At 41.9% G+C, this 144,179-nt stretch overlaps 2 protein-coding genes and 1 pseudogene across 12 annotated transcripts; 1 reads left to right on the forward strand and 2 right to left on the reverse strand.

Annotated features, from left to right (window-relative positions):
- Positions 1-1,053: 1,053 nt before the first annotated feature.
- On the forward strand, positions 1,054-31,547 carry LGALS8 (galectin 8). Of its 11 annotated transcripts, none has more exons than XM_058696247.1 (12): positions 1,087-1,178; positions 10,204-10,472; positions 13,123-13,256; positions 21,657-21,745; positions 22,425-22,635; positions 23,981-24,100; positions 24,740-24,796; positions 25,758-25,784; positions 25,913-26,035; positions 26,457-26,545; positions 27,295-27,460; positions 30,280-31,547. In XM_058696247.1, the coding sequence occupies exons 3-12, from the start codon at positions 13,212-13,214 to the stop codon at positions 30,427-30,429; spliced, it is 1,077 nt and encodes a 358-aa protein (XP_058552230.1). In that variant the 5' UTR covers positions 1,087-1,178; positions 10,204-10,472; positions 13,123-13,211; the 3' UTR covers positions 30,430-31,547. The 11 variants fall into 11 exon arrangements, with proteins under 11 accessions (XP_058552228.1, XP_058552229.1, XP_058552237.1 ...); XM_058696249.1 differs by having other exon boundaries at positions 13,128-13,256; XM_058696245.1 differs by lacking the exon at positions 10,204-10,472 and having other exon boundaries at positions 1,054-1,178.
- A 1,668-nt stretch (positions 31,548-33,215) lies between these two features.
- HEATR1 (HEAT repeat containing 1) lies at positions 33,216-84,420 on the reverse strand. Its single transcript, XM_058696244.1, has 45 exons — positions 84,298-84,420; positions 83,829-84,002; positions 83,089-83,305; positions 81,164-81,305; positions 79,319-79,420; positions 78,743-78,883; positions 77,522-77,733; positions 77,233-77,366; positions 75,514-75,616; positions 74,488-74,598; positions 74,059-74,176; positions 72,896-73,003; positions 70,183-70,278; positions 69,660-69,748; positions 68,381-68,592; positions 67,609-67,730; positions 66,642-66,833; positions 64,978-65,161; positions 64,716-64,852; positions 63,786-63,978; positions 58,805-58,974; positions 58,001-58,159; positions 55,801-56,043; positions 55,393-55,524; positions 54,305-54,408; positions 53,992-54,135; positions 53,242-53,360; positions 53,023-53,144; positions 51,179-51,307; positions 49,518-49,748; positions 48,636-48,762; positions 45,723-45,883; positions 42,034-42,080; positions 41,794-41,917; positions 41,049-41,189; positions 40,268-40,554; positions 39,404-39,554; positions 38,405-38,563; positions 38,112-38,246; positions 37,864-37,968; positions 37,606-37,774; positions 36,942-37,096; positions 35,848-36,006; positions 34,314-34,422; positions 33,216-33,502 (listed from the first exon to the last, which is right to left on the reverse strand). Exons 2-45 carry the CDS (start codon positions 83,968-83,970, stop codon positions 33,414-33,416), a joined length of 6,426 nt encoding a protein of 2,141 aa, XP_058552227.1. The 5' UTR covers positions 83,971-84,002; positions 84,298-84,420; the 3' UTR covers positions 33,216-33,413.
- A 6,501-nt stretch (positions 84,421-90,921) lies between these two features.
- LOC131492358 (glyceraldehyde-3-phosphate dehydrogenase-like) lies at positions 90,922-92,204 on the reverse strand (annotated as a pseudogene).
- Between the last annotated feature and the right edge of the window lie 51,975 nt (positions 92,205-144,179).

A 144,179-nucleotide genomic window follows, 5' to 3' on the forward strand; every position in this document is an offset into this window, starting at 1 on the left:
TTTAAAATCGAATTTGATAGATAAAACACAACCCGCAGAAGCAGAAGTACAAATCCAAGGTAGAGTACGTCAAGGGTTAAATGCAGCTATTGAAATTGGATCCTGGACAGTGAATCAAACTTGGAAAATGAGTAGGAGAGAGAGCAAAAAGGAATAGTAAATCGGAACGTGAGTTCACAGGTATGGGATTTGTGATGAATTTCTCAATTTAAATACAAAATAATAACCAAAGCCACCGAGAAGAAAGCCCAGAGCCGGGACACCAAAACGGTCTTTCAAAACAAACGTGGATACAAATCCAGCAGAGACAAGTAGGAACGTGAGAACTTTGCGGTCCCTAACAGAAAAGAAACTGAAAGCAGCCAGCTGTCCAAGGTACATGACTTTATTTGTATTTCTGTTTTTACAGCAAACTAGTGGTCAGTGTGGGTCCTTGGGTGAGAAATCGGTCCTTTACTAAACATCTCCTCTGCTCGTTACTGTGCCCCATACTGCTGACATTTTCCCCTAGGGAGGTGTGTAATTTAGGAAACACCAACAACATACGAAGTAATTGGCGGGTGATCCACAGCGGAGGCAAGTCCATTAGACTAACCAGACGGGGCGCCCCCGGCTGGGCGCGGTCCAGCCGAACTGACCCTATCCCCCCACCATTTCACTGACACCCCAGGGTGTGCACTGGCAAAAAGGGGCGAGTCCACGTCGGGTTATCTTTCATAGCACCATCTGGACTCTGACCCACGGCAGAGGCCGGGACACCGGAGCCGGCGGAAAGCCCCGGGCCGAGGGAGCATCAGCTTTCTCCTTTCCAACCCACTTCCGTCCACTCCCACCCTGACTACGGGGCAGGGGCAGGTGGGTGCGCTCGGGAATTTGTAAAACACTCTCTGCCGTCCTTCCCCTCCGTTCGTCCCGCAGCAAGCCGGTCGCGTTCCGATCCCCGGAGGCTGTGCAGGAGGCCCGGCTGGGGGGTGGCCGCACGCCAGCAGAGCCCCGAGCACGCCCAGCAGACGGAGGCGGGGCCGACGGCGACGCCCCCGCGGCGCGCGAACCGGGAAATGGAAGCGGACTGACTCCTCTCGCTTCCCGTAGCCGCCCACGCATCCCGGGATCCCGGACGACGCGCGGCGGCGGAGAAACAGCCGGGTGCGTGGAGCGCCGGCCACGCCGATCCCGCGGTGAGTCGGACGGCGGCCATTCTCCGGGGCGGGGAGCCGCTGGGTGCTGCGGTGGGCGCGCCGGCCGAGGAGGGGATGCGGACATCGCTGTCTCCACTTCGGAGTTTGGTGGGTGGGACCTCTTGGGTGCACCCCGTCCCACCGGTCCTCTCCGCGGCAGCGTGGGGCGGGGTGGCGGGAAAGCTCCCGGGAGGGAGCGGGTATCGGGAGCCGCGGCCCTTCCCGCTGCCCCGCTGCAGACCCTCCCCACCAGGTCTGCCTTCGCACCTGCTGCCCCCCCGCCAGATTGCCCGGGGTTCTCCTGCGCCACCTTTTAAAGGACAAGTTCTGTGCGTTTAGTGACAGACCTGCTTTGCTCTCCCGGACCCTGAACACGTTGGTGCAAGATGCCGAGTCATTTGACTGCAGTGTTAAAGTTCGGAAACGGAGGTCACTTGAATTGCTTTGTCCGCAAAACATAATGATGGCTCTTTGTGAAGCGAATAAACTGCAGGACCCGTCCGTGTGGCTCCTTTGGGAACAACCGGTTTCCTGCAAGCCTGTGGCTTAAATCGGGTCACTCTCTGGTCGCGATGTAAATTATGAATGTGGCTATGGCATCTCTGTATCCTTTCCCTCTGCTCGTATTCGCGCTTCCTGAATTTTACGGAGCAGAAGGAAGAGTTTCGAGGTTTTGACTAAGGTCTAAATTAATGACAGTTTAGGGCATTCAGGTGGTAAACCAAGAAGGATGCAGTTTCTTGTTTTTCTTAATAGAAACTCATAGTTGTGGTGACTGCGTATTGTTCTTTGGTGCGATGAGAGAATTGGCGGAAGTAAAATGTAGGAAGTTTTACTTTCGTTTCTCTTTTAGTTGTGCTTGATGTCTTTAATCTTCGCCGGAGCTATTAAATGGGTACTTGTGTCAGTGGGGTGCTTTCATCTTTCAAACTGTGGCTAATGCGTAGCAACCGCCCCCTGCCCCCCGCCCCCCATAGTTTTAAGCCACAAGGAAAACTGTATCCTTGTTATTCAAGGGCTTAGACTTTTTTCTTTTTGACTAGTTTCCTTTGGAGGAGGAAGAGGAATGCCTTCTATTAAAATAAGAGCTCAAATTTATAAAGCACTTTCTTTCCATTGCTTTATTAATTCATTTAACCCTCAGGACAAACGTGTCAGGTGAATGCTATTATTTTCATTTTACCGATGAGATAAATGAGTATCTTTGGTAGTTGTACAGGACGATTTGCTATTATTTTATTTTTAGTAATAAATTCCAAGTTAGAGAATTTCTAGGAGTGTATTGTTTTAAGTTTATTATTTGGTTTATTTCTGTTTGAGCAACCTCAGGATTTGGTGGTAAAAATAAAGGACAGTTAGTGCTGATTTTACTTATCACAATTAACCTCTTCTCCTGCGTTAAGGTGCCTGCATGATCTGATAAACTGTTTCTTTTTTTATTGAATAGTAGTTGACATAGAACATTGTGTTAGTTTCAGTTGTAACATAGTGATTCAATAGTTGTATGAGGTTTATGTTTGGAAAAATGTCTATTCGGGTCTTCTGCTCATTTTTTAATCTGATTGTTTGATGTTGAGTTGTAGGAGTTTTTTATGTATTTTGGATGTTAACCCCTTATCAGATGTATTATTTGCAAATGTATTCTCCCATCCAGTAAGTTTCCTTTTTGTTAATGGTTTCCTTCACTATGCAAAAGCTTTTTATTTTGATGTAGACCCACTTGTTAATTTGTTATTAACAAAATGTGTTTTTGTTGTCCTTGCCTGAGGAGACAGATCCAAAAAAATACTGCTAAGATTGGCGTCAAAGAGCTTACTGCCGATGTTTTTTCTTTTAAGAGTTTTATGGTTTCAGGTTTTATATTTAAGTTTTTAATCCGTTTTAAGTTTGTTTTTGTGTATGGCATAAGAAAGTGGCCCAGTTTCATTCTTTGGCATGTAGCTTGTCCAGTTTTCTCACCATCATTTATTGAAGAGACTATCTTTTCTCCATTCTTGCCTCCTTTGTCATAAATTAATTGACCATGTAAGCGTGGGTTTATTTCTCCGCTCTCTGTTCTGTTCTATTGAGCTATGTGTCTGGTTCCCCCCCCCCCCCCCCCCCCCCCCCCCCCCCCCCCCCGCCATGTGTCTGTTTTTGATTATGTACTTTGGAGTGCACTTTGAAATCTGGGAGCATGGTACCTCCAGCTTTGTTGTTCTTTGTCAAGATTGCTTTGGCTATTTGTTTTTGGTTTTGTTTGTGGTTCCATACAGATTTTAGGATTGTTTGTTCTAGTTACGTGAAGAATGCCATTGGCATTTTGAAAGGGATTGCGTTGAATCTGTAGATTGCTTTGGGTAGTATGGGCATTTTGATAACATTAATTCTTCCAGTCTGTGAACATGACATATCTTTTTTTTTTTAATTTTTTTTAATGTTTATTTATTTTTGAGACAGAGAGAGACAGAGCATGAACGGGGGAGGGTCAGAGAGAGGGAGACACAGAATCTGAAGCAGGCTCCAGGCTCTGAGCTGTCAGCACAGAGCCCGATGCAGGGCTCGAACTCACGGACCATGAGATCATGACCTGAGCCGAAGTCTGACGCTTAACCGACTGAGCCGCCCAGGCGCCCCGACATATCTTTTAACTTATTTGTGTGGTCTTCAGTTTCTTTCATCAGTGCCTTGTAGTTTTGAGAGTACAGGTTTTTCACCTCAAATGATTAAATTTATTCCTAGGTACTTTATTCTTCTTGATGCGATTGTAAATGGGATTGTTAATTTCTGTTTCAGAGAGTTCATTATTAGTGTACAGAAATGCAGCAGATTTCTGCATGTTGATTTTCAGTCCTGCAACATTACTGAATTCTTTTATTCTGATAGTTTTTTGGCAGAGGCTTTAGGGTCTTTTATATGTAGTAGGTCATCTGGAAATAGTGACGGTTTTACTTCTTCCTGTCCGATTTGGATGCCTTTTATTTATTTTTTCTTGCCTAATTGCTGTGACTAGGGCTTCCAAAACTGTGATGAATAAAAGTGGTATTGGTGGGCACACTTGTTCCTGATACGGCAGGAAGAGCTTTAAGCTTTTTGCTGTTAAGTATGATATTAGCTGTAGGCCTGTATATGGCCTCTATTACATTTAGGTATGTTCCCTCTGTGCTCACTTTATAGAGATTTTTTATCCTAAGTGGATATTGAATGTAAGCTTTTTCTGTATCGAGATGTTCATATGATTTTCATTCTTCGTTTCATTAATATGGTGTATGACGTTGATTTGTGGATATTGAAACAACCTTGAATCCCCAGAATAAATCCCATTTGATCATGTGTATGATCCTTTTAATATACTGCTGAATTCAGTTTGTAAATGTTTTGTGGTGGATTTTTGCATCTATGTTCATCAGGGATATTGGCCTATAATTTTCTCTTTTTGTGTAATGTCTTTCTATGGTTTTGGTACCAGGGTAATGTTAGCCTTGTAGAATAAGTTTGGAAGTGTTCCTTCCTCTTCAGTTTTTTGGAAGAGTTTGAGAAGAACAGGTCTTAGCAATTCTTGAAATGTTGGGGTGCCTGGGTGGCTTGGTTGGTTAAGTGTCTGACTCTTGATTTCGGCTCGGGTTATGATCTCATGGTTCGTGGGATTGAGCCCCACGTTAGGCTCTGTGCTGACAGTGTGGAGCCTGCTTGGAATTCTCTCTCTCCCTCTCTCTCTGCCCCTCCCCTGCACATGCTCGCTCGCTCTCTCTCTCTCTCTCTCTCCCTCAAAATAAATAAATAAATAAAATAACCCCAATTCTTGAAATGTTTGGCAGAATTCACCTGTGAAGCTTTCTAGTATTGAATTTTTGTTTATTAGGAGTTTTTTGGTTACTGATTCAATTTCCTTACTAGTAATTAGTTTCTTCAGGTTTTCAGTTTCTTCCTGATTCGGTCTTGAAAGATTGTATCCATTTCTTGTAGGTTGTCCAATTTTTTGGCATATAATCATCCCTAGTAGTGTCTTATGATCCTTTGTATTTCTGGATATCAGTTGTAACTTCTCTTTCATTTATGATTTTGTTTTTTCGTCCCTGTCTTCTTCCTTCCTTTCTCCCTCCCCACCCCTCCCTCCTTCCTTCCCTTCCTTTCCTGCCTTCCTGCCTTCTTTCCTAGCAGGGGAGAGGGGCAGAGGGAGAGAGAGAGAATTCCAAGCAGGCTCTATGCTTAGTGTGGAGCCCAGTGTGGGGCTCAATCCCACAACCTTGGGATCATGATCTGAGCCTACATCAGGAGTCAGACACTCAACTGACTGAGCCACCCAGGTGCCCCTGTCTTTTTCTTGATGAGTCTGGTTAAAGGTTTATCTGTATTGTTTATCTTCTCAAAGAATCCTTTCATTGATCTTTACTTTTTTTGGTCTCTATTCATTTATTTCTGTTCTGATTTTTATTATTTCCTTCCTTTTACTAATTTTGTACTGTGTTCTTTTTTTCTATTTCCTTGAAGTTTAAGATTAGATTTTTTTCTTTTTTTCTTTTTCTTTCTTTTTTTTTCTTTTTTCTTGAGATAGGCTATGAACTTCCCTCTTGGAACTAGTTTTGCTGCATCCCATAGATTTTAGAATGGTGTGTTTTCATTTGTTTAAAGGTATCTTTTATTTCTCCTTTGACTTTTTTTCATTGGCCCTTTGGTTGTTTAGTAGCGTGTTCTTTGGTCTCCACATGTTTGTGGGGTTTTTTTTGTTTGTTTTCTTTTTGTAATTGATTTCTAGATTTCTAATTCCACTGTGGTTGGAAAAGTTGCTTGATATGATTTCAGTCTTCTTAAATTTATTGAGACTTATTTTGTGGCCTAACATGTGATCTTTCCTAGAGAATTTGCATGCGTACTTGAGAAGAATTTGTAATCTGCTCTTTTTGGAGGGGACGTTCTGAATGTATCTGTTCTGTCCACCTGGTCTAATGTGCCTTTCGAGGCCAGTGTTTACTTACTAATTTTCTGCCTGGATGATCTATACAATGATGTAAGTGGGGGTGTTAAAGTTCCCTACTGTTACTGTATTGCTGTTAATTTATCCTCTTGTGTTTGTTAGTATTTGCTGTATATATTTAGGTGCTTCTGTGTTGGGTGAATGAATATTTATAACTGCTACATCTTCTTGTTGGGTTGATTTATCATTATGTAATGCTCCTTTGTCTCTTGTTTCAGTCTTTGTTTTAAAAACTGTTTTGTCTGGTACAAGTATTGCTGTACCAGCTTGCTTTTCTTTCCTATTTGTGTAGAATGTGTTTTCCATCCTTTCACTTTGAGTTGGTGTGTGTTTTTAGATCTTAAGTGAGTCTCCTGTAGGCAGCATATAGACGTTGAAGAGAGTGTTTTTTTCCTTATTGCATGTTTTGTTTTGTTTTTTCCAATTCCTTATTCCCTCATTTGCTGAAGATTAATTAACCATAACATCACAGGTTTATTTTCTGTTTCTATTCTGTCCACTTGATCTGTGTGTCTATTTTTGTACCATATTGTTTCGAATACTGCAGTTTTGTAATATAACTTGAAATCTGGAATTGTGATACCTCTGGCTTTGTTTCTCCTTTTCAAGATTGCTTCAGCAATTCAGGATATTTTATGGTTTCATACAAATTTTAGGATTATTTGTTATAGTTCTGTGAAAAATGCTGTTGCTATCTTGGTAGGGATTGTGTTGAATATGTAGATTGCTTCGGGTAGCATACACGTGGTTTTTCGGTAGCATCAGCATTTTAACAACATTTGTTCTCCCAAATGTTGTTCTTCCAAATTCCACGAGCCTGGAAAGTCTTTCCATTTGTGCCATCTTCAGTTTCTTTCATCAGTTTTCAGAGTACAAGTCTTTTACCTCCTTGGTTAACTTTATTCCTTAGAGATGTTACTATTTTTGGTGCAATTGGAAATGGGAGTTTTCTTAATTTCTCTTTCTACTGTTTCATTATTAGTGTATAAAAATGCAGTAGATTTTTGTACATTGATTTGGTATCCTGTGGCCTTACTGAATTGCTTCAGCAGTTCTAGTAGTTTTTTGGTGTGGTCTCTAGGGTTTTCTATGCATAGTATTATGTCATCTGCAAATAGTGACAGGCCTTATTAACTAATTTGGGTCCCTGCTATTCTTTTTTCTTGTCTGACTGCTGTGGCTAGTACTTCCAGTACTGTGCCGAATAGAAGTGGTGACGGAGTGAACATTCTTGTCTTATTCCTGACATTAGGGGAAAACCTCTTCAGTTTTTCCCCATTTAGGATGGTATTAACTGTGGGGTTTCATATATGGCTCTTACTATATTGAGATATGTTCCATTTAAACCTACTTTATTGAGGGTTTTTCTCATGAATGGATGTTGTACTTTGTCACATATTTTTTCTGCATCCATTGAAACTACCGTATGGTTTTAATCCTTCTCTTATTGATGTGGTGTATCATGTTTATTGACTTGGGAATATTGAATCACCCTTGTATCCAAAAGTAACTTCCATTTGATCGTAGTGAATGATTTTTTCAATGTATTGTTGGATTTGATATGCTAATATTTTGTTGAAGATTTTTGCATCTGTGTTCATCAGAGATGTTGACTTGTAGTTCTCTTTTCTTGTGATATCTTTATTTGGTTTTGGTATCAGGATAATGCTGACCTCATAGAATGAATTTGGAAGTTTTTCTTCCTTTTATCTTTTTTGGAATAGTTTGAGAATAGGTAGCAACTCTTCTTTAAATGTTTGGTAGAATTCACCTGCGAAGCCATTTGGTCCTGGACTTCTCTTTATTGGGCGTTTTTAATTTTCAGATTCAGTTTCATTGCTAGTAATCGGTCTATTCAAATTTTCTATTTCTTCTTCAATTTAGGTAGGTTATGTGTTTCTAGGAATTTATCCATTTCTTCTAGCTTGCCTAATTTGTTGGCATATAGTTTTTCATAATATTGTCTTACAATCCTTTGTATTTCTGTGTTGTTGTTTTTTCTCCTCTTTCATTTCTGATTTTTTTGGTCTTACTTAATGAGTCTGGGTAAAGGCATATCAATTTTGTTGATTTTTTCAAAGAAAAGATCAGCCCCTGTTTTCACTAATCTGTTCTATTGGTTTTTTAAGTTTCTGTATCCTTTGTCTCTGCCGTAATCTTTATTGTTTCCTTCCTTCTGCTGGTTTTGTTTTTTTTTTCTTCATAGTTCCTTGAGGTTTAAGGTTAGATTGCTTAGTTTGTTTTTTTCTTTTTAATGTTTATTTATTATTTTGATAGAGACAGAGAGAGCAAGTGCAAGTGGGAGAGGGGCAGAGAGAGAGAGGCAGACACAGAATTCAAAGCAGGCTCCAGGCTCTGAGCTATCAACACAGAGCCTGACATAGGGCTCAAACTCATGGACCACAATATCGTGACCTGAGCCAAAGTCGGACATTTAACTGACTGAGGCACCAGGTCCCCCTAGATTGTTTAATTTTTGATTTTTCTTCCTGAGGTAGGCCTGTATTGCTCTAAACTTCCCTTTTATAACTGCTTTTGCTGCATCCCAAAGATTTTGGACTGTGTGTTTTCATTTTCATTTGTGTCCATGTATATATTTTTTTATTTCCTCTTTGATTTTTTTTTTATTGACCCATCCAGTGTTTAGTAGCATGTTTTAACTTCCATGTATTTGGCTCTTTCCACATTTTTTCTTGTGGTCAACTTCTAGTTTCACCGAAACTAGAAGAAAAGCTGCATGGTATGATTTTGATCTTTTTTAATTCATTGATGCTTGTTTTGTGGCCTGACATGTGATCTGTTGTTGAGAATGTATACTTGAAAAGAATGTGTTTTCTGCTGGTTTACGATGGAATGCTCTGATGTCTGTTAAATCCATCTGGTCCAACGTGTCATTCAAAGCCACTGTTCTCTTGTTGATGTTCTGTTCGGATTATCTGTCCATTGATATGAGTGGGGTGTTCAAGCCCCTACTACTATTGTATTACTATTGATTAGTTCCTTTATGTTTGTTATGAATGGTTTTATGTATCTGGGTGCTTCCATATCAGGTGCATAAGTATTTATAATTGTTATATCTTCTTGTTGGGTTGTCCCCTTTATGATTATATAGTATCCTTATTTGCCTCTTGTAGTCTTTGTTTTAAAGTCTGTTTTGACCAATATAAGTGTTGCTACTCTGGCTTTCTTTTTAAATCTGTTTGCATGATGTTTCTCCGTCCCTTTACTTTTAGCTTGCATGTGCCTCCTTCTATTGCGAATGATAGCCTTGCTTGATAGAGTATTATTGGCTGCAGATTTATTTCCTTGCAGCACTTTGAATATATCATTCTACTCCCTTCTGGCCTGCATGGTTTCTGTTGAAGGATCAGCTGATAGCCTCATGGGGTTCCCCTTGTATGTAACTGTTTTCTTTTGCTGCTTTTAAAATTCTCTTGTTGTCACTACCTTTGTGCCATTTTAATTACTATGTGTCTTGGTGTGGACCACTTTGGGTTGATTTTCTTGGGGCTCTCTGTGTCTCCTGGATCTGGATGTCTGTTTTCTTCCTGGATTTGGGAAGATTTCAGCTATTATGTCTTCAAATAACACTTCTGTCCCCTGTTTTCTCGCTTTCCTTCTAGGATTCCTATAGTATGAATGTTGAGCTTGATGGAGTCACTGAGTTCCCTGTTCTAATTTTGCATAATTTGTTTCTTTCAACTGCTCAGCTTGATTACTTTCCATTACTCTCTCCTCTAGGTCATTGATTCATTCTTCTGCTTTGGTACTCTACTATTTATTCCATTAGTGTATTTTAATTTCATCTATTGTGTTCCTCATCTTCGATTGTTTTTTTGTTTTTTTGTTTTTTGTTTTTTTAAATCTCTGTTCAGTGTCTGTCTGACATCCTCCACTTTCCTCCTCAAGTCAGGTGTGTACTTTATGGCCATTACTTTGCATTGTCTATCTGGCATATTGTCTCCCTTTTGCTTAGGTCTCCCCTGTGGTTTTGTCCTACTCTTTTGTTTGGAACATATTCATCTGTCTCCTCATTTTGTCTAACTCTCTGGGTCTGTTTCTTTGTGTTAGGAAAGTCTCCTACATTTCCTGCTCTTGAAAATCATGGCTTTATGAAGAGGAGCTCCTGTTCACTGAGGGGTATCGTGTGTGTTGCATGCACCCTGCTGTTGTGGCTGAGCCACTTTTGACTTCAGCCCATTCATTTGCAGTGGCTGTCTTTGCCGGCTGCGGACAGCGTTTGGTCCCTGTGGTGTTAGTGGACCAGTCTCGGGCTGCCTTGGGCTTGAGTTGAGTCAGAGCAGGCATTTGCCAGAGATGCAGTAGCTCCGAACTTCAGGGTGAGCCGTCTGCGTTGTTCCCTGAGAAGCTTTAGTTGGTGGGTGGGGTCTGCAGTCAGAGCAGGTGTCTGCCCCCAGCCCACTGCTGGGTCCACAGTCAGACTGGTGTGTGTGGTAATCGTCCCCTCTCCCCAAGGCGGGAGTCACTTTGGAGTGGTGCTGGCCCCCGTTGGGGCTGCTTGCACATGGCCAGGCTTGTGGCCCTGGTTTGAATGGGCTCCAGCCCAGAGCGTATCGGAGGGGGTGGACCCCCAACATGGGGGCTAGAGGGGTGCGGTGGGGCAGTGGTGTTAGCAAGGTTTGCCTGCTGCTGGTTTTCTCGCAGGAGAGGTCCTGAAGCAGAATGAGGCAGGCCTGGCTAGGAGGGGCAGATTCCTGAAGCAGTGGAAGCACCTCAGGTGGTGAATGTCAGCACAGCTTTGGCTCCCACAGGTGGCTGTGTGTTTATGCAGGGTGGGGAGAGGGAAATAGTGCTCACCAGGGTCTTTGCTCCTGGAGCAGTACCCTGTTGATCTCTGTTCCTGCTGGATGTGCTCTGAGATGAGTGAATACATCTCCCATGTGCCTCAGGCATTTTTCAAATTGCTGCTTATCTAGGCAGTATCTCTGGGCTGTTTGTTGAGCCATTTCTTTAAGGTCAAGGATTCAGCTTCTCTCCCTCCCGGCTTTCCCATAGCTGAGCCCACTGATTTTTAAAATTCCAGGTTTAAATCCCACTGGTTGTATGAACTCACAAAATCTAGCCCCTCCGGTTTTCAAAGCCAGATGTTACGGGGATTTGTCTTCCCTGTGCGGTCTTCTTGGTGTGATAGTCCGTTTCCCTTCTCTGCACCTGTGGGTTCCTCCCTCCTGGACTGTGTGTTTAGCTTTCCACTGTGTCTCCACCCTTCCTACCCTCTTCTGTGTGGTCTTTTTTCTTCCTTTAGTTGCGGAGTTTGTTCTGCCTTTGGGCCATTTTCTGTTTTATGCTGATATGAATGTTATCTGGGAACACCGTGAACTTAGGGTCCTCCTACTCCACCGGCTTCCCACAGTCCTCTACCTTGTGTGTTTTTGTTTTTGTGTTTTGTTTTGAAATCCATTCAGCCATCCTAAGCCTTTTGATGAGCATTTAGTCCATTTACTTTTTTAAAGTAATTATTGACAGGTATGTATTTATCGCCATTTTGTTGATGGTTTTCTGGTTGATTTTACAGTTCTCTTGCTCTCTTCTCCTGTGACTTTATGACTTTCTTTCATGTTATGTTTAGATTCCTTTCTGTTTTTTTTGGTAATTTCTTGCATTTTCCCTTGGCTGATGTTCTCACTGTTCATTCGCTCTTCTCCCTGGTTCAGTAAGCATCTTTTCGACCATGACTTTGAACTCTTTATTGGGTACATTGTTTTGTTTCATTCTTTTTCTGAAGTTTTGTTCTTATGTTTGGAACATACTGTTCTGTCTCGTTTTGCCTAACTCTGTGTTTGTATGTATGAAGTAGTTCAGCTCTGTCTCCTGGTCTTCTTGTTCTTGAAGGAGCGGCTTTATGTGGATGTCCTATGGGGCATAGACACGCGCTCCCCCTTGGCCACCAGAGCCAGCTGCTCCAGGGTTCTCCCCTGCGGCAGGGCTACGACTGTGTACGTGCTCTGGTGGGCAGGGCTGGCCTCCTGCCCCTCTGGCTGTTGGGCCTGGCTGAACCGCTTCAGGTTGCTCTGCTGGGCAGGGTCACTGTCCTGTTGGCAGCAAGGCCATGCTGAGACATAAGGTTATGTGGGGCTCTCAGCAGTGTGCACCCCCTGACATGAGCAGTCTAGAAAGCGGATTCCAAAATGGCCTCCACCAGGATCAGCATGGCAGAATGAGAGAGCAAAATGACTGCCGCCGGTGTCTCGGTTCCCGGGGAGAGGCCCAGCTGTCCTAGCTTCTCTCGCAGATGCTCCAAGGTTAATAAGTGGGTCTCCTTCACCTCTGGTCTGTGTGTTTTTTGGTCTGGTATTTTTGTATTGGTTTCTGGGCCGAGGGAGTCTTCACACAGGCCCTTCAAGAATGGGTTTTCCTTCCCCTATAGTTCTATAGTTTTCATGGGTGATTCCCTGTTGGTTCTGAAAGCCAGCTGTTTTGGGGGCCGGGCCATCTGTGCAGGATGGAAGGGTTGGGGTGCCTGATGTGAGCTTGAATCTCTGACTCCTCTGGGAAAATTTCCGTGCCTTTGAGATCTGTCTGGACTGTGGAATGCCGTTGCCTGGGGTGTGGTTTTTCCATTCGTGAGGCTGTATCTCTGCCTCTTCTTGCGCAGGCTCTGTTCATCCAGATCCCAGGCCCCCTTCAAAAGGAGGTAGTCCATGTGTAGCAGTAGAGTCGCTGTGTCCGTGGGAGGGGGTGAGCTCAGGATCTTCCCGTGTGGCCATTTTGAGCCCTCTCCTCTACTAATGTATATTTTAAGTCACTGTTTCCTGTTTCCTGCTGATAATCCCAAATTGTTTGGCGTGTAAGTACACGAGGGAAGGTACTTCCCTGATCTGATCTGGGGGTCAGATCGTTGATGGTAATAGCAACCTGTTGTTTGGTAACTCCCAGTAAACTAATATAACTTAAACTTGGAGTCAGTTACGATATGAAGAAAAACGATGCATGCTAATTTTTCTTTCCCTCTGTTTTGATTTTACACAGGACAGGTGCCTTCGATTCAATCTGAGAAGTCTTAAAACCTTCGAACATACGTAGAATAGAGACCTGAATCAACGATAAGGTGGAAAAGAATGATGTTGTCCCTAAACAACCTGCAGAATGTCATCTATAACCCGGTAACTGATTCCTATGAAATCACTTTTTATCTGTGGCAGGATGTAGAGCAAATCCAATTGGATAGTAATTATCTATTCCTGGGGAGGGGAGACCATCAAATTCAATGAACGTGTATGGAAAGTACCCACTGTGTGAGAGGGACTGTGCCGGTTGCTGACCGAAAAACAGATACGGCCCTTGGAGCTCGGTGTCTGGTGGAGGACAAAGGCACAGTGACCGTACAGGGTGGTGAGAACGTGTTCTGAAGGGAGAGCATGGGGTCTGGTGGAGGGAAGCTGACTTTGGTGCTGGGAAGATCATCACAAGACAATATTTTAAAGGAAAATGGATTCATTGCTCTAAAAGTTTTTAATTTTCTTTCTTAATTAGACCCTGGTCATGAGAAGTAAATGTCTCAGCTTTTCCCTTGCCTTTCAAATACTGCTTCGTACTTGAGCAGGGAAAAGGCCAAAAGCTAGTGGCAAGATGGAGAAAGAGAAGAATGAGAGTCTTGTGGTTCAAGGGCCCCAGGGACTGCAGTTGCTGGAACTTTCAGTGTATGTCCTTGGAAATAATGAACGGGTTTTAGTTTTACGTGGTGATTAAGAGTCTTCAGAAATGTCTAGTTTCCACATAGATGAAGCTGGATCCTGAATTTAGGTCTAAGATAGAGTTACTTTTTTTTTTTTTTTTTTTTTTTTAAATAACCCCCTGTCCCCAGAGACTCGTGGGCAAGAGAGGGACGGTGAGGGTCCCCGAAGCATGACCCTGACCCGGTCTCATTTTCTTGTTATTCACTTTGTAGTTGTAACTCTTTTTCTTAACCTAAGCTTTGACGTCATTGTGCAGAATGAGGTACCATCGCCGCATCAAGCAAAACTCAGTTTTAGAAGAAATAGCCTTAAATAGTACTGGCTTCGAAAGGAAGACTGACTGAATTTGAAGTCAGTGAGACATTTAAAATGCTTTTCTGGATCCCAGAGTTCAAAACATCTCAAGGTTGTAGACTGACTTTCTGCAAAGATTAAAAAAAAAAAAAATGCTGCCTGTCAAGGGTGACCGAAGTACCGTGTTGGCTCCGGCCTGGAGGGGGAGGGATGGTCAGGTTACACTCCTCAGTTCTGCGCTTCAGTAAGATGACTTCTGTGAACGTTACTCCGAAAGCAGTTTTGCAGGTTAACGTGCGCACGCATCTTGATGCGAGCACACGGACAGTTCCCGATTTTCTGGGGTTAGCACAGGCGGCTCTAGGGTTGAACCACATCGACGCTGACGTTCATTTCCTGAGGAAGGGCCTGGGGAAGTGGTGCTGCCCCAGGGCAGGAAATGCAGCCAGGGCTCCCAGAAGGCCTTGCTGCCGTTCTGAGCATGGTTCGTGGTGACAGTGTCCCAAAGCAGATAATTTTGGCAGATGGCATATGTACGTATATATATGTATATGTATAGTCTCTTCTCAAAGCAGAAAAGGATGGAGGTAGAAAGATTGAACTTAATAGCAAAAATGACATTGAGCTCTGTCTTTAAATTTCATTTCTTTTTTTAAAATTTTTTTTTTCAACGTTTTTTATTTATTTTTGGGACAGAGAGAGACAGAGCATGAACGGGGGAGGGGCAGAGAGAGAGGGAGACACAGAATCGGAAACAGGCTCCAGGCTCCGAGCCATCAGCCCAGAGCCTGACGCGGGGCTCGAACTCACGGACCGCGAGATCGTGACCTGGCTGAAGTCGGACGCTTAACCGACTGCGCCACCCAGGCGCCCCCTTTAAATTTCATTTCTTAAATACTCGCAGCGCCGAGCACGCACACTCGGCTCCAGCTCTCCCTCAGGGTTTTGACTGATCACTAACAAAATAACCGTAACGCAAGAAAGTAGTGTTTTCGAAGGCTAGCTTGTGCAGTATCCCAGCTGATTACCTTAAAATCTCAGGAATTTTAGCAGCGGCTCAGATTGGCTGTTGTGAGTTAATAGGCCACTTGTAACCATTCATTCCACCTGGCGCTCAAAAGCTCACCATTCCGCTCTCCTTCGGAAGCTCGCTTCCACATTATCTTTTTCTCCTTTGTCCCTTACCATTTGACCTGACATCCTTTGTCCCTTACCCCTTACCATTTGACCTTAAAACAGTAAAATCTTTTAACCTCCGAGGTCCCTTCCAGCCTCTGTTCCCTTGTTCTTCCCTTGCTGGTCCCGGTCCTGAGAGCGTCAGCGTCTGTTTCTGCGGACTTGATGTCCTCACCACAGCTCTGCCCTCTGGTTTTCGTTTTTGTTGTTTTTTCACTCTTTCTTAAATTTTTTTCAACTCTTTCTTAATTTCTTTCTTGTCTTCACTAGTTGTGTCTTTTGCTTTCTCTTTGTGTCTTTCCTGATCATCGTCAGACCTTTTGAGCGTGTACACAGTGTATAAATTGTTCCGGCCTTTTACCTGAGGCTCCCGCTTCTTAGACTTAGTTCAAAACCAAAGTCGTGTCTTCCTCCCTGGATCGGCTCCCCTCTCTCGGGTTTGTTTCCGTTTCTGTCCGTGTCTTTCTGTTGTTTCACTTCTGCTGTTCCCGTGCCGCCAAGCCCCGCATAGTTTGAACAGAAGCTGCGTTCAGAATTTCATTTCATTTGTGTCAAACCTCAGTGGCTTTTCCTTTATCATCATTGTTTTTTTTTTTTTTTTAATTTTTTTTTCAACGTTTTTTATTTATTTTTGGGACAGAGAGAGACATAGCATGAACGGGGGAGGGGCAGAGAGAGAGGGAGACACAGAATCGGAAACAGGCTCCAGGCTCTGAGCCATCAGCCCAGAGCCTGACGCGGGGCTCGAACTCACGGACCGCGAGATCGTGACCTGGCTGAAGTCGGACGCTTAACCGACTGCGCCACCCAGGCGCCCCTTATCATCATTGTTTTTAAAATCTGAAGAGAGTATGTGTAAATCATTTGTAAGAATTCAAAGAGTATTTGAGGGTTTCACGAACACATAAAATTGCCATCTACCCTGTGCTCAGTTCCCCTCCCTGAGGGCAGTCACATTCAGCAGGTTTTGTAGATCCTTCCTGAGAACACACGTGAGTGTCCGAGCGTGCGTGTTGTGTGTATCACTTCATAGATCCTGTTTGCTTCCGCATCTGGGTCGTACAGTAGGATCCCCCGTTTTACCGAGTGCTTCGCACAGAGCGAGGGCTCGTGGCAGCTCGCTTTTCCAACAGCATTTGCTCTCTTTTGCTCTCTTCGTGTCTCTGTGTCACAGTTTGGAGATTCTGGCAATATTTCAGACTTTTTCATTATTATCATATTTGTTATGGCGATCGGTGATTACAGCTTCCTGAAAGCTCAGATGATGGTTTGCTTTTTTTAGCAATATTTTTAAGTTAAGGAATGCACTTTTTTAAAGATACAATGCTATTGCACACTTAATAGACTACAGTATAATGTAACCATAACTTTTTTTTTTTAAGTTTATTTTGAGAGAGAGAGAGCATGCACAAGCAGGGGAGGGGCAGGGAGATGAGAGAGAGAATCCCAAGCAGACTCTGTGCAGTCAGCTCAGAGCCCGATGTGGGGCTCGAACCCACGAACTGCAAGAACATGACACAAGCTGAAATCAAAAGACGCTTAACTGACTGAGCCACCTAGATACCCCGAAACAACTTTTTTATGCACTGGGAAACCAAAAAATTTATCTGAATAGCTTTATTGCAGTGTTCACTTTATTGAAGCGGTTTAGAAACTGAACCCACAATATCTCCGAGGTATGCCTGTATATAAACTGTTGTGTATGCGACTTTTTTCCATTTGATACATTTTGGAGAGACTGGCACACTTATAGCTTCTCACTTATTTTCATGGCTGCATAATTGGGCCACTGTATGGATATACTATAACTCCTTTAACCAATTTCCATTAAGGGACTGTTTCCTTTTGTGATTGTATCTAGTGCTGTGATGTACATCCCAGTATATGCGTCTTTAAGCATACGTGCCAGTATTTTATAGGATAAATCTGTAAAAGCGGAATCACTGGGCCAAAAGATATGATTGCCATTTCATTATCTTTTTTTAATCTTCCTTATTTTGCCGTGTCCGAGATGTTGACAGTCTTCCCGTATCGAAAGGACTTCCCTGATATGAGTGTCCAGCCTGACCGATCGATCGTTCTCTCCTTTCTCTCTCATTGGCTGCATCAAGGTCTCCGACACACACCCCATTGTGATGATTCACTGGCACAGTCCTGCTCACGGCTGTGATTTACTATAGTGAAGTGATAGCAAAGTCATAAAGGGAGAGGCACCTGGGGCAAAGTCTAAGGAGGACCAGGCGCAAGGTCCCATGGGCCCTCTCTCAGTGGAGTCACCCAAGATGGACTTAAATCCCCCAGCAGCAAGCTGTCACGGTGCATGTGAAACGTCGCCTACCGGGGAAGCTCATCAGAGAGTCACTGCCGGGAGATCGTATCTGGGGCCGGTCTCGCAGACTGCTTCTGCCTAGCACGTACCGAAATTCCAGACTCCTGGAAGGAGAGCAGGTTTTTAGCATAAACTGGATTGTTTGCACACAGTTTGCGAACAGGAGACCACCCTTTTCCGTGTGGGTGGTGGGTGCTGTCCCCAAATCCAAGTTCCTAGACACCAGCCAAGGGCCAACCTCGTAAGGAGGCCACCTTTCAAGGACAGCAGTCAGTTCTGCTTTGTTCCCTTTTCTGCACACTCCCTCGCTTTACAAACCCATCGAGGCTTTGCCCCTGACTTTTCCTTCCTCTCAGTTTATCTACCTGGATATCGTTAATAATCACCTCTGCTCTGACTTTAGAGCATGAGTTCTGGCCCTTCACTTAACTTGTGCTGAATCTCCCACTCTGTTCAGTCATACAGGCTCTTTCTTAGATGTCCTGTTGAGCCGTCGCACGGGAAGCGTTCAGAACTAAACTCCTCATCATCCTTCTGAATCTGTTTCCTCCCCAGTTTCACCATTTTAGTTGGTGGCCCGATATAGATGGTTTCCTTTGAAATATCTCTCGTACCTCGCTCTTCCTCTCCCCGATCGCAGTGTCTGCTGCCATCAGCCTGGATTATATTTTCTCCTTATGCCAGGCTTCCTGCAAGTAGCCAGTCTCCCAGATAACCCCTGCCCTCCGGCACATTTTTACCCCCCTGGACTGTTGTTCCTAAACCCCATTTTCATTATATCATCCTTTTTGTTTTTAACATATTTAAAAAAATTGTTTTCATGTTTGTTTAGAGAGAGAGTGTGAGTGGGGGAGGGGCAGAGAGAGAGAGAGAGAGAGAGAGGATCCCAAGCAGGTTCCACCACTGTCAGCGCAGAGCCTGGGGCGGGGCTCGAGCCCCTGGGAGATCATGACCTGAGCAGAAATTAAGAGTCCCACGCTTAAGCAGTTGAGCCACACAGGTACCCCTCCCTCGTTGTATCTCTCTAAAATCTGACCCTGCCTGTCTGGCACTGCTCCCTTGCTGCTTACTCTCTAGCAGACATGTTTTATCTTTCCTGCCTCTCTGCTTTTGTAAATGGACATTTCTACCCGAACTGGCTTTCTCCTCCTAAGCTCCCAGCTCAAATCACACCTCCACCATAAAGTGTCTCTGGGCAGCTCGGAACTCTTTATACACTTTTCTGAAGCACTGATTTGGCACTGGCTTACCACCCCATATTTTAAGCCGTTGAGTCAGTCGTGGTTTGTAGTTGCGAGCATAAAAGCCAGCCTCTAAGCAGAGATGATTAATTTATTAATTGCTAAACTAAGATGTATCAAATGAGACTGCGTGGTTCTCCGGATCGCTGGTAGGTTTGAAGAACCGGACTTGGCGAGGCCTGGTCACGGACCACGTCCAAAGTCCCGCCTGAAGTGTTTCCGCCGAGACCTCTGGCGCCACCCCTGGACACAGGTGGTACTGGCAACACCGCCAGCGCCTCGTCTGCGCCTGCGCGTGGCCGCTGCCCGCTGGCGGAGCGAACGCCGCCTCATGGCGGCTTCTGGGCCCTGGCTCCAACTTGGAGTCTGAGGCGGGGCTACTGAGTGACCGGGTTTCGTCGTACACCCTTGCCGCTCGCTGCAGTCTGGGTGAGGCTGAATGTTCGCAGGTGGAGAGGCTCTTCCAGTCGTGGAAGGAGACTGTGGTTCTGAACGGCCAGAGGGTCATGTTTCTCCTCTGCTTCTCCTTCCGCGGGTGTCTGACTTCTTCCCGGCTGTTCTAGGAGCGCCTCACGGATGGGCCGTCGTGCGTCTTTCTAGCTGGAGTCCACCCACGACCGTCGTGTGGAGCGACACTGAATAACCCTGAAACAGGCGAAGCGGGATGAGTCAGGAAGTTTTGGGAGAAAACACTAAACTCAACGAGTGGGGCTTAAGCTTCTGGTATCGTCTCCGGAGCCATCGTAACCGTGTTTTAATTTTTTTCCACATAAATTATTTGCGAAGCATCAAAGCTTGAAGTTGCCTACAAAGTCATGCCCTTCTCGCTTTTCAGAGGAGCAGTTTTGAGTTGAGTCTGTGGGCTGCAGGGCATTTTGTGTTACGTGGCCCAAGTCCCTCGAGAGTTACATCATTTAGCGTGGTCTCCCGAGCAGAAAGCGTTCGTCCAGATGCCGAACACAGCAAGGGACTAAAATGTTCAGCGCTGTTGTTTCTTAGACTGAAACAACTGAGTAACGATTGTGAAGAACTTACTAGCAGTGATGGGAATAGATTATTGGTCTCAGAAAGCCCTTTCCAACCCTAAAATTATGCAACAAAACTTGCGGTTATAAAAACATAAACGCTTATTTTCGGGAAAATATAAAAATACAGGATGAAAAACACAATCCCGTCCCTCAAGAAAACTATTAACATTTTTGGCTTATTTCTTTTTTTAATGTTTATTATTAACTTAGTTGGGATCAAACCGTGTGTAGTTTTGTCGGCTCTGTTCTCACTAATATTATCCCTAACATTTTTGCATTATTAAACATTCTGCATCAATAGAATTTGAACAGGCGTAAGACTTGAAGCGACAAAAGCAGGTCTCAGTTTATTAAGAGACTTACGCCGTGGAAGGGAATCCGCCGCGGCCCAGAAGATCAGTGTGCGAGCGGAGTGCCTTTCACGTTCTCTGCACAAAACCCACGGCTTTGACGGGCGGCTGCGGCCACACCGTGCACATCTGGGGGGTGTTCTTGGGTGTGACGGGCGCCGCTCGTCTCAGCCGCCCTGCCCGCTGCGTCTGCCGTGATGCCAGATGCTCGCCGGCCTCGGTTACTTCCGGTTTTCATTCATCTCTGCTCGTCGGTTAAGGCCACGACCCGCGCCGCTCGTCCTGCGTGTGGGGCTGCCAGAACCCCGGCACCGGGCCGGTGGGAGCTCGTTCGTCTGACCTCGGTCCTGGGGGTGTAAAGGAGCCGGCCCGCCCCGTGCAGCTCACGGGCCGGGCGGGGTGTTCGGTGCCACGGCCCAGGGTCCGGAAAGGGCTCCACGGAGGAGACCGCGCTTGAGGCGAGAATTTCAGCTTAGGAGCCACCAATCCACAACCACTTGGATGTGCCCGCTCTTGTTTTAGGCCTCAGCTCTTGGCGACCGGCTACCTAGGAGAGGTTGTAGCATGCGTGTCACAACTCGGGGAAGCTTGGCGGGAGGTATGATGGGGTCTGGCCGGCTTGGCTTGCTCCGACGTTCCCGAGTGGAAGAGGGTGGGGGTTGTGATGCCGCGGACGCAGCCAGTGGACGGGGAGCATGGTGGGGCCACCCCTGCGGAAGGGGAGCGACAAGATCTGATGGTGTGTCCGTCCCCAGACAAAGAGGTGGGGCTCCGGGTGATGAGGGGGCAAGAGGAGACACGGATACCGTGTCGAACCCAAGCCCGGGACCGGGTCAGGCGCGGCGGCGGGGGGGTGGGGGGGATGCTGCTGCTGCTGCGTCCGGAGAGGCCACAGGCGCCCAGGGTCATCCTGGCTCGTGGTTCTGGTTTCCAGCAGGGCCGGTGAGCTGTGGGCGGGAGGCCTGGCAAGGATTAGACACCCCCATCCCAGGTGTGGGGGAGGGGCTCATCTGGTGCCCCTCTACAAGCGGCCGGTGAGTGTCCCGGTCTCCATCAGTGTGGGCACGGGACCTGGTGTGGTCTCGTCCTGCCGTCGGGATCATCCATGTAATGTTAGGAAAAGGGGAGGGGGAGGGGACCTGACTTCCAGCACGTTGTTTTTTCTAGATCATAATTGTCCTATTAAGTATCTTATTTCACAAAGCCCCCGGCCAAATAAAATGTTCTGTGAACTTTTAGCTGTGTCTTTTCCCACAGAACTCAGGTGTATAGATATTGTCACTATCTCGGCTGTTTCAGCAGTGATTTGGAAAATGCTAGATTCTGAGCAGATTTGTATGCGGACTTTCAAAATGTAGTCTTCCCGTTTTGTTTATGTAAACGTACATTTGTTACAATCATTTTTCTAGGTAATCCCCTATGTCGGGACGATTCCTGAGCAGTTGGAGCCTGGAACTTTGATTGTGATACGTGGGCATGTTCCTTGTGATTCGGACAGGTAAAAACCATGGTGTGAGATGGAGGAAGTGACTAAGCTGTCTTCTCGTGACTGTGGAACAACCACAGAAACTGATGCGGGGGAGACCATTTTGATACTCTTGAGGCCAAGGTGCCGAGGAGACTGGAATGAAGACCGAAATCAAAAAACTTGAGTTTTTCATTTTATTGTTCGAAGTGTGGTTGGAATATGATCAGATACACGGTTAATGACAGGGACTGTGGTCAGACGCCAGGGACGAGGTCTGGTTGCCGTCTAACACCCCCACGGCATCTCTGAAGATCGATTTCGGGCTGTTTTGTCTGATGCTCGCTTTGGGCACAAATTGCGGACTAGGCGGCATCAGGGCCGGGCCAGCTCTCTGTGGCTGATGCCCGGGTAACAGTGGTTTAAATAAGCGAAAGTGAAGTCTGAAGGAGAAAGCCCAGACATTTCCAGGTAACTCCGTCATCTAGAGAAGCAGGCTTCGGGGTCACCGTTCTCCTGTCCCCAGGGCGAGGTCCTTCCTGTTTCTCCTGGCTCGCGGCAGCTAGAAACCCGGCCCTCACTTCCATGTTCTGGGTAGCTGGGTGGGTGCGCGGGGGTGAGTCGCGGGTCACTCAGCTCGCCAGGCCTCCAGCTGCAGCCCGCCTCCTGGCTGCCCGCGACCCTCCCTCCTCACTCCTCCTCACTCCCGCAGGTTCCAGGTGGATCTGCAGTGCGGCAGCAGCGTGAAGCCCCGCGCCGACGTGGCCTTTCATTTCAATCCACGCTTCAAGTGGTCCGACTGCATCGTCTGCAATACTCTGAAAAATGAAAAATGGGGATGGGAGGAGATCACCTACGACACGCCTTTCAAAAAAGAAAAATCTTTTGAGATTGTGATTATGGTGTTGAAAGACAAATTCCAGGTGGGTTTGGGAGAATGAAGGTAATGAGAAGCGGCACCCAAGGCAGGCTTGCACGTTGGCGAACCCGCCCTTACGTTACTTAAGTCAAGAGAAGGAGTGGCTTTATCGTTTTGCCCTGAAGTAGGGGCGCGGCGGGTACCTAAGTGTGAGCTGGGACGCAGCTTCTGCCTGCGCCTCGTGGCATCCGGAATTGTGGGGCCGGGGCCTCCAGACCTCTTTGTGTGGCATTTCTGCTGCACAGCCGAGCTTACTTCTGAATTGGTGCAGAGCTGTATCAATTGTGGGAGAGTAAACTGTGGTCACCGTCACCCGGGGAGGGGGTTGGGAATCTGGAACTAACATCGACGGGGAATCCTGCCCCAAGTCCTTCAGGATCGTGAGATTCTAGATCCAGAGTTCTTAGAAGTGCCACTGCTGGCTTCATCGAGCGGTCTAGACACAGTGCTCATAGTGCGTACGTGTGATGGAGAGGGTGGCCCTAGAGCTTTGGATGCACCTGCCTGCAAGCCCCGTAGAACCTTGAGCCCCCCAGACTAGAGAGATTCGCACAATTTAGCGTGAAAACCTCCCCATCTCGGGCGCGGACTCCATTCTCCCCTCCCTTCCCCGGCTTCTTGGGCGCTTGTACCTGTATCCTTCTCGAAAACTCTTGTTCCTGTCCTGTTGTGCGTTTTCCTGTGTTTATTTTACGTGCCAAGGGGATTTTAAGCTCCTTGAGGTCCGAGACCGTTTCGTATCCTGCTTGTTTTCCCAACATTCCCTATTTGGGAGGGAGGGACAGGGAGTGGGTTGCCGTCAGGCAATGTGCTGCAGGCACTCACGGGAGTGACTTGATCACAACAGCAGCCCTTTCTTCAGGAATCGCAGATAAATTGAGTAGCTTGCCCATGTCCGTTCATTCAGGATTCAACAAATATTTACTGAAAGCCTGCCACGTGCAGCGTCCTCTTCCTTGGAGTGTGGTCCTCAAGGAGAGCAGGTGGGCAAGCTTGCCGGGCGGATTGCTAACCTGAGCTCACAGGCCTAGGGCATCCGGGGAACCTCTGAACCCCGGATGCCTCGTGTACACGCGTAGGTGCACACATGCATGCAATATACTCATGAATGCCTAATTGGTGTGGAGGGAGAGGGTCCATGGTGACTAATCAGATCAGCGCTCAAAGGAAGTTAAGAACCACTGCTAGTGTTATGGATGCTTTCAGTCACAGTTTGATCAGACGTGTGATGTGCAGACCTGGGGGAAGAGGTATAAAATGAAACCCAAGGAAACGGGATTTAAATTTGGACATGTTAATGTATTAACTTTTTTTTTCTGGGGGTGGCGGGGTGTTCTGTGTCCATCTAGGTGGCGGTAAATGGGAAACATATCCTGCTCTATGCCCACAGGATTAGCCCGGGGAAGATAGACACTCTGGGCATTTATGGCAAAGTGAATATTCACTCAGTTGGTTTTAGCTTCAGCTCGGTGAGTACCCTTCCATAGCTTGGGGTCTTTGATGATGTTTTCTGATGAAATGGTAGCACGTATCTTTAATTAACATCTTCCTTTAAGATAAAAATACTATAAATGTCTCCATCATGAGTATGTTGATTTCCTAGAAACAAAGCTTTCAGACTAGTAGTGCACCATTTAGCGCTCTAATGTCTGTAGGATCTTAAATCTAGTATGGTTCTGACAACAACAATAAAAAAACCCCAACAGTAATTACAAAACAAAACCCTTTGGCACAGGGGCTAATTCCCTGACACAGGAGAACAGTGGAGGATTTCTCCTGAGATCACTTCCTAGAAGCGGAATGTACTGAGAGGGTATTTGCATTTTAAGTTATGACAGATACCGCTAGCTTGCCCTTCAAGAAGATTCTAGCAGTGTGCAGTCTCAGCAGCTGTGCCCATTTGTCACATTCCTCTTGACACTCGTTCTTAGGCTCTTTGAGGTCTGCCCATCTGATAAGGGGGCAAAGGACCCTAATGTTAAGTGCATTTTTGGATCATGATTCTCAAGCCTATTTTCACGTTTAACACTATTTGTAATTCTTTTTGAGATGTCAGGGAGGTTATATTTAGAATTCTGACGGATGTCAAAAATTAATCTTATCTTTAGGATTTAAGAAGTACCCAGACGTCTACTCTGGAACTGACAGAGATAAGTAAAGAAAATGTAAATATTCAATCTTTTAAATAACCACCAGTTTAAAAATGTTCTTTTAGTTGTCAAGTAAATCAGGTGGCAGGCAGGCAGGCTGAATTTTTAAAAGTTATGTTAAAAAAAATTTTTTTTTTTAGTGTTCATTTTTGAGAGAGACAGAGAGACGCCAAGCTGGGGAGGGGCAGAGAGAGAGGGAAACACAGAATCTGAAGCAGGCTCCAGGCTCTGAGCTGTCAGCGCAGAGCCCAATGCAGGGCTCGAACTCACAGACCGTGAGATCATGACCAGAGCCGAAGTCGGACGCTTAACCGACTGAGCCATCCAGGCGCCCCCACAAAGTTATGTTTTTAACTTGTGAAAAATTGTTTTTAATATCAAGAAGGTGGGAGTAATCATTTGCAGACTAAGGCATCTACTTCTGTGGGACCAGGCACTGGAAGTTTTGCAGATGGTTGAGCCCTCAGTGTCTGTGACCACCACCTACCGTTCTTCTGTAAAAAACCTCTCTCTTAAGTGTTGAGTAAACTGTCTCACAGTATTTATAAATGTTGAACACAGTCAGCACATTGGGAAGCAAACTTCCACATATATCTTCTCCCCTGTAGGAACAAGTACAGTCTAAACACTGAGTCTTTGTCACTAATAGAAAAAGTTACATCTTACTGATCTCAGAGCATGTGACCTCAGAGAATATAATCTCAGCATTTTGGGAGCCCCTTGGAAAGAACAAGTAAAACATGTGTAAAGTTCATGTGTGGTCCTAGGACTATAGGACTATCAGACCGTGTTCCCAGCCTGAGCACCCTTCACAGCCCGATACCACACCTGTCAGCATAGGCCGCTGTGTGTCACATCCAAGGCCAAGCGGGTGCTACTACCCCGGGTTCTGGCCATTTCAACCAGTAAGATCTGACTGCTCGTGTTAAAATTTTTCCCTTTCAAATGTCTTCATTTTGACTTTCTCTTCCAATAGGTACAAAAGTCTGGCACATCACAGTTTGTAAGTATTTTTGCCTAGATTATAATACATGGAGTGTTTTCTAGAATCGCCCAGGAAATGAATAGTTTAAACCTTGGAAGCCAGCTTCATTTTTTCCACACCTTATTGCAGAACTGTTTCCCCAACAGCCTAGTAATAGAGGAGACATTTCTAAAATCGTACCCAGAACTGTCTGCACCAAGAGCAAAGGTTCGACTGCCAATCACAGTTTGACTTGCGCCAAAATACTACCTACCAACTGTTTGTCAAAGGTTTGAAGAGCCAAAAATTTTCTTAATTCTGTTTAACAAATTAAGTTTTAATTAGCTGGTATATGTAACTTCCACCCTCAGTAGAAACCCACAGGAGCCACTTTGCACTTCTGTGCTGATCCTGGACAGATAAGAGTTGGCCGGGCGTAGTCTCTGAGCCAGGAGTGTGCTTCCTTAACGCCTCCCCTCAGGCAGGACGTGTGGCCCAGCTGCAGTCCCCAGCGCAGGCAGGTCCCGTGTCCCGTTAACCCATTTCATCGCGTGAACCGTTTTCGGCGAGTCTCTGCCGTGAGCCAGGCGGCGCCGACCACTGGGGTTTTACAGGGTCATGGCCTTTAAACGTTAAAACGTGTCTTCGGACAGTTGTCCCACGAGACCCCTTTCTGCAGGCTTCCTGGTGCCGACTGTGGTCTCTTTACAGACTCTGCCATTCGTTGCGAGGTTGAACAACTCGATGGGCCCTGGACGAACTGTCGTCATTAAAGGAGAAGTGAATACAAATGCCAAAGGGTCAGTACCGTTGTTACCAATAATGGTGCGGAGTTTGCACGTGTCTCTCTCGTTGCCTTAGACCCCAGCCAGTCTTGTGGGACAGGCGGGAGCCGTGTCCCAGTCCTCACCTGGAAGCCGAGACCATCAGAGCAAGAGCTTCGAGGTCACGCTGCTAACCAGACTGTCTACGGCTGATTGGGGCAGAACCAGGACTCAGGCCCAGTGTTCTGAGCTAGGCTTTTTGCGGCCAGACAAGAGGGTGGCATTTTTGTCCCCACCCCCGCCTGCCTTGTAGAACTCCAGGGCAGCTGCGAGGTCAGATAATGTTGGTTAGGGCCCCTCACCGCATGTGACTTAACGACCTTTCCTAGAGATGTTCAGACTTCTGAAAGCTTGAAATTAGCTATTTCCTAGAAAATAGTACATTTCTGAGAACAGAACACTTGTGAGGACCCCATCCCCCTGCAGCCTAAAGTAACAGGCGTGTGGTTTACTTGCTCTTCTGCTGTTTCCCAACCAGACCTGTGGCCTCAACACTGAGGCTAAAAAACTATAAATTTTTTTATATTTTTATCTTGCAAAGAATGTATTTACACCAGTGGAGCGATAACTGAATTTAAAATTTTACCTCATCTGCATTCCTGTCTGTGTGCATACATGTGTTTTGTGTCGTGATCAGAGTTCAATTCTGATTGTTAAAATGGCAGAAACTGCACTTCCTTCTACTTGGTTAATTAGGGTTTTTTTTTTTTTTATTCTCTCAAAAGCTTTAATGTTGACCTAATATCAGGAAAATCCAAGGATATTGCTCTCCACTTGAACCCACGCCTGAATATTAAAGCATTTGTAAGAAATTCTTTTCTTCACGAGTCCTGGGGAGAAGAAGAGAGAAATATTACCTCTTTCCCATTTACTCCCGGGATGTACTTTGAGGTAAGATGATCTTATGGGACAGGAAAAAGAATCTTGGGAGGAGGGGTGGGATAAATGGTCTACTTACGTCAAGTCCTAGCTTAATATGTGGAGACAGCACGTAGTTTTTGTTTACGTGGAGACTGCATTATAAAAGGGGCATTCAAAATACAATCAGTCTAAATGGCACAGCCAGCAGAATACTGCATTATTTGCCCTGGGATTCTTATTGTGTGGCCCATATTAGTTCATAGGAATTTGAGGAATAGGAATTTTAACAGGAGCCTTGCCTCAGGACTGGAAAAACATGTTTAGGATAATCTCCTGTGTACATGAGCACACAGGACCTATAAAGCTGCCTGCACTCTCCGTCACGTGCCGTCTTGGTTATAGGTAGCTTTAGGTGGCAGTCCTTTCTTACAGGGAGTTTGTCCTGTTTGTATATATTCAAGGAAAGAGATGTTTAGACCCTGGAACTCGAAGGTCAGGTAACTTTTTTAGGGCCCCTCATGTCGTGTGACTTGAGGACATACTGTCCAGGGTCCCCCAAACGTGTGAATATTATGGTGACACAACCTTTCCGAAAACGTTTCCGGATGCTGAGCAGACAGTAGTTTCTTTGACGCGGACGCTGGGTGGTTGGCTAGGTTCAATCACTAGTTGAGGTGACGTACTGCCTCCCATGGTCATTTAGGGTCACTGATTTAGGGTCCTGCTTCTACATTTTAAAACTGTCACTTGCTCTGGACCAGTAGGTTGAGTTTTTGAGCACTCATCAAAACCAGTTGTTAAAAAGCAGGAACACCAAGACTGAATAAAAGACAGCAGCTGGACATGAATGTGTATTCCTAAGTTCCGGTATGTGGGGTAACAGTTGTGACCTCATCATAGGAGGGTCCCTGGAAATTGTGGATACTGGTTTGGAAGTCAGAGGCATGCAGGAGGGTGAAGTTAAAGGTGGGTTTTCCAGATGGAGGGGATGATTTGAACAAGTCACTGGAGGTGGGGAGGGCAGCACAGGGGTTTGTTGGCTTGGCAAGAATCCAGGTATAAGAGGCCACTTGGGGCTCACTGGAGGGAGACAGAAGTGACTGCTCCAGAAGGAAGTGGATCCTTGTGGTTGGTGACTAACCTGCTTTTTGATCTGGGCCCCATCCATGTTTGCTACTGGATTAAAATGGAAAAAGGACAAAAATTCCTTTAAAATCTTTTCCTTAGTTTTCTACCTCAGGAACAGTCATTACCTCGTGTTGGATTATTTTTAAGTTTCTGTAGTGATCGATTTTTCTCTGCTTCAGACTCCTGCCTTTTTAATATGCTTTTATTGAGATCCTTGGATTTTGCCATTATGCCATTACTTTGATTTTAACCAGTTATCTTCTGTTCCCTGTTGTTTCAAATTCATTTATCAGTTCCAGCTACTTGTTTAAAAAATACCTTTGTCTTGTAACTTCATCTGTGAGTTTTGTTTGTTTTAATCAAATCATGTTCTTACGAGCTGTTCTGTAACATCAGATAGTTGGGGGGGGGGGGTTTGGGACTGTCTTTTGCACATGGTTATGGTATCTGTTCTGCAGGAGTGCATCTTCCAGGCCGCGTGCCCGTCTTTTCCATCGGTAATGCAGGGCGCCGCACCTGCTGTGTCGTACGGTGTTGGTGACTGACGGACCTTCCCACTACATGCCTCTGATGCCAGCTTGTTTTTTCCCTTCTGGGCGTGAGGCCGTTGTTTTGTGTTCTCTTGAGATTTCTGTTAAATGTACGTTACCAAAGGTCCCTTCCGCCTGGTTGAAACTGGGATTTCCAGCACTGTTGTGCGGATAATGTGATTCCAGTTACTGGTATTTTCCTCGGTTCTCTACATAGACCTAGAGCCTGTTTCTGTCCGTTCACTGTTTTATCCAAGGAATCGCCCCCAGCAGCCATTTATCACCAGTCAGAGCAGAATAAATAACCTGTTTCTCTGCAGATTCAGATTCTGCCTCCGTCTGGCCCCTGGGGGTGGAGCCAGGTGCGAGGCAGGCTGAGCTGCTCTTCAGAAGCTTCGTGGTGCAGGTTCACCAGACTGGTCTTTGCGGTGTGGCTGGAGAATACACGGTAGCGTGGTGGCCAGGCCGGCAGCGGGAAGTATGAGGCTGACGTGTCAAAGTGATTTAAAAGGACTGTAGTTTCTTTTGATGTTCACGGGTTTGTGTTAGGCAGAGACCGCTCTGAAAGGCTAGCACAGAAGGCTGACACTGGCCACGGACGTGAACTCACTCTGCCAAAAGGCCAGTTGCTCCAGAGAGCCACAGAATCCTGAGCTTGAGACACAGATGGGAGACCACGATGTGCGGAGCTGGGGTGGAAATGGAGTCAAGGTTGCCACGTGGCTGTGCAGTCCCAGCGAGTGCCCTAAAAGCTCTGAAATTCTCTACTGTGGCATTTGTCTAAGACCCTGTGGTTTAAGGCCGAAGAGTCGTGATCCAGGTCCCTTGGTTTCTAGCCTGTTACTCGCAGTCAGCTCCTCTGTAAGGGTCAAGATGGCTGTTTTCCTACGTCATTACGGTTCCCAGACACGGGGAGGGGAGGGGGGTGTGGGGAGGGAACGACTTCCCATTTCGCTGGGAGAAGGTGCAGTGGGTGGAGGGTGCTGAGGGAAGGCAGGCCTCGGGCCCCGGGGACAGCGTGAAGCTGCAAACGTGCTCAGAGTCCCTTCCCCAAGTGGGATGAGGCAGAAGGTGCCACTACTGGATACACTTTAGTTAGAATCTTAGTAAGAAGGGACGTTAACACCAGTGGGCTGGGAGAACTGCCTAAACCGAGGGAAGCCACTAATGTTGTGTGTACTTTCCTTCCAGATGATAATTTATTGTGATGTTAGAGAATTCAAGGTTGCCGTAAATGGTGTACACAGCCTGGAGTACAAGCACAGATTTAAAGAGCTCAGCAATATTGACACGCTGGAAATTGATGGAGATATTCACTTACTGGAAGTCAGAAGCTGGTAGCCGACATGCTTGCTACAAAAACTGAAATACAAAATGGCTTATGTGACACTGGCCTTGGTAAAGTGCATCTCACTATTATTGTTTATCTATATTGTTAAAATGAGCTTGCATAACAAAGTCCTCCTAGGTGTTCTCAGTCTTGCCACGCAGCGTGGCTTTGTCTAGCCACAGGGTAAGGAAATTCAAGGCAACAACAACTGACAGCCATTATTCAGGCCTTTCTGTTCTCTCTCCCACCTTGACTTCCTTTTTTAAATGCAATTCAGATTCAATAAGTATCTAGTAATCCAGTAGCTAACACACTGAGTACTTATTTCCTGCCAGCACTGCGCTAGAAGCTGGGGATATGTGTATACAGTGGAACATAATACCACTCTGCTCCCTCTTGAGCTCAGAATCTTTTGGGCTCTGCCCTCGTGTCACCAATTTTTCTATAGGCATTAATTGTATAAAGTAACCAGAGACTTAAAAGAATTACTCAACTGTTAAGTCACCTAGGCACGAATTTACAAGACACTATTCCTTCTCTAGCTATTGCTTTCGTAACCAGAGTTCGATCATATCCCGTAACTGAAAGGACAGACGTTGCCCTTACATTTGGCAGTTTTCTTTAACATGATAAGTATCTAGCTCTGCTAGCTATAAGCATTGCCAAAGAAATAACACTATGATATCCGGACACAGCGCAAAGTCAAAAAAACGCAGCAAAACAAAAACAAATGGCGTGAAAGTTAAGTTGATGTCAATCTGAAGGCCATGGATGTCTATACCAGTAAATGCTTACAGGACTTGCACTTGGAGTTAGAGGTCTACACACACTCCACTAGAAAGTTTAAGGTAGATGATTTCAATCTGTAAAATGTTTATGGGTGTAACAAAGCAATTGTCAAGATTAGATTTAATGATTGTTCATGAAATAGGCACACACTATCAGAAAATAAAATACACTGAGACCAATGAGGTAGAGAGCAGCAGTGTAAAAATCTGTTGCTTGTCTGCATGCAAACAAACCCCACTTCTCTGCTCTTCTAAAGATTAGTCCCTCATCATTAACAAGCCAGATCAAAACATTGTTCTACTTTAAGTGATTAAAATCAAACCTGTATCAGCAAGTTAAATTGTTGCATTTCTGTAATTTTTTCATTCTTTGAAGTGAGTTGGCAGAAGTTCTTTATAGAATTCTTACAGGTCAGATCTTGTCACAGGAAATTTCAAAGGCTTGGGAGTGGGGAGGTAAAAAAGTTAAATTAGTTTGATCATTTTATCATGTTAAATTGCTACGCCGAACATGCTGCCAGGGTTTAGGACTATTTTCATTACAGATTTTGGTTAGATATTATTTGTACCCATATACTGAAAAGAATACTACTACCAATCTGATTTTTTAAAAGTACTCAGTGTAGAAGATTCTGGCACGTGATTCTTTTCTATTCATGTTAATTTATCATGTTACATCTTGCCAAGCTCACGGCAGGGTGGAGTGGGGTCCCAGCTTTCATTGGGAGAATTGAAGAAAGAATCCCCCAGGGTTTTGGTTATTTTTTTTCCTTCATGTAAAACATCAGAGGGCGTGACTCCATAGATGGAGACTATAGGCCCCTCAGGAAAAAAAGCCCCACATACATTGTTTCCTCTAATTCTTAAACATACTTCTTGTTTTACGTGGAGCTGTTACTAAGACGTAAGATTGATTCTTTGACAGAAACAATACAAAATAAGATGTGATTTAAAAAGAAGCTATTAGCATTTTACTGATTAATCTTATCAAAACATTTTTTTAAAAGGGAGTACGCATTCCTAGCAAGCTATATATCTCTACAACTACAATTCAGCCTTTTGCTTCTGTGTCACAATTTGGCATGAAATTTCTGTACTAAATTAGAACAGAGGCTTTCAAACTAAAACCATGGGATAGTTCTTAGATATTTTAAACTTATTTTTAAGGCACAAATTAGACAAATCTGTCTTTATTGAAGGTAGTTTATTTGAGCCTTCACTTTCACCATGACATCAGGGATTAGAAAACTTGAAAGTTCCAACACGCCTGGGTGGCTCAGTCGGTTAAGCGTCCGACTTTGGCTCAGGTCATGATCTCATTCGTGAGTTCGATCCTGCACTGGGCTCTGTGCTGACAGCTTGGAGCCCGGAGCCTGCTTCAGATTCTGGGTCTCCCTCTCTCTCTGACCCTCTTCCACTCACACTCTGTGTCTGTCTCTCTCAAAAGTAAACATTAAAAAAAAAGACAAAACTATATTATAAAGTTTGAAAAAAAAATTTGATACTTTCTCATACAAGTAATTCTTGAATTACCATCAGGGGAAGTGTGACCATTTCTAATTCTGGAGGAGCCATGCCACCTAGTGTTTCTGGGCCTTTTCTATCTGTGGGATCTGAGAGCCTATTGCCTCTGCCCCCACCAAAGACTGAAGGGTACAGAAGACAATCCTAGTCCTAAGCAGAAAATGCATTCCAGAACTAATTCCCACTGTGGCCACGCACAAAAATTATGACTGAAGTATCATCTACCCAAAATGTGAAAAGTATTCCAAATAGCTTTATAGTCCAAAGCATTGGTGCCGAGTAACTGTCACTTTCTCGAAGAGCTACCTTGAATGAAATCCAACATGGATACCACGTACGTAAGATAATCCCTTTATGGGAAAAGTTAAGGCTTTAACTGTCTAAAGATGAGGTGCTTTTACCTTTGAGTGCTAAAATTCACCAGGTCTGTGATATCAATAATATCAATCAGAAATGACTGTGACAAATGCTGAGACAAACAGCAGTCTGTATAAAAATAGGCATCGTTTACTCTTACTGCAGTTCCGTACAAGGGGCGGGAGGGCAGCACGCCAGCTGGTTTCACACACAAGTCCGCGCAGGGGTGAGGGCACCAAAAGTAATATGGTACCAAACACCCACAAATAAAAACATGAATAAATCCAACCTCTGAACAGAGTAAGAACGCCCCGAAACCCGGAGTCTTAGAAGTAGCTCTGGAGTGGCTCCCCCAGTACGGCCTCCAGCTGCTGGACGGTCCTCTGGCACTGACGCTCCACTTCTTCACATTCATCTAAACACAAGAATAAAAACTGCCTCAGTTATCGTTAGTCTAATTCTTTAGCTCTTGCATCATCTGGCCACCGTTCAAAGGACGGAAATGAAACCTGCCCACGAAGCAGAAAGCACGGCACCCTCCTTGCAGCCCCCGAAAGAGCGGTACACAGTGGGAATCCCAACTTCTAGTGACGCCCCTGCTCTAGGCCGCAAGACACACCGGGGCATGTACTTGTAGACGAGCGCTTGTCTGCTTGCTTCCTCACCCCTGCTGATTCGTGCAGCCTGGTGGCAGGGCGTTCGCCATGCCCAGAACTCTGCAAACCTGGCCTGAACGCCTGCTCTACCCGTCACACTCACTTTGTTAGTTCATCAAAATCCTTTGAAAGCCTCTAGTTTCTTCCTTTATAAAACAGGGATAATGGCACACACATCGTGAGGACTGAATGAGATCCTCCAGGCAGAGCATGGAGGAAATGTTGGCTGGTATTAACAGGCAGCTAATCTACTGTGATCTTATTGGCCCTTCTGACACAGTAAATCTACGGGGACTAAAATAATCACATAAATGTATGAGGATAATGAGAAACACCAATAAATGCAAAAATAAAGGTGGTGGAGATTTCCTTGTAGACAAGTTTCAGATGATCGTGGGGTGGCCACCTAATACGGTCTCTCAACCCTACTCGAAACAAGCACCCCGCCTCCTGTCTGCAGTGTGAGATGTGGAGGAGGCAGAGGATGGGGTTCTATCCAAATTTCCATGATCACTGGGCACATTTTCACAGAATTTTACTGCCATTATTTCTTACTAGTTTAGGAATTACCTTCCATCAATTCAGCTAAGAAAGGAATGGACTCTGGCAGCAAGACAAGGTAATTCTCCTTTAGTTTTTCAGCCAGTGCTAATACTGTAATCAGAGCAGCAAATCGAACCTGAAAGAGATAAAAAGGTAAAGAAAGAGGATTTAACCCCTCCCCCCCTCCCCTGCCCAGGACTCGCATTGCTACATTTACATCTCACAACTGTCTAACTTGAGACAGCCTCCGACTTTTTAAACGAATTGGTTCCCCCTCTGTCCACTCCACTTCCATCTCAGAACACCAATTTATTTAACAACTTGGGGTCTGTTTATAATACGGGCAACCTTATACAAACCAGTGTTTTTTAAAGTGTCTTACAGTACTGCAGGGCTTAATGTGAATACCTTTTTCTAACATTTTCCTTTAAAAACAACAATCAAAAAGGCACACACAGACTCAAGTATGTCATCAAGTTTACGTGCACTGAAGCTCATGGGCTTGCTGGGCTGGGCGATGAGGCCGCCTGGCCCCCTCAGGCAGGACCCCTCCCTCCCGACTACAGTGGTGGGAGGGGCCGGGCATTCAGCACGGAATTAAAAATAATGTATCGTGACTTCCTGATCTGGGAACTTAAAGTCTGGGTGTTTCTCTATTCCTATTTCATATACCTAATTCATATATTCTCTATTTCATATTTCTGGTCTATGGAATGCAAGCAGCGGTCTGGCTCTGTTAGTGGTTCACTTTGAAACAAAAGCTGTACTAATCCTCTTTCTGGTTTTGGACAATTAAAAAAAAATATTTGGATAAAGCAAAATGATTTCTTTAAAAAGCCTATGAACTACCTATGTTCAAGCCAGACTTTTTTTGATATTGTACATTCAAAACAAAACATTAAGACAAATTTAATGCTATAAGCTTGTAAGAACCTACAATGTAAAATCTGGGGGTTCATGAAAATAGCCTCATTGTTCTCTCCTGTAATAAATGTTATATATTTCAAGTAATAAATCTTTTGACAAAATTCTGCTTCGGTCTGCTTTATTCACTGAGGTTCTCGTATGCTAATTAGACTGAGAACTGGTGACTGGAAATGGAGACACAGGCAGGGGACTGTAACTTCGTTCATCCTCGCCCACGTGAGTGAGTGTCCACCACTCCTTATTTTCCATTATTTCACAAAATCCTAAGCCTGATACACATGACGGAGATAATCCATTGCTCTAGCTCAAAGGAATGTTCTGTGAACAGACTGAAAGACAGTCTCTGGGAGCACAAAGACATTTAAATATGTCACTACTTGCGTCTAACACACAATGATTCATCACTTACATATATCAAGTGAGGACTTGGGAGAGGACTTCTATTATTTATAAATAGCCTTTAAGTAAAAACCAAACATTTCTCAGGCTCAAACTTCTGCCCAAAAGAGCAACCTCCAGTCCTAGAAGACAAGCAGCTAGTTTACCATGGGCCTACAGCCACGACCGCTTTGGGACTGTTTGGTTTATATGGGGAACGCACGCAGCTTCAGTGCCTGTCGACCACAGCGCCCACCTTGGGTGAGGAGTCTCTTGTCTTTAGCAGAATCTGGTAGTTCAGTGGTTTCCAAAGAGAGTCGTCTGCCACGGCCACGGAAAACTGCGCTATGCACGGGATGAGGTGCTTTGTCACTCGCTCCTGGAACCGTTCTTCTCCTCCCAGCCTGTTTTCTAGCTAGGAGGGAGACAGGGACTCTGAGCAACAAGTTTTCTGTCTGAAAAATTCCCAATGTATAAATAAAGTTGTTTACTCTTTCATATCAGCAGGCTCGATGACCAGGTGTGTAATTCTAACACTCTCTAGAGCAAATTTACCACCTTTTGGAGCTGAGGTAGACTGTCATGGCCCTTAGCGTCACCCCTCCCTCCAGGAGAACAGCTGAGAGGCGTTCTTCCAGATGGCGGCCCAGTCCTAAAACATTCTCAATAAATCCAATTTTAGAAAATTAAAAATCTAACCATGAGTCCTTATATCCTGCCTTCCATTTGAAACCTTCAAAAGTAAAACCTGGTGTATGCCACTATGAGGATAAGTTCTGTACATTAAAAATAAAAAAATTTTGAAATAAAAATTTCATTTAAAAAAAAGCCTGGAGAAGAAAGCCCAGCAAGCTCTAATTTTAGTAGATATAAACCTAGTAAAAATTTAACAGCGAATCAAAAAGAATGAAATCTTGCCATTTGCAATAACGTGGATAGAACTAGAGAGTATCATGCTAAGCGGAAGAAGTCAGAGAAAGGTAAGTATCATATGATTTCACCTCCATGTGTAATTTAAGAAACACAACAGATGAACACAGGGGAAGAGAAGGAAGAACAAGATAAAAACAGGGATGCAAACCATAAGAGACTTTTAAATACAGAGAACAAACTGAAGGTTGCTGGAGGGAAAGAGGGTTAGGGATGGGCTACATGGGTGATGGGCACTGAGGAGGGCACTTGTTGGGATGAGCACTGGGTGTTGTATATAAGTGATGAATCGCTAAATTCTACTGAAACCTTATTACACTATATGTTAACAAACTTGGATTTAAATAAAATTAACAAAAAATTTAACAGTGATGGCAATTTCCTCATCGTTTGTCAAAAAGATGGATTCCATGTGGTTACCTGGTCCACCAGGGGCATCATCAAGGCTTCTGCTCTCTCTTTACTGAGAAAATGCTGAGTATCAAAAAGGAAGATTTTATATAAACAGTTCAAAATAAACTGCAATAGCAAGCAGCACTTTTCAGGGTCATTGTCAGAGTCAAAAAACGCTTCATCTGTAGATGGGAAGAGTAAAAGTGAAAAAACAGTTGATTTTCACAATTTAACCTCCAATGTTTAAATTCAAATCACTATTAACACTACAGTCAGAAGAATATTTCTAAAACAATACAGAAAATCAGGATGAAGACATAAAATGGGCAGCTCTCGGGTAAGTGGCTCCTTCTGTAGGAGTCAAGATTCTCAGTTTAGATCACTTAGTTTGGCAAGTTAAATTACCACTTATCAAGTGGGTTGCTTATTAGCAGTAAAGAAAACACCAATCTTAAATCTTAACATTTTAAAGTTACTTCCAATAACTTAGAGTAGCACATACCATTTACCTTACTTTTACTTCTAAGTGAGTCAATTGTTATTAACATGTTTTCATTCTGCTCAAGTCAAGACTTCAATGCCTACTGACTGATTATGAAGTAAAACCTTCACCCTCCTTATGCTTACTGTACCTACTGTGCCTTGTGTAAGGTACACAGAGCAAAGGTATCGGCTGGAGTCAGCTACCAACCTGTTTTGGAGATGTTCACCTGGTTCAAGGTGTCAGCAAAAGGCTTCACCAAGTGGCCAGCGAACAGAGTAAAAAGCCCTTTAAGTTTTTCAGCAATGTTATCTGCCAAGTTGTAAAATGTCAAAAGTCTGTCCTTCGGGGCATCCTCTGTTTTAGCCCAATCAAACAGCTAAAAAGATAAAGTAATATCAGTTTACTCTACATATCTTGTAACATTTATGTATGGGTACAAAGGAGACGTGGAAGGAGCAAGCTTACTTTAAAGAACAAGGGCCTGAACGTGACTTCAGAAAGTTTCACCACCATGGCTACTAGACAGTCAATGATACAATTTTCGGTCTTTCCAATTTCCTCCAGATCATCCTGAAAAACAGAAGATTAGCCAGATTACTAACATGTAGCTCTAAATAACTTTGGCAAGTAAAACAGATTACACAGCTAGATTTTTCTCTGGCTCTTAAACAAGTAGATAACTTTAGGATCTGGGGAAGTGGAAATAAGCTTACTTCAGAGTGCTGTGCTCGGAAGTCCAGGGCTTCCAGAAAAAACACGGTTAGTGGAGCCTGATGGCAGGTGAGCTCTTCCTTCTTCATGACCCCAATGTGCTCTTGCAAGATGCTCATAAATGGATGCATGTGCTTCTACCAGTAACACAGTAAAGACACATGCCAATTTTAAATATTCCGACTTCATTAGTGCGTTTATCAATTAAATAACCATCCTCTTCTTTAAGTGAAAACTTAGAAATTTCAGTACCACATCTCCCCTCTCCAAAGTCTAAAACCCAGTATGATCTAACCTTCCAGTTCTTCTCAATTTGTTTGTACGTTTTGTTGATCGCTGGCAGTAAGACTCGGGGTGACAGTGTGGTAGCCAGTGTCTTTTTAAGGGACGTGATGCGGACATTAGCTTGTGAGGCAGAGCCCATTCCACCAGTGATTTTCTCCAAATGAACCACCTATAGGAATACAGAAACCATGACCAAAGCCAGTATGAGAACTCACTGACAATGTCTGCACACTTACAGAAGTCAACCCGGAGGCTAGCGGCTGGGGAAAGCTCGGAGCACTATCGCTTGACAGAATTCCTTTCAAAGCAGTCTTGAACATCTGTAGATACAAATGAACAGATGCTTCTTCCCCAAGTGGAGTCAGGGATGCAGGTAAATGGTGGAAGGCAGAAGAACACAGAGCACTCAGATTGATGGGTTTTTTGTTTTTAAAGAGGACAGGAATCCAGAGACCATGAGAAGAGTCAAGTGTGTTTGTTCTTGCTAAAAAAATCTATCTACAAACCTCCTCAGATGTAGGGGTCCCTTTCTATAAAAAGTCTACCTTCAAGCCCTGGCTACAAGAGTGTGTGAATCAGCTAAATTATTTTCATCATGGCAGTTGAAGCTCCTAACCTCATAATGGCAAATGACCAGTACAACAGAACAGAGTGAGGATCGTTCTGGGGCACTGTCAGTTAGAAATGCCCCTTGCCCACTGCCCATGTGCCAAGTAACCACTGAACAGCAATAGAGGGATTCTGATTTTGAAAGACACCTTAGGATGAAAAAACCCTTTACATTAGAAGCAAATAGCACACACACGTTTCTACAAGTAATAAAAGGCAGCTCTAGCCCAACATGAACGATCTCATGGAGGGGAGAGAAAGGCAATAAAACACATTCTGCAAAATCAAAAAAGAGATGAGCCTTATAAGAAGAAAGCGATGACCATTTCAACGTCATGACCAAGCAGGAGGGATGATGGGAGAGAAAACGGGCATAGCATGTTGAGGTACTGTGGCTCACCTGGGACAGGACACCTTCTAGGTAAGGGCTGATGAAATGGGGGAGGGTCTCCACAACCTTCTGCAGGGCCGCCAAAGCACTAAGCAGATAGACCTCACCGGAAACCAGCTCACTGGTATTTTTCATTGTTGTCAGCAATGATGGCATCAGGCTAGATATAAAAAAGCAAGAGTTTTAGAGTAACTTTAAGAACAGAGAATGGAGAAGTCACTATGCAAAACTCCTAATAACTGTGCCCGCTACATCATGCTATGTCACAGCCAACAAAACATGTCTACACATTTTATGAGACTCAGAGCAAGAAACCTCCCAGTAGCAATAGTCATTTTAAAAAATAACAGGGACTTTCAATTTAATGCTTGCTACGTGTTAGGCGCTATGCAAAAAGCCTTACGTCACCCCCCACCGGAATCCCATGAAGTCGGTCTGGTCTCAGTTTTAGAGATGGCAAAGCTCTAACAGACCAAGTAACCTGCCCAGGGCTGCACAGCTAGAAAATACCAAAGCCAAGGGGGAAAGTCAGGAGCATTCAACTCTGAACCTGGGCTGCACGAGGCAGCTTTTGCCCAAACAGATCGAACACCCATCACGGGGCTTCACCCCTTGCTTCCTAGTTACAGCTGGCCAAGGGGGAGTGAAAAGTGGAAGGCAACAAACATCATAAAGGAAATTAGAAAGTTTTTAATTAGTGGTTTTTAGTTTGAAGAAAAAATTAAATCTTTAACAAATCTAATCTTATGTAACCTCTACTGAGAGGCAAAAAAAAAAAAAAAAAAAAAAAAAAAAAATTGTTAAGGTATTATCTTTCAATTTGTACCAGAAACCCCACATGATGGCTCCTGTTCCAGGTCCTAATCAGCATACCTGGGAAGCTGAGGGATGGCCAGCGCCTCCAAGGTGGAGGTCACCTCTGCCACGCACAGCAGGGCACTTCCCAAGACATTCTTCTCTTCTTTTGTTTCTGGTGCAATCAGTTTCACAGCAGCGCTCAGCACGGGGACAAAAGGCTCTGGATTTTCTGCACCAAAATTCTTACATAAAAGCTTTAGAGTATATAAAGCTGTCTGTCTGTTTATTGCTTGTTCTTCCGTCTTTTTTTTATGCTGCACAATGGCCAAAAGGACTGGAACCAGTTTTAGGAAACGATAAACCTGAAGAGGTCAGCCAAAAATTTTAAATCATTAGAGCTGCAGAAAAAACATACTAGTCCGTCTTTTCCATTTTTTACTGCTTGCGACTGCCTGAGGCCCTGTGCCACACAATTATACACAAGCAACTGTTTCCCTATCTGCCTTCTTCACCACTGAGCCAGGGTATGTGCTTGTGACCCATTTGGGACGTATTTACGTAATGCATCCACTGGTGTGGAGTAAAAGAGGACTGGATCATGCTAAAGCTAAGACAACGTAGGATCCAAATTAGCAACAACTCTATTAGGCTGTGATTCCATTCTAAGAACTCTTATCCCAATTCCTATTAGAATTAACATCACATTTTAGAAACACGTCTACTGGCATCATATTCAAATACTACTATACTTATTTAAATCGTAGCACTCAGGGAAGTGACAAACTCAAGGGAGTTAAAATACAGCTCTTTGATAAACCAGAGTGGTGAGTGGGTATGACGGACAGTCTTCACTTACAATGGTCTTTTTCCAGGATGTATGCTGCTGTAGCTTGTTGTTCAAAAGATCCAGTGCTTTCCGGCGGACAGAAGGCAGCGGGTTACCCAGCAGCCCTCTGATCACAGCTATGAAGGTTTCCGTGGGCAGCAAGGCATTGACCTAGACAGTAGTTTTACATTGAACAAAAAAAATTTTAAAAAGGGAAGATCCATTCAGATTAAGACTGATTTCTATTTGCTGCATACCTTCTAGGTTCCAGGCAGTTTATGCCCTTTTAACTTCTTACACTAACCTTTCAGGTAGACATTACTAACCACATTTAAAAGGGAAACAAAAGAAGCAAACAAACAAGAAACGCCGATGCTAAGACTAAGTGAACTGCTCAAAGTCCTATAGCTAGATTTTGAACAGTGATCCTAATGTCAAGACCAGTGATATTTCTAATATCCCACATACTCTACCTAAAAAGCTATTTTTCTTCTATTCCACTACATAAAGTAGAATATTATACAGTATTAGATGACTCAATCTTAAAGTATCTTTTTAGTGAAGCACATGCTCTCATAATTTGTAGGTAAATAATCATTTTCAGATGAATTTATCTCCAGCCATCAAGAGACTCTTTTCCGAGAAAAATGTGAGCTGCATTATGGTAAGAAAAACTATCACTAAGTTTATTCCTAAAGTAAAACTTTCTATCAAATAGTTTCACGATGACATAAAACCAGCAAAACACAGTGGATGGGGAGAAATGGAAGCCTACCTTATCTAACATGTCGTAAGCTTTACTAAGCAGTGCCCGCCAAAACTTCACAGTTAGCTTGTCTGCATTTTTCTCCATGGACTGTGCTACAGCATTAATATAGCCAAGAACTGTTTCTAGCAACCTAAAACAAAGGAGGCTTATATGAGAGTTTTGTCCACTATTCTTCCAGCATTTTGTTAAAAAGTTGGAAATTATTTCCAAATAAAAATTTTTTTAAAAATTTAAAAAGTAACATACCTCTGTTCAAGGCCTTTTAAAACCTGAGGACCACCACTTTCAACCACCTAATTTTTAAAGAAAACATCATCAGAGCAGTATGCAAGCTAGAAATAAAAAAAAATCATTTGAAGTATATACAGTGAAACTCATCCGTAAGACTGTTCAATTCAAACCTCCCAGGGACCGTTTTCTGACCGTACAATTTAATCAGGTTGAGACCTTCCCCATCAAACTGTAGTAACTCTAGTCCCTTTCGTTATTCTACTCACAGAGTGATTATACTCTATAGATACCTGTGATTTCTATAAGTACTAGAAAGATTCAGAAAAATACAGCCATCTACACTCGTTTACCCACTAATTTTATGAAATGCTTCCATTAGCTCCTAGCTAACTGCATGACATTATGAACGTTACAGATGCCAGCATAATCCCTATCTCTCTCATCCCTTCCCTTGGTTAAGTGCCCCCAGCCCCACAAACTTGAACCTGCCGTTAAATGTCAGAGTCTACACCACAGTCAGCAACATGCTTTTCTGGGAGTATCAGAGTTCTGAGATCTATCTACAGAGATGTATGTCGTTTTAGTGTTCACTTAATACTCCTTGTATACATCACGGTACACACCACGGCATATCTGCTCATCCATCTGTTTACTATGGATGTTTAGTTTACGTCCATTTTTCTGTCAGTAAAGACATTAGAAAAGAACATTTTTATATGTCTCCTTGAACAAGCAGGCACTTTTCTGTAGAGCATATACCCCAGAAAGGGAACGGCTAGATCACAAGAGATGCGCATCTCCAACCTGACTGGAGACCGCTGATTGCTCGCTTTCTGAAGCGGCTATCCGGAGACCTAACCCACAGTGGGGTACACAAATAACTGTGTCCCTGCAGCCTTGCCACTTCCTGCTATTAAGGGCTTTTAGACTTTTGCCAGTTTGATAGGACATCATAGTGGCATCGCATTTAATCTGCAACTCCCTTCCTTACTAGAGAGGTCACCTTGTTGTATGTCAACATTAGCCATTTGTTGTGAATTCATGTTCTTTGCCAGATGTTCTCATAGGAACTGATACTTTTTTTAACATTTTTTTTTTTTTTTTTTTTTTTAATTTATTTTTGGGACAGAGAGAGACAGAGCATGAACGGGGGAGGGGCAGAGAGAGAGGGAGACACAGAATCCGAAACAGGCTCCAGGCTCCGAGCCATCGGCCCAGAGCCTGACGCGGGGCTCGAACTCACGGACCGCGAGATCGTGACCTGGCTGAAGTTGGACGCTTAACCGACTGCGCCACCCAGGCGCCCCGGAACTGATACTTTTTAATTTATGTCTGTGGCTTTCTTTTCATTTTGTTTATGGTGGCTTTTTGTTGAAATGCACTTTTACAGAAATTCCTCTGTGTTCCTCTGGTAACAATGTTCTCATTTCCTTCTAAGTGTTCCTTTCCATACTGAGAGAGTAATTTTTTAATCTACCTAAAATCACACTGAAGTAATTTTTTAACCTACCTAAGATTGTCTTTCGTATGTGGTATGAGGCCAGTCTTTCCCCACATGGAAAACAAATCAAGCCCATTCTAGTAACTGGACAGTTCTCTTTTCCTAACTACTCTGTAATGCCCCTTCCACATGAAAGCATTTCTTCCATGTGCACAGGGTATGTGTCTAGACAGACCGGACACAGTCACACTGACCCCCCTGACTGATCTGGCACCACCACTGTCCTTGGCAAGCTCACTTGAGACAGAGCAGGGTCTACACTAATCCCTATCAAGCAAGCTACCTGAACGAATCATTTGTTCTAGGAGTTTGCTGATTGTTTTTGGATTCTTACACATCGTTCTTTTGCTGAATAGAAACAATGACAGGATATCCTTGTTCCAGACTTTATAAAGTCTGTCTCATTATGAAAGGTGATGTAAAGCAGTTTCTGGTATCTTCATTAGGCCAGAACTTCATTAGGAAGTTCCCATCTATCTTGGTTGCTAAGAGGATTTTTCCTTAAATCATAAGTACTGAATTTATTACATTATTTTTCTACAAATACTTCAATGATCACATGGTTTCCCGTTGACCTGCTCATGCAGGAGACCACAACTCAGACTTTCTTATTAATGTTCAACCATTCTGATGTTCCTGATCCTTCTCTGTTTCTTTAGATCTTCATTTTCTGTATTTCCTTCTTCTCTGTTTAAAGTTTAACACACAAACAGGAAGGCATACAAATCACACATATAGAGCTCATTATATTCAGGTAAATAAAAGAGCCTATTAAAGCCTCTTATAAGCATTCCAGAATCTTTCCTCTATTGGACCCTCATTATTGCTTATTCCCTCCTTCCCAAAGGTAAACACTGTCCTTACTTCTACAACCCTAGATTTGTTCTGCCTGTTTTTAAAGTTTATACAACTAGAATCATAGGGTATAATCTTTTGCGTCTGCCTGTCTTCTTTCAACATTACGAGATTCACTCATGTCCATTTTTGATGACAGACCCTTTATCCACTCCACTGTTGATACACACTTGGCTTGTTGCTAGTTCTGGGCTACCACAAATACTGCTTTTATGAACGTTCTTGTAGACGTCTTTTAGTGCCTATGCTCATACATTCTGCTGGGTATACAGGCATACCTTGAAGACACTGCAGGTTCAGTTCAAGACCACCACAATAAAGAGAGTATCACAATAAAGCAAGTCAAATAAGTTTTTCGGTTTCCCAGTGCATACAAAAGTTACATTTAGTGGCACCTGGGTAGCTTAGTCAGTTAAGTTTAAGACTTCAACTCAGGTCATGATCTCACAGTTCGTGGATTCGAGCCCCGCGTTGGGCTCTGAGCTGACATTATGGAGCCTGCTTGGGATTCTCTCTCTCCCTCTCTCTCTGCCCCTCCCCGACTCGCGCTCTCTCTCAAAACAAACTTTAAAAAAAAGTTGTATTTACACTAACTATAGCCTATTACATGGGCAATAGCATTATATAAAAAAAAAAAAAAAAAATACCCATGTTATGTACCTTAAAAAATACCTTATCGCTAAAAATGTTAACCACCATCCGAGCTTTCAGCAAGTCATAATCAGTTACCACAGATCACCGTAACAGATATAATGAAAAAATCTGGTGACAGAGAGACATGAAATGATCAACTGCTACTGAAAAAATGGTGCTGGGAGACTTGCCTGATGCAGAGTTACTACAGGCCTGCGATTTGTAAAACGCACACTATCTGCGAAGCCCAGTAAAACGTGCAATATGCCTGTGTACCACTTGAGATGGAATTATTGAGTCGCAGGGTTGATACATGTACAGCCTCACCAGATCATGCCAAATGGTTCAGGTACGCTCTGTTTTTTTCCTATTATCTTTTTTTTTTTTAATGTTCTATTTCTTTTTGAGGCAGAGAGAGAGCATGAGCAGGGGAGGGGCAGAGAGAGAGACACACACAGAATCCGAAGCAGGCTCCAGGCTCTAAGCTGCCAGCACAGAGCCCGATGTGGGGCTAGAACCGTGAGATCACAACCTGAGCCGAAGTTGGACGCTTAACCAACTGAATCACCCAGGCACCCCTGATTTTTTTCTATTATCTTTAAAGGCATGCCTCATGTTTTCATATTTGCCAATCTATTTTTACTAGTTTAAAAGATAGTTCCTTTAGAAAAAGCAAAATCATCTTGTCATAAACACATTTAAAAGAACACATCACCTTTCTGATAAAATTATTAGAAGCCAGGAGCTGAGACATGAAGGACACGGACAAAAATTTAAAATGCCGCAGCTGCTTGCTCGTGTGAGTGTCTATATTAAAAATCTGTAGCACCTCTTCTTGTGATTCACTTTTAGTTGATGCTGCTTTGGAAACAGCTTCTGAAAAAGAGCAACAAGGACAAGTGACGTCACTCATCTTCAAGCAGAATCTTTACAGACACAGACATAATGAGCGTAGTAAAAGGGATACGATTTTGCGAGGAATTTGTGAATCTGTCACAGCCCGCTTTTCCTCTCCTGAATTAATGAAAGATGCGTATTTACCAACAAAGTATCCAAGAGCCCAGAGAAAAGAGTAAGACAAAAACAAACAAAAAACAGGACAACCGAGACAAGCAAATGAAAGACAAAGACATTTAAAAAGGAACCTTTATTTATTTTAAAAAAAAAAAAAATTTTTTTTTAAACATTTATTCATTTTTGAGACAGAGAGAGACAGAGCATGAACGGGGGAGGGTCAGAGAGAGGGAGACACAGAATCTGAAACAGGCTCCAGGCTCTGAGCAGTCAGCACAGAGCCCGACGCGGGGCTCGAACTCACATACCGCGAGATCGTGACCTGAGCCAAAGTCGGACGCTTAACCGACTGAGCCACCCAGGCGCCCCAAAAAGGAACCTTTAAATGTTGCCTCCAGGGGCGCCTGGGTGGCGCAGTCGGTTAAGCGTCCGACTTCGGCCAGGTCACGATCTCGCGGTCCGTGAGTTCGAGCCCCACGTCAGGCTCTGGGCTGATGGCTCGGAGCCTGGAGCCTGTTTCCGATTCTGTGTCTCCCTCTCTCTCTGCCCCTCCCCCGTTCATGCTCTGTCTCTCTCTGTCCAAAAATAAAAAAAATTAAAAAAAATTTTAAAAAGTTGAAAAAAAAAAAAAAAAAATAAATGTTGCCTCCACTCCCAATTCTGAAGCCTCAGAAGTATTTACATGTTGGCTCACAACAGTCTGAAGGAGGGTCATCTCTAGCCTTCAACATTTAATTCTCAAAGTTTAAAGATGTATGTTCTAAAACTCTGTAGAATCCTATATCCAAATTTATCTAATATAAAAGGGTTTGAGGGTGCAGTGATTGGGGAGTCCACAGTGGGCCACTTAAAAACCACTCACTGGGGGCGCCTGGGTGGCGCAGTCGGTTAAGCGTCCGACTTCAGCCAGGTCACGATCTCGCGGTCTGTGAGTTCGAGCCCCGCGTCAGGCTCTGGGCTGATGGCTCGGAGCTTGGAGCCTGTTTCCAATTATGTGTGTCTCCCTCTCTCTCTGCCCCTTCCCCGTTCATGCTCTGTCTCTCTCTGTCCCAAAAATAAATAAAAACCGTTGAAAAAAAAAAATTAAAAAAAAAAAAAAACCACTCACTGTCCTAGAGAGTGACTCAAACTGAAGGTTTCTGCTTACGGGAGAAACCTCTCCTGGAGAAAGCTCTCCAGGCTCCTGGTCTGTCCCTGCCAAACCTAAGCAGACTGTGGGACCATAAGCCCGGCCAAACAGCTGGCCACACAGAAAACAGTCTCCATGGGGTCCTTAGTATCTTCTTTCCAATGCTCCTTGCTGCTCTGTTTCAAAGGGCAGAGAACTAAGAACACATCAAACCCTTTCTTAAACCAGTCTAATTGGTGCTGCAATTAGTGGAATTTTTTTCAAGACTCACATATATGGTAAAAATTTAATATTTAGTTACCAAAGTTGTGGCACCTGTTTTTTTTTTTTTTCTTGTCAACATCTTCACAAATATTCTAATGAGAAGTTAAGACACAGCTAATACGTTGCTGCTAACCTGCTGTCATTTTACTACAATTCATCCTGGATATACCTGTAATACTCCACAGCCAAAACATCCACACAAAAGGACAGAGGTATAAAAGCCAATGTGCTGATTCGAAGGGGCACATGTACCCCAATGTTCATAGCAGCACTATCAACAGTAGCCAAAGTATGGAAAGAGCCCAAATGTCCAACTGACAAACAGATAAGGAAGATGTATATATACACATAATGGAATGCTACTGGGTGATCAAAAAGAATGAAATCTTGCCATTTATAACAACATGGATGGAACTAGAGTGTATCAGGCTAAGAGAAGGAAGTCAAGCAGAGAAAAGACAGATGTCATATGATTTCACTCACATGTGGAATTTAAGAAACAAAACAGGTGAACAAAAGGGATGAGAAGGGAAAATAAGATAAAAAGAGAGAGGGAGACCAACCATGAGAGACTCTTAAAGAGAGAACAAACTGAGGGTTGCTGGAGGGGAGGTGGGTAGGGGGCACGTGTTAAATCGCTGATGGGCACTAAGGAGGGCACTTGTTGGGATAAGCACTGGGTGTTATATATGCGATGAATCACTGGGTTCTACTCCTGAACCAATACTACACTGTATGTTAACTAACTTGAATTTAAATTTTTTTTTTTTTCAACGTTTTTTATTTATTTTTGAGACAGAGAGAGACAGAGCATGAACAGGGGAGGACAGAGAGAGAGGGAGACACAGAATCGGAAACAGGCTCCAGGCTCCGAGCCATCAGCCCAGAGCCCGACGCGGGGCTCGAACTCACGGACCGCGAGATCGTGACCTGGCTGAAGTCGGACGCTTAACCGACTGCGCCACCCAGGCGCCCCCTAACTTGAATTTAAATAAATAAATTTAAACAAAAAAGTCAATGCCAATGTGTGAGGAGAGGCAAGGAGAAATCCTACTTACCATTTTCTGTAAGGATTTGAGAAAGCACACCATCACATAAAAATTATTAAGTTACTCATAAAATCCCTTCTAAGATGTACCATGTGCTCTGAGGATGACCGGTCTGGTCTTCTGCACCTCTGGAGCTTTCAGATTCAACAACGAACACCTGATTATGACTGACCTTCTTTTTCCTCTGGCAGCTTCATTAAGTACTGAAGAATATTCATCAAGCTTTGTATCTGATGTTGAACACTAAATTCACAACAGACTGAAATCCAAAATTCAGTGTCTGCCTCCAAAATAGCATCCTGTATAGAGAAAAGAAATTATTGAATTTATCCCTGTTCGATATCGAATTTATGTAATTATCCCTATCAAATTTATGTAACTAAGTACAAATGATGGAAGTAGTTGAAAAATATTTCTTGGCATGCAAAGGCATTACATACTGTTCCTTATAGTCACATGTATCACGAGATGAATGAATTACTGAGCTTCTTACCTAAAAATGCCAATTTATGAGAAGAATGTTGGCATTATTCCAGGATAATCTGCATTATGATTTTTAGCAGAACTGAACATATCCTTTTACTCAGAATGTGTCTACCTCTATTCCCAGATCCTGTGTCTAGAAAGTCATTTAAAAGCAGTCCTCGGCCTGTAAGTTCTGCCCTCATCCATCCAAACAGGGCTCTTCAAAACCACCACCATGTTGTAACCATTTTGATGACGTAGACATTCCTCCCTTTCCCCCAAGAAACGCCTTAAAAACCACTTTCAAGAGACACAGTTTAATCACTTTTCAGCTGTGCTGTTAGGCTGAAAACAGAACCACCCAGCATCATACTAGACCAGTTCTTAGGTCGAATCACCTACAGCAGATATCAGTTGCTATGGAGGATATTCCGAGTGCCAAAGGCTCGGAAAGCAGCTGTAAAGAACGTCAAAAACCTCTCTACAAACAGTTGCGAGCAAGGACTGTTAAATCGACATGAGCACCAGCAGCCCCATGCTTCATAAACACGAACATTTTCCTTCTAATCACCCCACTCTATACTCTGACCTTTTCTCCACAGGCAGCCAGCAGCACTGTTTTCGTGACATACTGTTCAAAAAGCAGGACGAGGAGGACCCAGAGGAATCTTTCTGCACCCAGCGTGTCGACAAGCTGAACGAGGATGGGCAGGCGCCTGTGCTCTGGGACGTGGGGCAGCGCATCCACAAATACGTTCACGATTTTCACCACGACCTCTTCCACGTTTCTTGTGACTTCCACCGAGTCTCCACCATCAGACTGCAGAACAGCAAGCAGGGACAGTGAGTAGGAGCAAACAACCCTCCACAAAAGAAGCTTTTAAGTGGACACGGAATGTCCACGGCCTTCAGATGCGCCAAAAAAAGTTATCAAAAGAATCTGAATAATCAAAGACCTATCAATAAATATTCAAAGAGTACAGACGGTGTCCCAGGCACTGTTGGCTCCCAGGAGAATACAAGGTGTAGGATGTGAGCCCAGCCCCGAAGATTCATCATCTGTATGAAACAAGACTCACACGTGGAAAGAGAACACTAGCAGGCAATGAATGGTAGATGCCAAGTATGGGGCACTTACAACAGGTCTGCTCTCAGGCCAACCGGGAGGCTGCACAAATCAAGCAGGACTTGTGCTCTGCCCCAAGAAGAACGGGTACAGTCTACATAAGCAGAGTACAGAAAGGCCAACAACTCCCTGCTGCTTTCAGAATAAAGTTCAAACCATTTAACTCTGGTACTGATCCTTCAAACGCGGCTGTTGAATTAAAGAGTGAATAACAACCTCTTGCACGAATGAACGAATGAACCAATGCCCTCCACTTCTCCCTGTCTCAACGCTGCACTCCACGAACTGAGTGATGTCACTTTCTTCACACACACGGTGCATGCTCCCAGACCTCGCCTTTTTACCGAGCAAATCCTGCCTTTCATTTATGCCAGTTCAAATTCTATTTCTTCTGAAACTGTGGTCTTCGGGGCCGACATGTGCCATCCTCTATTCTGAACCCTTCACCACTCATCTATTCTACCGGCATACATGCTACTGTGCATACAGCTATTTTTTTTTTTTAGATCTGTGTCCCCTACTTGTTGGGACCTGTTGGACAGACAATATCAACCAAATACCAAGATTAAAAGGAGACGGTGCTGTCATCCCTGGAACGGTCAACAATGTGAGAAAGGCATTAACAACAAGTAGGGGTAAACAGAAAACTCAAGCAGATGACCAAGCTCTTTCACCTTCAAGGCTGCTTTTCAAATTGGCAGAGAGACCCAATCATCTCTTTGAGTACCTGGCTCTTAGAGAACATTTGGAAAATGTTTGTTGAAATTGCGTATTCACAAATTTGCCACTGGAGCTCTAAAATGTCCTATCTTCACTGACATGAGTAATGGTATTATCCAACTGCAATGTCCTGAAATATACAGCAAATGTAAATTCACTCTGTCAGATTAATGCTAAGACATGTGTACAGTTATGCCCTCCCAGCAAAGCAGAACCAGCGATGCATGTTCATGCTTTTGGAAAGGACATTGTTACTAAGACTCATTCTTAGCTCCATCATTCTAAAATTTCAGAAGCACAAACACTTAAGCATTTCAGAAAGGCTTGTAATGTCACTTAAGTTTCATACTATACACAATTATAAAATTAAAAGAAATACAAACAATGGTATTAAAACAGCTCACCTGAATAAGTGCTGGGATAACCATTTTCACTGTCTTGTTAATAACTTGGAAACTGTAAGTATCATCTAGACGCATGACACTGGCTCCCATAAATGTGAAAATAGACATGATATTGTGTAGAACTTTATCCTGAAAGGAAACACACCTTTCAGCATTTTCCGTTTTAAGCATATCAAATATCAATGATTCATTATAACTCAGTAATAAAAGAAGAAATACCCCACTGAAAAACAGGCAAAGGATTTCCAAAGACATTTCTCCAAAGATTAAACAAATGGTCACTGAGCACATGAAAAGATGCTCAACATAATCAGTTGTTCAGGGAAATGCAAACTCCAAATCATAAGATACTTCACACAGACTAGGATGACAAAAAAAAAAAAAAAAAGTAAGGGATGCTTGGGTGGCTCAGTCAGCTAAGCATCTGACTTCAGCTCAGGTCATGATCTCAGTTTGTGGGTTTGAGCCCCCTGTCGGGCTCTGTACTGACAGCTCAGAGCCTGCAGACTGCTTCGGAATCTGTGTCTCACTCCCTCTCTACCCCTCCCCTGCTCACACACACTCTTTCTCTCTCAAAAATAAACTTAAAAAAAAAAAAAAAAAAGACAGTACCAACTAGCAGTGAAGACATGGAGAAATTAGGATTCTCATATTCTGCTGGTGGTTACAAAATGATATTATAGATGCTATGGAAACAGTCTGGCAGTTTCTTAGAATATTAAAGTTAACTTATGACCCAGCAATTCCACTACTAGGTATACACCAGAAAGTAGAAACAACTTAAATATCCATCAACTGATAAACAAATAAGCAAAACATGGTATCTGCATACAGTGGAGTATTACTCAGCCATAAAAAGGAATACTGATTCAAGCTTCAACATGGGTGAACCTTGAAAGTATGATGCTTAAGTGTTTTCACTTTAATGTTTCAGACATTAAAAAGGGCACATATTACAGGATTCTTTTTATAGGTAATGTCCAGAAGAGGCAAACCTATAGAGAGAAAGTAGATTAATGGTTGCCAGGGCAGAAACTGTACTGACAGATGGAATGAGAAGTGACAGTTAATGAGCATGGCGTTTCTTTTGGCATGATGAAAATGTTCTGGAAGGAGATAATAGTGGTGGGTATACAACTTTGTGAACATAGTGAAACCAGTGAACAGTACAACCATTTAAATGGTTGAATTTAATGGTGTATGAACTATATTTCAATAAAAACAAAGAAAAAATATCAATGATTTTTAATTGTTGCTGGATTATCAACTCCTCTGAGGGCTACTGACTCTCTTCAAAGAAAAAAAAATCCTAGACTCATAAAATTTAGCACATGATGTTAGTATAGAAAGACCGCTAAAGCTCATGGAGAACCCCAGTTAAGAACCCGTGACCTAAATCCCCGATAGGAAAAAACTTCAATCTCTTCAAAAGATGTATTTCTATAACGGACATGATTTCTCTAACTGAGGCAGTTTATAATCCAATTACTTTTCTCAAGTCACTGGTTGAAAGCCGTCTGAGGAGAACAGGACAGTTAACTTTTTTCAAATAACACTAACACAGTTACACTGTGCTGGGCTCTGTGCGAACCATAAACTACCTAGTCACATCCTCACGATAATCCTACGAGAAGGTTACTATTACTGCCACTTTACAAAAAGAGGACCCGAAGCTTAGCAAGATCAAACAGCTCACACTGTCTCAGCTATTAAGAGACAGGGCTGAGAGTCCCGCCAATGAGACCCAAAGTCCACTGATTTCAAACCAGTGAGCACTTAGGTTATTTCCACTGAAGAAAGAAAATACCTAAAATATCTGCTGAAGTCTCAAACTTAATACTTACAGGAAATATTCCAGCCACAGTACCCAAAAGTAAAAGGGCATGGTGATGGGTCTGAGGCATCTCTGAAACACGGATGCACTGGACAATCAATTCCACATTGAACTTCTCCTCATCTAGAACATCTACAGTGATGAAAAAGAAAAAACTCTCTAAGTGGTAGGTACGTTCACACACAGAGCAGTGAGTTCTTCCACCCTTTCCTTCCAACAAAGTACATACCCTTTGGTATTTTGCCACCTTCTGGAGAGAGCTTCTGGCAGATGTTAAGCAAACAACTAAGTATTAATTGTTTGGTGTATTCCATATTTCCCTGCTCTGGTGGCAAAGGGTCTAAACTCCTTCAGGACCCCCCAGAAAAAAAAAATAATGGGAAATCAAAGAGTTACACAATTTCAGTGATACATTAAAGACCATTGTCCACAACACATACTTCATTAGGAATAACTAAAATATTAACATCAAACATAGACTGTAAACAAGATGTAAGATTCTAATGCTAATTTTTTTCTCATGCAGGTAGGTGCTTAATGTCAAACCCTCTCTGTTGTACTTTCCACGAACTTACTTGAAACCTTAGAGGACAACCTTGCAAATTACTCTGCTTTTCAGACAGTAAAAGAGAATATCCACACTACAGTGGCATATACCAGAGCTATCAATCTAGTAATTTACACCTAAAAACATAGCAAGTTTCACACTGTGTCTTTCAATACAAGTAAAGATGCCCAAGAGATGTGGTGTTGAAAGTTAAAAAGTAGGCTATACGAGGAGTGGTCACTTACTACACAATTTGGGGAACTGGCAAAGGGTACCTAAAACCTTTCTTTTCATCTTTCAACTACAGTACTTGCTTTATTTTACAGACTAGTTAAACAAGAAAAGACTGTTGAAAACAAACTGTTAGAGAAGACATGCAGGAATTAGAATCCTATTCTCTCACAGATCAAAGGCAAAGGCAAGTGTCATTACCTTGCTAGCAGGTTAAAAAGAGTCGGTATCAGTATCTGAGGACTTTTGAGTTTCTTTTTGTGCTGCAGTAATTCTAGGATGAGGGTTACTCTTTGCCAGTAAGAACCTCCAACTTCCTGAACGGATTCTAGATCTTGTGATTTTCTGTGAAACAGGTAAGAAAATATTAGAAAAGCAAACATTATGAATGCTAAGTAAAAATTATCATACCCACATACGCCAAACTGACAGGTATCAAAAAAATCGTAATGGTTTCGTAACATTAAGGCCTGGGGAACAAAGGGCACTTTCTCACTGAACACATAGCTCTTACTTCTGCTGCATTTTTTGCCTTCTTGTTTGCTGAATTGTGCCCAAGGACTTCGTTTTATCTGGTGGCTCCAGTTCTATTCTGACTTGTTCAGCATTAACAGAAATCTGAAATATGAAGGAAGAATGGTCGATGATACACTTGCACGGGATAACATCAGAGAAATAAACGCTGACTTACTCTGGATTTCAGCTCAGGTCATGATCTTACAGTTCATGAGAATGCACCCTGCATTAGGCTTTGAGCTGACAGTATGGAGCCTGCTTGGGATTCTCTCCCCTCCTCTCGCTGCCCTTCCCCACTCACACTCTTTCTCTCAAAATAAACATAAAAAAAAAAAAAAGATACAGTGAAAACATCCATGTCACTTTTACATTTTCCTATGACTCTAGAGCTCAAATCAATCCCCAAAGGCAAACACCTTATGTACTTCCCACATACCAACACCTGCATAAATATTAAAACACACACACACACACACACACACACACACACATACACACAGGACTGTATTATACACACTACTCTGTATCTTAATTTGTTTCATTTAATGCATCTTAGAAATCTAAGAAAATATGTCAAAATTCTGAGAACTGCTAAAACTGGATAGAACTTGCCCATATTATTACCTATTTTTGTGAACTTGTTTTCTACGTTATTTTTTTAACAGCAAAACAAACACAGAATAACCAGGTGGTTATTCTGATGTACAGCTGTTTTAATATACACATAAATCAACAAGCAGATTCTCAGTCTCATTATATGTATGTCATTACACACCTATTTAAATTAAGTATAGCCTATACCCAGTTGAACATCCCTGCATAAACCAGGTAGATCCCATTTAATATGAGTAAGATCCAACCTAACATACATACACTACCTGCTTAACACTATAAGTATTTCACACAATAAAAATCATGATGAAAACTTATATTTTGATTTTGCACTTTTCTATGAGCTTCTTGTCCAGGATTCTTGTTGACACTAACATCTGACTTCCTAAATGCACTGGAAATCAGGGACAGTTAACATGGTGTCCCTGAGAGAACAAACGTTAATAAACAAGTTACAGAAAGTTTGCAACTTACCCCTTTAAAAACACTGTTAACGGTCTGAGCACAATGTGAATTTTTACAGTTCACCAATAAATCAAACAACATGTGCAAAAGCTTCTGCTGAACTTTTTCATCTGCTATAGCTGCAAAAAATGGCTTTGTAATCTAGAGGGTATAGAAAAAAGGCAAGTGAGCTCAACGAAGAAACTTGAATTCCAAAAATGACCTTAAAGCCACTCTCTCTTACAACGTAAAATCATTACTCATTTTATCAGTTAAAATGCAGTTCTTTTCGACACACATGTACATCACTCAATTTTGCAAAAACAGATCAAATATATTATATTCCTTTTAAAACATTTCCACTTAAGCCTCTCCAAGTAAAACAGTACAAAATTTAAAAGCTTGAACATATTTTAGTTTCTGAAAAAAATCACTGACCTTTTCAAGGGCTGTAATCTGAATGGTTGGCATTCCTGCGCCAAGTTCCCTTGTTGTATGCACGGCTTTTATAAATATATCTAGGCTCTTTGGGTCCTTATGTAAAAGGGATGCTGAATATTCATTATATTTTCCCAGAGTGAGTTGCAAAATAATGGCCTCATCTTTCAGGACAGCTGTCCGGTCCTTTTGGATCTTTTCTAACAGTTGTTCAGCCATAGGCAACAGCTGAGAAAGCACCATCTAAAGTTTGGGCAATTCAATAGTAAACAGTTACTGATATATAATTTTGCTTGGTTTACAAAGACATCCAAAGAGATGATGTTCCAAGACTGGGAGCACAGCCTGGAGAAAAAAGCCCCAATAAAGATGATCTCTTAGACATGAGAAATGGCATTTAATCCAATTAAGCACTGAAGTCTCCCCTGAAGTTCATTCTGTAATGGCCAAAAGCTCTAGGGGCGCCTGGGTGGCTCACTTGGTTAAGCAATCCAGCTCCTCAAGCCATGATCACAGTTCAGAAGTTTGAGCCCTGCCTCTCTGCCCCTCCCCCACTCATGCTCTGTCTGTCTGTCTGTCTCTCTCTTTCAAAACTAAACATTACAGGGGCAGGCACCTGGGTGGCTCAGTTGGTTAAGCGTCTGACTTCTGGTCATGATCTCAGAGGTTTGTGGGTTCGAGTCCCATATTGGGCTCTCTGCTGTCAGTAAGGAGCCTGCTTTGGATCCCTTCTCTCTCTGCCCTTCCCCCGCTTGTGCGGTCTCTCTCAAAATAAGTAAATTTAAATAAATAAATAAATAAATAAATAAAAAATAAATAAATAAATAAAACATTACAAAAACAGGCTCTAAACCCTTCAGAGATGAATCATTTGTGAGTGTCCCAAGACTTTCTGAAAACAGGAAATACAAACTAAAGTCTCAGGCCACAAAAAGAAGTTTTAGCTTTCTCTAAAACATTGCATATTTCCCCCAGAGCTTCCAAATTGATATAATATTAATTCATGTTATATATGTGAAGCCTTTAAAAACTAAACCAAAATGCTAGCAAATTATGGCTTGTGGGCCAAATCCAGAGGACCATGTATTTTTGTAAATTTTATTTACTGAAACATAGCTATGCTCATTTGTTTACGTAAGTGACCATGGCTTTCGCAATACAATGGCAGAGCTAATAAGTACCTACAAGAAAGACTGTGTAGCCTTACAGTGCCCAAAATATTTCTATTTGGTTCTTTACAGAACAAAATTGTCAATTCCTAGTTTATTTATTTTAATATTTTTAAAATATTTGTTTTGAGAGAGAGACAGAGATAGAGAGCAAGCAGGGGAAGGGCAGGGACACAGGGAGACAGAGAATCACAAGCAGGCAATTGATGCGGGGCTCGAACTCACGAACCGGTGAGATCATGACCTGAGCTGAAACCAGCAGCCAGGCACTTAACCGACTGAGCTACCCAGGTGCCCCATCAATTCCTAGTTTAAACTACACCAGGGATGACAAAGAGCTGATAAATGCCTTCTGTTTGCTCCCACCAGGAAAATCTGATCATGTGGTTTCCACACCACTTTATCCCATTTCAGTTCTCCAAGTTGTCGTCAGTCCCAGACTGGCGAAGCATCTAGGCATTTTTGGAACCCTAGGATGAAGAGGTGCTCCTGTGCTGACCAGCATGCTCCTTCACAGAAGCAGGTGCTTCACAACCTCTTTCACTGGGATCACAGGCTTCCTTAACAACATCATGAAAGCTATGGACCTTCCCCCCAGAAAAATGGTCAACCACATACATTTAAAAAATGAACAAACGATTCTGGAACGTTCACAGGCTTATGTCCAAAACTATTACCTTGTGGAAGATTTTCACCTGAAGAAAAGACACAAACCAACAATTTTTTAGCAGTGCCTCTTCAGTGTTTCCCCCCATGTTTTTTTAAATTCACTTAAAATCAAGTAACTGATTAGGTAGGGATAACACACAATTTTAAAAAGGAAAAAACCCCCACAATATTTGCTTTTTTATCCTGTGTCTTTTTCTACACTATAATGCTTCCCCCTCCCAAACGAGTAAGAGAATTTTCACTTCTGAGTGTGCTGCACGCATCTGTTTAATTCTTGGACACATCTTCCTAGATACGATGAGCAGCTCCAACAGTGCTTAGTAAGAACACACGAAACTACAAGCCGCCTGAACTGCACATACCTCACCGCTGACTTCCTGAAGTACTTTCATCAAATCCTTTGCAATATAAGATGGGGAACTATATACACAATTAAGTAGGTTTTTCAAAGTTTCTGATAATTTCTGATGAGATTTTAGTTTCTTTTCTCTCCGCAGTTCTTCAAATAAAGCAGCCAAATCCTAGGGCACCAAAAAGAAAATTGGATGAAAAAGAGCTAAGGAACTACAAAGGCTAAAGGTGTTAATTATGGAAGATTCTTTCAAATGATGTGATGCTACTTATCATTTTTCATTTCCCCTGGAAAGGGTACCAATACCTCTCAGTTAGCTTATGATTAAAAGCCAAATACTGGCCTTTTAGCCAAAGAAAGCAGAGCAGAAATGAATGAAACATTGTACTCCTATCTTTTTTTTTTTTTTTTTTTTTTTTTTTTTTTTTTTTTAACATTTATTTATTTTTGAGACAGAGAGAGACAGAGCATGAACGGGGAAGGGTCAGAGAGAGAGGGAGACACAGAATCTGAAACGGGCTCCAGGCTCCGAGCCATCAGCCCAGAGCCTGACGCGGGGCTCGAACTCACGGACCGCGAGATCGTGACCTGGCTGAAGTCGGACGCTTAACCGACTGCGCCACCCAGGCGCCCCATGTACTCCTATCTTTTAAAAATGGGAGGAGAAAGATGTATGGATATCGCCATCAGTTTCTAAATTCAGTGACTTAAGTCGATCAAAATCCCTATAAAGCAAAATGTCAAAGGAGGAGGAAACTGTTCGTGTGTCCATAGAGGAGTGCACACATTCAACCTTCTCTGCGGAGGAATTTACCTGAGTAACATAGGTGGCATCTGAGGTGATCTCCTCTGTTTTAGGAACCAAATGATCTATTACCAGATGGAAATGAGACACCACTCCACTGAGGGCTTGGAGACAAAGAATGGAGGCCCTTCGTACTTCTTTTATGGGGCTTCCCAGATTAATGAGTAGAGATGTCACCACTAAAACCAAAGGGAAAACAATTTTAGTAGCAATTTAAAAAACTGAAACAGTACAAAACTGAAATAGCACCTAAGGGATATGTTGAAGTTTTCTTCCCCACTGAAATTCTCTCTCAAGACCATTCACTGTTTAATTATGTTTACCGTTCTAGAAAAATGTTAGATATATGCGAGCTCACCCTTTTGAAAACACACAAATGAGAGCAGAGCACAGGGGTGTACATATGCACACACCCTGCTTCAAGAACTATCACATTTCAAATTTATTTGGAACTGTTTGCCACCCAAGGGTGTGTGTGGGTGTTTATGTATGTATATCATTCTTCTAAATCATTCTTTTAAAACTGTACTGTTCTCCATTGCATTTTCTATATTATTTAAACCATTATCTTACTGGTAAGTTCAGCTGCTTCCAGTCTTTCAGCATTAAAACTGCTACAACAAGCATCTCCATACATACATACGTCTTGGTAAGTGTGCAGAGGAAACTTCTCATTGTGCACCATACTTTGCAAATACTTTGTCCTTAATCGTATTTTAGAATTTTTTTTTAACTTGATTTCTTTTGAGAGAACGCGCACACAAACAGGAGGGGCAGAGAGACAGGGAGACAGAATCCCAAGCACCACAGAGCCTGATGTGGGGCCTGATCCCACAAACCATGAGATCATGACCTGAGCCAAAATCGAGAATCAGATACCTGACTGCCTGAGCCACCCACGCACCCCTGTAATTTTTTATAACGTAGAAGTTTCAGTCCCACTTTTCTTCTAATTTTGTATGATGCTTAGAGAGGCCGTCCCTGCTCTGAACTGTTCAAGTGTGTGAATCTATATTAAATATTTAGAGAGGCCACACGTACTCCATGTTTTCTTCTAACACTAGAGCTATGTTGTTCTTTTTTAATGTGAAATCTTTAATTCATGTGAAATTTTGTCTAAGGAAATAAGGATGGAGTCAAACTTTTATTTACATGTTTTCAAACAGCTAGCCTCAGATGTCCTATTTAATAACGCACCTAAGAATCCCACAGCCTCATCACTCATCCATTCCATCAGTGTCTCAAACAGCTATTTCTGCCAACTACTACTTCTAACGCCGTGTCCAGTATAGTGATGGATTCAACAGGAATGCTTTTGTTTTCCCAACTCTGCTATGAAGATGCTAGCTTTTGATTTGAGTATTTTTCTCATTACTCCTATTTTGCTGCCACAAAATTAGAATTACTGATTTTTATCGAATGCCTTTCAAATTCTTGGAAAATGATAATCCTTTAACACTGATATAGCCAATTAAGAGTTCTTTATTTTGAACCAATTTTATATTGTTGGAATGAACTTTATTTGGGCAGATACTTGCTTTTTAAGAATATGCTGGACTCAATTTACAAATATTTTATTTAGAAATTTTGCATTATTATTCAAAGCAACTTGGCCTGTTGTCTTGTTTCTGTCTCTTAAGTGTTGTCAATTTTCAATGTTATACTCATTTTAGACAAAGAATCTGGAACCTCTCCTTTGTTTTATGCCCTGCTCAGTCCAACAGCACTGAAAAACCTGCTTTCAAGATCTGGCAGAATGCATCTGTAAGATCAACTGGATTGAAGTCTTTTGAAACTACGTCTCCGGGATAAAAAGACTCCTAAATTCCTCTCACGGTAAGTGTTATTTAAGCTTTATTCCATGCTATCTACTGGGGCAAACTGTGGTGACTTTCATTTTGCTACTAATGATCCATTCCATATATTCCATTTCTGGAATGCTAAGAAAGAGCTCAACAAACTGTCAAACTTTTCTGAGAAGGTCATGTAAAGGCTGGCAATCTTTCCCAGTCTCTGTAAGGTTAATTTATAAAATAAAGTCAGCAACAGCTGGAAATTTCAATTCACACAAAGGGCAGCTTCAGGCCAAGTCACTATTTGCTAAAATTCCCTGTATAGTGGTACAGAGCTTCCAGAAAAATCCAAATGCAAAAACAAATCAAAGTACTAAGTACTACAGTTACCACCTTCAAGTTAAATACTAGAACTCACGGTAAACAAAAGCTACCTTATTAAAACTATCAGCTTTTAGGAATTTTCTTCCGTTTAAAAGTCTATGTGACTCTGTTTTCCCAAGTCATTTTATTTAGATTTAAAATAGGATATTTTACATAAAGATTGAAAAAAATACTGAGCTTTGGTTTTAAACTTATGAATACATTTACTATATTGGTCAAGTATTAAAAAACCAAAGGCAGTCTACATCTTACAAATGATGTTAAATGTTCATTCATTTAACAAAACTCGCTATATGCAAGACTGACCTGGAACGCATATCTCCACAGAAAGTAATAAATGTTGGTTAGATTCCTAAGCCACTGACAAAAATTCATAAATGCTGTACCGTAATATTTTAATATTGCAGTATCTTTTTCTTTTGAACAGTGTCACATTTTTAATAAACAGATTAAAACAAATACCAGCACCTCCCAGAGTCCTTACAGAGCAGGTGCAGACAGAAGCTCCCTGTGCACTGGAGTGGGTGCCCGGAGGCTGGGGGCACTGAGTGACCTTCCACACTGGCCCTCCAGGACTCCAGTGCATAGGCCTTGAGCTTCTAAGGGGAATTAGGTGCACCTGTCCTGGTTTCAGTGGACTACTGGGACATTTCTTTTTTTTTTTTTTTTTCCAACGTTTTTTATTTATTTTTGGGACAGAGAGAGACAGAGCATGAACAGGGGAGGGGCAGAGAGAGAGGGAGACACAGAATCGGAAACAGCCTCCAGGCTCCGAGCCATCAGCCCAGAGCCTGACGCGGGGCTCGAACTCACGGACCGCGAGATCGTGACCTGGCTGAAGTCGGACGCTTAACCGACTGCGCCACCCAGGCGCCCCGGGACATTTCTAAGCAGCATAAATGCAAAAGTTCTTTAGGAAGAATGGAGGTAACAGATGACAAGGCAGAGGGGCAGACAGGGAGTCGATCTTGCAGCAATTCTGGGGAAAAGTGAAGTCTTTTGGTCCTGCTATTTATAGACAAAGAGACATCTATCCCTCAGGAACCTCTGCCTTTGATATCAAAAGATAATAGACATTTTATACTTAATTAGAAAATCAAAGTAGCTATGACCTCTAAATAAAATATACATACCTTTAACAGAAAATAACCATTTAAATAAATCAGGCTATTTCCATGCAATGGAATAATCTGCAGACATTTGCATGTAAATAAATTTCTGTGTTTACTAAGTAATAATATAGAACAATACCTATAACATATTAATTAAAGGATTAAAGTTTTTAAAAATGTGCAGTAAATCTTTCTCATCCAAAGGAAAAAAAACAAAACAAAACAAAACCTGAAAAAGCCTTCTTAAATTAAGTCCACCTAAAATCAGGGACTGCAATTTTATAAGTAGTAATGAAATAATTCATGGGATTTTATTCTACAAGTAAAAACTTAAATTTAAATACATACTTTACCTTGTATTTAATGAAACCTTGATGATAATGATTAATTATGTGCTCTTTCACAAAGCTAATGAAAGAGAAACACTGAGAAACTGTTCTGGGAAAAGCATATATCGTTCATTTTGCTTTCACAGAACATTTATAAAGAGTGATTTTAGAATAAAAAAAAAAAAGAAAAAATCAAGAACATAATCAAATTTCCCAAGAGCCACTCTTGTTCCTTTGACATTAAAATCCTTCTGGTTTGAAGAATCAATCATATCCATCATCCTCATCAATTTCCTCATCTTTAATCACTACAGGGTCTAATTCTGTCAGATTCTCTCATTTGTCAATAGCTTGTAAATAACTATTTTTCAGTATCATGTTCATCAACTTCAGGAAATTCTGCATCTTTTGCAAAATTTGCAAATTTCACTTTATCAAAAAATATAAATTTAATATAAGTGTTTTATTAGTGAGTGTCCAACCTGAAAATGACTTATACCTGATAGAAGAGACAAATCCAAGAAGGCTGTCAGAGTGGAGACCTTTTTATAAGTAGCTGAATATTGGAACTATACTAAATGATCTGGCTTCCCCAGATAACCCTGTGACTGCTGAAACTCAGAAAATGAGCAGGATATTAACAACCTATGACTAATCATCTGCCATTTTTATTATGCTTTGGTGATTAGAAGTAGTTTATACATACACACATATAGTTTACATATATGTATATAAATTATACACGTGTAGGGGCGCCTGGGTGGCTCAGTCGGTTAAGCGACCGATTCGGCTCAGGTCATGATCTCGCGGTGCGTGAGTTCGAGCCCCGCATCGGGCTCTGTGCTGACAGCTCAGAGCCTGGAGCCTGTTTTGGATTCTGTGTCTCCCTGTCTCTCTGACCCTCCCCCGCTCATGCTGTGTCTCTCTCGGTCTCAAAAATAAATAAATGTTAAAAAAAAATTTTAAATAAAAAAATTATACACATGTAGCAGTTCACACACATCTACATAAATTACATGTATACATAGCACGTGAGTGAGAGTGTGTGCACATGTGAGTGAGCACTCTTTTTTTTTTTTTTTAATTTTTGAGAGACTGAGCGGGAGAGGAGCAGAGAAAGATGGAGACAGAGAATCTGAAGCAGGCTCCAGGCTCTGAGGTGTCAGCACAGAGCACAACCTGGGGCTCGAATTCATGGACTACAAGATCATGACCTGAGCTGAAGTCGGTTGCTCAACCAACAGAGCCACCCAGGCGCCCCTATGAGCATTCTACTTAAAAAGAAATTCTCCAAAGTACAATCCACACAAACTACATATAGAGAAAGCATTAAAATTGGTCATGACGGAACGTAAGAGGCTACTCACAATACCTGGAGAAGAGACAGATGCCAGCTGATGTTTATTCTGTGCTTTCTGAGAAGAGAGCATCGCACACCCTATATAAAGAGCTTGGGTCTGCAGCACTGTTTTCACGCTGCAGTTAAGTGGATTTGAAAGGCTAGACCCATATGTCCATAAAACAGAAAAGAACTTGAAGAACTGAAAAACATCTTGTAGATGCACCTAAATTGAACAAATCAACAACAGGGAAGTTTAATTTTTACTCACATTCGGTTGGTTCCAAATCCTCTTTTCACTAGTGTGTAATTACAGAAAACAAATATTTCATTGCAATGTTCTGCTGCTCTGTCTCATGACTTAAAATTTTCTACACTTAACCAATGAGAAGGATGCAAATGAATTCAAAGGACTTGCTACAACTCTACATTTGAACACACCGAACAACAACAAAATGAGAACACTAAGCAGAAAACCAAGACGAGTGATGCTGGAGAAGCCTCATTAAGAAAGTACTTCAAAGATGGAGTCAGCATCACCAACTGTGTCAAATGCTGTGGAGGGGCAAGAAGCCAAGAACAAAGGCCTCGACCACTGGAGGTCACTGAAATTTCTTAGCTGAGTAGCATAATATGCTAAATCAGCCCTGTGGACGGCACTTTCTCACTGGTAATGGCACTCATCAACCAAACAGCCTGGGCTGTTGTGATTATGAAACACATTAACGGGCCTAGCACACTAGCAGGCACGCAACAAAGTGCACCTGCGTCAAAGTGCACCTGCGTCCTACCTACCGACTGGTGTCACGACAGCGCTACTTCACAGGGCCATGTTTATCAGCGCACAGTCTTCACCATAATCAGCACACATTATTTTCACTTTCATTAAAACTGTCATAACTAAAATACCCTGCGATATCTTCTTAGAGGGAAGAGTATGCCTGAAAAAGAGGAGCTTCGTACCTTTATGAACAGTTTCATCAGGACCCTGAAATGAACGGCATCAGCACCGGTGAGTATCGTCTCAAAGAGCCCAATGAGCAAGCGCACATAGGCCCTGCTGTCTTCTTGCAGCTGTTCGGGGTCCCACCACACGTCCTCTACACGGACATGGAGACAAAGAGACGGTAAAGAAACTTACGTGGACACACTGGTGCGAACTTTTCACTCAAGACACTAGTTCCATTTCTAGAGTATCGCATTCGAAAGTCACACTCTGTCCTACCTCTAGGAAAGGATTTAGGGGCCTTTAGTGCATGAATAAAATTTTTCAGTGAAAATATGAGTAAAACTGAATCCTCCACAGCAATATTCTGGGCGGTGTTGAGCTGTTCTATGTAATGTGTCCACAGTTCCACTGGTATCTCTCTGTCCATCATCAGCTCAAAATGCCATTCTGAGGGGATTTCCTGAAATGGTAAAAGAGACAAAGACAACACAAACAAGGGGTTCTGAACATGGGTTATACACAGGAGAACTGCAATGGATGTGTATGTCTGGGTAATATGCAAAATTGTGTCTCTATGTGCATATTTATGTGAGAGAATTAAAAGCTTCAATCACGTTTGTAAAGAGATTCAACCATCAATCACTATTTACAAAAAAAAAAAAAAAAAAGATCCAAGTTATCCAGTTTCACGTTACCTATATTTTCTCAACACACACATCTAAAAACAAACGTTAGTCACATATATTGTGTTTATCAAGTGACACACTTCTACACAGAAAGGAGCTGGATTTCTAAGAGACCCTTAATGGGACCTTTCTCATGTCCCAGTTACAGGTAATCTGAAGAGGGTACACAGTAAAATCTCCAAACTTGCAGGTAATTCTGCAAATAAGCAGCAAAATGTGAGGTGTTTAGAAATTATACTGCAGATACTAAAAAGGAGGAGAAAATATGAAGGAAAATTATGAGACTCTGTACAGGAGCGCACACAGCAGTAACCTGGAAGGAAAGAGCCAGACTTCTAAGAGAACGTCTCTCTGGAGGGATTTCACTGACTCAATATGCTGCTACAGCCAGAAAGAGGCCCATGATTCCCAGAAAGGGTACTAAATATAAAGCATTTTATCTGCATATGTGTATGTGTATGTGTGTGTGTGTATATATACATATGTATATATATATATATCCAAATTGTTCACACTTTTAACACCAAGGGCAAACACCCTACAGGTTACCACAATCCGCAAAAGATAAGAAAGAATTCAAGAAGGGCTTATCTGGGCTACTTTTTTAAAATACAAAAATTTATTACTCTTTTTAAATTTATATGATTTTAGGTAACAATGACCATGACCAGAACTTGTAAAATCCTGAGGGCATATGGAAATGTGAAAAAGATGCTGACTCATTCTGCAAATCCTAAAATGAAGAGCCCTCTGAATGATGGAGGACAAATAAAAACTAAATACTATTACAGGGGGCAGATATTAAAAGAAATAATCTTATTACCTCAAGATACGGTACTAGGTAAAAATATAAACAATTGAAACATGTTTCTTAGCTGATACTGTCAAAGACAAAGAGTAAGCTGGTGAGATCCAAATCTGATGTAACATTAAAATACAAAAGATCAATTCTTAGCAAACAATAGAATGAAGTAATATTTTATTCAAGCACTGACATACCTAGTGAATTCTTCATCATGAAGGATAGTTATGCATAACTCAGATAACTACCCAATAAAGATAATAAGGGGGACAGTCAACCGTTAGGTATAAAACATCACGACCTTGACATTCTGTAATTCAATTAACTTTTCTAATTCAGCATTCAGCTGAATCCAAAGATTCAGCGTTTCAGCCCCCAATTTTCAGTTTTGCTGTGATTAACAAGCCAGACTGCCACTTTACTCAATGTTCCAGACACTTTGCACTACTTACCACTGCAGTAATGACACCTTCAAGCTTCTTTATTTTTTTCTGCAACAAACTGAAGACTCTTATTGCAAATGGAAAGTGAGTTTCCTTTAAAGATGAACAGCAAGAAACCAGCACAGCCGTGACCAGGTGAAAAGTCACTTTCTGCTTCAGACTCAAGCAGTCCTTCTCCCCAAGGCTTATTAAATCCTCCACCTTGAAAAATAAACATTCTCCATTACGGGTAGCTCTTAGTTCACATAAAACAATTTTCTCTACCCCAGACCTATCTGGGTATTACATTTAAGGTGAGATGACAAATACAAAGCCTTTAAAAAGCAGTAAGCACTGACTTCTAAGTAATTAAAAAAATTAAAAAATTCAGAATTATAATGAACATAAATAACTGCACTTGGCAACCAGATAAATGCTTTAAAATTATACACCTAATGCCTTGACAAAGCTTTATTTACTAAGGCAAAAAAACCAAAAAAATAACTTTTTGATATTTTGCTATTTTAACAAAAAACAGGATTTCATATTTTATTTTTTTAATTTATTTTTTTAATTTTTGACAGAGAGAGAGAGAGAAAGAGAGAGCGAGCATGAGCGAGGGAGGGGCAGAGAGAGAGGGAGGCACAAAATACGAAGCAGGATCCAGTCTCTGAGCTGTCAGCACAGAGCCTGACGCAGGGCTCAAACTCACAGACCACGAGATCATGACCTGAGCCAAAGTCGGATGCTCAACCAACTGAGCCACCCAGGCGCCCCCAGGTTTTCATATTTTAAATAAAAGGAAACAGGGAGGGAAAAAGGTACATATTATTCTTATTAGTCCAATATAAAACCACAATAAAAAATTTATATAAAACGTAAAAGATATAAAACAATCTGCAGAATATACTTAGTCAAAAATGCAAACATTATTTAAAAAAAATCTAGTGAAGCAAACACTGAGAAATCCAGGGGTGTTCTTTGACAGCAAACCTACCATCTTTAACATTGAAGAAGGATCCCCTGAACTTATATTGTCAGCCAATAACGCAATCATCTTCTGATTTGCCACACCAATTAGCTTTCCTGACTCTGTGCTTTTAATCACATTTTCAAGAGCTGTTTAAAAAAAAAAAAAAAAAAATGAACACAGGGCCCTTATATCATGAATACTCACCTAAAGAATTCTACAGAGTAAGAAATTTAGGCAAAAGTTTTATAATTTTCCTATGAAGGTTTGCTCTGTATTTTCCCTTTTGTCCAATTCTGAATCTGTGTGTGGGTCAGCTTCCTTTCCATTGTCCAGTTGACCACGGACCATGGGAACAGGGGCACTAACCCCACTTCCCAACACAGCTGAAAATATACATATAAGTTTTGATTCCTCAAAAACCCATTAATAGCCTACTGTTAACCTGAAGTCTTACTAATAACATCAACAACACAGATTTTGTATCTTATATGTATTACATACTGTAGTCTCATAATAAAGCTAGAAGGAAAAAAGTACTATTTAAATAATTCTAAGGAAGAGAAAATGCAGAGTACTGTACAGTATTTATTGAAAAATACCCACATTTAAGTGAATCTGTGCAGTTCAAATCTGTTGTTGCTCAAGGATTGTAGGTTTTTGATCTTAGATTTTTGATCTTAAACAATCTTGCTGACACAGAACAGAGCAAATGTGATTTCAAATAAGTTACAGCCAACATTTGTTGTTGTTTTAAGTATTTAAAGTGTTTTTTCTACAAGGCAACTGAATTTCTTACCTTCCTTCCAGCCCCTTAATATAGGGTGCAGAGAGCAAATTCCTGATTTTGATAAATATATAGCGATTTTCATCTCTGCAGATTCCATGTCATCACTGATGATAATCATAAACGGCAGCAGATGTACCACCACCTGATTTGACAAGTGATCATTTTCTTTCAGTAGCTCTTCCTTAATTAATATGTCTGCTGCTACCTCAAGTACCTTGTACCTAAGACACAAACAGATTTGGCTGAGAAACCCATTAGGAAACTTAAATTCAGCCCCAAATCATTGCATTGTCCCTGCTCAGCTGACATTATCCTGGTCTCAACAAACACATTATTCAGACACAGCCAACACAATCACTTAAAATCCATGCCAAAAGGTGAGTTATTTGGGAGAGCAATTTTAAACTAACTCTGTCAAATCTTTTTTTTTTTGAAAAATCATTAGGCTAACTATAATAACATAAAACACGTCACACTATATATAACTCCACTAGAAATCACAGACTCACTCATAATTAAAAAAAAATCTGAACACACACTATGTGGTAAGAACTAAATATGATGGATACAAAACAAAAACCTGCAAGACATCCTCTCTTCCTCTAAGGAACTTAGTCATTTTTCCATGAAAAAAGCTTAAATGCCAAAAATGAGCTCATCAAATAGTACAGAAGGTAACCATGTGCCTCTGAGCTTACTTTCATAAGTTCGTGTTTCATTATAAAGTAATACACTATCCCGGGAAAAAATAATCAAATAGAATTATATAAAGTAGAAAACTAAAACTTCCAGGGACCCTGGGTGGCTAGTCAGTTAAGCATCCGACTTCGGCTCATGTCATGATCTCACAGTTCGTAGTTTTGAGCCCCACTTTGGGCTCTGTGCTGACAGCTCAGAGCCTGACGCTGCTTCCGATTCTGCGTCTCCCTCTCTCTCTGCTCCTTTCTCACTCGCACTCTGTCTCTCTCAAAAATAACATTAAAAAAATTTAAAAAAAAAATAAACTCAAATGAAAACTAAAACTCCCTACTACCCTACTTCCCAGATTTCAGTATTATGTCACACATTATAGACTTTCACCATTTTATGAAGAAAAAATTTCAGAGAGTAGTATAATGAAGCCACACAAATCCTAATTTTTTATATGATGCAAGAATTACATTATGATTCATTCCACTACCATGACCATATAACTAAATTAGAAAATGCAAACATGTAAACACAAAAAATGAAACAGGTATAAGAATTTTGTCAATTCAAAACAGTATGAAGAGAAATGAATACATACCATCCCCTATTTTTTGAAAGTTCTGCTCTTCGAAAGAGATTTAGAAGATTTGAAACAGTCACTTCTGAACTAAAGTGTTGTTTAAAAATCTAAAGGGGAAAAAACGGCCATAAGTAAATTTTCACCTGCTTCAAATGCATACGGTACTTGTTAAATACACTTAAAAAAATAATGAATTGTAAAGAATTCGTCTCCCAACAGTCCTTGAACTATTTCAAGGCTTTATGAGAGCTATTTCTCAAAAGTGGCATTCGTGAGCCAATTTTCCACGATCCCAAGGTATTTACTATCGATAACAATTTATAAAACACTTTTCCCTTTTGAAGAACTTCTATGTAATATGAAGTTGTGCAGTCTGATTTCTCCCATAAGCTTTCCTTAACCAGGCTTAAGTCTATGCTCTCAAGAGAACAAATTTCCAATGAAGGAATAATTTCCAATATATTCCTGCCTAGAGCAGAGAATCACATGAGGAGAAAATATTTACAAATTGTGTATTTCAACAAACAACAAATTCACTCACCTCAAAAGCATTTATAGCCGACAAAACAACATCTAAACTATCATCACCTAATCGGGTTAAAACAGCTTCTTTTATGAAAGACTCATCGACATTCTCCTAAATAAGAAAAAAAAATATATTTAGTTGCTGCTAAAACCTCCTAAGATTTTACCCTAGATAGGAAGCTTGGTTTTGTGAAAAGCACTCCAGATTATCAGTAAGAAATACAGGTTCTGGCCTAGATGCAAATTCAAACACTCTAAACATACCTGCACTGAACTAGATAATCTCTGAAAGGCCTTTTTATTTTTTTGTTATTTTTATTTTTTTTTTTAATATGAAATTTATTGTCAAATTGGTTTCCGTACAACACCCAGTGCTCATCCCAACAGGTGCCCTCCTCAATGCTAAAGGGCCTTTATAGATGAGTAATTATTCGGTACAAACTTTTTCCAGTTTCTACTGAAAATATAATAGAATATATATAATCCAAATATAATTTTTGCATTAAGAAGTTCATCTTGTTAAATCAGAGCCTGGATATTGAGAGTGCAAAGACTCAAGAACCAGAACATCTAGGTTTAAATTCTGGCATTACCCACCTACCAGCTGTGCGACCGACTGGGTAATTTAACCTTTCCAGGCCTCACTATTCTCCTCCAGAGAACAGAGCTAGTAACAGTACCAACTCCAAAGAACTGCTACAAGATTAAACAATACACATCAGTGCTTAGAACGAGGCCTTTTACGTAGTAAACACTATTATTATCAAGATTTTTACAAGAGTAAGGACAAGCACTGCGAAGCCAGTCTGCCAAAAAGATTACTTTTTTTCATTTACAAAAGAAAATGAAGCACGTAATCATTCACAGTAACAAAAAGGTAAGATCGCAAATCAACCTAAGTATATCCTTATCTATGGGTGGTGAAAAAAATATAACTAAATAATGCTACAAAAAAATAATAAGGCACTCTGTTGGGAGATAAAACTAAAATCCCTAGAATTCACAAACTGAAGTCCAACTTTCACATAGCAAATATCACCCAAATTTTCTAAATAGCTAGCAAGTAGTCAAATATCCCAATCTGAAGACAGTTAACCATGCTTCAATCTAAAAGGTGAATGTGTACAACGGCCTTTATTGAAACACTAACCAAATCCAGAAGTGGACAGAAAAGAAAGGGATTAAAAGAAGGACAAGAACACCTTCAGATATAATATTAGGAGCTTCTAGGAATCCTTTTTTTCATTCTAGACACTGGGATCTTCCTATCACAGTGAAGACCAGTATGCTATGGTTTAATTATCCAGCAAATCACTAACTATCAACACCTTGTGAGACGTAATTTATGCCAGATCAGAAATGAATCAAAGCTACAGATTATAAATTTGAGTATTACATCAACCATTTTTAAAGAAACATTCTTGGGGTGCCTGAGTGGCTCAGTTAGTTAAGCAATCAACTTCAGCTCAGGTCACATCTCATAGCTCATGAGTTCATGCCCTGCATCGGGCTCTGTGCTGACAGCTCAGAGCCTGGAGCCTGCTTCGGATTCTGTGTCTCCCTCTCTCTGTCTCTCCCCCGTTCATGCTCTCTTTCTCTCTCTCAAAAAATACATAAGATAAATGTTAAAAAAAAAAATCCTCCCAGATCCTAATGTTGCTATTATTATTTACATATCATTTTAAAATGAGGTAACACAAAAATATAAAGTAAACCAAAAATAATATAAATATGAACCAAAAAATTTTAAGTCCACTATCACAAAGCCCTGCAAAACCAAAAAACTCAAATTGAAATGAATTTACTATGGTAATTATGATTGCACTATGAAATTAAATTCTATTTGTGATATGAATCTGGCTCTAGCTATCATGAAACAAGTTCAAGTTCAGCATGTTCATACTACGGTGTGCCATGAGGACACTCAACTCTAGGACCACTTTTCTCTTCCAGAAATGTTCCAAATATGCAATAGTACTACATGAGAAGATTTAGATTATCACACAGATGAACACTCTTACTTTATAGTAACTACACTAAATGTCTACACCAGTTAACCCTTCAAACTCATGACTTGACAACAATGTAAAAAAAAATTAGTCCATTTGAAAGCCAGAGAAAAATTTTAAAAACATAGTATTAGTGATAAGCTCAAACAGCAAAAATTGTGACAGAATTGTTTGAATGGCTGAAGCTCAGAAAATACTGCTCCATTTCAGTTACTGCAAAGTCTTGGTAAAATACCATTTTGGCATAAAGACATTATTTACAAATTAAGTTAGCCTTCGTACTTACTATTCACAGCCACCAAAATCTGAAACAAATATAACCGGAGGTACTGAAATCACGGAACAGTGTTCCAAAAGCTGTCATTCCGATGTCCCCAAATACACTCATGTTGAACTTAAGAGTACCAAAGTCAAATTTCAAAACTACAACATTCTCAGATAATTGGTGAACCTCTGTAAATGATCTAGAAATCGTAGTCTGAAAAACACTGAAGTAATAATCTGCAATGTGGAAACATGAATATAGAGGTTATTAGAGCATGGCTGCTCTAATAAATGGTGGCTACTGGCATGTATGGTCCAATGTACTCTCTGTGATATTTACCCTATGCCTGTAATTACGTAATATCAATTGTAGTTGGTAAGTTCCAATTTCCTCTTCTAGAATTACTGTTCATTTTAAGGATAAAAATATCACAAATGAAGCTATCTGAAACAAACCTCTGATGTCTTCATGATATTTTTCAGATGATTAACAGCCAGAAGTCTCACAGGAGCAAGTGGATGGTTCAGACTGAGCATCAAAGACGTATCAGAATCTGCTAAAAACTACAGAATTCATCACAATCACCAAATGATTTCACCATTAAATCTGAGCATCTGATCAAGAATAAAAACCAGAGAAAACTGCCCTAAAATGCCCAACTCATTTGGTAACAACCATCTAAATCCAGAAACCAAGAAGTAAAATCTTTGTCTCTAGAACGTAATATGAGTTACAACAGATGAAAAAAATGAGCATTGTAAATGTTGTGATTTTGAGAGTACACTTGTGTCTGTGTGTAGGTTTATTAGTGAAACAATTCTGTGAAGTAACTTTGTATTCATTATATGGATCTAACTTCAGACTGAGAAACACCTGAAATAAATCAGTGTATTAGCACCTAAATGAAAATATGAATTAAAAAAATTGGTCACTGAACACAGAAAGCAATTCACCTAAATAATAAAACAATGACAGTCAAATTAATGACAACTTACCTCACTTATGTAAAAAGACTAAAAAGGAAATCTATTATCCTAATATTGGAAATGAAACTAATTAAAGATGAAGGTCTAATTACAAAAGAGAGAAACCTAAACAATCACATTTCTCCTCATAACGTTTATTTTCAAGGCTAACTATAAAAACTGCTCAAATGTCTAACTTCTAGTAGAAATAGATCGATCTAGGGTGAACTGACAGGAAATTTCTGAAGTTCTAACATGATCATGAAATTAAAATCTGCCTCCCTTATTCTCACCAGTGACTTGAACAGCTTCATGTGGCTAGTGCACACATAGCAAGAAAATAAGGACACACTGGAAACCTGAGTGAAGCCCCCTTTTGATGACTGCTAATAACATTTCCAAAAAATACTTTTCCTGAAAGAAGTATCACATGCAGTTATTTACATTGTCATGCCTTTTTCCAACAATTCAATGCATAACTGAGTTGAGGCCTCACAGCCTCCCTTCAGGGAACTAGGGAAACTGTACTAAATCTCACCTGTCCACGAAAGTTGCAAAGAAAGGAGTGAACTAGCCAATTTATCTCCACAATTCCTTAAATAACCACACAAATATACCCATAATTGTAGTAATTCCTCCGAAGAAAAACTTACCTGATACTTTCCTCCACTTGTAGAAAGAGAGATAAACTGATGAAAAAGCTCCTGTTTTTTTAGATCTGTAATTTCTTTTAGGCGTTCCTCTAATACAACATCTAATGTTCGGGGATATCTGGGAAGAAAATAAAGAGCTAATTATTCTTAACGAAGTCACTAACCACACACATGATACGTGTATAAAAAAGATACAAATAAAACCTTAAAAGTATTCCAACAGTAACATCTCTCTATACAAAAATGGCCCCTATTTCCTATATCAAAGTATAGGTCAAATACACTTAAATCCCATACGGGTCTTCCTAAAGGTGGGGGGGAAAACCAGCCTCTTTACAATTCATTCCCTATGTTATGATGTGACCTGTGAATCTTCTTTTAATAAAACAAGACACACACATTCAACAAGGGCAGAAACACACAACTTACTTGCTTTCTAAAAGTCTGATAAGTGGAAGAAACTGTTCGTTAAGCAAAGATACTTTATCAGGACCGATTTCTTCCTGTGAACTATATGAAATATACTCTTCAAAAAGAAGGCTGCAAAACAAAACAAGTATCAGCAGACATGAGAGCTACTATTTATTGACCACCCATTATATTTTAGATGCTTCAGAAATACTTCTGCCATATTTCCACAAGGTACCAGTCATTCTTATTTTACATATGCAAAAACCAGAGCTGAGAACTCTTGTAATCTGCCTGCGATCAGAGGACAGCCATCTCAGCCAATGCTCAGCGAGCCCTCCTGTGCCATCAACAGCAGAGCAGGTTCTCAAACCCTGCTGGACTCCGGGGCCCACACTCTCAACAGTACTTCCCACGTCTACTCTCATTTAATCCACAAGCCAATTCCGTGAGCGAGGGGCACGAATGACACACAGCAGCAGACAGGCCAATGTTACACAACAGCAAAACCAGATCCAGGCAGTCTGACCTTCAGAACTTACTACTCTACTCTCCTGGAAATGAGAGAGGAAGGATTCAAGCCCATGTCTGACTGTAATGCCTACATTCTTTTCACTGTATCAAGTTGCCCTTTAAGTGAAAAAAGAAAATGGGAGACTGAACTATCTTTACAGAAAAGAAAGAATTTTCACTTCACACCCTCATTATTAAGTTTCTAATTGATATTTACTAAATACTAACTGTGATGCATTGTTTCAGGCATTTTGACGCAGTTATTAATAGGAATCTCAAATCAACCACTAGTTCCATGTAGCTATTACCCAAATTTAGCTTAACTACTAACTTTCCATAATCCCATTTAAGCATTAAAAACAAATTCCTTTTTCCTTCTACTGCCATAATGATTGCACTAAGTAATTAATGAAATGATATGGACAAATCAAGAAATGCATCATAAAGAGAAACTGGAAGACTGATACCCAACTCTAAAAAGTATACTAAGCCCCAAAGATACAAATCAAAAGCATGTCAGAAATAACAGCTTACCTAGCCAGCAAATGGTCTAAGTTGTTCTTCAGTGATATATTTGTAAGGATAGCTTCTAAATGTCTCCTGTAGATTTGACCATCTGTCCCTTCAGTTTCTTCTCCTTAGCATACAACATAAATTAAAATTGATGGGGAAAAATTCTTTTGCACCTACGTTATTAAATGTACTTACACCACAAAAGTCGTCTACGGGAATCATTTTAAACCATATATATTGGTATCCAGCTTTTTACCTGTTTATAAAAGTGTATCTCACCTATTCAGCTATGTATATTTTTTACATTTTTGTATACATTACCCTCACTTATGCTTTACCTGAAACTCTCTACATTTTTAAAAACAAGTTTTCCATGCCTTATTTATAAAACAGAGGTCCAAAACATAGTTGTGCCAGGTCATATTACAAGTGGTTGAAGTTGGGACCCAAGCCTAGAGCCCAGTAAACTAGCTCTGAAAGCAGCTTGCATCTTGATGTGCCTTACTGAACTGAGCCATCATCTTCTATTCCACATTTACTGCACATATATTACCAATCAGCTGGTAGCCCTGCCTTCAAAGATTGGGACCACATCACCACCAGAATAGGAAAAATATGCTTTTATACATGCTACTCATATCTCTGACACATATCTAAACCAAGATCCGGTTAGGCAAAGCTCATTTTCCAATAAACTGACACACTTTAGAGATGTCTTCCCTAGTATGTTTTTCTTAGTCTAAGTGGCAACAGGACCAAACATTTCTTCTTGTACTTCTCTATTTACTGAAAGATAAAAAGCACATAATGGAAATAATCATTTTTAATAACCGTTTTTACGGCTTCTTAAAAATGTGGTTTTGTTTTTTTTTTTAAACATTTATTCATTTTTGAGAGATCGAGACAGAGCATGAGTGGGGGAAGGGCAGAGAGAGTGAAAGGGAGACACAGAATCCGAAGCAGGCCCCAGGCTCCGAGCTGCCAGCACAGAGCCCGACATGGGGCTTGAACTCACGGACTGTGAGATCATACCTGAGCCTAAGTCAGACTGAGTCACCCAGGCACCCCAAAATTTGGGATTTTTGTGTATGCAATTTTCTTGGTCTCGCATGTTCAGTGACTCAAAGGACTTTTATGTTCATTGACTCCAAGGAGAAAAACTTTTTTGGCAACTGAATATTTGTCGTACATGAGCCACTGAAGTTCATTAAATATCTAAATGAGAAGGGAAAGTTTTACTGGGTAACATATGTTAATCATTTTAAAATAATTCCACAGCCTTTTTAACGAAGAGATTGTTTAAAAACACACATTAGAGGTTCCTGGGTGGCTCAGCCGATTAAGCATCTGACTCTTGGTATAGGCTTAGGTCACAGCTCACGGTTTATGGGATGGAGCTCTGTGTCAGGCTCTGCGCTGACAGCGTGGAGCCTGCTTTGGATTCTCTCTCTCTCCCTCTCTGTCCCTCCCTTACTTGTGCACAAACTCTCTCTCTCAAAATAAATAAACATTAAAATAGAACACACATTAAAAAGACACACCAGAATTCTGGGCATATCAATTAACAAATATCTCCTTCAACCAATGTACTCCCACCTCAAATGTTTTTCACATTAAAAAAAAAAAAAATTACACAAAAACAATTAGCAGAAACTTGAAATATCTTACAGACATTAACAATTTTAAGAGAATCAAATCTTAGACGTTACGCTTCTGGACACATAATATACAACCACGAACCTGTAATATGATTAACGATGGAGACGACCAGATGGGGAAGCATGTAACGCAGAAGAGGACTGACATCAAAGACTTCAGAAATCCCTTGAAGTATCGTAATAAGATCAGGAACGTTACACAAATGAGGAAATGGCCTTTGAAGAAACAAGTACATAAAATGCTAACTTCAAAAGTCAGATAATATATAGCAATTTAAAAAAAAAGTATACAATTTATCTTTGAAAAGAATTATTCAAAATACTTTCATTCTCCTGTATTTATCATCATTTCCCAATTCAAACGTACGTACTTTTTCCCAAGGCTCTCTGGCTTCTGTCTCTGCATGAGCACTATTAAGCAACCTAATCCATCCTTGATCAAAGAAGGAATTTTGGTCAACGTTTTGATGATCTGTGAAGCCAACGAATTGACGAAGGTGTCCTCCATTGTCACTTTCACAGAAATCTGGCATATTATCATGTATGTTGCAGCTCTGTAATCTGGTAAAGATGATTTCAACCCCTAAATATTTTTTAAGATACAAGGAAAAATGATAAGCTATATCTTTTAACTTTACTTAAAATGTTGCTTTATCTTGACAAATTAAAAATGCCATAAATGAGAGATCAATACTACCTAACGTACGCTGAAGAGTCAACAACTCTTCAGAATTTAGCCTCTTTTCCTGAGCACACAGAGATGAGGTTAAGTCTCTTGGATGAGAGGAGGGATCTCAGCAGGTCTCCCAACTTGAAAATCCACTACGTATGCTAACAAGGGCCAACAGGCTCTTTTTTTATGGGCAAACACCCACCAGTGTACAGGAGACTTCAGAGACAAAGACAATAGGGGTGCCTGGGAGGCTCAGTCGGTTAAGCGTCCAACTGACTCAGGTCATGATCTCACGGTCTGTGAGTTCAAGCCCCGCATCGGGCTCTGTGCTGACAGCTCAGAGCCTGGAGCCTGCTTCGGATTCTGTGTCTCCTCCTCTCTTTCTGCCCCTCCCCCACTCATGCTCTGTTTCTCTCTCTCTGTCAAAAATAAATAAACATTAAAAAAAGAAAAAAACAAAGACAGTAATTTTGGGACACCAGCAGGAAGTGAAAGCAGTACCTAAGCAGTACCTCCACAGGGAATCTGGAAGGGTGGTAGGTAGGCAACAAGGCACCTGGGAAGAAGAAACACTGAGAAGTGGAAGTCACTGTAAAAAGAGTAAGAGCATATGCCTTGATGGAGACTTTCTAATCCATTCTGCTTCCAGTGAGTCAAGATGACTGCTAAGAAAACAAATCTGAAAGGTAATGGCAGGGCCAAATAGCCAACATTTATTCTTAATGAGCCCTAAATAAGATCCCACTTTTGCAAGTTTTTAAGACAAAAAAGTCAGATTTTTTACCTAAAAATTAAATCTTGCCAACCATCTGAACTATGCTGTCAACTTAAAAATAGTTATGTCTAAGTGAAATTTTCATAAAGCCAGGAAATTCCTTCAAGTACAAAATAATCTACTTTACACACGAGCAGGACCAACCTTTTGGATATATGGAAATAGCTTGGCGACTATATTATCCAATACGCCCTCAGCAGTCACTAGAGCAGACACGATGGTAGAAGCATAGAAAGTTAAGAGCACTCTCAACTGAGCTGAACTCCCAGGATATTCAACAAAAACCTACAACAAAAAAACACAGAGCACAGGTTAAAAAAAAAAAAAAAAAAAAGCAAGGCCAATTAGATAAACCTATAAGAATGTTTACAGCTCCCCTCAACTACTTCAGACTGACATTTTTATGTTTACCATATACAACATTAAATACACAAATGCAATGGTTCAATTAAATATGACAAGAATGAACAATCCTGACTTCTGAGCCCCTCTCAAACAGTCACTGTAAATAGAATTTGACAAGAAACAGAGTAATTTATTTTTGTAGGAAAACACCTTTTGTGACGAAAAGACTGATTCAAGCTGCTCATGTTCCAGAACAGTAGCTCGCTGAACAAAAGGAACTTCTTCTAAGTACAGTTATCAGGGAATGCCTTTCTTCACTCAAAGCAAGCAATCTTTTAATGGAATCAGAGAGTCAGGGAACCAGATACTACTCACCTTCACAGATTTTGTCACCAGACTACAAATGAAATCCATGAATCCAAGATCTTTGTAGCAGTGGGTAATCAAAGTTCCCCTAGCTAAGGGCACTCCATGTTGCTGTTATAGACAGAAAGAACCAATAATCATTAAGGATACTGATCAACTGATCATTTTTTAAAGTACCTACCACAGTACAACTTTGTACTGGTGCAGTTAATACAAAATACAGTCTCTCCATATAGCTGGTGGTAGAGAGGAAATGAACATATAAAATTGTGCCAACTTTAGAAATCCAACAGAGGTCAGCAATGGGGGTAGAGGTACTCAGTGAATACTGCCTACTTACCATGTGTTGCATTTTCATATGTATTTATCTAAATCTGGATTCTCTAGATTCTTAGGAACTCTACTAGTTAGATTGGGTTTTTGAGCCAATGTCCTGTGGTTGTCTTTGCTTTACAAGAACACTAGTAATAGAAATAGACTAGGAACCCAGAAACCTTATACTGCTATTCCCACTGCTTACATCACGCATGGCATGTACGGGGTGCTCAATAAACACTGAATAACTAAAAGAAAGGAGAATCTGAAGTGAACTTTAATAGGTGAGTGGAGTTGCATACCTGAAACAAATGTGTCTAGAGAGCATCAGCGTCTGTGTGTAGAGTAGAGGAAAAAAAATGACCTTGATGTTATATTAGCAGAGGGAGTAGTTTGGTAAGCTTTATTATGGGTTGTCTTTCTCTTCTTGAACACTCATTGGTTCAAGTGCTTTACATCCAAACTCTTAAACTGTACTTCCAATTAAAAATTCCCATTCCTTTATTTTTACTAATTCTGATCACTGACCTCACTATCATCACACATCAAATTAACTCTTTTCAAGGTCCCACAGTCTGTTAGTCTACTTTTGCCCCATCTGTGCTCCTCCTAGCCTGAATTGCCATACTTAATATTCAGTAAAATTCTTGTCAACATAAATGTACTTTCTTCTACTGTATGTTGCAAACAAAGTGAAAATGGCCAAATCAGTCATTTTATCACAAAACCATGCTAACTGATCCTTACCAGACCCTTCCTGTAAGGCAACCATCCTTTTAATCATCTATAGATTAAATGATAGCATCTTTTTTTAATCAATTTTAATAATTTCCTTAAGTCCATCATCCTTATCCTTTTAATTTTTTGAAGTATTTTTCTTTTCTTCACCTCCAATTTTTTTTTTATTTTTATTTTTTTATTTTTTTTTTTAAATTTTTTTTTTTCAACATTTTTTTAATTTATTTTTGGGACAGAGAGAGACAGAGCATGAACGGGGGAGGCGCAGAGAGAGAGGGAGACACAGAATCGGAAACAGGCTCCAGGCTCCGAGCCATCAGCCCAGAGCCTGACGCGGGGCTCGAACTCACGGACCGCGAGATCGTGACCTGGCTGAAGTCGGATGCTTAACCGACTGCGCCACCCAGGCGCCCCTCCAATTTTTTTTTTAAAGCAATTCAGTTCCAAGATCTAAAATGTCAGACAGTAGTGTAGTGGAAAGATAATAAACTTTAAAATCAGATCTAAATTCAAATCCTAACTGCCACTTCATAGTTATTTGAACTTGGGCAAGTAATTCTCTTAGCCTGTGCTCATCTGTAAAAATAGTTTTGTGAAAAACCAAGATAATATAATGAGAATTGCCTAGCCTAATGTCAGGTGCCAAGTAAATGCCAATTTCAACTAGAAGTTAGGAAAGAAAAGTGATGGAGGTAATACCTGGACTACATGTAGGGGCACTAAGGACTTCATTTTTTCCAAATTGTATCCCTTAATCAAGATCTGTAATGATTATAGACACATGTCATTCAACAATCATACCTTAACTGGTGACAACCAAAACCATTTGTGCTTTGGATTATTAATTTTCAGGAGCTGTACAACCCGTACAAATATTCTGGTCTCGTGGTATGGTAGAACACAAGCAATGAGGCTATCTTGATTATAAAGATGGATATGGAACCTGGGGGGAGAAAAGCAAGCAATTTGAAATGACACAAAACCTGCAAGCACAAATTTCCTTCCATGTCCAGATTCGCTATCAGCGAGCTAGAACTACTCAGAATTAAGTATCAGTAAAAACAAGTACATGACGATACGCAAGATAAAGAGCACTGACAAGCGTCTACTTTGCATTAAAGTACTTCTCAACAGAGTTCCGTCCACTCTTATGCAGTAATAGTTTTTACTATTCAATATAAAAATTTATATCCCATTCACTTTCTCTCAACTTAAAACAACAAAACAAAATAAAACACTATTATTAAATTAACATAACTGTGGGACCACTGTGGTCAAATCAACAGAAAACCAACTGGTCAACTAGGCAGCAACGCGGCTCCTCTCCATGCTCTAAAGTTCAGCTTCCTCAGCTTATCAGAATTCTAAAACCAGAAGACTAAAATCACATTACTTTCTCTGAATTAGAATAAACTGTCAGATTACAACTATATATAATTTGTCCCTAAACTTCACACAACTCTGTATTGGTCCCTCTACCATAGTGAGACAGGCTCATTAGCCACATCAGATACACTAAATCCTTTCTAGCCTTGAAGACCTAGCTCAAATGCTTCCGTGTTCAGGATGCTTTTCCTGATTCTCCCAGCGAAGTGATTCCTCTTACTTCTATTACACGCTAAACTTATTCGCCAATATGCTACTTTCTTCGTGAAGCTTTCCTCAACTACTTCAGGCAGCACAACAGCCCCAAACTTTGCATACACCTTTACTTCAAAACAATAACCAAGGGCAGCCTATTTAACCTTGTGTTGAATCTAAGGTTTACTTAATAAATAAGTTACATGAATAAATTAAAAAAAGTACTCCTTATGCTAATGATCCCAGCTAATGCTGGGGGAAGGAATTAAGTGCTAGAAGAAAAAGGGAAATATTACAGAATTACTGTTTTTTGTCTGATGACTCTAGTGTTCTGATCATCAGAAGACCCAAGTTAAACTTACGTTTTCTTAATGACTCACTTGCATCCAGAAGGGAAATCACTTTACCCCCATGTCTCCAATTAATGAAATAAAGCTCTTTCTACTTTTAAAACATACAACACATGGCAGAATAAACAAAAGTGTGTAAGCTGTGATGTGATGCCAATTCAGTGAGGAAATAAACTTGAATATCCTTACTGAGACAATTTCCAAAGAGTCAAACCTTGGAAACAGTCTTGTATCTCAGATCACTAGTTGTGTGACTAGGTAAGTTAACCCCTCTATGCCTCAATTTTGTAAAGTGTACAATGGGGATAACACATGAACCTTCCCGTAGGAACGCTGTGAGCATTGAGACAGTGCGTGCAAAGTGCTTACCACAGAACCTGGTATGTAAATGCTCAATGTACATTAGCTATTGTTGTTTTTCTTAAGTTACGGTATTTTAGAGGATACTGTTTGCTTCTTCCCAAAGCACTGGTTTTGTTATTTTGGCAAGAAAGAAGTTTAATAATACCCTTTGGCCCAAATATGCGGTAACAGTTTGTAGTGGCAAAGCGATGTGAGCTCCTTGGAACTAATATAGTTGGTCTATTAACTTAAGATCTCCAGTAGTTGTATTTCTGTCAACAAAAAGGAGTTTAACAGAATGGCATGCTTATCTCATCTTACAGACGTCGTGTTAACCTCTTCATAGACCTAATTTCTCAGCTTTAAATTGGCTTAAGTGTTCTCGTTACCTAATTTTTTAAAAAAAGATCACAGTTGTTAGCCCATAGTTATTTCTGTAAATTAATTTGTTACCTGTGAATCAACCACTCCAGACACTTCTGAGCTGGCTTCAGCAGGAAGTAAGGGGACAAGTGAATAAGGAATAATGAAATGTTTTCATCCAGCTCTTTGTTCACTGCTTTGGTCTGAACGCTGCGCTCCAACGTTTTTGCCAGCTGGCTGAACAACGGTGCTTCAAACTGCTCAAAGGAAGGATCGATCCCAAGCAGCTCTTCCAGGCCAGTGCATCCTAGGAAAAGGACAGTTTATTTTTAATAATTCTTTGCAAGCAAACTCAGTTTTACTTATACCTAAAATCTTGTATAACCTGTAATACAGTCCCAAACATAGATTTCTAGTTTTCAACATAAAAAACAAATCGTCTCCCCAACCAGAACAGAAAGTTCTGCCTGGCAGGTACCATTCTTTAAAAAAAAAAAAAAAAAAAAAATCCCTTGCAATAATCAGGCCAGTTCCCATAGGAATTGGGAAGACTCCTCCTTGACCCCGGCCACGCCTCCAGCCTCTTTTTGACTGTCCACTCCACACATTAGTCAACCTCCCAACCTTTGTCTCTTCATCTGTGAAATTCAGATACTGCCACGTTTCAAGCATCAAGCACATAGTTATTCGTTATCCTCTTTCTCTGAACAACATAAGTCAACAAATTAGAAACTCTTAACGGAAGAGGGAGGGTCAGAAGAGAAAACAATACAGCAACATCCCCAAAACAGGTGCTTCGAAGACCTTTTCTTAATTAACGGGTAGCTCACCAATGGCAAAAGCGGTGTCCCTGTCGATGGTGGCCGCTTCCTTGGGGTCAAACAACAAAGAAGCAACTTCATCTCTCGATAACAGACTGCGGTCACTCTGAGGGAGGGCGAGGCGTTGGAGTTGCTGGGCTAAGGACGTCATCTCCCACGCAGGCGGATTTCTAAAAACACAGGCTAAAAAACAAAGACACTGTGAGAAGTCTCTAGAAAACCACAGGTGGCTGAACCACGAGCCTCTAATGCCTCGCATACAAGTAACTTTCTTCGCATTCAGCGCCGTCACGGACACACAGCCGGCTGCCCCGGGACTCACGGACCCCAGGGTACAGACGCCACAGCAACAGCGTTAACGCAGGTTCCTGGGGCCGCGCCGTGGCTTTCTTCAGCCCCGACCACGCGAGACTCGAAAACCCACGGACACCTCACCCTCCCTTGGTACACCGTCTACTCCCCTGCAGCTCCTGCTCACCGAGAGCTCGAATTCGGGACGCAAGTCCGGAGTGACCAACCAGCCTTCACGGCAGTTCCCACATGCTACCAAAGCGGCCGGCTCTCGCCCGGAAATTCGAAGCATGCTTCACAGGAGCTTCCGGTTTCAGGCACTACGGCAAGAGAAGAGGTACAAGCTTGCCAGAAGTACGATACGATGGCTCCGCCTCCCTGCGTCGAAGCCCCGCCCCTTCGCCCTGCCAGATTTCAGGCTCTGGGTCTGGGTTGGGTCCGCTCCTGTGCTGGGGCTGGGGGTCCGCCCCCGGCTTTGTGCCTTAGAGTTTCAGTCTCAGGGCTAGCCTTTTGTGAGCGTTAGGGATCTGTAGCTGGAACCATTCATTCAACATACATTTATCCAGCTTTCACTGTGTACCAGCAGATTAGTCAGCGGTTAAGAATGTGAGCTATGAAGTCACGTTGAGTGGGCTCAAATCCCGGCGCTAGCGCCCCTGAGCTCCACCGAATTATTTCAGCTGAGTTTGTTACCTTCTCTATGAAGTGGGGAAAGGCTGAGAATTTCATGAGGTGAGCTGCTGATCGAACGACGCGAGCCGCTCTATGAATGGTGGTTGCCACCGCCTTGGATCTTGGGGACCATCTTGTCACCGACCACTTTGCATTCCTGGAAAACGCATACTTAATTTTTTAAATTTTATTTTAAAAACCCTGTTGAGATGCAATATACAAACCAAATTACCCAACTCAGTTCAACAGTTCTATGAGTTTTAACAAATTAAGATGTAACTCTCTCCCCATTCAGGACATAGGAAGTTTCCATTGCCTCCAAAAGTTTCCTCTTGCCCCTTTGCTGTGATGCCCACTCCTACTCCTGGCTGCAGGCAACCACTGGTCTTGGCATCATTATAGGTTAATGTTGCTGAATAATATTCTTAATATATAGGTTAATGGTGCTGAATAACATGACTATACCACCATCTGTTTCCGAAGCAGGTGGTAGGTACTACAGAAGGGAGCGGAGTGGTCTCTCCAAGAAGCTATCCAGGTCGCTGGAGTAATTGGATATCCTACATCTTTTTCTGGATGCATTCATTTCTCTCAAGAGGTGGAACTTTCTTCCCTACCAGGATGTTACTCTTTCAGTCACCCTTCCCCCCCCCCCCCAGATTGTTGGAAACACAGTTACAAATTTGGGGGCTCCCTGCTTATATACTTAACAAGTATTCTCTGCCTTTTATTAACACAGTCTTTTTTTGTTTTTAATGGTTTTTTGTTTTTGTTTTGTTTTGAGAAAGAGGCGTGCAAGCTACGAAAGGAGAGAGAGAAAGAGAGACAGAGACAGAGGATCCCAAACTGGCTTTTCTGACAGCAGCAAGCCAGATGCAGGGCTCAAACTCACTAACCTGTGAGGTCATGATCTCAGCCAAAGTCCGACTCTTAACCAGCTGAGCTACCCAGGTGCCCCATTAGCACGGTCTTTTGCTGTTTTGCTTTAACAGCATTCAAAACAACCCCCAAAATATCTGTAGGTAGTTAATAATCTTTTACAATAATAACCATGTGGTGTTAATTGCCTTAGGAAAATAACATGATCTTTTTAACTTCGGGTAATGTCTATTTCACCCAACCAAGCAGACCTCTCAAAGAAATTTTTTTTGTTCTAATGTGTCAAGAGAATTTTGCTTAACAAGAGCAATCAACTTAGGGAGAAGTTAAAGTAGCAAAAAAATGAAAACCAGTACCAGTTTATCCACAAAGCATATTTGCTTTCCCACTTTAAAAAAAAATTCTGAGTATTTTTTTAAAGCTTTATCAAAATGAAAATGTTAAAAAGAAAAAGTACTACAGGTATTTGGTTCAACTCTTCATCTACCAAGAAAGAATTCACTGAGAATTTAAGCAAATTGGCATTTATTTGGGCAATGAGAATTGCAATTTGGAAGACAGAGTCAGATAGAAACCTGAATTGCACTCTGAAGAAGACAAAGAGGGGGCAGAGACATAAAGGTGAAAGGTCACGAGTACAGTTTTCATTTAGGTCCTCTATGCAAAATAGGAATTAAAAGTAGGTGAACTGGGATTGGTTGGATTAATAGATAAATGAGGAATTGAAACTTGTCAAATTGAATTGCCTCCTTAATTGGAAAGATCCAGGTGTCATGGTGATGAGGGAGTGAAGTCCCGGCTGAAGGCTTGTAGCTGGCAAAAAGTTCATGGTTCCTCCTGTGAGGACGTGCCTAAAGTCTTCCTCCTTTACGGCCTCTCGACCCTGCCTAAAAGAGCTAGGCTTAGCTCGGCTGGCTTGCTCCATGTTGAAATCTTTTATACCTTTTTATGTCAGTTCCAACGGTATACGGTGCCATGTTGAATTTTACTTTGGACGTAAACTAGGAAAGTAAGAAAACAAGTCAAAGTTTCATATATATATGAAATATGTATATGTATGATATATATACACAACATGTATATATACATATATATATTTTTTTAATTTTTTTTAACGTTTATTTATTTTTGAGACAGAGAGAGACAGAGCATAAATGGGGGAGGGTCAGAGAGAGGGAGACACAGAATCTGAAACAGGCTCCAGGCTCTGAGCTGTCAGCACAGAGCCTGACGTGGGGCTCGAACTCATGGACCATGAGATCATGACCTGAGCTGAAGTCAGACGCTTAACCGACCAAGCCACCCAGGCGCCCCTACATATATATTTTTTAAAAAGCATTTAATTGAAAATATACTGTGATTTTGAATTAGATATTTTTCTCCATTTTAGAAGAATTCTTTGGATATATTCCTGATTGTTTTCTGATGATCTCTTCCTTGGATTTTGTGACTATATGCCCATCTCCCAGTTTGATGATTCATTTGAGGAACAGAGCAAACTTACTTTTGCAGTTGTTATTTGAATTTAAAATATCAGTTGTACAGCGTGTGTTGTTCTCCATTGCTTCTACCTAAAAATTCTTTTCATGGCTTTTGCTATTTTACATTCATTAAATCCATAATTTTAGCTATGACTGATACGTATTTCTTGATGCAAGGATAAACATGGCTTTCAGAGATGGAATTTTAACCACATGTTCTTTCATCTGATGAGGGATGTCATTATGACAGAGCAATGAATTTTGTTCCTCATTTCAATCACTATTCAGGGCAAGGACTCTATTTCCACCCCCACAGTTTCTAAGAGTGATCTGAATAAATGAGTTGTTTTTTTTTTCTTTTTTTCTTAAAAATTTTTAATGTTTATTTCTTTTTGAGAGAGAGGGTGTGAGCAGGGAAGGGGAGAGAGAGGGAGAGAGAGACAGACAGACAGAATCCGAAGCAGGATCCAGGCTCCGAGCTGTCAGCACAGAGCCCGACGCAGGGCTCGAACCCACGAACCATGAGATCATGACCTGAGCTGAAGTTAGACACTTAACCCACTGAGCCACCCAGGCGCCCCTAGAGCTTTTGACCACTGCAAACTGAACTGTCAAAGGGGACTTCAGTGCTCAACTGGATTAAGTGCCCCCCAGGTGCTCCATGAGTTGTTTTTTTTAAAAGATAGTCTCCCTCCTTCACCCCACCCCTTTTAATACATAGTAATGATACTTTGATTCATTCCATGTGTCCTTTAAGCCAGGCTAGGTGTATAGTGGTAAATAAGACAGCTGGCCTTTCTACTCTTATGGACCCCACATACCACCAGGAAGAGACAGACAAACTGTAAGCAAAAAGATAAACCAGAAAAGCATCAAGGAATGTGAGAAGGACTCTAATGATCCCGCTACAAAGCCATACGGTAGGGGTGACAGAGAAAAGACATCGTTAGTTTGAGTGGTTGGAGAAGAAATCTCTGAGGAGGGAACATTTAAGCTGAGACCTGACTGCAAATTCTTGACAATACAGAGATCATCCCAGACAGGACTGATCTTGACATTTACTCCATTCCAGTCACAGAAAGAGCTTCTTTCTGTCCATCAAATACACCAAGCTTCTATTTTCTGCACAGCGCTTACGACTACCTGATCGATCTCATCTGTTCGCTTACTTATTTCTTGTGTCTTCTCACCTGAATACTGTCTTCATATAGGCTGGCATGAAGCCTGCCCCTAAGATCAGGGGGCCTGGGCAAGTGTACAAATAGACACTGACCTACTATCAGTCTAAATAGTTATAAGTCAACCTAAACACCGTTAACTCCTCTTCCTCTACCGTTAAGTTGGAGGGATAACCTCCAACTTTGACAAGTAAACATTTATGATAAAATAAAAACGTTTTTATATGAACGAAAGACAGCAAAATATAAAAGATGACAGTACTTAATTATTGCACCTGTCTGGGTATAATGTTGATTGACTAATGATTTTGGATGAGTAATAAAGACATATAAAGCTAATACATTTCCTATATATTTATCCCATAAAAATTCTGCTTTCATTTCAGGAAAATTACCGGTTATGTTATTTAAGCCAGATTTTCATCAATGGCATTCCACTGACAAAAATGATAAAAAAGATTTTAAAAAATTTAATAATATTCAAAGTATACAAAACTTGAATATATTTTCATAAAAATGGAAATTAACTAAAAAGTCAAGACGTTTTATTTTTCACTGGTTTTCAACAGTTGTCTTTCTTTTAGGAAGGCAAAATAGATTATAATTGATGACAAACTCTCAAATAAAATTAAAGTGGAACTTTTTTATTTTTTGGTAAATGTTATTACCCTATTAAATATTTTCACAAAAAATAAATTATTCACAAGTTTGTCATTCAATGTCCATCGAGTTGCCAGTGTAAGGAATCAGTATCACCTTTCATTCATGTTACATCTATATCTATTTTCAAATTAAGAGTCCCATGAGTTATTTAATATTGGAAACAATCTTCAGCTACCATGTCCAATTGTTGAGAATACTTTGCTAATTCATGAGTACATCCAAACCCATAAATTGGAAAACAAAAGGAAACGAGAAAGTACATGTTTGGAACTGCTTGGGAATAACAATACATCATGCAGAAATCTATTGTGTTCATGCAGTCTGAAAGCAAGAACGTGACAAGTTAACCAATTTGTCTTTCACCTAAAGCCCTTTTACGTACAAATCTTGTGCTCTGACACAGTGTCCAAGGCCAGTACGACTCATAAGCCTTCAGAGCATTCAAACAGGGTTTGCTTTTATTTGAGGACACAGGACAAGAGACCTATTTCCCTGATGCTTGAACACACAAATCAGAGACTGGATGTTCAAGTTATGCTGCAGCAGTGCTAAAAGGCAGACTTTGAGGGACAGGCTCCCACATTTTTAAACAAATTTTTAAATGTATTCATGATATGAATTCAGGCCTTACTCTGGCCCAAGGGTGGTATTGAAGACAGGGCTTTCTCCTGCTTACTAACGGATCTGTGCTGGGAAGTAATGTGCCTAGGGCATGGTTGACAATAAATATTTCTTGGCTGAACAAATGAGTGAACGAATGTAAATGCGTATAAGCTGTTTCTGTCTGTATCTCTTTCTTATTCAAGAAACGTATATCAGAATGTAAGTGAATGAAAGTAGTATGGTGACAGGAATGACTGAGAGATATTCTAACTATAACAAAAGTAAACTATTCAGAAACTTCAAATTTTTTTCATTTGCGCATTATTTGCATCATATGTCACGATTGATGGGATACTTGACAATATATCTATTGATGAGAGATGAAAGAAAATGTATAAAATGAACAATGTAAATTCGGCGTGGGAAATCTACACTTTAGGCAACACATGACTCGGTAAATGGACTAAGAAGTTAAGTATTGGTTCTTCCCATTACGTCCCAGTCAAAGCCATTTAAATCATTATGAACTTGAGCACTTGTGGTGCTGTCCCCAGAAGTTACAATTATTTTTCTGGTTATTTTGAAATGCAGTGGTAGGGCGCTAAGAGTTGGGAAAAAAATAGTCAATCCATTGGAGTAAGTGCCTGGTATATCTCCAGGGGCCAGCAGATGGCGCTAAAGCATTTTCCTGATCCCGGGAGGCCATTAGTCAGTATCCCCAAGCAATGCGTGGAATAGCCGCTTTCAAACTTTTTAAGTTTAAAAATTGTGTACAATTTTACAGAAATTGGTTTCTAGAATTTTCCATGTATTATAAAATGCAATAAAAATAATGTTTTTAAGCATTTAGAGAACCACAGGATTTGAAAATATTTAGATTTTCTTAGCTAATGAGCATTATTCAGTCATTCGTTCAATAAATACACTTAATTGCAGGTGCAGATGTCCTGAATCCCTTTCTCCCTAACCTCACCTCATTCTAAGTTCATTTCAATAGAATATTTGCTGCTGGGGAGATTTTTGTGTTGAGTAGGGTCATGGTGAGGTAGACGACTGGGAAAGCCAGCAAGGGGAAATTAATAGAAACGTAATGACAAGAGTTATTAGAAAACCCAGGAAAGTTTAGGTGGTTGGTGAGGAAGGGAAGGATGCAGCTCTCTGTGGGCTGGATTTGAAGAACTTGGGGTAGAGAGAGGAGTTTGGAGATGAAGAAAAGAGCAGCTCCTTGTGTAAGATGATATTAGACAGGAAGTGAACAGAGAAAAACAATCTTTTTATGTTTTATTATTGTTACATTTGTATTCTCTCTTTGGTATTCCTTTGGGGGGGGCTTGGAACAGTACACTTTATGGATGGTTACATGGTACAGTACACTTCATTGAGGGCTCCCCAAGGCCCTCCCTTTCTTCAGGGGGGTCTGGGATGAAAACTGTGTAGAGGCCAGGAGATTCTCAGTGTGTTGGGGGATAAGTTGGGGCAAGGAATCTCCAGCAGCTGAGGACTTCTCTCTTCCTCTTGCTCTCCCTGAGGCTGATGGTCCAGGGGGCTCTTACTCCTTGGAGGTCATGTGGACCATATGGTCCACCGCCTGGTTGCTATAGCCAAATTCATTGTCGTACCAGGAATTGAGCTTGACAAAGTGGTCATTGAGAGCAATACCAGCCCAAGCGTCAAAGGTGGAAGAATGAGTGTTACTGTTGAAGTTGCAGAAGGCAACCTGGTCCTCAGTGTAGCTCAGGATGCCCTTGAAGGTATCCTCTGGTGCCCTCTTCACCACCTTCTTGATATCATTGTATATGGCGGCTTTCTCCAGGCAGCAGGTCAGATGCACCAGTGACACGTGGGAGGGGTGGGGACACAGAAGGCCATGACAGTGAGCTTCCCTTTCAGCTCAGGGTTGAGCCTGAGTGCCAGGAGAAACAGCCTTGGTGCCAGTAGAAACAAGGATGATGTTCTGGGCGAGCCCACGGCCATCATGCCACAGTTTCCCAGAGTGGTTGTCCACAGTCTTCTTCTGTGTAGCAGTGATGGCATGGACCGTGGCCACGAGACCCCCATGATGCAACAGTCATCATGGTTGACTTTGGCCAGAGGGGCCAAGCAGTTGGTGGTACAGGAGACATTGCTGACAATCTTGAGGGAGTTGCCATACTTCTCATGGCTCACACCCCTCACAAATGTTGGGGCCATCCGTAGAAGGGGCAGGGAAGATAAACTTCAAGTGAGGCCCAACCTTCTACATGATAGTGAAGACCCCAGTGGACTCGACAACATACTCAGCACCAGCATTACCCCATTTGATGTTGGCAGGATCTCGCTCCTGGAAGGTGAAAACGGGTTTTCCATGGATGACCAGTGTTTTGTTTTCAGCCTTGACTGCGCCGTTGAATTTGCCCTGGGTGGGATAATACTGGAACATGCAGACCATGTACTTGAAGTCAATGAAGGGGTCATTGATGGCAACAGTATTCACCTTGCCAGAGTTAAAAGCAGCCCTGATGACCGGGTGCCTGATATGGCCAAATCCGTTTACTCTGAGCTTCCCCGTTGTGTCTCAGGGATGTGGCTGGCAAAGCACCAGAAGAGGAGACTGTCTGTCCAGTGGGGAGGAGCAGAGAGCCTCCCTTTGGTAATCTTAAAAAAGACTTCTCTGAAGATTTTAGTTTATTTTTAGTACTAACTAGGAGCCAGAATAATATTTTTAGTAGGATAACTCCATGCTGTAACTAGTTTCGAGATCCATTAAACCAGTTTAGTTTAATATGGGTTATTTAAGTATTGCAAATAAAGAGATGAAAATTCCATTATTTCCCAGTAACATGATTATATATGCACCTGGGCAAGCCAAGCATTTAGTTCTCGAAACAGCTGGATATTGTATGGAATGTAAGAAACTGTATAGGTGAAAGCATAAACACACACACACACATACACACACACACACGCACACACACATGATGTCCGTAGCATTTTATCTGTAATTATAGGAAACCAACCCTATAAATAGGGGCCAATTTCCAAAAGCAAAACACACACACAAAGTGCTTGAGAGAAAAATACACAAGAGCTTTGTGAAGAAACAGTACAAACTTACGGAAAATTAAAACAAAAGATTTGAATGAGTGAAGATTGATAGTATATTATGCTCCTGGAAAGGAAGACAAATATTATATAAAATGTCTATGTGTCATCTTCAAGTTAACTTACATATTTAATTCAGTCTTGAGAAAAATCCCAGAATGGTTTTTAAAATTTGACAAAATGTTTCCTAAATGGATAGAAAAGGATAAGTATAACAGAATACATTTTTAAAATTTTCAGAGGGAAATTTCATGGAAAAATGTAATAGGGTAGATTAACATTATTAGGTATTAAAAATATATGAGAAACAGGGCACCTGGGTGGCCCAGTCGGTTAAGCAACTCGGCTCTTGATTTTGGCTCAGGTCACAGTCTCACAGTCCATGAGATCCAGACCCACGTTGGGCTCTGTGCTAACAGTGCAAAGCCTGCTTGGGATTCTCACTCTCTCTGCCCGTTCCCTTCTCATGCTCACTCTCTCTCTCAAAATAAATAAACTAAAAGAAATTAAAAAAATAAACTAAATAAAAATATATGAGAAAGCAACTTCAGGTAAAAGAGTATAGCTTGGGACAAAGATTAATAGATCTCCAGTACCAAAGAGCTAATCCAGAAATAGACCCCAAATATATGTGAGTATTTAATATAGTACAAAGTAAATTTCAAAAACAATCAGGGAATGGGGAGGTTGGCTGGCTTAGTCAGTAGAGCATGTGACTCTTGAACTTAGGGTCATGAGTTTGAGCCCCATGTCGGGTGTCGAGATTATTTAAAATAAAAGAAAATCAGGGAAGAAAATATTCAATAACTGATGTTGAGGTGAGTAATTTGGGTGGAGTAAAAAAAATACTGAAATAGAAATTCCTCTCAATCCATACACAAGAATAGATTCCAAAATACTGAAAGAAATTATAGTTTGGAACAGAATGGGATAATCAAGGACCATATTAACACTCTCACTGGAAACAACCAAAATATGGACAAAATATATGAAGTAACGGTCTTTAAGACACTGTACATCTGACAACTAAGTTATCAGCGATCCCAGAGAGACATGAAATAAAAGAAGGGAGCCCCATGGTTGCCTTGGGAGAGTCTCCTGGCCACAGCCCAAGGAGAGGAAACCCAGGCAGGGAAGAGTGGCTTCTCTGAGTTGAAGATACGGAGCTAAGAGTCCAGAGAGAACAAGGTAGCTAAAGTTTGTAGGGCAGAATACTGAAGACGAGAAACGCTCGAAGACAGCAAGTGGTGGAGATCTGGAGAGGGTCTCCCTCGAGCGCTGGTCAGGGCTTGCTGAAGCTGAAGAAAGAACCATCTGCAGGGAATAGAGGGAACAGTGCCCACGTTCACACAGGGCCAGGAATAGAGCCCTACCAGTGACATGAAGGCCTCATGACTGGGTAGGTTCATAGAAGGGTCTTGCCTCAGAAGTGGGGTAATTGAAGCAATTGACTATACATAAGCCCTGTTTCAGTGCCACCTAACATACCTTGACATCAAGTCGTGGAAGATAGAACCGTTTCCAAGTGTTCAAGCTATATTCCAGAGCAAAACTCAAGAACGTCTAAAGGAACACAAAAATATCCAGCACCCAGCAAGGTAAATTTCGCAATATCTCTTATTCAATACAAAAAAAAAAAAAAAAATCATGAGGCACACACAAAAAAGAAGAAAATACAGCACATAATGAAGAAATATCAATTGAAACAGACCCAGAACTAACACAGACATTGGAATTAGCGGGCAAAAGACAGTAAATAATTGTTGTTAACTATATTCCACACGTCCGAAAAGTTAATAGAGATATAGGGTGTTTTTAAGAAGACCCATACTGAGCTACTAGAGAAGAAAACTGTGATGTGTAAGATAAAAAATACACTGCATGGGAGTAATGGTAAAAGAGATGTCACAGAAGAGAAGATTAATGAACTTGAAAGCATAGCAATAGAAATAATCAAAAATGAAGCACCCATAGGGAAGAGATTTTTTTTTTTTTTAATGAACAAAACATTAGTAAACTATGAGACAACTTTAAGCGGATGAATGCATTTGTAACTGGAAACCTCAAAGGCAGGGGCAGACGGAAAAAAGGTATTTGAAGAGATCATGGCTGGACATTTTCCAAATTTGATGAAAAAATGATAAATCCATAGACTTGGGAAGCTTAATAACACACAAGAAACGGAGAAAATGACACCAAGTCTTATCATAATCAGAATGCTGAAAAAAAACTACGTAAACACATAAATAGTGGAAGAAACCAAAAAAATGAAATTGCATATTTACTAACTTGGGGAATGATGTGAGAGAGAATGTCCAGATGCTTCAGAAAACAATTCTTGAGAAAAAGGTCATCAGATATAATGACATCTATACTACACATTCAAGTATCTGATGCTTATTTATTTATTTATTTATTTATTTTTAAAGTTTATTTATTTTGGGAGAGAGAGAGATCAATAGAGGGACAGAGAGAGAGGGAGAATCCCAAGCAGGCTCCACACTGTCAGTGTGGAGCCCAACGTGGGGCTCAAGCTCATGGACTCTGAGATCATGACCTGAGCTGAAATCAAGAGTCAGGCACATAACCAACAGAGCCACCCAGGTGCCCCTGATGCTTTTTTAAATAATGCATAAACAAACTTAAAAGACAAGCAACAGAGTGAAAAATAACAAATATATAAGATAAAAGGATAATATATGTACACAACACATATCTCATAATAATGAATAAAACACTAAAGTTTTAATAGATAAACAGCCAAAAAATATAATCAACTGATTCACACATATAAAATCCAACTGTTAAATTTATGGGAAAATACTCAACTTTGTTAGAAAGCAAAAAAATGGATTAGAATAACGCACCTCATACCTACTAAATTAGCAAAATTTTTAAAAAGTAACGTTGTTTATTCCTGGAAAAGGCAGATTTTAATTCATATTTTCATGCATTACCCAATGATACTATAAAGTGGTGTCACCCTTTCAGAAGTAATAGGAAATATGCATCAGGAACTCAAAATATGTTCATATCCATTGACTTACTAATTCTGTTTCTGGATGCCTGTTAACAACCCAACATTCCACAGCTGTAAACAGACTGTAATCACTTTTATTGTGTGGGATGGTGGATTTTTGAAAGTGCAGTTATATATAATTAAATGTAAATTCAGATAATACAAGTATAGATTTTTTAACATAAACTTTTTTTTTTAATTTTTTTTTTTAACGTTTATTTATCTTTGAGACAGAGAGAGACAGAGCATGAATGGGGGAGGGTCACAGAGAGACGCAGACACAGAATCTGAAACAGGCTCCAGGCTCTGAGCTGTCAGCACAGAGCCCGACGCGGGGCTCGAACCCACAGACCGTGAGATCATGACCGGAGCCAAAGTCGGACGCTTAACCGACCGAGCCACCCAGGCGCCCCTAACATAAACTTTTAAAAACTAACCTTTGATAGTTTTAAACAAAAATAATCAAAGATCTTTTTCTAATTTATCTACGCATACCAATCATTTTTACATGATATTTTCCATTTTAAATCACCCTCTGATATTTAAACCTTAACAAATATAGTCACCATTTTTTCTCCATAAATAACTCTGCATAGCTTATTAGAGATAATATATTAATAACTATTTAAACACCAATGCACGTTCGGGGTCACGTAAGGCTCTTCTTTAGCCTAAGAACAAAGAACATACTTTGAAGAAGACATTCAGTTTGAGGAGTCAGGTTTCTATAACAGAAGGAGTAATGAAATGAATTCACTCTGTTTAATATACTTATAAAGACATTGAGAAATTTTTCAGTATGCATCTCAGAGGATCTTCTGTAAAAGTCAATGTGATTATAACAATTTTAAGCTACAAGTGTGACTGTAGACATTGAAGAATTTTAAGGTCTTAGATTAAAGGGTGACATATTTATATATAAGGCAGTTACTATTTTGCATTGTCCAAAAGGGAAAGGGGAAATGTATTCCACGAAAAGCTCCAAACGAAAAGCTCCATTATGGTCAGAAAGACGACCATGTACCTTTAAAAAAATTAATCGAATGAACTCTAGCAAAGTGAGTCCTATTGTACTTCGCACATGTTGTTAGTCTGTTTTTCACTGAATGTGCTTTCCAACATTTCAGAAGATCTCAGAATCTTTAGGGAGCCATGGCTATTGTACAGGAAGCACAAAGAAGACTGTGAAAATAACAGAAATAACTCTTTCTCATACCTCCTTCCAATAATAAAGACCTTGAGATCACTGTGCCAGAGACGTGAATCATTAGTAGTTTGCCTAATTTGCAAGCATAGCTTATTTGACAATGCTTTGTTGGAACCTATGCCAAGATCACCAATAAAATGAGTTCCCAAGTAAGATCAGATTCGTCACTATGTCATTCGAGTCAAGTCAATTCAATTAACATCAATACATCTCTACAGTATGTCCCATACTTTGATAAATGCTGGGAAGATGACCGATTCACAGGGCCTGTATTTAGCCAGAAGGAAGCATTAGCAGAGTCTTGTACAGAAGGCAGCCTTTTAAAATAACCTCTGCCATTCTGCTTAACAGGCACGAGACCAGGGACTGAGGGCACAAGGGGTCAGCTTTCCCTGGGGCGTTCCTTTTCTCAGAGAAAGTGACAATTGAGCTGTGGCTTGAAAGGTCAAATAGAAACAAACAAGGGGATGACAGCTGGGGGACCAGTCATTCCAGGCAGGGGCCGCCCATGAAAAAAACACAGGTACGAAGTGAAGCGGGGTGTTTGGGGAACTGCCAGTCTAAGTGAAACGTGGGGCATGCTAGAAGGAAAAGGCAAGATAGGAGGTGGGATCCAAAGACTGAGGTCAGTTGGGGACTCTGGCCTCCAAAGGAGGTCAGGTCAAAGGGGTGAAGGCTGGCTACGGAGCCCAGCAGGAGGTGACAGCAATAGTTCAGTCCTGGGGTTATGTTAACATTTCAATAAATGTCCCTACAAGTACCATTCAGAAATTATTTCCTCCGTTCTTGGAGTACAACTGATCGGACTTTTAAAAGCTGAAAGATTTCAAACTGTACAAGGATTTTTATAAAATAAAAAGAACTACCAGAAAGGAAATCAGCAAACAAACAAACAAACAAAAACTAATGGTAATTAAGACATTACCCTTTCCCTACATTTGGAGCTTGGGGGCAACTCACTAGGGTCTTAAATCTAAGACATGGTTTCCAAATTGCTACAGAAAAGACACTGTAACTCTTAATGGAACAACTGGATTGCTAAAGCCAAAAGGTCACCTCAATCAAACTAACCTTCCCCTGGTAGATTTTACACTGTTCTGTCATAATCTGCACCCCCACCCCTGCCTCCCCCGCCCAGCCTTGGGCTAACTGAAAGTTGTGTTAGAATTACTATAGTGTCTACATATTTAGATAGATTTAGTCAGAAAGAAGAAATTAACCAAGATCGTTTCATCAGTAGAGTTATTATCAATAGTTAGAGTCCCTGCCAAATGCTATATTTTAAATATGGAGCTTTCGTCCTTCCTTTGTTACATGCAATACTGAAGAAAGGTTTATATATTTTTAGCCTTTTGTTCTGTGTGTGTGTATGTGTGTGTGTGCGCGCGCGCGCGCGTGTGTGTGTTACTATGGTTTTTTTCCTTTCAGTTAAAATTGCTGAAAATAGCAACATTGGTCTTCCTTCCCTTCAGGTGAAATTGATGATGGGTCCCCTAACTTTAACTGGAATTCCACCTCCTCTGAAATTCTCAGCAGAAACTCTCAGGATTGTGTATTATAGTTTTGCAGATGGGCCCAGAAAAATCCATTACGATGCCTCACATGCACGTCTTGAGGCAAAGCAATTGTGTTTTCCACATGTAGCGTTTTAAAACCCAAGTGTCCTTAGAGGTCATGGATTCCAACTTTTTATGTTGTAGATTGAAGAAGTTTCAATAAGATTCCGTGTTCACTGACCGGATTGGCAGAACATAAAGAGATAATGACAGTCCGTGTTGATAAAGGTGTGTAGGCGGAGCCTTGTTATAGTCTATTGGGGGAAACAGCAAGAGCTGTGCTTTTGGAGGGCAGTTTGGTACTACCTACACAAATTTGAAATATTTATACCTCAGTAATTCCATCTTTAGAAAGCTATCCTAAAAGCTTTGGACTAAAAGTCCATCATAATGGGAATTGTTAAATAAATTAGGATATCTCTGTACCATGCGATATAACGCTTCAGTTGGAAAGAGTGTCCATGATATACTGTTTAGTGGAAAAAGCAAGTCATAGGAAATATATAGAGTTTGATCCCATTGTTCTATAAAAAGTATGTATGTATTATAATACATATTATATATAAAATGTATTATAAAATATATATAGTGTATGTATATATAGTACAGTATAGTATAGTATAACTGCAGAACTGATTCTAAGTTCTGTATTCTAAGAACTGATGAGGAAACATGATAGCAAATTCCTCTGTACTTTGCAGAGAGACTCGTGTGCTCTGTGGGAAAGACTGGGTCTTCTGTTCAACCATGGAATAAAGTCCCAGTTAGTTTCAATCCCGTCTTAGCGGATTAGTGGCTAGGGAAGTGGCCAGAATTGGTCACATAAGGGAAGCATCGTAACTATAAATGAATATTTCTATGATGATTGCAATAGTAAATATAGAAAAAAAAAAATCTTGAGAAGGATATGTTGTTGACCAAGAGGCTCAGAAACTTGTCTTCCTGGGAGAAGCAGAAAATCATGTTTTATTTACTTCCCTAAGAAATGAGAGGTGGGGGGCGCCTGGGTGGCGCAGTCGGTTAAGCGTCCGACTTCAGCCAGGTCACGATCTCGCGGTCCGTGGGTTCGAGCCCCACGTCAGGCTCTGGGCTGATGGCTCGGAGCCTGGAGCCTGTTACCGATTCTGTGTCTCCCTCTCTCTCTGCCCCTCCCCCGTTAATGCTCTGTCTCTCTCTGTCCCAAAAATAAAAAATAAAAAAAAAAAAAAGAAATGAGAGGTGGGACTGGATTTGTAGGAAGCCAGATGTTCTGGTAACAGTGTGTCTAAAGCGTTCTTTAGTTAGAAAAAGCACCCCACCAGGATCAGAAATCCCTGGATTCTGGTCCTATCTTTTTTACTAGCCATTTGAGTGATTTGAAAAAAGTTACTTCACTTCTCTGAGGCTCAGATTTTCTTCCTCCACTAAAAGAAGAAGAAGAAGAAGAAGAAGAAGAAGAAGAAGAAGAAGGAGAAAGAAAGGAAAAAAAAGAAAGTAAAAATAATGCATAGTCATTGTAAAACTTCTAAGCAATATTTAAGTATATAAAGTAAAAATGTACTTTGTCTCACTTTTCAAGTGTACTCCATGGTGTAACCGCTGTTAGAAATTTGGTATATATAACCACACATTTCTCCATAAGCACTAATATATATTGTATATAATATATTTATGGGATTTTATTCCATGGTTGAACAGAAGACCCAGCCTTACCCACAGAGCACACGAGTCTCTCTGCAAAGTACAGAGGAATTTGCTATCATGTTTCCTCATCAGTTCTGAGAATATCTTCTGCAGTTTTTCTCAACTAGTTGGTATTTTTAGCTTCATTTGTTCTTCATGATGCAGCACCACTGCTCTTCCTTCCATTAAATAAAATATTTGACGTTTTTGTCTACTTTATATTTTATTTTATATATATATATATTTTAAACATGTATTCATTATTGAGAGACAGAAAGTGAGCATGAGCATGGAGGGGCAGAGAGAGGGGGAGACACAGAATCCAAAGCAAGCTTCATGGTGTCCATACAGAGCACGATGCGGGGTTCAAACAGGCAAACAGGGAGATCATGACCTGAGCCGAACTCGGACGTTTAACCGACTTAGGCACCCAGACATCCCTCGGCTTTTACCTTTTAAAATGGAGAATAAAAATTTGTAACAAAATGTATTGATAGTATATTTCTGTAATTCATAAATATCAACTTTGGTAGTACTAAAAAATATTCTTAAAAAAATTTTTTTTAACATTTATTCATTTTTGAGAGACAGAGAGAGACAGAGAGAATATGAGCTGAACAGGGGAGAGGCAGAGAGAGAAGGAGACACAGAATCCAAAGCAGGCTCCAGGCTCTGAGCTGTCAGCACAGAGCCCGACGTGGGGCTAGAACTCACAAACCGTGAGATCACGACCTGAGCCGAAGTCGGACGCTCAACCAACTGAGCCACCCAGGTGCCCCTGGTAAATTCATTTTTAAAATAATATTAAGGAATTTAAGAAGTTCCTAAATCTCCTAATTATAATAGTATTAGGGAAATTTACCATTGGAAAGAATATTTTTAAAAAATTTCTTTTTTAATATTTATTTTTCAGAGAGAGAGACAGAGTGGAAGCAGGGGAGGGACAGAAAGAGAGGGAGGCACAGAATCCGAAGCAGGCTCCAGGCTCTGAGCTGTCAGCACAGAGCCCGACGTGGGGCTTAGGCCCATGAACCATGAGATCATGACCTGAGCTGAAGTCGGACGCTTAACCGACTGAGCCACCCAGGTGCCCCTTGTTTACTTTAAATCGACAGCAATATTGGGGCGCCTGGGTGGCTCAGTCGGTTAAGCGTCCGACTTCACCTCAGGTCACGATCTCGCGGTCCGTGAGTTCGAGCCCTGCGTCAGGCTCTGGGCTGATGGCTCGGAGCCTGGAGCCTGTTTCCGATTCTGTGTCTCCCTCTCTCTCTGCCCCTCCCCCATTCATGCTCTGTCTCTCTCTGTCTCAAAAATAAATAAACGTTAAATCGACAGCAATATTAACTTTTCCCATATGTTTAATTTTAGAAATTCAAAAATTTCAAATATAGGTGGTGTATTTCACTCTACAAATTTCTCTATAAGCATTTAAATAAATAAATAAATATATATATATATATATATATATATATACTTAAATTAAAATGGGATCAACTCTATAGACTGTCCTATAACTTGATTTTTCCACTAAACAGTACATCATGGACATTTTTTCCAAGTATCACCTTATATTTCATAATACGGAGATACCCTAATTTATTTAACAATTCCTATTGTGATGGATAATTAGACTGACCCCAATTTTTAACCATCTAAAAATCTTGCAACGAACACATTGGTACATATATCCCCATGTGTATGTGTTAGGTTTCTTTAGGGTAGCCTTCTAAACTATTCCCAAACTTTAGGAATGCCCATAATTTTTGGGTTGATCTTTTCCCCAATTCATAAATGAAGGGAAACAATGGAAGGTAATTCAGGGTAGACTTTAACAATAATATTTTTAAAAGACTATTTAATTGGGGCTCCTGGGTCAGTTGGTTGAGCAACTGACTCTTGACTCTCCCCGGGTCATGATCCCAGGGTCATGGCATCCAGCCTCAAGTAGGGCTCCATGCTGAGCATGGATCCTGCTTGGGATTCTCTCTCTGTCTCCCTCTGCCCCTCCCCCATCTTCTCTCTCTCTGTCTCTAAAAAATAAAAGTAAATAAAAAAAAATATGGGGGCCTGCACAGCTCAGTCCTTTGAGTGACAGACCACGGCTCAGGTCATGATCTCAGGGTTCATGAGTTCCAGCCCCGTGTCAGGCTCTGTGCTGACAGGTCAGAGCCTGGAGCCTGCTTCTGATTCTGTGTGTGTGTGTCTCTCTCTCTGCCCCTCCCCAACTCACACTCTCTCAAAAATGAATAAATGTTATAATAATAATAATTTAAAATTTTAAAAATTAAAAAAGAATATTTAATTATGTCAGAAAATGTGACTTTGCTAAATAAAAAGTACAACAAATGTATATTCTCAAATTGTCGCTATTCGGTAAACATATATATTTGATAGGCAATCACATATGCATAGAATAAGATCTTGAAAAAAATGTACATAAATATTAACATTAGCTCTGGATTATGAGCCTCTGATTTCCATTTTCTTCTCTATATCTCCTTGTGTTTTCTTATTTTGTCTAAACAATGTTTACTTCTAACAACAGAAAAAAAAATTTTTTTTTATTTTTTAACATTTATTCAGTTTTTGAGAGACAGAGATAGAGAGCATGAGCAGAGGAACTCGAACTCTGCCCGAACCCACTCAAACCCACGAACCATGAGATCATGACTTGAGCCAAAGTCAGACGCTTAACCGACCGAGCCACCCAGGCGCCTGAACAGGAAAAAATTTTTTAATGTTTATTTATTTATTTTGAGAGAGAGAGAGAATGTGAGCAGGGGTAGGGGGAGAGAGTGAGGGGGAGAGAATTCCAAGCAGGCTCTACTCAGCGTGGAGCCTGTCATGGGGCTCAATCTCACCACCGTGAGATAGTGACTTGAGCCAAAATCAGAATAGGAGGCTTAACTGACTGAGCCACTCAGGTGTCCCAGAAAGAAAAAAAAAAAAAAAATTTAAGAAGATCTGGAAGCCACTATAACCTGAAACAGTAAGTAACAAAATGTCTTCTCCTGGGCATAATAGTCAGTTTTAGGCACTCCTCAAAGAGGACAACATAACCTCAGATTAATTTGTGAATATACTTGCTGGTGCAGAAGCTCAATCGAAGTTTGACCTTTTTGAAGAAAAAATGAACCTTTGAAGAAAAAAATTTTGAAGAATAAAGAGAGAAAGGAGACCAACGAGCAAGAAAAGAGAGAAAGGTGGGAATTCGGCTGGCAGCAATTTGCCTGGGAGGATCTCAGATTTTGGATACCGAAGGTACAGGTACGACTCCAGGGAACCTCCAGCCAGGGACTTGATGGGAGAAGGTAGAGAAAGAAAGCATGCTACAGAATAAGACAGAACGGAAAACACTCACCCCAGCCCAGGAAAGGAGAGGCGGAAACTGGGCTGTCTGCTTACTTTTCCTTCTGTCACTCCATCCTTCAGCGAGGATCAGCACTGTGCCCAGCCCACGCAGGCTCTCTGGTTTTGGGGGTCTTTTGTTTTTGTTTTTGTTAGAATGACACATGGAGGAAAATGCAGCAGCTGTCTGAACCCAGCCAGTACTGAGGCTGACGCTACAAGTATGAAGGAAAACCAGTGAGATGAAATACACCAGCAAACTCTTGCTACGAACCTGATATTGGTGGGTGACTTTGTTGCCCAGCTGAGTGTACCTGAATGCGTCTGCTGGGCAAAGAGTAGGCTAAAAACGGGAAACTGAGCTAACCATCATAAAATATTGGAACTACGGAAGGAAAATGAAAAGACCAAACTACCGAGTTATCTGTTGTTTTATTTTGGGGGGAGGGACCAGGAAGCTGGTGAAGGGGAGGTAAAAATAGCTCAGCCACGCTTACACAGACAGGTTGATCAAAACTATTCATTTCTCTTGTTGGGTGGGCCACTGACTTTCCCAATCATCTTGTATAATTTCTTTAGACTCCTTCAGTGCTCCAATATTCTCTTCTGTAAGATAAGATTCAAATTATATTTTCCTCATTAGCCTTCAACATAATGTAACCATTAAAGGGCAATACTGAAATAACAATGAACATATTGAACATATTGAACATATTTAGTATCCTTAGGAAAAATCTCTTACCTGTTCACTCTTGATTATCAACAGTTTATTTTGGGTGAAGTTAAAAAATAACAAGGGGTTAGTTACGGTAAATTCTCACTATGTCAAATGTTATGTATTTGGTCCATTATTTTTCCTTCTCCCCCATCCTGAAGTTCAAAATCAGTTGAGTGCTCATCTCCAGCTCCTATAGTGTTGGTCCCAAGCAGGAAGTATAATAGCAACTCCATCAATTTTGCTACTTATTAGTACTCTTTTCCAAAGTCATATCAGGGAAGACAGTTCAAACTATAGATTGAAACGGGAAATACTTGATTACCTGAGAATTTTACCAATAACCATGCCATCCCTTGTGTAAACCATCCTTTACCAGTAACCATGCCACCTGCCACCCTTATCTCCTAGAATAATCGACTGCATTGGGGAAGGCAGAATGGAATTGGTTCCTTACAAGAAATAGACCAGGGGTGCCTGGGTGGCTCAGTCAGTGCCTTGGTTTCGGCTCAGGTCATGATCTCATGGTTCATGAGTTCTAGCCCTGCATTGGGCTCTGCACTGACAGTGAGGAATCTGCTTGGGATTCTCTCTCTCTCTCTCTCTCTCTCTCTCTCTCTTCCCCTCCTGCATGTGTGCGCTTTCTTTCAAAATGAGTAAATGAACTTAAAAAAAAAAAAAGAAATAGAGCAAAAGTTTGGGAGATTTTGTTTTGTTTGTAATAACGCTTATAAATTAGTATTGTTTGCATGTCCCCATAGAGTATCTTGATATTAGTTTTAAACCTTCTGAAATCCATGTGTTTGTTTAAAAACATTAAGATCCTAATATGTCCAAGGGAGTTATGCTAGGGGCTAGAAATACGGAGATAAAGAACACAGGTCCTTCATCTCAGACATATTATACTCAAGATATAAAAAGCAGAAAACTTCTAAAGTTTGGCCCTTTATTACAAAAGCAATACATTTCATTATATTTTTTTATATGGCTAAGTTAAAGGAAGGCATATAAAATCGCCATTATCCTTATGAGATAATGAGATAATCATTTCTCACATTTATACACACATACATGCATATATTTAAAAGAAATCGGGGTGCCTGGGTGGCTCAGTCAGTTAAGCGTCTGACTCTTGGTTTTGGCTCGGGTCATGATCTCACAGCTTCGTGGGTTTGAGCCCAAGTCAGGCTCTGTGCTGGCAGTGCAGAACCTGGTTGGGATTCTTTCTCCCTCTCTCCCTGCTCCTTCCCCACTTGTGATGTCTCTGTCTCTCTCAAAATAAATAAATAAACTTAAAAAAATAAAATAAAAAATAAAAAGAATCATTTTTGGAATATCTCCTGGTGTGTTTTTTTTTTTTTTTTTAACGTTTATTTATTTTTGAGACAGAGAGAGACCGAGCATGAACGGGGGAGGGGCAGAGAGAGAGGGAGACACAGAATCGGAAGCAGGCTCCAGGCTCTGAGCCATCAGCCCAGAGCCCGACGCAGGACTCGAACTCACGGACCGCGAGATCGTGACCTGAGCCGAAGTCGGCCGCCCAACCGACTGAGCCACCCAGGCGCCCCGAATATCTCCTGTTTTTTAAGCCGTTCTCCCCACCCCACCCCCAGAACATTTTTCCATGCTCAAATCTCTGTTAACAGCTACGCAACTGGGGGGTACTATAATTTAAGGGTATCATAGTGTGTTTAAGTACTTTCCAAACATTTAAGCTGTGGGAGATGTTCCGTGTTGGAAAAAACAAATACAGAGAGGGATTCTGGGCACGTGCCACCTAAGAGGGAGGCTCATTTGTAATTTTCCTATCTATGCCTTGCTTGGACCAGACAGTGGCATTAACAGGAGGAGAAGGAGAGCCTTTGCTCTGTGTGATATTTAGCTGTCACTGGGTGCCGGGGAAGAGCACGGAGGCTAATAACACCAGGAAACTCATGTGTGAAGACCATGAAGGAGAGGCTCCTGGGTAGAACAGATACTGCCAAAATCTGTGCACCCTCCCGTGATAGGTTGGCTTTGAGTGCATGAGTGTGTTTAGTCCTCCAGGCCCCAAAATATCGTGAAGAAACTTAATGGCAGATGGATTCGAAAGTGGCCCCACAGCCCCTGTACTAGCATTCGTGCCCTTATCCAAATCCCCTCCTTTTGAGCATGGGTAAAGCCTAGGACTTGCTTCTAACCAATGGAACCTGGCAAAGGTGAAACACTGTGTGTGATCACATTGCATATCATCGTGACATCGGTCTTGACAGAAGGCTCTCTTTCCGGCTGGCTGTCAGGTTGCAAGTGACTTTTGGGAAGACCCGGATGGCAAGGAACTGAGGGCAACCTCCAGCTGACAGCCAGAAATAGACCAAGACCCTCAGTCCAACAGCCCACGAAGAACTGAATATTGTCAGCAACCCCATGAACTTGGGTGTGGATCCTTCCCCCGTCAAGCCTTAGATGGGTGTCCACCCGGCTGCCAGCTGACACCTTAATTGCAGGTTTATAAGATGCTGAAGCAGATGATCCAGGTTAGCTGTGCCCAGACTCCCGACCCACAGAAAGTATGAGCTGATAAATGTGTGTTGTTTTGAACCACTGAGTTTGCAGCAATATTGGCACATAACAATGATTACTGATACAAAGCTCAATGATGTCCTGAGTCTTCCCTGATCCTGAGCCTAGGAAACTAACAGAACAGAAACACCGCGTGATCTGCAATGCTTCGCCTGCCTGCTTCTACATCCTACAACCCTTACGACGGCTCAGCTCTCATTCCATGAAGGGTTGCTCCCAACTTGGGCAATTCAACATCGAATCAGAGTTCCAATGAGCCAACAAAGAAAAATGCATCTTAGTTAAGAAGAACTACCAGCCAAAAAGAGGAGCCTAAGTCAGAACTAACAAAACATGTCTGGTAAGACGGAGTTACTGAAGAATGACAGACGACATCATGAATTTTTAAAATAATAATAAAGGAAGTCTCATTTCTAAGTACTTAATAGCTAGGTTGGACTAATTTTATTAGAGATTAACCTTATAAAATCTTCACAAAATATAAAAAAAAAAAATCACTTAAAGTACTAGAGAATGACCCCAAGGCAGGCAGACATTGGGTAAAGTCAACTCTTAAATAAGGAACTCTCTATTGGTAAGATCTCTCAGTGCGATCTCAGCCTTTTTTTTCCTCATTTATTAGGTCCCTGCTAGAAGCCAGAGAGGCTCGGCTGAACCTCTGCGTCTTGGGTTTGTTAATGTCCCTCCGTGTCCTGGCCTTTCCCTGAATCTTCTTGTCTCTATGGACTCGGGATCTCATTGCTCCCCACCCCCAAGCAGCAAAACCCCTGGTCCTGTGGTGTGGCCCCTAGCCCTTCCCATGGCTGTTCCTCCCTCTCCCTAAGGGCTGAAGTATGCTGTTCTTAACAACTCTCAAGTTACAACCATGTTCATTATCTAAACACACAGTGAACTTGGCATCTAAGCTTCACTATCCCAAATTAGTATAGCCCTGTGTCATATTGTAGGTCAATGACCTATAAAGCCTACCCCCTTTGTACCTATTTGACCTCTTCTCCTATTTCTTGCTCATCTCCAGCCATTCTTGCCTCTTTGCTACTCATTGTTTTTCCAACACAAAAGACACACTTCCACCTCAGGGGATTTGCATTTGCTATTTTCTTTGTCATAAATAGTCTTCCCCCTCCAGGTATCACCACGGCTCTCTTTCTTTTTCCAGTCTTGGCTCAAATGTCACCTTTTTGGTGAGCCCCTACCTAGAAGTCCTGTCTAAAACTATCAACCCACTGACCACTGTCATGACACTCCCCCCTCCCTTCCCTTAGTATTTATCTAATCTACTAAATGTCTTACTTGACTTGTTTGTTATCTGTTTCTCCATCTAAAACATAATCCATGTATACATGGATAGGTGTCTTTTTTATTTTTCATTTGTTGTTTTTGTAATGTTTGGAACAGTGATTGACACATATCAGTCACTCAAGAGTTATTTGTTGAATTTCTCAGTTTGGCTTAAGAGTTTCATTTTCTCGGGGCGTCTGGGTGGCTCAGCCAATTAAGTGTCTGTCTTCAGCGCAGGTAATGATCTAGCGGTTTGTGAGTTCGAGCCCCTGGTCGGGCTCTGTGCTAACAGCTCGGAGCCTAGAGACTGCTTCAGATTCTGTGTCTCCCCCTCTCTCTGCCCCTCCCATGCTCGTGCTCTGCCTCTCTCTGTCTCTTAATAATAAATGTTAAAAAAAATTTTTAAAAAAAGAGTTTCATTTTCTCATAGTATAATTTTTCTCATAGATTAGTGGCCTGGCACTAAATTGCAGAGGTATCTTGGGTGATCTCAAAGCATGGTTTAAAACTAATGTTTTAGTTCCCTTTGGCTGGAAGAGGTACTAGATCCTTGGTGACTAAGACAGAAGGAGATAGAATATCTAGGACTTCCCCAATGTACAGCGTCATGGGTTCTAAAGTTAATTTACAAGCCAATTGTGTGGACATCCTGAACTTTTTTTTTCAGAACACGATTGGGCACAGCTAGTTAACTTCAGGGAGTCTGAGAAGACTGGAAAGTGCCAGAACTTGGAACCAGATCTGTCCACTGGGATGGCGCAGGCTCTGGAAAGACAGGAACAGGTGCACTGGACTCTGAGGGTGTTCAATGCAGCCAACAGGAGACATTGTCCTGAAGGCAAGGGCACAGGCAGCAGGTAGCATTAGAGAGGGACCAGAGGAAACTGTGTGACCCCCACTGGGAAGTAGACTTCAGCAACTGGTCACCTAGGAGCAGTGATACTTAAAAAACAACTTTATTGAAAAACACAGCGAAGACAGAGCAAAAGCAAGCCAAAGAATAGAGAAACTATTTGCAGTGTGTATGTCTGACAAGTGCTTAATGTTTTAAAAACTAAACATTTAAAGAACTGTTTCAAATGGAGAAGAAAGACAACCTAATAGAGAAATGGGGAAAAGGCTTTAATAATCACTTCAAAAAATGCAACGTCTGAATGTCTAATAAACATATGAATATGTTCTCAGCCTTAATTATAAGCAGCCAAATTAAGGCCACAGTGAGATTTTTCTACGTACCACCAGAAGGGCTAACACGAAAAGGACCAGCAGAAGCAGGTGTTGGTAATGATGTGGAACAATTGAAATTCTCTTACACTGCCAGCGGACGTGAAAATTGGTACAGATGCTTTACAAATTCATTGTTTCATAATTGCGGACCTCTCAGGTATAAACTCAACAGATACGTATGCCCCAGAGGCTTGTCCAAGAATGTTCATAGCAACATCATTTGTAATAGCTTAATCTGGGAACAATCCAGATGTTTATCAACAGATGAAGGAACACATACATTGTGTAATTGTCACACAACGGAACACCATTAAGAAATGAAAATAAATAAACCATCATTACACACTGATTTATACGACTGATTCTCTCATGCATGATGTCAAGCAGTAAGAAGCCAGACAAAAAGAATACGTATAATTCTAGCTACATAAAGTTCAAAAATAGTCAAAATTAACCTATAATATAGAAACTAATAGTTATTTTTGTAGAGCATAAATAGTAACTGGGGCTTGGGGAGGTGTGATGAGAGGGTTTCTGGGGTAATGGTAATGTTCTACTTCTTGATTTGGGTAGTAAGTACATTTTGTAAAAAAAAAAAAGTCATCAAGCTCTACATTAATTATACTTTTCTGTATGTATGGTATAGTTCAATAGAATATGCATTTAATTTTTTTAAAGTTATTTATTTATTTTGAGAGAAAGGGAGAATGAGTGGGGAGGGGCACAGAGAGAGAGGAGGACAGAGAATCTGAAGCAGGCTCTGAGCCAACAGCAGTGAACTCGATGTGGGGCTCGAACTCACAAACTGTTAAGATCGTGACCTGAGCTAAAGTTGAGAGCTTAACCGACTGAGCCACCCAGGCACCCTTGCATTTAATTTTTTTTTTATTTTTTTTTTAAATTTTTTTTTCAACATTTTTTATTTATTTTTGGGACAGAGAGAGACAGAGCATGAACGGGGGAGGGGCAGAGAGAGAGGGAGACACAGAATCGGAAACAGGCTCCAGGCTCCGAGCCATCGGCCCAGAGCCTGACGCGGGGCTCGAACTCACGGACCGCGAGATCGTGACCTGGCTGAAGTCGGACGCTTAACCGACTGCGCCACCCAGGCGCCCCTAATTTTTTTTTTTTTTTAAAGGAAGAAGGCACGGGGCCTACATTAGGAAAGGTCTGGGCACACAGCAGGGCCCCAACTTTGCGCAGGGTTGGGGAATTAGAACGTGATTCAGGTGAGGGGAATTGATAGACTTCTGCAGTGCTACAGCCCAGGAAGAGAGGAATAGAGCTTTGGAGTTAGGCTGACAGCTTTTAACCCAAACAACCCAGGCTCCAGCTCTTGTTCTGCCATTGACCACTTTGGGCCACCAAACTAACATTCTGAATCTCAAGTTTTCTCCTTTGCAAATCAGAAATGATGCAAAGCTCTCAAGGGTTGCTTGGTACCAAGAATGGGTTTAATACATATTAGCTGTTAATAATAATAGTCATTTTGTTCTCAACAGGAGCAAGAAAGAGATTTCACTACCACACCCGTGACAGACTTCAAGCTTTGGGTATTAGGAACGATGCAGAAACCTGTGAATGCAAACCCATGAATGCAAACATGCATCTAAAGGGACTCAGATGAGTTCCTGAATCCTGACCAGAGATGCTCAGGATTCTGCAAGGCCTCAGGGGAGTGAATAGAAGGGATACAGAGGGTAGGTTGAAACTGACAGGGGAATTTTTCCTATAAACATGACTACTAACAATTTCTTCCATCTGTGCGTGCTCCTCCCTTCTGTTTTGCTTCTCCTGCATCAGTGTTGGTTCTGGCACTTGGTTTGACCAACAGAGTAAAAAAACAGTGATGTTGTGCCTGTTAGTTCGCACTTGGCTTTCTTGGAACCCAGCAGCCATACCCAAGGCAGTCTGCTGGAAAGAGAGGCCACATGGAGCGGCCCTGGGGGATGAAATGCCACATAGAGAGGGAGGCCAGGTGGAGGAGAACCAAGGCGCCTCAGCTGATGGTCAGCCCAATGTCCCAGACATACAAAAGAAAAAGAAGTCTCCTCTTCAGGAAAGCAAGGCCACCGGCTGAATGCAGACACATGAATGAGATTTGGCCAACAACCTGGAAAGCGGAAGAATTGCTCATTCAACCCACAGAATTGTGAGAAATAATAGCTAAATGTTTTAAATCATTAGGTTTGGGGCTGGTTTGTTATTTATTGATAGGTAACAGATACAGAAATGGGTACCTGAACTTGGGATGCTACTGTAACAAAAAACCTAACGTGTGCTATTGGCTGTGGGGTCAGGCAGATGGAGACCACAGGGGTGGTGAGGAGCCTGTGGGGGAGGCTGGAAGAACAATGAAGTAGCTACCCTGGAAGCTGGAGAAAGGACAATGCGTGCTACAGAGCAGCAGAAAGTACTCAGCTAAAACACGTACCTAATGTATTTGTCAAGCTTGCCAAAGAGATTCTCCAGCTGAATGTGGAAAGTGCCAGTTGACTTATTTTAACTGTCTGTGATAAAGAAAGGAAAGAGAGAGATGAGCTAAAGAAGGAATGGTTCCGTCTCAAGCAAAAGTTGGGAGATAGAGTTGTGATCCAGGAATTGATGAGTTAGGAAATGAAAACTATTTTTTATTTTTGGCAGGTCTAGATGAGCAAAAGATTCTTAAAGGAAGAATAGTCTTAAGACAAAGATCAAATCCAGTGTACCACTAATTACACATGGCCTTCAGATCAAGATAAACACGGGGTGCCTGGGTGGCTCAGTCGGTTAAGCATCCGACTTTGTCTCAGGTCGTGATCTCACATCTTGTGGGTTTGAGCCCCGGGTTGGGCTCTGTGCTGACAGCTCAGAGCTTGGAGCCTGCTTCAAATTCTGTGTCTCCCTCTCTCTCTGCTCCTCTCCCTACTCATGCTCTGTCTATCTCTCTCAAAAATAAATAAATAAACATTTAAAAAAAAGATAAAGACAAGAGTCTCTGTAAGACACTTTGTTAAGGTCTCATAAAACTATAAGGTGATGCCCTCCTAGATCCTTTCTCTATGGCTTATGAGAACCTTAAGAACGTTGCTCCACAGCACCCTGACTGGTAGCCCAAAATGGAGAAGAGGTTGTCTTGAAAAGAATTGCAAATGTGGTTTTTGTTTAATGTGATGGATTGTAAGTTGATAAATAAAAGCCCACAAAGAGTTTAAAGGAGTTGTACCTGTTTAGACTAAAGGTGACAGAGACAGTCCAAGATGGAAAGAGACTTTGTAGCCCAGTCTTCTTTGGGTGGGAAAAGGGCTGAAAGTGGAACCAATGTGAGCTCACCAGTGTGAGCATGCTCTGTTACCATGGAAAAGGGAAGACGACTCCGAGAAGAGTCAAGAGCTCCGAGGGTGGAGCTAAGAGCAATGGGAAATACTGGATCAGGTAGTCAATCCCAGACTGCAGAAAGGGGCTGTAAGTGAAGATCTTCCTGTGCCCTTTCAGTCCTGCGCTGGAGTCAAGGGAGCTCATGATATGTGCTTGGCTGGATTTCATAATTGCTATGGACCAGAGATTGCTGTGTATCAGACATAGCTACTAACTCTGTCTCACTATTTGATAGTAGATGTATGGGAGGTAGATAACTTCTATCAGTTTATTTATTTATTTTTGAGAGAGAGAGAGAGAGAGAGAGAGAGAGAGAGAGAGAGAGAGAGTGGGGGCGCAGCAGAGAGGGAGGGAGAGAAAGAATACCAAGCAGGCTCCGTGCTGTCAGCACAGAGCCCGACACAGGGCTTGATCTCACGAACTGTGAGATCATGACCTGAACTGAAATCGAGAGTCAACTGACTGAGCCCCAGTGTCCCGGTAGATAACTTATATGATTCATAGGTATCTAGATCAAGAGGAGTCATACCTGAAGAGCTTCTTTTACATCCAGATATGAAGTAAACCACAAGATAGTAGGCTTCAAGCCTTGTACCATAATTGGATGAGACTTTGAAGAGTATAGGGGGGCGGGGGGGGGGGGGGGCGGTGAATAGTTGTGGCCAGAAGGAGGACTGTGATACATGAGTCCTGAAGATTTGTGTCAACAATTTCTCCCAATGATGTATGCCACTCCTCCCATCAAGAAGTAGAATCTAATTGCTTTCCTTTTAATATAGGCAGATAGAGTGGAAGAGACATTCTAGGACTGCTGGTCATAGGACTTATGAAGAGGCATTATAGCCTCTGCTTTCACCCTCTTGGGATCAGGTTGTCAAAGAGTAGTTGAGAGACTACTAAATCATGGGTCACCGCATGGAGAGCAAAAGGCCCAGCCGGTCCCCAGCCATCCCAGCTGCCATGGCTGAGGTGTATGTTCCCTGACATACATTAGGGAAGACATCTTTGTTGTTCCAGCCCCAGGTAAGACCCCAGCTGAGCACAGCTGCATGTGCGACCTTCACCAAGATCTCATAGGGTAAGGTCCAGTTGTCCCCACCAAGCACTGCTCAAATTGCAAAATCATGAGGAAATAAACGGTAGTGGTTGTTCCAAGACACTAAGTTCTGGGATGGTCTTTATGCAGCAAGAGACAACTGAAATGCTGACACTAACCAGCACACAGAAGACAATGATATGATGTTTTCACATTTCTTACCCCAAGGCACGAAGTCCCAAAAGATCTGTTTCCCTGCCTGCTTTCATTACTTTTTCTGCTATTACTCCTGTAATTACTCAGGCTGCCATAACCCAGTAGCATAAGCTGGGTGGTCTGAATGACAGGCATGTACTTTCTCACAAAATTAGAGGCTGGAGGTCCAAGATCAAGGTTCCAGCATGGCTCAGTTTCTGGTGAGGACTCTCTTCCTTGTTTGCAGATGGCCACCTGCTCGCTGTGTCCTCACATGACAGAGAGATTAAACACACAAGCTCTAGCATGTCTCTTCTTATAAGGGCACTGACTCCATCATGAGGGTCCCTCTTTCACTTCATATAAACCTAATCACCTCCCAAAGGCCCTGTCTCTAAATACCATCACACTGAGAGTCAGAGCCTCAACATATGAATTTGGGGGGGATATAATTCAGTCTATGGCACTCCATCTCTTACTTTTCTCCAGTAACACTTTTTAGTTTCTTGAAGACGACACGCTCATTCTTACCTTGGGCTGTGTAATTGCTGTTCCTTGTCTGGAATGTTCTCTGCCTGGAATGTTCCCAGATGTTCACCATCACCCTCCTACCATTCAGTCTTAGAGCAAAAGTTACTAATGTTTCCTCAGAACGGCCTTTCCTGACCACTCAGTGTAATGTATGCTACCTGGCTATGCTATCTCATCACCCTGTAGTGTTTCATTCCCAGAATTGAAGACTCTCAGAAATTATTATATTTATTTACCTCTTTACTTGTTTATTTGCCCATCTCCCACCATGTGATGTCTATGACTGTAGGAACCTCATCTGTCAATTTTATGGCTGCAACTCTGGCGTCAAGAATAGTTTCCAGCATGTGGTAGGCGTAAAATTGTTTTTGTTTAATGAGTAACCTATAATTCACCTACATTGTAGAACTGATAAATGATACGTCATATATTTGACTCTGCTCATCAAATACAGCAGTTTGCCATTCAGTAGTTAGGTAGGCATTAAAGATGGTTCAGGTATGTTCAGTAGTTAGGTAGGCATTAAAGATGGTTCAGGTATGACTGAGCCTGGGTGGCTCAGTCAGTTAAGCATCCGACTTCGGCTCACATCATGATCTTGGAGCTCATGGGTTCGAGCCCCACATCAGGCTCTGTGCAACAGCTCGGAGCCTGGAGCCTGCTTCAGATTCTGTGTCTCCATCTCTCTCTGCCCCTCCCCAATTTGTGCTCTGTCTCTCTCTCTCTCAAAAAATAAATAAGCATTAACATTTTTTTTAAAAAGAAGAAATTAAAAAAATATATATGTTCTTTGGTTTTCCAAAAACTTCCCCTTGAATGCCTATGTCGCATGGAGGAGGACAAAACATAAACAAAAACTTTAATATAATGTGACAACGGCTCACATAGAAATGTGCAGAAGAATGGAAATTCCGTTAGGGAGCAATAATTCTGCCTGGAGGGAGAGGGAGAAGCAGGTCATGGAGACCAACAGAGAACATTTTAGTTGCTCCTTGAAGAACGAGCAGCAAATAGGCAAGAGGCAAAGGGCAACCATTCCGTGCAAGAGAAAGAACATGAGTGAAGACAGAAGTGGTGGTACCTTGAATGAAAGATGGGTGCAGGAAGGAGGGAGGCCAGATACAGCTAGGGAAGAAGGGAGCTAGGTTATAAAAGGCACAAGGTCATAATGGAATTTGTACTTGATCTTACAGACATTGTGGAAATAGAGCAAACCCCACTGTGAGAAGGTTCTAACTCTGGACATCAAGAATTTATGTCTACACTGCTGCAATCCTAGAATTGGATTAAGAACCTCTTGAGTCTATACCACCCGGAGCAATCCCATGGCTTAGGGCAGACTTTGCTGAGCCTTAGAGGCTGGGAAGAAGTGGAGAACAAGGACTGTGGATCCTAAGAGCAGAGGACTATGGGAGGAGGTGTTGGCACGGAGCAGGGATGGGAGCAGTAGGGCAGGGAGAAGCAGGTAGTGGTGTGGTCCAGGGGTCAGGAGCAGTGAGGGACAGACTGGGCCCCATTCTCTTAGGGTCAATCCTTGCCCTATCTTCCTTATTCTTCTCACCATGGATATGTAGGGGAGTGAGGTAGTGGGGAGGAGAGGGAGGTGCAGGGCTGGACATAGGAACCAGATGAGGGTCTTTCCATTTTTCCTCTCCCCTCTCTATATTCAATACCAGGGACTAGTATTGGTGTGGGAGAAGCAGAGGGGCTGCAGGGAGGAGGAGAGGGAAACTCTTTCTGTCTCTGTCTCTCCCTATCCTCCACCGAAGGTCTTATTTCCATCAGATATTCTTTTCTTTTTTATTTTTTTTAACGTTTATTTATTTTTTTGAGACAGAGAGAGACAGAGCATGAACAGGGGAGGAGCAGAGAGAGAGGGAGACACAGAATCTGAAACAGGCTCCAGGCTCTGAGCCGTCAGCACAGAGCCCGATGCGGGGCTCGAACTCACGGACCGTGAGATCATGACCTGAGCTGAAGTCGGACGCTTAACCGACCAAGCCACCCAGGCGCCCCTCCATCAGATATTCTTACCAGAACCAGGAGAGGAGGTTGGGGAGGAGGTGTCATGTGGTAGACAGGACTGGCTGAGCTCAGACACAGTCCTATGCCACAATGAGCCTGCAATGGCAAAGGAACAGAACAAGAAAGAGCAAAGTATGTGTGTGTGTGTGTGTGTGTGTGTGTGCGCGAGTGCATGCATGCACATGCACGTAAACCGCTCCAGTGTTATGGAGCAAGGGAAAGGGAATCTCTGGAATTACTCAGTTTGGAGGGGCAGGCACAAATGAGCAGCATAGGTCAATGTACTGCAGGCAGGGGCCAGCAGTGCATGACGGGAGCCTCCCGGCAGACAGGAAGGCAGAGAACCTAATGTCGTGGTTCTATCACAGTGACTTCTGAGGTTCAGAGCCAAGTGCTGATGGGCTCCCATAGGAGTGGCATTGGCCGTTAGTGGGAAGAACGGCTCCCACACGGTGTGACCAAAAGAGTGGCCACAAGTTTGCTAGTCATTTTATTTTAAGTATTAAGAAGTTTAGAGGACATATTTCAAATTTGTTTTCAAGACATCTCACCAAACTTCTAGAAAAGTTCTGTTTCTACGCATTGTTTTCCTAAGACAGCACGATAGAGGTTTTGGATTGCACACTCCCCTTCTCCACCACGATCTCATTTTGTTATTATTAGAGGTAACTCCTTAGTCAGTTAAGCGCTTGGCTCTTGATTTCAGCTCAGGTCATGATCTTACGGTTCAGAATCAAGCCCGGCATCCAGGTCTGCTCCGACAGGATGGACACTGCTCTGGATTCTCTGTCTCCCTCTCTCTCTGCCCCTGCCCCATTCACACGTGCACATGTTTGCACTCTCTTTCTCTCAAAATAAACATTAAAAAAAAGAAGTAACTGCTTGAATTTAATTTATGGAGTCAGTTTAATTATTAAAACCTTATAAATGAATAGCATGATGTAAAAATAACACTTGTAGGGGTGCCTGGGTGGCTCAGTCGGTTAAGTGCCAACTTAGGCGCAGGTCATGATCTCGCAGTTTGTGAGTTCAAGCCCCACATCAGGCTCTGTGCTAACAGCTCAGAGCTTGGAGCCTGCTTCAGATTCTGTGTCTCCTCTTTTCCGCTCCTTCCTCACTCGTGCTCTGTCTTATTCTCTCTCTCTCTCAAAAATAAATAAATGTAAAAAATAACCCTTGTAGATATTTTAAGAGGTTTAAAATACGAAAATGATTTGGTTATGCAACACCAGTATTTTTTCATAGAATTGAAACACTGAAGTACTTACTGCCTTGGAGAAACCTTATACTTGACCATGTTCTCAGTAAAATTCGCATGTCTTGTTCTCACTTTATTGACAGAATCAACAGCCAAGAAAATCCCCCCATGTATCTCTGACGCAATGAATTTTCCGTATTTGCATATCCGCTCTCCTCAGACCTGGGATGGGTTGCAGGGAATGGTGTGGAAAACCAACCATTTAGCTACAGAGAACCATGAATGGGCAAACCACGAGTTCCAGCTTCTTCTGCTCTGTCAACCCTGTAGAATTTCCTGCAGAATGACAAGGGTATGTGTACTTACCTTACAGAATCAGCCATTGAGACATCATTCACTCAACTATATAAGGAGCTATACATAAGCTTATAAATAGGGTCTGTTGATTTTTTTTTTTTGAGCACTACACTTCACTATTTTGTGATACCAGCAACTAATATCTATTAAAAAGAAGGCTCTAGACTCTTTCCCTGGCTTCTGGAATTCTGGGGAGGGGGTTGGGATTTTCTGTGCATCCTCCATAAAAATCACCATATGCTATAGCAGCATTATCTATAATAGCCACCTTATGGAAACAGACTGAGCATCCATTGACTGATGAATAGATAAAGAATATATATATATATATATATATATATATATATACACACATATATATGTATATACGTATATATGTATACATGTATATACGTATATATGTATATAATGGAATATTACTCAGTCATAAAAAAGAATGAAATCTTGCCATTTGCAATGATGTGGATGGAGCTAGAGTGTATTATGCTAAGCTAAATATGTCAGTCAGAAAAAGATAAATGCCATATGACTTCACTCATATGTGGAATTTAAGAAACAAAACAAACAAGCAAAAGGGAAAAAAAGAGACACAGAAAAAATCAAGAAACAGACTCTTAACTACAGAGAACAGACTGATGGCACCAGAGGGGAGGTGGGTGGGGGGATGGGTGAAATATGGGAGGGGGATTAAGGAGCGCACCTGAGATGGGTGCCAGGTGTTGTCTGGAAATGTTGAATCTCTGTATGGTACCCCTGAAACTGATACTACACTGCATGTTAATTAACTGGAACTTAAAAAGTTTAAAAAAATCACCCTACTCACGTATGTATGATTTATTCATTTCTACATAACTTACTGAATAGAAGGTACTGTGGCTGCTACGGGGAGACATTCAGCTGTAGAAATCTATATTTATTTTTTTTATTTTTTATTTTTTATTTTTTTAATTTTTTTTTCAGCGTTTTTAATTTATTTTTTTTGGGACAGAGAGAGACAGAGCATGAACGGGGGAGGGGCAGAGAGAGAGGGAGACACAGAATCGGAAACAGGCTCCAGGCTCCGAGCCATCAGCCCAGAGCCTGACGCGGGGCTCGAACTCACGGACCGCGAGATCGTGACCTGGCTGAAGTCGGACGCTTAACCGACTGCGCCACCCAGGCGCCCCTGTAGAAATCTATATTTAAATGTGGACATGTAGAATAGCTCTTTATGTATATTTCCTCTCCTGCTTGCTTGCAATCCTCTCCAGGGCAGGTCCCATGTCAGTTTTATCTTTGTATATTTGTCTGACTTTAGCACATGCCTTGACCATAGTAAAGACTCCATAGGTATTTGTTGACTCGTATATGGTCTGCTGAACAAACATGTTAAAGACAATCAGAAAAGAGATGGGTTTGGACACATTTTGCTAAAATATACTCACCCTTTATTTACTTTTTAAGTTTTATATTAAAAACATTTTTTTAAATGTTTATTTAGTTTCGAGAGAGGGAGAGACAGAGCGTGAGCCAGGGAGGGGCAGAGAGAGAGGGAGACACAGAATCCGAAGCAGGCTCCAGGTTCTGAGCTGTCAAGCACAGAGCCCGATATGGGGCGTGAACTCACAGACCGCGAGATCATGACCTGAGCCAAAGTTGGATGCCCAACCAACTGAGCCACCCAGGCGCCCCAAAATTTTATGTTTTTTTTTTAGAGTGTGAGAGAGAGAGCATGAGCAGGGGAGAGGGGTGGAGGGAAAGAGAGAGAATTCCAAGCAGGCTTCATGCTCAGCGTGGAGCCTGACTCAAGGCTCGATCCCATGACCCTGAGATCATGATCTGAGTCGGACGCTCAACCGACTGAGCCACCCGGGTGCCCCACGTACTCACCCTTTAAACCCATAAACTCTATTCTCTTCCAGGCCACCTTTCCAACATCAAATACTGATGAAGTTTGCAAGCTTTATTTTATTTCCTCCGTAACAAGTAGGCTCGCTAGACTGGGCCCTTCAAGCTGGAACAACATGCGACTGCATAACATTGTCCGTGATGCCGTCACGAGCACCTCGTCCCAGTCCGTTTGGCTTGTGTAGCACTGGCTGTGAACATCCTCTGAGGTTACCCTATCACCCAGGCACCCACGTCATCACTTTCCATTCCATCCAGCTTCTAGAAGCTCATTTTAGCTGCGGAGATCACGCGGCATGGCATGTCTGTGTGACTAGAGATATCATGACTGTTTCGTCCCTCCTGTCCACTCCAATACCCCTCTATTACCAAGTGTCACGTACTGTGCGTGTGTGTGATTTAGAAGAGGGTCTACCCACAGGGCTTTGCCTGCAGCAAATGTTTCAAAAAGAAGGGGTGAGCAAGGTGGCTTCTCAGTGTTTGGCAACAATTCAGCCACGGTACCCATGCAGCTATAACCCACATCCCATTTTCCCCAGTGTGAGTGGCAATAGAATAAAAATCCCCACTCTGAATGGCAAGAGCTCCAATTATCCTGCGAATCTTCCTGCAGAGTCTCCCAGACTGTCATCCCATCAGTGGCGGCAGGGCTTGTAAGTGATCCGATTTTCCACCCAGGAACGTCTCTTGAGGACAATCACTTTCACGTTATTGCCCTTCAGTTCCAGACCCATCAACGTAAAAGAGGGAACTACAGAAATAGAATGGGAGGGACAAAAAAAGAAGGCAGTGGAACAAAATACTTTTCAAACACTACATGGACTCTGTGGAATTTCCTTTCTTAATAATCCTCAGGATCATCAAAAATAGGCTCGGCTGCCCATTTGGGTCCTGAGGAGTCCTAGGTCGTGTGCCCCTTCTGACCCGAACACCAGGCTGGGCAGGTGGGAGTGGGCAGGGTGGGGGTCCCTTACGCGGCAGCTGCACAAAGGCTTTGGGAGCTGAAGTCTGCCTGCCAGGCCTCCGCTAGCCGGTTGCCAGGTTTCTGGGGTGTTAGAAGAGTAAACAGTTGTTTTCCAGAAACAGAGATAGGGTTAGCCACAACCTCGTCTGCTAAATTTAAATTTAATAAAGCTCTTTCCTAACGGCCTGGATCAGTGATTTCCAACCACGGTGGGGGTGGGGAGAGATCTGACTCCAGGGGGGTGGGGTAGGAAGCAGCAAGTGCAGTTCGAGAAAGCTCCCCGGGGGGGGGGGGGGTTCCAAATCCCTGTCTACAAACACCCAGGAAGCCTCTTCACCACAGGGCTGGGAGGCCGACGGAGGGCCTCTCTAGCTCTCCTTGCTATTTGCCCACAGTGGTCTGATATTTCAGCATTAACCTCTAAAGCACTTGGGGGAGATCACACGGAAGATATCCGAAGTCCTGGGCCTGCGTCCCACGTGTCGCCCCGTGAACTCTCACAGGGTTATAAGGGACTGGCTAACGAGGATGAACAGTATAATGAGAATGAGACGCGTATAATTAAATGTTGACAACAGTTGACGGAGAGTCTTAGGTTTAATTCTTGGAGCTGTCGAAGATTTAGAGTGTGAAGTTGGGTGTCATCAACCGTGCCTTCCATAATCCCCGTAGAATGGGACAGCTGCATAGACACACATCAAGAAAGCCTGGAGCAAAAGGATGAAGGCAGAAGCACATTCATCCTTCCGGCGCCCACCTTTCCACTCATTGCCACCTCTTTCCTGTGCTGTGAGCCCAGGAGGGACCCCTCCTTCTTGCAGGTGCTCCTCGGAAGAGAACGAGCACAGACCTCATTTGTTTGAGCCCTGACTGCAAAGACCCCATGACCTTTGAAATCTAAATGCACATAAGGGGAACCAAAATTTTAGCCTGTGTTTCCAGAACTGCTGGTAGGTTTCTGTTTGGTGAGAACTACAAGAAGAATCACACATAACCGGGGAGAAGACAATTCCTGAATTCTGAGACTAACACCTGAGTTGGCCATTTAGTTCCACAAATAAAAGGGAAAGCTCAAAATTGGAAATGGGGACCGTGGCAGATGCTCTTCGTTGGTGAAATCGGGGCTTCTCAATGAATGATCAAGTCTGCACCTCGAGGGTTCTCGAAGTGATCCTGAGACCCTGTCTGGGGTCTGTGAGGTCAAAACTAGTTTTACAATAATATTAGTCGGTATTTGCCTTTGGCAAACGCATCTCTGCAAGTGTATGTGGAAGTTTTCTGGAAGCCTTGTGGTGTGAGAAAATGAAACAGATCACAGGACCAGATAGGAGATTCCAATTGCCTTCCATTAAGGTATACGACAAAGAGATGTACAAAAATGCAAAACAATGCCACTGTCCCCACTAATTTCTTATATATTTTTAAATGTTTCTTTACTTTTGAGAGAGAGATAGACAGAGCATGAATGAGGGAGAGGGAGAGACAGAGGGAGACAGAATCGGAAGCAAGCTCCAGGCTATCAGCACCGAGCCTGACACAGGGCTCAAATTCATGAACTTTGAGACCATGACCTGAGCCAAAATTGGACGCTTCACTGACTGAGCCACCCAGGCTCCCCCGTACCTACCAATTTCTTTGGAAATAGAGTTATGTCTCACAAAAATATGTTCTTTGTGTTTAACTGATATTCATGTGTAGCGGGCTTATTATTGTGATTTTAAAACGAAGTAAGAAGTACTCTTATAATTTCTCAGGTTCAATCTCTAATATGGTAAATATTAACAGATACCAGCTAGATAAAGAAAAGTTCTTTATGATTCCTCAATTTTTAAGAGAGTACAAGGGGGTGGTCTTGAGACCAGAAAGTGTGGCAACTCCTGCTACCCTGTGAGCCCACGGAGGTGAACAAGGTTGGGCTTGAGGCCAGAAACCACTCGCCTGAGGCTCCATTCAGCTGCCCTGATGGGTCACTATTTCTGCACAGTAACTTGTGCCTTGGCCCCCCTGCGGGGGAGCCCTGGGACCCAATAGCTGTTCCCAAACCCCATCCCCTTGTCTGCGTCCCACTGTGGAAACTGGAGGAAACAAGCAGACAAACAAGCAGATGTTCGCTTTCCTGGCCTACTTGGTCACCAGAAGTGCTCTTGTGTCTTAGTTCTCCCTAATGAGACATAAAAGGAAGCGGGTGGGAGTTGCTGCTGAGAAAGCTTTTGCTTCCCGACAAAAGGTAGAGGTGGGAGAGACGACTACCCTGGTGTCACCCCTCCTCCCCCTCTTGCCTTGAATGCCTGGAGCTGAGGCAGTCGTATTGCAACGGTGAGAGGCCAAGCATGTGGCCCTTTTGGATGGTGGAGTGGGGAAACCGGCTTAGACAGCATCGTTGTGCAGACTCCCCATGATTTTTGTCACATTATGAAAATAAATTGCTATCTGTTTAAGCTCTTGTTAGCATGACTTTCTGTTCTCAGTGTCTGGAAGCATTGCTAATGGGTACAGTTACCCTAGCAGCTCAGAAAGTCCCGTATGTTGCAGGTGAAGTTTCGTGCCACAGATTTTGGTTGCTGGAGAAAAATGTCTTATTCACTTTTTTCTCTACATATTCTCAGGGCTATGTGTGCCTAAAGACAACAGCAGCGACAACACATTCGACAACACGCAAAAAGCAAATACGTGCTGCGGAAGGAGTGTGTGTGTTTTGTTTGAGAGTTGGTGACAGGGCAGCTGGTGGGCAGAAGCTGGGGGAGCTGGCTCCCCACCCTGTGGCAAGAGTGGCCCCATTTGGGCTCCAGAGACAGGCTGTAGGGCAGAGCAGAGGGAAGGGCTCTGGCACCAACCCCCTCTTCCTCGCGCCCTAGCCAAACCCCAGCCCCTCTGGGAATGGCGACCTTCCCACGCAACCCTACCCATAGAACAACACTTCTGGGACCAGAAGCTTGAGGCAGTCCCTCACATCAGCCTCTCTTGGTCTGACCCTCAGCTGTTTTTGCTGGGACATGTGACTCTTGTTGGTGTCTGATTCTGTTGCAGGATTTTTTACCTCAATAGCCAGGATTCATTCTCTCTCTCTCTCTCTCTCTCTCTCTCTCGTGACTTTTCGGGAAGGTTGAACTCTTGTGCACCGCATGAGCAAAGCCAAGGAGGAGCAGAAGGGTAAGCATAGCCTGTCTATGCAGACTGTTTTAAATACTGTATCTTTGCCAATTCCAGTGAGACACCTGAGGGAAGAGAGCCACCCCTGGTGCTTCCCCTCCCTTCAGCCAGGTGCTGATCCATTTAGCCTTCCCTCTTGCTTCCTTTCTCCTGGGAAGGCGGGTCTGGATTAAAAGCATGGAAATTAATGGGTCTGACTAGTGTACCTGGGAATCTAACCTAGGATGCTGGCTTTATTTCCTCCCCATGCCCCAGCCACACAAAGAAAAGAGTGGTAAGAGAAGGATGGCAAGGATCCACTGAATTTCAGAACACTCAGGTACCAGCTTTCAGTGCCCTTCGAGGCCTTCCCAAACTCAAACCCGAGATTTATCTTGACATGAGTTAGAACTGTTTTTTACATGTAATTTGGTATTGGAAAAAGGAAATAGTACAGAGAGAGAAAAAAACACTGGACAAAGAAAGGAGATTAAAGGGTTTCTTCTAGGTTGACAGGAGACACAGGCTAAAAGCTAGTTCCCAAACCTAAGGGAATATTCTTTTATCTAGAAGGATGACTATAAGGAAGGGAGTCTCGGAACTTGAATACTCCTTTTATTATGGTTGATAATAGTAATGAAGAGGAATAGTAATGGTTAATAAAAGTAATGAAGAGGAAGGAGGAGGGAAACGAGGTGGAGGAGAGGGAGGAGAAGAGTAAGAAGAACAGGAAGGAGAATAAGAAGGTAAGAGAAAGCAACAGTAGCAGTGGAAGTGATGTATCTCATGTGTGGGAAAATTATATGTTCAATATAATTAGTAAATATGGTAATATGCTATAAATACATACTCTCGATCGGTGTGTAATTAGAAATGTAATTTGCCAGATGATTTGGTATCTATGTTTAATTAGAAAATATTTAGTTATCATGTATATAATTACATGTATAAAATTAATGATAGCTTTCCTATATCACGGAACTAGTAAAAATGCCATTATACAGAGATATCCTTTCAGTGTACTATTACAATGTACCAGGGGGCGCCTGGGTGGCTCAGTCGGTTAAGCGGCCAACTTCAGCTCAGGTCATGATCTCACGGTTCGTGAGTTCAAGCCCCGCGTCGGGCTCTGTGCTGACGGCTCAGAGCCTGGAGCCTGCTTCGGATTCTGTGTCTCCCCCTCTCTCTGCCCCTCCCCTGCTCACGCTCTGTCTCTTCTCAAAAATAAAATAAAACATTAAAAAATAAAATAAAATAAAATGTACATGAACGTGTGACTAAGCAAACTGAGTATTTTCTCTTTCCAATTTGCTTTCCATCATTTGATTAAATGGGAGATGGGAGTAGAGCACTTTGCATTGTGTCAACGCATAGGACATGCTTCATAAACATTAGGTGTTTATGTTCCCTTTTTAGGATGAGTCAACCAACACGCATCTCCCCAGTGACTTAATTACTACGAACAGTTCGGGTTTGGAGGAAAAAAAAAAACAACAAAAAAAAAACCAGTTCCTAATCTACAAGGTTACTTGCAATCTACTTTCTGTACTTGGAATTGATCCCTCCATCTTCAGTGTTGTCCTAGTGTTGTGCTCACCCGCCCCCCGCCCCCTGTGTCTTTTCTGTGTTATATTTTGTTGCACGTGTATTTCCTCTGTTGGACTCTAAATTCCTTGGGGTCAAGCCTGCAGCACTGCCACTTGTGATTTGCACCTAGAAATCACTCAATAAATTGTTCTTTGAATGGAAAATTTTGATATACCGAGTCAAACTTTGTAGACACCTTTTGATATGTTTTCATGCCAAATGTACAGCATGCTAGAGGAATATAGTTACCGCATTACCTGTTTTCCTGGTATTGATTTGTAAGTTAAGGATGCACAAATATGAGATTTTCGTTTATAGTTGAATGTGTAAAGGTTGACAGAAGGGTGAGTGAGATCAAGATTGAATTGAGCCTCTCAAATTCCACATATGAGTGGAATCATGTGATATCTGTCTTTCTCTGATTGACTCATTTTGCTTAGCCTAATACCCTCCAGTTCCATCCACGTTGTTGCAAATGGCAAGACATTATTCTTTTTCATCGCTGAGTGGTATTCCACGATGTATATATACCACATCTTCTTTTTCATTCATCAATTGATGGACATTGGGGCTCTTTCCATAAATATGTAGAATTGAGAAACGTAACATGATCATAGGGGAAGGGAAGGAAAAATAAGGTAAAAACAGAGAGGGAGGCCAACCATAAGAGACTCTTAAATACAGAGAACAAACTGAGGGTTGATGGGGGTGGGGGGAGCAGGGGAGAGGGGAAAATGGGTGATGGGCATTAAGGAGGCCACTTATTGTGATGAGCACTGGGTGTTATATGTAAGATGAATCACTTCTTGTGATTGTACTCCTGAAGCCAAGACTACGCTGTATGTGAACTAACTTGAGAATAAATACAAAATGAAATAAAATAAAGCAAACAGTTCTAAAAAATGATAAAAAGATTGAAATAAGCTAATAAACTTTTGGTACAACTATACAGTGACATATTAGGCAGTGATGAAAAAAATGCAGTGTATCTACATGTTCTGGGGTAAAGAGACCCTTGAAACGTAATGATAAGTAACTCCCCTTCTAAGCTTCCCTATTTTTGTTAATACTACTCCATTCTTATAGTAACACAGGCTCATTCCCCTTCTCTTTTCCTATCCAGTGAGTCAAGGAACCCCTCTGCCTTAAGATTTGCCATGTGAGGCGCCTGGGTGGCTCAGCCAGCTGAGCATCCGACTTCGGCTCAGGTCATGATCTCACGGTTCATGGGTTCGAGCCCCGCGTCGGGCTCTGGGCTGACAGCTCAAAGCCTGGAGCCTGCTTCGGATTCTGTGTTGCCCTCTCTCTCTGCCCCTCATCGCCCCCACTCTCTCTCTCTTCCTCTCTCTCTATCTCAAAAATAAATAAATAAATAAGTAAATTTTTTAAAAAGTTATTTAAAAAAGGTTTGCCATGCAAATTCCTCCCTATAGCACAACACTCCAAGCTCAAGTACTACAGTCTGCCTGTGTTCTGGTTTCTTCCTGCTCTGCAGCTCCTTGGGGAGTCATCCTAAGATGTGACTTAACATGTGTCACTTCCTTGGTCCACCTGGTCCAGGAGTTTGTATTTAAGAATTTTAGCTAAGAGGGGGCGCCTGGGTGGCTCAGTCAGTTCAGCATCTGACTCTTGGTTTTGGCCCAGGTCATGATCTCACGGCCTCATGGGTTTGAACCCCACATCAGGCTCTGTACCAGCAGCACGGAGCCTGCTTGGGATTGTTTCTCTCTTTGCTCCTCCCCCACTCGTGCTGTCTCTTATAATAAGAATAATATAATATATATAATATAATATATAATAATATATATAGTATAAATATAATAATAATATAATAAACTTTAAAAAAAGAACCATTTATATAAAAAAAAATCTGGCCACCCTATGAACAAATGACTGTGGATGGTGATGACGGTAAAGAACATTCTTCATGCTGCACTTTATACGGCTCCTTTTTTCACTCTCCCTTCCTTTTGCAATGTTGCAGCCAGATTTTTTTACGTTTGTTTATGAAAACAACAAAACCATTCATTAGTGGTTTCTTTCACACAAAAACACAGAATTGCAATTTTCATTTCAACTCCAGCAGTCTGTTAGGATGAGATAATCATCTCCTGAAAAGCTGTATGCAAAATATTGTTTTTCTCCTTTTGGCTCGGCTCACAGAGACAAGGGCAGAGTCTGGTTGGCACAGGGATGACACGGAAAACAGACTCAACATTCTTCCGGCAGCCTCTGCTAACTCTCTGGGTCTGAATGTAAGAGCAGGTTAAAATCAGCAGGTGACACCACGCGACAGCAATCTGGTTACCTGATACTTTAAACATCATTATAATGAGTTGCATAAGGAAGGCGTGTTTTCAGATATGAATTCTCGTTGCTATCAAAGAGAGTAAGAAGTTAAAACTTTTTTCTAGTTCCTAAGAACCAGTGAAGATGGGATCCACTACCTTCATGTGATTTGAGGGTTTAGATTATTCTTGTCTCAATTCTTTTGAAAACAGCAGACATTGCTTTAATTTGATGTGAACACAGCTAACTTTCCTCTGCCTCCCAAATGACAACACAAATTCAGCTTGCAACTTTCCTAACATATTCAACCTTTCCTCGGGGAGAACCGGAGGACAGCATTTGCTTTTATTCTCTCAGGAGCTATACACAGGCCAGGTCCTCTGTTTTTTCTCACCCTGTCCTCATTCTCAAATACACTGTCCACCTGTGGGAACAGGCATTAGGCACAATCTGTGAGAAGTCTCCCTTTGGGCCGTCTTCTGTATACAGAGGCTTATCTTTGAGTTTCAAAGCTGTTGCAGCATAAGAACCTTTTTTTTTTTTAAACGTTTATTCACGTTTTGAGAGAGAGAGAGAGACAGAGCACAAGCAGAGAGGGGGAGAGAGAGGGAGACACAGAATCTGACGCAGGCTGCAGGCTCCAAGCTGTCAGCACAGAGCCCGACACAGAGCTCGATCCCACAAACCATGAGATCAGGACCTGGGCCGGCCGGAGTCGGACGCTCAACCGACTGAGCCACCCAGGTGCCCCTGCTGCAGCATAAGAACCTTTAATGGAAGAAATGCATTGGGTTCTGACTCAGAGGAGACAAAACTGTTACAGGACAGGAGGAGTCAAAATTGTAACTCGTGGCCAGATTTCCCTTTCTGGAGTCTGTATATCTTTGGTACAAGTGATGCTGTTAATGCCCCGTATGCTTAGACATCTTTTGAAAAGCACAAAACTTCAGAGGTGACTGGTGTATTCAACTATCCCTGTGCTGTAGAATAAAAGCCAACTCTTGGATGGAACCAAAGTAATCTCTTGTTGGCTTGGATGATACATCTTACCCAAGTGCAGACGTACTGATATAAATCTTTAATCCTCTTATGACTTGGTTTGATTGAATTTTGATTCTGGCTTCTATTTTTGGTCACCTTCTTTTGGAAAGTGTCTTACATTCTCCACAAATATCGTGTAGAGCCCACCTCCTGAAGTGGCCCTCAGTCTATGCTCCTGCCAAAGCCCTGTTGCTCCCCATGCTGAATTTAGGTGTTCTGCAGGAAAACTCAAAGAGTAGTGACTATTTTTTAACTTTAAGAAAATGATAATTTAATGGAAAGAATTGTCTAACTTTTTAGGTTTTTAAAAATAATTTTCTTTAAATTTGAGAACTTGGTGGGGGTCCCAACTGGTTCGGTTGGTGGAGCATACAACTCTTGATCTTGGGGTTGTGGGTTTGAGCCCCACGCTGGGTGTGGAGATTGGTTAAAAATAAAATCTTAAAAAAAACAACAACTGAAGAACTTGGGTTGACCAGGGGCTCCTGGGTGGCTCAGTCAGTTAAGCGTCTGACTCTTGATTTCAGCTCAGGTCATGAGTTCGAGCCCTGCATTGGACTCTGTGCTGATAGCTTGGAGCCTGCTTGGGATTCTCTTCCTCCTCTCTCTCTGCCCCTCCTCTGTGTGTGCATGGGCTCACACTCGTGTGCTCTCTCTGAAAATAAATAAACATTTAAAAAAAACTTGGGTTGACCAAAACGAAAATGAATAAAAATTTATCAAATAAAAATAAGAAACTATATGCTAAGATAGGTTTCTGTTTGCCTTTGTTGTGTATATATTGTTATAATTTTATATTGCACCTGTTAAATAAAATTATCTTTCCTTTTTGTTAAATTGCCTTGGTTTTGATAAGGGGATTAAATGTAACAGTAGGTACCAAGTCCTACACGGTGCCGTTCCCAAAAAATGTGTGTTGTGGGGCACCTGAGAGGCTCAGTTGGTTGAGCGTCCGACTTCGGCTCAGGTGACGATCTTGCAGTTCATGAGTTCGAGCCCTGAATCATGCCAGTGCTATAGGGCTGGGTAAAAGGTTGCGGTTAATTAGGCAAACAATGGAAACCACAGAAAAGTTTTGAAGGGAGGAAGTGATATCTTTGGTGCTGCTCTTTGGGAAAGTCAGTTGGGTGGGGTTGTTCATTCTCCACAGGAAGCGGGTAGGATCCCACAATCATCCCGGGAGGAAGTAATGATTATCAGTGATTCTATGTTCCTTTGAGTCCTTATTCCACAACCATACAAAGGTCAATATGCGGTAATATTAATTCTCGGCAATGATCTGTAGATGTCACCCCCAAAGAGAGAGTAGCTAAAAGACATATCTGTCAAAATCTCCGAGAGCCCAGATCCTTAGAGGGGGCCTGTATCTAAAGGCTGGCTAAGTTGTGCAAACACAGAACCGAGGAGGGTCATTTACTTCAGGGCACCACGAGTTGGTGTGCTCATGGGGGACATTTCCTGGTCTATGGCTGCAAAGTGTCCTAAGAAGATCTCTTTTCTAAATCAAAAGTCTCCCTGTATACAAACAGTGGGGCCCTGGGTACACGTCCCTCAGAGGAAAACAAGGTTGAATTGCTCAGTATTGTTTTGAGTGCCTTAGATGAGAGTCCATGTTTGAGCCATGTTAGACAAGAGCTAACTAGTTCCTTCCTTTCTAGTCTGCCAACATCTCATGCTTCCACTAACCCCTCACTAAAACCGGTGTCTCCACATTGGCTGGCCGTATCACTCCATTCTCAGTGCGTGTCCACAAGTCCCCTGGCTACCGCTTTGAAACCGAGAATCTTCCTCAGACAGTCTGATACAATCTTAATTCAGGCCATGGCTCTTTTCAGCCTCCCATTCTTTTTGTCTTCTTGGCCAAACTTGGCCAGGTTGTGTGTTTCTAATTAGGGAAATGCCAGGCATCCTGGGGAAGCAAAATAAATGGATTTTGGGCTTTATACTGCCCTCCACTGCCGACGTGCACAAGGATGGGACAATTATCAGCTCTGACCAAAGGAAAACAAGTCAAGAGGTATGTCAGTGTAGGAAATCCCATCCTAAAAAAAGAAGTGGGTGTCTTCATTTTGCTTCCCTAGCTCTGACTCTGCTCTGCTAACGGTTGGCTTAGTTGTGTTGTTGGTCTCACTTGGGTGAACTTTTTTAAGTTAGGCTCCTAAAGGATCTCTCCTCTTATGGGTACGATCGTGTGGCCTTCCGGTCTCAGAGACAGGCTGGGAAGGCAGCGCTCTGCGTGCTACGATTCAAAGGGCAAAGTCCTCTCTTCTCAAAAAATATGTATACTTAGTAATATTGCTTTCTCCCTGGAGGTATTATTTTGACATGCAGACATTCCTGCTTGAGCCTGTTAAAGTATTCCTGCCTGGGGCAGTGAGGAAAGCCCACTGGGTGTGCAGAGGAGAGGGAGCAGAAGAATGGGGAGAAGTCCTAACAGAAGGTGAATGACACAGGACCTCTCACCCTGCCCGGTTCTGGACAAGCCTGACGGCTTACCTGCTGGACTCTCCTGGTGGATTAGCAGACCGGCAAAATGCCTGTAACTAAAAGAATAATTTCTAAATAAGCCCGTTTCACTGGGTGTAGAACCAGCTTAAAGGTTCTTAGTAGTTTTTAAGGTGGCTTTCCAAAATGAGCCTTGCTCATTCATCCACAGTTTATTTGTAAAACCCAAACTATGAACAGGACCGGCTACATAATTTAGGGGACCTAATGTAAAATGGAAATGCAGGGTCTCTTGTTCAAAAACGAAGAAATTCAAGTGGTTGGTGACAGCAGGGCGCTAACCAAGCACGAGACCCTTCGGAGGGAAGGGTGGCCTGTGGGTCTGCACAGATGCCCTTGAAATGGCCAGATTACCGGTAAGCTTTATCCACCAACTCTCCTTGCTCCAGGGTTTTCTCAGCTACCACCAGCTAGTGGTTCTCAGCTGTGTGAGGTCCCTTGGGGACCAGCATCAGCAACACCTGGGAACGTGTTAGAAATGCCCAATCTTGGACCCCAATCTGTGTTTGAGCAGACCCTGCAGCCGATTCTGTCTCTCGCACAAGTTTGAAAACCACCGCCACGTTTTGGGTGGCAGTGGCCGAAATGGCCAATTTTGGAACGGAACCTGTCTTAGGGGTCATGTAGCCTAACTGTCTCACAGTTTGAGGGCAGTAAGGGCAGGGTGAAGCAGAGTGAGGCCTAGAGTTCACGTGTTCCTCCGTGGAATAATTTACAGAGCACCAAGTGGTCTATTTCACTAATTACTCATAGTCACTTTCCCAGTAAAGACAGCTCATATCCCAATTTTAACGATGAGGAAATCAAAATGCCAAAAGTGTTCAATGAGTCGACAAGTGGAGCTGGGATTAAAACCCAGAGCTCTTAAATCCCCCATCCGTGGCCTTTTACTTGGCCTTCAGGTAATGTGATCCAGCTGACAGGTGAGTTAAGCTGCTTTCCACCCTCTCATAGCATCAAAACCCAGCAAGAACCAGCACAGTGTGTGATCGGCCCAGGAAATGTTCAGTTCAAAGTGGTTCAGTCTGGTATAACGACAAAGACTGATGTTTTTAAGAAGCTGGTATTCCTGAGACACAGCGTATGGACTCACGGATCTCAGCACCATCACAGAACTGAGGCTCGTAGGTTACTACCCTTGTCTAAGCAGCCAGCCTGAGGGTGGATTGTGGCCAAAGTCCTCCGCAATCGAAGGTTCTTTGGGAGACCTATAACACACTCTTCTGTATAGTCAGGCCTGCCCCTTGCATTCCTGTCATTAAGTCACTTTCAAAGCCTTGGCCCCAGCTTATCATTTTTTCCATTCTCAGGCCAAGGCTATTTGTAGTTTCCCCACCTGTCACCATGTGTGTTAGGCTGCAAAGGGCAAGGGCAGCTTCATTAATAGCATGGTACCAGCTGAAGCTCCCTTAGAGCACCATGCTTTCTCTGAATGTTCCATCTGAGGGACCTTTCTGAATCTTCACAGCTTTTTAGCTGTGCACCTTCACTGGGGTTGGGTACTACGTATTGAGCTGGACACATACTAAGTTAGTTTCTTTTAGGGCCTGACTTATTCTGCAGTTGTAAGTGTGGAATCTTACAAATTGCATAATGTGCTCATGGTAAAGAAGTCACTGCACGGGTCCAAACACTACGGATGTTTTAAAAGGATTCCTGTAGGATGGGGCACCTGGGTGGCGCAGTCGGTTAAGCGTCCGACTTCAGCCAGGTCACGATCTCGCGGTCCGTGAGTTCGAGCCCCGCGTCGGGCTCTGGGCTGATGGCTCAGAGCCTGGAGCCTGTTTCCGATTCTGTGTCTCCCTCTCTCTCTGCCCCTCCCCCGTTCATGCTCTGTCTCTCTCTGTCCCAAAAATAAATGAAAAACGTTGGGGAAAAAAAATTTTGAAAGGATTCCTGTAGGAAAAATACCCATGGAAGGAAATCAGGAGAACCTGCGGAATGGAAAGAGGAAAATCGAATTCTCAGAGTGCCATTTATAATGTAAAATAGAGTGCTCGCTTCGGCAGCACATATACTAAAATATAATGTAAAATAGAGAACAGTCAAAAGTGCAGTAATTAAAACAGGCATTTGCGGAGAGTAATGCTAATAATAATACCCAGATTGTGTCATAGACCTACATGTAAAACGCAAAAGTGTGAAACTGCTTCAAGATAACAAGAGAAAGTCTAGGTGACCTTGGGTTCGGTGATAAGTTTTTATTATTTTTTTTATTATTATTTTTTTAACATTTATTTATTTTTGAGACAGAGAGAGACAGAGCATGAACGGGGAGGGTCAGAGAGAGGGAGACACAGAATCCGAAACAGGCTCCAGGCTCTGAGCTGTCAGCACAGAGCCCGACGCGGGGCTTGAACTCACGAACCGCGAGACCATGACCTGAGCCGAAGTCGGCCGCCTAACCGACTGAGCCACCCAGGCGCCCCAAGTGATAAGTTTTTAGGTATGACACCAAAAAGTACAATCTGTGAAAAGAAAAAAAAATAAACAGGACTTCATTCAAATCAAAAGAATTTCTACCCTGTGAAAGATACTGTATAAAGATAATGAAAAGACAAGCCACAGACTGGGAGAAAATATTTACAAAAGACACGTCTGACCAAAGACTGTTATCCAAAATATACAAAGAACTCTTAAAACTCAATGATAAGAAACAACCCAATTAAAAATGAGCAAAATAGGGGCGCCTGGGTGGCGCAGTCGGTTAAGCGTCCGACTTCAGCCAGGTCACGATCTCGCGGTCCGTGAGTTCGAGCCCCGCGTCAGGCTCTGGGCTGATGGCTCGGAGCCTGGAGCCTGTTTCCGATTCTGTGTCTCCCTCTCTCTCTGCCCCTCCCCCGTTCATGCTCTGTCTCTCTCTGTCCCAAAAATAAATAAAAAACGTTGGGAAAAAAAAATAAAAAAAAAAAAATGAGCAAAATATCTGAACAGACGCTTGAAGAAAGAAGAGACGCATGTAGCAAATAAGCATGCGGAAAGATGTTTTACATCACGGGACCTTAGGGAATTGCAAATTAAAATACCAATGAGATACCACTGCGTATCCTTCAGCATATCCCTTAGCATGGCTAAAACCCAAAGCACTGACAACACCAAGTGCTAATGAGGATGTGGAACAACACGAACTCTCCTTACAATTGAGGAATGTCTTACAAAACTAAACGCGTTCTTACTATATGATCCCACAACAGTGTTTGGTATTTACTCAAATGATTTGAAAGTTTATGTATACACGAAAACTTGTGTGTGAATGTCTATAGCAGTTTTATTTGTATTTGCCAAAACTTGGAGGTAAACCAGATGTCCTTTGGTTGGTGAATGGAGAAACAAATGGCCGACATCCAGGCAACGGAAGGAATATTATTTGGTGATAAAAAGAAAGGAGCTCTCTGGGGAGCTTGGGTGGCTCAGTCAGTTAAGCGTCTGACTCTTGATTTCAGTTCAGGTCATGATTTTGCAGTTCATGGGATTGAGCCTGTGTTGAGCTCTGCTCTGAGCCTGCTTGGGATTTTCTCTCTCTCCCTCTCCCTTTGCCCCTCCCCCACTCATGTTCCCTCTCTCACAATAAATAAATAAACATTACAAAAAAAGAAATGCACTGGGGCTCCCGGGTGTCTCAGTTGGTTAAGCGTCCAACTTCAGCTCAGGTCATGATCTCACGGTTCATGAGTTCGAGCCCTGCATCAGGCTCTATGCTGACAGCTCAAAGCCTGGAGCCTGCTTCGGATTCTGTGTGTGTGTGTCTCTCTCTCTGCCCCTCCCTGGCTCATGCTCTCTCTCTCTCTCTCTCTAAGATAGATAAACATTAAAAAAATAATTAAAAAATGCACTATCAAGTTATGAAAAGACATAGAGAAACCTTTTTTTTTGTTGTTTAAGTAGGCTCGACGCCCAGTGTGGAGTCCAACATGGAAATTCAACTCACGACCCTGAGATCAAGACTTAAGTGGAGATCAAGAGTCAGACGCTTAAACTGAGCCACCCAGGTGCTGTGATGTGGAGAGAAATCTTAAATGCATATTGCTTAGTGAAAGGAGCCAATCTGAAAAGTCTGTATACCGTATGACTCTGACTATATGACATTCTGGAAAAGCCAAAACTATTAGGACAATAAAAAGGTCAGTGTTCGACAGGGGATTGTGGAGAGAGAGGGATGAATTGGTGGAGCACAGGGCATTTTTAGGACAGTGAAACTATTCGGTATGACACTGTAATGATGACTACATATCATTATACATCTGTCAAAACTCATAGAATATACACCACCAAGTGTGAACCCTAATGTAAATTATGGATTTTAGTCAATAATAATGTCTTAACATTGGTGCACCAATTATAGCAAATGAACCACACCAATGCAAGATGTTAATAAAAGGGGTGATTGGGAGAAGATATTTGCAAATGACATATCTGATAAAGGGTTAGTACCCAAAATATATAAAGAATGATGCAACTCGATATCCAGAACACGAATAATCCAATTACAAAACCAATTACAAAATTACAGAGGACATGGATGGACATTTCTCCAAAGAAGACATCCAGATGGCCACCAGACACATGAAAAGATGCTCAACGTCACCGATCGTCAGGGAAATACAAATCAAAACCACAATGAGATATCACCTCACATCTGTCAGAATGGCTAAAATCAACAACACAAGAAACAAGTATTGGCAAGGATGTGGAGAAAAAGGAGCCCTCACTCACTGTCGGTAGGAATGCAAACTGGTGCAGCCACTGTGGAAAACGGTCTGGAGTTTCCTCAAAAACTTAAAAATAGAACTACCCTATGATCCAGTAATCGCATTACTGGATATTTACCCCCAAAATACAAAGACACTAATTCAAAAGGATACACGCACTCCTATGTTTATTGCAGAATTATTTATAAAAGCCAACTTATGGAATCAGCCCAAGTGTCCACTGATTGAATGGATAAAGAAGATATGATATATATATATATATATATATATATATATATATATATATATATACAATGGAATATTACTCAGTCATAAAAAAGAATGAAATCCATGCAGCAACATGGATGGAGCTAGAGCGTATAATTCTAAGTGAAATAAGTCAGAGAAAGACAAGTACCATATGATTTCACTTATATGTGGATTTTAAGAAACAAAACATGGGAGCAAAGGGAAAAAAAAAGAGAAAAAGAGACAAGTTCTCTCAACTACAGAGAACAGACTGATGGTTACCGGAGGGGTTAGGGTGGGGCGGTGGGGGAAACAGGGATGCGGATTAAAGAGTACACTTACCATGCTGAAAAAATAAAATAAAGTGATCAAAACAAATAACCAGGGTAACTGTTAGGGGCTTAGGTGAGGGAGTTGATGGGAACTCTCTGTGCTTTCATCTCAATGTTTCTGTAAACCTAGAACTGCTCAAAAAAAAGTCTATTAATTAAAGAGTGCATAGGGGTGCCTGGGTGGCTCTGTCGGTTAAGCGTCCAACTCTTCCTTTTGGCTCAGGTCATGATCTCACAGTTCATGAGTCTGACCTCAGGGTCGGGCTCTGTGCTGACAGTGTGGAGCCTGCTCGGTCGGGATTCTCCCTCTCCCTCTCTCTCTCTCTGCCCCTCCCCCGTTCACTCTCTCTGTCTCTCTCAAAATAAATAAACTTAAAAAAATTTTAAAGTATGTAAGCTTACAGTAGAATAAAGGATTAACTAAGCTTGAAACTCCTACCTACACGTTTCTTGTTATGTGGAATATACATTTTCCTTATTGTTTAAGCAACTTCTAGTCGAATTTTCTATTATTTGCAGCTGAAAGTGTCCTGACATAAAATAGCTCTTTGTTTGTTTTTTGGTGGTGGTGCTTCTCAGAATCACACCATTGCCTCACTCTGTATCACTTTAACACATGCATTTTCAGTGAAGACGTGGAAAGAAGTGTACTCTTTTTATGTAGAAAGCAGAGACACACATATAATAAACAGATACACAGATTATCTCTGGTATTTCAATGTCATTGGGGGACAAAAAAGGCTAAAAAAGATTCTAGGTGAGGAAATGAAAATATGGTTGAGAATCACTGCTCTCGCAAAAAAGATCTGAAATTTAGGCAACAGAGTGAGGTGCTGAAAAGACCATTTAATTTGTATCAGAAGACCAGCTACATGATCTTAGTTTCAAAGTCACCTAAAACCTGGTTACCAGAGGGGAGGTGGGTGGGTGAAATTGATGAAGGCAATTAAAACTACATGTGGTTCAGGTTAGGCATCCGACTCTTGGTTTCGGCTCATGTCAGTATCTCTTGGTTGGTGGGATGGAGCCCAACGTCAGGCTCATCCGACTCTTGGTTTCGGCTCATGTCAGTATCTCTTGGTTGGTGGGATGGAGCCCAACGTCAGGCTCTGAGCTGGTGTCGAGGAGCCTGGGCAGGATTCTCTCTCTCCCTCTCTCCACCCCTCCCGTGCTCATGCTCTCTCTCTGGTCTTAAAAATAAAAGACTACACTTATCGTGATGAGCGCTAATGTGTAGAATTGTGGAATGACGATAGTGTATGCCTGGATCTAGAATAACACTGTGCATTAATTATACTGAAATTGAAAAATTAAAACAATTTACGTAAATAAATAAAGTCACCTAAACCCTTTGGCCACAAAAATTTGGGGATTGTATTGTTGATTGTCGATCTCTAAAGGTGTATTCAAGTCCTACTAGTCGGAGATTTTATTTTATTAAAAAAAATTTTTTTTTACATTTATTTACTTTTGAGAGAGACAGAGCACAAGTGGCAGAGGGGCAGAGAGAGGAGACACAGAATCTGAAGCAGGCTCCAGGCTTCTAGCTGTCAGCACAGAGCCCCACGCGGGGCCCAAACTCACAAACTGTGAGATCATGACCTGAGCCCAAGTCGGATGGCCAACCGACTGAGCCACCCAGGTGCCCCTGAAATTTTTTTTTTTTTTAATCTTACAAACATCAACTTTTCTAGCATCCAAATACAGTGCCTTTGAAAGTGATCACAGGGGCAACAACACCATTAACCTTTATAGTGAAAGAAACAATATAAAAATTAAACAATGTTGCCCACAATGGAAGTGCTAGCTGCCATCAGCTTTCTGTGCATAGGGGCTCTTCAAGACCATGCACTGGAAAACTTGATTCATTTCGCTGACGACGATAAAGTTTTGAGAGCCTAATGCAACTGGTCCCAAGTGTGATGAATGCGTGACAGGGCATTTGGGGTACTTTTGGTTGGCTGTTGCCAGGGAATGTGACAACTTGTCTCTCTCTCTCCATCTCCAACCCCCCTCTCCCACCGGAAATACACACATAGAGACATAGTCATGCACACAGCAGTTTTCGTCAACTAATACACACCTGGACATTGTAATTGTAATGGAGGTGGACAGAAGAGGCTGTGGTTGGGGAGGGAGCATGGAAAAAAATAAAAGGAAAGGATGAACTGGCTGTTTAAAAACTGGGGCAGGTGAAGGGGTCTTGAGCAAAAGTGTGAAGTCTTGAAGTTGAAAGATCTCGCTAAGAAAGGTCTCCAAATGCAAGCAGAGCTAAGTGGTGTTCCAGATGTGACAGCTGGCGAGAAAGCCCACCTCCTGTCTTCTGCGCAGACTCGGATAGTACCCAGACATCCCAGGTCCTGGAGGTGTTGGGGCTCCTAAGTTGGTGCCCTACTGTCAGGCAATCACTGAAGGTGGATCCAGGGTCCTTCCATAAGGCAAGAGGCAGAGGAAGGCGAGGTCTGGCACTGCGGGGAAGTGAAGAGAACAAAGTGCTCTGTGACTACCTGAGGATCACCCCCTCCCCAAAGTTTTCTAAACATAAGTGTGGGAGTCTTCCAGTGGGCCCAAGATGCTGTTGTTATGTACATGGTGCTGTTGAACTAGTCAGTGTCTGGGTTAAGAATGACATCCTGTTTGGGGCACCTGGGAGGCTCAGTCAATAAAGCATCCACCTCTTAATTTGGGCTCAGGTCACGATCTCTTGTTTCAGCTCACGTCACGATCTCACGGTTTCTTGAGTTCGGGCCCTGATTCCAGCTTGGCACACTGACTACCTGGAACCTGCTTGGGAGTCTCCCTCTGTCTCTGCCCCTGCCCAGCTCACGCTCTCTCTGTCTCTCTCAAAATAAATAAAAGAGAGAGAGAGAGAGAGAGAGAGAGAGAGAGAGAGAGCGTGAGCAGGAGAAGAGCAAAAAGAGAGGGAGAGAGAGAATCTCAAGCAGACCTGTGATCGCAGTGGGGCTGGATCCCGTGACCCCGGGTCATAACCCAAGCGGAAATCAAGAGTTGGGTGCTTAACCAACTAAGACACCCAAGTGCCCCTTTTTAAGTTTTAATGCAATGAAAATATATCCTGCAGAAATGCTAACTGTTCATTATCTTGTATTACCACAGTCTCCTTTGTAAATAAAATTAATAAAGCAGAGGTCTGGGGAAGAAAATTGGATTAATATTTCTGGGACCTTCTCATCTGTAACAATGATCTCCAATTTCCTCTAAGCTCTAACCATACCAAGCTTCCATAATTCTATGACTTAATTCGACAGGGCTATTTGCAAAACAGGAAGGTTGGATGGCTCATGAAGCAAAAATGAAATGGAAATTTTCATTTCCTATTTTATCACTTTGAGTCAGGCTCAGCTGTAGTTGTAAGTGTCTCAACGATCTGGAAGCAGAATCTTCTAGAAATGAGGCCCCATTATGAAGGGGCGAGTTTGTCTCCTGTTCCATTCGTAGTACTTTTGCCCTACCTGGGCAGAACTTCTGAGCCCTCTCACACCTCCCCACCCATCCTCCCTGGGCTGATGCCCTTGCCCCCTACACTGGTGACTCCAAGAATCATCGTCCAAGGACCACGCCCACGAGCCAACGTGCATCTGTGCACTTCAACTCCCTGGTTCCTCCTCCTTAGTGGAGACCCCTCCCAACCCACCCCTTGCCTGTGTGCTCTGATTCCACCCCAGCAACCCCTGCCAGAGACCCTTCCCTGTTTCCCATTCCTCCCTGGAATCATCACTCTTGCTCCTGGATTCTTTCCTTCAACATTCAGATTTGCTTTCATATGTTCTATTTTTCTGCTTCCTTCCCTTTTTTCTCATCTCTTTATGGATAAAGTTTTTTTTTTTCCCTCAATCCAATTTTTCCCCTTTACTACTTGAAAGTTATTTCAAGTATTGTATTTCTACTTTTTATGGTAACTACAGGCGAATTACCCCATGATATATAAGGTAACAGCTTCTAAAGTTATACGACATCCCTATCTTCCCACTGGACCGCACAAGGAACATGTCACCTTTTCCTAACGTACACATTATTGTTGCCACGTCTTTACCTTCCAACTTGACTTTTTTTTTTAATGGTGGTAAAATATACATGACATAAAATGTACCATTTTAACCATTTTTAAATGTATGGTTCAGAGGCATTAAGTCCATTCACATCGCTGTACAGCTGTCACCACCACCCATCTCCAGGACCTTTCCATCTTGCAAAATTAAACTCTATACCCCTTAAACACTAACTCCTCATTGCTTCCTCCCCCCAGACCCTGGCAACCACCATTCTATTTTCCGTCTCTGTGAATTTGAACCCGCTAGGTACTTCATATAAGTGAAATTATACAGTATTTGTTCTTTTTTTTTTAACGTTTATTCATTTTTGAGAGATGGAGAGACACAGAGGGTGAGTGGGGGAGGGGCAGTGAGTGAGGGAGACACAGAATCCAAAGCAGGCTCAGCTGTGCTGAGCTGTCAGCACAGAGCCTGAAGCAGGGTTCAAACTTGCGAACCACAAGATCATGACCTGAGCTAAAGTCAAACGATTCACCAGTTGAGCCACCCAGGCGCCCCCTACGGTCTTTGTTCTTTGTGTCTGGTTTAATAGCATAATGTCCTCAAGGTAACCTATGTTGTAGTATGTGTCACAAGTTCTTTCCATCTTAAGGATGAATAATATCCCTTCCTTTATAAAGGATTAATAATATTATAACTGATTAATTATATAATCGATTAATAATACAATGAATATGTGTCACATTTTGCCTCTTCATTCATCCATGAATGGACACCTTGGGTTGCTTCCGTCTTTTGGCTATTGTGAATCACGTTGCTATAACATAGGTATAATGAATCCCTTTGAGTCCCTGCTTTCAATTATTTGGGGTAGATGCTAAATCATATGGCAATTCTATGTTGCTGGCTGATACAGTCATTCTATAGTTAACTTTTTGAAGAACACCATACTGTTTGCCACAGCAGCTGAGCCCTTTTATATTTCCATCAGCAGTACGCAAGGGTTCCAGTTTCCCCAACGTTCGCCAACATTCGTTATCGTCTGTGTGTGTTTTGTTCAGTTTTTGGTTTTGGGTTTTTTTCGTTCGTTTCTTTTTGCTTTGTGTTTGGTTTTTGTTTTTGTTTTGTGTAGGAACCATCCTAATGGGTAAAGGGTGGCAGATTTGGTTTCCTTTTAATCAACGTGACGTTTCCACGTTCAAAGTGTGTAAAATGTTAATGATAGGAAAATGTGGTCAATACCAAAGTCCCCATTTGAGTCTGAAACTTTTCCAGATACGTGGCTGTGTGTTCGTGTGGGCAGTTCAAGTACTCTGGCACTGATTTCTCTGTGACATTGTGGCTTTGTAAGATCAGGTGGCTTTTGGGTTATAAAGGGAAAATGAAATAGCGTTCCAGTTGCTTTTGTGCTTTTTTTAGGGCAGAGGTTGGCAAACGTTTTCTGGGAAGGTCTGGATAGTAAACACTGTTTGGTTTTGTTGGCTACGTATATGGTATCTGTTGCAACTACTTAACTTACTGTACTTACAATAATATATTTGTTAGTAGACTTTGTACAAACAGTATTCCATTGTCTGCACATTTTATTTTGACTTTTTAACCATCATTACTATTTTTGTTTGGTAGTTTGTTTTTAAGATTACCTATGTATTTGCCGCTTTTGGGGGTGTGTTTTCTTGCTTCTCGGACCTTCTGGCTGAATTTCCTTTCTTTTCCATTTTTTAGAATATCCTTCAGAAAGGGTCTATTGATGACAGAACCTCTTAGATTTTTGCTTTCCCTTAAATGTCTTCAATTGACTTTAGTTGTTCAAAACCAGTTTTGTTGAAGATGATTCATGTTGAGGATGATGTTCTTATAACACTTTAAAGTGTCACGGGTTCAATGCTTTACCGCACTTTTCTACTGTCTTCTGGCTTCTGTTGTTGCTGTTGAGAAATAGATGTGAACCTAACTGTTGCTTCTTTGTGGCAATCTGTCTGGGTTTTCTAACTGCCTTCTCTTAAGATCTTTCTTTCTTTTTGGTGATCTAGAGTTTAACCATGTGTCTACATTATTTCTTTTCTTTATTATACCCTCTTGCTTGAGAGTCAATAAATTTCCAGAATCTGAAGAACAGAATCTTTCATCAGTCAGGACAATCTTAAGTCATTATTTCTTTGAATATTGCCTTCTTCCCATTCTCTGCTTTGTCCTCCTACAAGTCCCAAGGGTAATACTTGGATTGTCTCGGGGCACCTGGGTGGTTCAGTGGGTTAAGCATCTGATTTCAGCTCAGGTCATGATCCCACAGCCTTTGAGTTCGAACCCTGTGTTGTGTCGGGCTCTGTGTTGACAGCTCAGAGCCTGGAGCCTGTTTCTGACTCTGTGTCTCCCTCGCTCTCTGCCCCTCCCCTGTTCACACGCTGTCTCTGTCTCTCTCTCAAAAATCAATAAACATTAAAAAAAATACTTAGACTGCCTCATGTTACCCTCCATATTTTTAAACTTTCTTTCATATTTTCTAGCTCTTTCTCTCTGTGTTGCATTCTGGATCTTTTTCCTTTCCCCCCCGCCCCCCACATCAGTCTCTGGTTATTCACTTTCATTTCAAAATATCTGTATTGGTTTTCTCTTTCTGCCATAGCAAAATACCACAAATTTAGTGGCTTCAAACAAGTACAAATGTATGATTTCACTCATCAGTAGGTCAGAAAGCCATTGACTATGGCTGTTTTCCCCTTGCCCATCTCCCACAAGACTGAAATCTGTGTTGTCAGGAGTGTGTTCCTTTCTGGAGACTCCAGAGGAGAATCTGTTTCCAGCTTATTCACATTATTGGTAGAACCGAGCTCCATGTGGCTGTAGGACTGAGATTCCCACTTCCTTTCTGGCTGGTAATCAGGGATTGTTCTCACCTTCTAGAAACTTCCTCAGTCTTTGGCTCGTAGCTCCCCTGTTCTGTCTTCAAAGCTAAGAGGGTCGAGTCTCTCTGACACTAATGCCTCCCATGTCTCTCTCCTGCTGCATCTGTCTCTGACAGCAGCTGGGGAAAGTCCTGCACTGTTCAAGGCTCAGTATGACACTGGGCCCACCCAGATAATCCTGAATAATCTCATCTCAAGATCCATATCCTTAATTCCACCTGCAAAGTCCCTTTTGCCGTGTAACATAACATATTCATAGGTTCTAAGGATTAAGAAATAGACATTTGGGGGAGGGTATTATTTGGCTTATCACAGTATATTCCTAGCTGTGTCGAACCTGCTATTTAACTCTTTTGGGTTTTAATTTCTAATTATTATATGGCTTTTTAAAAAAGTTTTACTTTGGTTAATTATTTAAAAAATTTTTTAAATATTTATTCATTTTTGAGAGACAGAAAGAGACAGAGTGTGAGCGGGGGAGGGGCAGAGAGAGAAGGAGACACAGAATCCGAAGCAGGCTCCAGGCTCTGAGCTGTCAGCACAGAGCCTGACGCAGGGCTGGAGCCCATGAATTGTGAGATCATGACCTGAGCTGAGGTCAGACGCTCAATCGACTGAGCCACCCAGGCGTCCCTATTTAATTATT

The sequence above is a fragment of the Neofelis nebulosa genome, chromosome 13 (assembly GCF_028018385.1).
Source record: "Neofelis nebulosa isolate mNeoNeb1 chromosome 13, mNeoNeb1.pri, whole genome shotgun sequence".
Classification (NCBI taxonomy): domain Eukaryota; kingdom Metazoa; phylum Chordata; class Mammalia; order Carnivora; family Felidae; genus Neofelis; species Neofelis nebulosa.

Excerpts from the sequence above, each read along its gene's own strand:
- LGALS8 (XM_058696245.1), top strand. The coding sequence starts at position 13,212 with ATGATGTTGTCCCTAAACAACCTGCAGAATGTCATCTATAACCCG. Across the intron at positions 24,101-24,739 it reads TTGGTTTTAGCTTCAGCTCG|GATTTAAGAAGTACCCAGAC; the intron begins GTGAGTACCCTT and ends TCTTATCTTTAG. Across the intron at positions 26,546-27,294 it reads GTGAATACAAATGCCAAAGG|CTTTAATGTTGACCTAATAT; the intron begins GTCAGTACCGTT and ends TTCTCTCAAAAG.
- HEATR1 (XM_058696244.1), bottom strand. The coding sequence starts at position 83,970 with ATGACGTCCTTAGCCCAGCAACTCCAACGCCTCGCCCTCCCTCAGAGT. Across the intron at positions 68,593-69,659 it reads CTTTCAAAAAATAGGGGATG|GTACAAGGTACTTGAGGTAG; the intron begins GTATGTATTCAT and ends TTTGTGTCTTAG. Across the intron at positions 51,308-53,022 it reads CTGTGGCTGGAATATTTCCT|GATAAAGTTCTACACAATAT; the intron begins GTAAGTATTAAG and ends GTTTCCTTTCAG.